We start from the raw sequence: 144179 nt of genomic DNA, 5'->3' as shown, positions 1-144179 counted from the left end.
GATTGAAGATCAAGTGATGCAGTTGTAAAAACACAAGTGCCATTATTATATTTTTTGAAACTGTCACAGGCCGCCACACTTATTGTAGCACCAATGCTGCTCCTTGAATTCTCACAATTAAATCTCCTTTTTCCGCACTTCTTATTCAGTCAGAGTTGCTCTAAAGTATGAACACAGAATATACAGCTTCTTTAGCGAGCCTTGAAAAGACCAGTTTCTGAGCTCACCGAATTTTTTAAAAAGATATTAATGAATCTTGCGTCAGCCACAATGCAGCATAAACATGACCAAAACGAGCCACAGTAAATGTCTGAGTCCAAACGTTGGTTGAATCTTTCCATTTTCTCCAGTTTTCCTTTTGCTGTTTGAGTAAACAGGGCTGTCTGGGCCTCCACCTGTTTCAGGGTGCTTGAGAAATGGACTTTTCCTGAAAAGTCTATGACCTTTGACCCATCCATAGCAGGAAGAGGCTGCCAGCAGGCATATGCCCTCCTGTGTGGCCAACTGCCATTTAACCCCATAATTGTTACAAGGCAGCTCCTGCCTCGTCCAAAACTTGGTTTCCGGAAATCGCTCTTAAACAATCAAATAAATGCACATGCGGGGAATTTGCTGTGCCTAAGGCATTCAAATGGAGCTTGTAAAGCAGTGATTTCAGATTTGCTGGTTGGACTTGACACCTTTGAAAAGACACAAAACACTGATGAAAAATATCTTGGTGTTAATGAGTCAGAAATGTATATTTTAAAAAAGGAGATTTTGAATGTATTATTATTTCAGCCGCAGCAGTCATAATAAACTGAAGAAGAATTTGTTTTCTAAGTAAAAAAACTCGGGATTGTAATTTTATTTATGCAAACTAATACATTAATACAGTTCTTAAAGTGGGGAAATCTTTTCTTTTAGCAGGCAATTCACCAGTTAAGATCATTCCATTTTTGTTTGCTGTTGAATCACACTCAGCCCCAGGCTGTGTTGTAGATACAGTATCCACTTTACCTTTATCATGCAGTGCTCTGGCCCATCAGGCTTCTATGTGGTTGGCTGCACTCGGTTATTTTTTCCATCCCTGCACATTTGCTTTTTGCTCGGCGCTCACCTCCAGACTCGGGCTTAGAGTGTTTCCCCCAGCAGCCTTTCTGATAGCGGTGCGCTCGGTGATTGCTTCCCAGGATCAGAGCGGCATGCAGCACGAGCAGGCGGCTCAGCATACCACACATGCTGCGAGATCAAAGGTCATTCTTGGAAGCCCGGGATTATGGGGGAGGTAAAATCATATTTTTTATCCCATCGTTTTGTTTTTGATCGCTCTATCTGACCCACCTCAACCCGCACTCCCATGTCACCTCTCACCATGGCCCTTGCACTCAGGTGTTAGTTTTCAAGAGGGGCTCCAGGTTGAAGGAGGGCTGAGGTTTGCTAATGTAGAAAACTACAGACAGATTGGATGCAACCTTGAGTAGCGGGTTTGGAAAGGGCTCTAAAGAGACTCCAAGGTCAGTGGATGTGGGAACTGCTGCTAGTCCCCTGGGTCTGATGGAAACAGTGACCAAATCAAAGACGGCTCATGAGTGATCCGTTTACTGAGGTCATATCTATTTATTACAGCAGTGGGAGAGTATCATATGAGCAGCAGGTCTTTAAGGGAAGGACCAGTAATGACACCTGAGGTATGTCATCAGCAGGTGTGAATGACTTGTCATCTTGGAACTTGTTATCCAAGTGACTACAGATTACACAACTGACTTAAGACCCGTATTTACCTGTGTGTGTTTACACAGCACTACCGTCACATTACTTTGAGCGTGTGTGTGTATTTGTAAAGCAGTAGTCGCACTTCTTTTATTTTGGTATCAGCACACAGGACCTCCTCTAACTTTTAACTACAGAGAGCTGCAGCTCATTTGTGCGGTGCAGGGTGTGAAATTAACACAGAAAGCATTCCATTGTATTAATGTCAAATATGTTCAAATTTGTAAACAAATAAAGCAAATACACGGTGCGAGTGTGTCATTGACTCAGTCTAGTAATTTCAAGGCTATTGTAATAAATGTCATGGTGTTTTCCACCATTGTAAGGACACCCAACATCAAACACTTACAAAAAGAAGGTGTCTATTTAATTATTAAATCACAAAAATATTAGCCTATGTGTCACATAATGTCTCTGGGGTGTATTTGTTTTCTAAGTACTTTTTGAAATAATGTGTCTTCTACCCTGCATGCACTCATTCATCTTGCTGAATTAATTGTAATGTTTAGTAAATGCTGGATTTAAATATTTTACATTTGGGAGGTAAGAATTTATTTAAACACATTTATAGAGTATAGAAGAAAGTGAAGAGGAGTGAATATTAAAAAGTATTCTAGTTTACCTGCATCTTAGAATTAGAGTGAATAATCCAAAATACACCTAATGCAAACACAATAAGTGCATTTGAAACATTTAAATAAAAGTTCAAACATGTAAACAGAATTCAATGTTAAAAATAAAAACTTAAATAATGTGTATGAGAAAAATTAGTTAAATTTATTCAGTTAAGGAACTTACATTCAATTGTAAAAGGTTGTTATTTAGGCATAAATACACATATAAAAGGTTTCTGCTTAAGAAAAATTAATTAGAGGTTCAGAATGCCATAAAATGCACATTTGTTGTAGAAAGTAGCATATCTTTGTTTATTGTATATATTGAGGCAGCAGCTTAAGCTTAGTCAACTTTTTTCCTTTTACTTGAGACGTCTGATATTTGAAATTTTAAATACTTTTGCTTGGGAAAATGAGTGGAAGGAAAATTAAAAACAGGTTATAGCTAAAGGCGCTGGAAACACACGCAGTAGAGAGAATGACATTTTGGATTTTGCACTTATGCTACAAATAAGCATATTTCACCACAGTTCCCCTAACAAAATTAACAGACATGTCCTCTTAGCGGATCTTGTAATATTACTGTAAACTCACATAATGGGTGTCATTTTAATCTCTCAGAGCAGTTGTTGTAAAATTCTGTGGATGAAAGAGGCGAGCTGAATGAGTAGTGGATGAAGAGACCCTGTGGAGAGCAAGCCGCTGCCCTCCATGTGATTCAAAATGCTCTGACAGAGTGGGAGAGGACCATTAAGTGGTGTGTTATTTACACATCATAAGCCAGTCTATTATATTGACACCCAGACGACCTAGTCCGCCAGTGTTCTGCGAGCGCCGCAGCCTCGCTCTGTGTTTGCTCTCAACACCAGCATGCTGATGGGGTGATTTTCTGATATGACATTCCAATGCTCTGGACTATGTGCAAGATCTTTTCGTCTGAAATAGTCCGAAAGCATTCATTACCCGCCGAGAAATGAGACAAAAGGTCAAGAAAGCGGTGCGACGGGGTGGAGCCACGTGAAGTGGAGGTGGGGTCTACAATCCAATTGGGGATTAAGTTATCTCTTATATCTCTTACTTACAATAAATCCACACGTCTCCATCAGAAATGTCTTGTTTAAACTGTAGAAGAGCATGAAGCAAATGTTTGACTTTATTTAAAATTCATTGTTCAGTATTACATTGCCGGCTGGGGTGAGTCCTGAGATTGCAGAGGTGAGCAGACGGGCTGCATATTTTTTATTCTGATCCAGGAATTGCAGAATTGCCATCCAGTTGTTGTCCTCCACACCGTTTTGCCATTTACCAATGGCATCAAAATATTTGACATCCTATAATGGGATCACATCCAGAGTAATTCCTGTAACTACTGTTGACATAGGTGCCCCAAGTAAAATAAATCTATTTTGTCCATTGATGTGAATGAACTCTCTGTGAACCATTTAAAGCATTAATGCAGATAAGGGAGAATACGTTCCCTTTAGCTCATTAGAATATGGCTACCACAGAGTTATTATTCTTGTAGGCGCCGCTGTGAGTGTTTTCAGATTTCAGTAACATCTCAATAAAACTGTAGGGACAGTGAAACAATTATCTGCTCAGGAATATATAGTTCAAAGCTTTCCTCGATAGGATATAAAAAGTGATTTAAAGACACTTTTGCAGAATATCAGAGGTATTGCAAGAGTTCTGCAAAGCCCGGTGACTGGCAAGAGAAATTATAGCTTCAATTTGTCTGCAATGATTTACAGAGCTCAAGAAAATAAGATTGCTGTTTATAGTCTTCACCGATCTCTCCCTCTCTGTCACACACACACTAGTCCAATACAGTAGCCTTTAAAAGTCGTCCTCACAGTCACTAGCGAGATGCAATTACGAGAGATTTTTTTTAACCCCCAAAATATTTGTTTAGTCATTTTCAGGACTGCAGGCACAAATTAGTGTACATCAGCACGAAATTCAAGAGAGATGGTGTTTTTAAAAACATGCATGCTTTCAATTTATGATCAGAGTAAGCCAGTCTTTTTCTTCTTCTTTTGAACAAATCATTACTGATTGTTAGCAGCGTGGCGCTGACTGTGTAATAATGCAAAGGAGGGAGAGCCTGTAATAATCAACTGCATTCAACTACATTTATTTATTTTCTTTTACATTTTTTTTTACATTTTTTTGTTCCTTTCTTTCTTCTTTTTTTACAAACTGTAGGTTTGGAGATAATGGAGCAAAAACTCAGGAGTCAATCATGAGTAAAATAATAAGTCCTTGTTGTAGTGGATATCCCTGAGAGCCCAACAGAGTTTATGAGCCCCAGACTGCTGCACTGTAGACCAGAAGTGTGACAAGCATCCCAGTTCAGTCGGTGAACAAATTGCTAACCATAACAGATGAATAGCACTAATTGTTATTGTCATAAACGTCAAAAAAACAGGGTTTAAAATACACACTTTGATCCATTTGATTTAATTTGTTTTCATATGACAGATAGCTGACTTTTTTAAGTTTTAAAAAGTAAATGCAAAGTTGGTTTTTAAGGTTTATTCCCCTGCTATAGATTTCACTGTGCATGAATCAGGTCATGATCCTGGCAAGGTAGAGAGCTGTGGCACGGCAGCCCGTCTGTGTGTTTGTGTGATGTGTATATTAAATAAAAGGTGCACACCGACCAAAACTGAGCACAGGATTCAGCCTAAATTATAGCACATCTAAGTTGTACATTTAAGTAAATGATCACACCTGGTTAGGAAGTTCCTGAATCAAGCTTATTAAGTCATTTTGAGCTGGGTTTCTTTCCTTCATAAATCTACTGAAACATGTAATTTAGTGCCATTTATTGCTTTAGACTGTCTAAAACTTGAAGCTTAAAATATCAGTCATACACACACACACACAAAATAAGCCAAAAACTGGAGCGCTAAATTGCAAAACTATGTAGATAATTCATTATGCCCATTAAAATGCACAGCTACTGGAAACTGAGCTGAACTGAGCAACAGCACCAGCGGATGCTTTTCCAGCTGAACTTTTACTGCTGCTTTCCACGTCTAATATGTACCTAAGCATATGAGAAAAACATTAAATCCTGTTTGAGAATTATGCGGGCTGTAAAGAAACAGTAAAAACTAATGAGAAGTTGATAGGAATCTGTGGTAAACTTGGCAGACAATTTCCTCTCCTCGCCTCTGCCAGGAGTAGCGGCGGCAGCACCCATCAGAGCTGGAGGCATCCCACTGGGAAAGCCTCTCTGTGGTTATCATACCCCATCTAGTGGCTGCAGTGGGTTAAAGGAGAGAGGGGGAGGAGGAGGACAGTGTCAGCAGCATGTTTTAGATCTCAGCTAGCTGCACTCTCCGATAGATAGATGGATGAGTGGATGGACGGAAGATACAAAACAGTTCTGCTTTGATTGGAACTTATCTTTGATGCACTGCGCTGTAAAATTAAAAGAAAACAGGGACATAATTTGATTCGATTTGATTATATGACTGAGTATCTCATTAAGAAGAGCTTCAGTGTGGTCTAACAATATAGTAGTACGGCTCATAACCGTCCCGGGTGCAAATTGAATTTGATTTCGGGAACAAAAACGGCTTATAGAGGTGTTGAGACTGAAGCAGTACATGGTTCGTGTTACAGAGATATGAAACCATAAGAATGTGTGAAAGCAATGCCCTCTAGATCCCCCTCTTTTCACAAGCCTATTATCCAATTGAAAACTGATCTTCAGCGAACTCCCATTGTGTGCCTCTCTCAGAGAATAAATGCACCAAAATTGATCTCAGGTCTCTGAAGTGGGCCCGCGAAGCTGGAGTTTACAGATGGGACCATTTTATTCACTTCTGGTGGCAATTTCCAAACATGCAAAACTGAGAGCTCTCCACCACAACCTGCAAGCCAAATGCAGGAGTTCCACCTGCTTGATAACCTTGTTGGGGCACAATTTTCTCCCATGTGGAAAAAAAAAAAAAGGAGGAAAGAAAGAAAATGTAACAATGAAAACGTCAAACAATGTGTGTTCACAATTCGAGTCAGTGCAGAGGGATCGTCTCGCCGAACAAGCAGCCGGCTCGAGGATCTGCTAATGTATTGTGACTCCTGCTGTCAGCAGTTCAGCTCTACGCTCTCTTCCTGTAATTTTCAGCCATCTCCACTGCACTGATACCATTTCAAGAGCCGTCTCACTATCACTCACAGTGAAGCTGTGGGGGCTGTTAACTGTTTGCTCTGGTTTTGATGTTTTACATTGTATGAAAGCAAAGAGAGATGCTTTTAAAAACACCTGTGTGGCCCAGCTGAATTAAAGATATTCATGTTGAAAGACTGTTTTGTGCTATATTTAATGTCTCCTCCATCCAGGCTCAATAATTAAAGGTACAGCCTGGGAATCCTTAACCCTGTCATGACTTTGTTTTTCAGTTGAAACATTGAGAAAGCTTCTATACATCACAGAAAGACATTTTCTTAAAAAGAAAAGCAATTATGTACTATATGTGCAATCAGAACCTGACTATACAGTATGTTTGTGAAGATGTGACCGTGAGCAATAAAAAGAAAAGGTCAAAACAACACCTTTGAGTAACCCAAAAAAATAGAATAGCATCTTAGGTTTAAAATGAAAACTGAAAAAGTGAGTAAAGCGTAAGAGAAAAGCACATGTGTAATACACGTTACAGCACACAGAAGGTTATTTTAAGCTTTTATTAATATCGTTTTGCATCAGTTTGAACTCTTAGCAGCTTATCTAACAACAGACACTGCAAATATATTAGCCTGCATACAAGTATTCGTTTCCACAAGTATAAGTAAATATCCTGAATATTACAAGACTTTTAAAGTCGATGACACTAGAATAGCATATAATGAATTAGTGACTCCACAAGGATCTATACTGGAACCCTTTATTGATTTATATAGGTCATTATGTTCCTGATTATTTAGTTTAGAAATTATTTTCTGATTATGCCAATAAAATTACCAATGTGAAAATGTGGACTACAGATTAGGTAAGGATGACTTCATCAATTAAAAAGTTGATTGATCTACCAACATCTTTGCTTTTACATGTGTGGATTGTGTTTATAATTTGTTTATAACTAAACTAAACAAAGCATTTGAGTTGTTTTCTTTCTTTTTTTTAACTTATTGTATGAATTATCCTTATCAGATTTTGATCTATAATAATATTGTTTCATACCACATATACTTCTCTAACCTTCATAAAATTCATTTAATACTATATTTAAATAGATTATATAAAAGATTATATAATCATCTTTTGTAATCAAATACTATATAATATAACATAATGCATTGTTTTCTGTCAGGGTCTTATTTCATGCCATGCACTTGTCATGTGTCATGAGACACATGCATGACATCATATGTAGACTTCCCCTACTGTCTGACAAATTCAGAGTACCTTCCTTTTAGCAAAATAAAATTACTTGTTTAAAATGACACTTCTAATTATTCAAGCAAAATGTTATCCTATGTTCCACCTTCTCATGATAGCATTTGAAATAATCATCAGTCTGATTTAATCAGGATTGGGCTGAACAGTTGCTCTGATAGGTGAAAAGCTGTTGCAAGCCCTATTATATTAGCCTGTTTCAACCTATTTCCTGAGCATCCTTTTAATCAGGCCACTGCCTAACCACCATTTCATTTGTTCATCCAGCGGGTGATGCAATCCCTGAAGCCAAAGCTCTCTATTCATTAGATTGTTTTAATGTGCCTGAAAGCAGTTGTGCAAATAAACAATCCGTTACAGTGAAAAGAGAGGAATCCCTGCGTCTGCGCATTAACCCAGGAGGGACTACAATTCCAACTTGTGCCTTTTATCGTATTAATCCCAAGCAACGTCATTTTGCAGGTCCCAGAAAAGGACTTATAAATTGCACCTAATAGGCTTCAAATCAAGCACTAATTAAAACTGCATTAACCTTAATGAATCAGAAAAATTGAGACCCCAATTTATTGGAGTTGTGTTTATACAAGAGCTGGTTTCAATAATACATGACGCAAGCGCCTGTGTGGGATGAGCCTGTCTTCCTAATGCGAACCTCCTGTGAGTGTGTGCCTATGTGCGTGTGCATGCATCAGTGTGGTGGGTTTTGGCCCTCGTCATCATTACAGGCCTCGTTAGAGGTTAACTTTAGCAACATTCGGGCGTCTTTAGCGCCGCGGAAGGAGCCCGAGCCGCATGGTGCCAATCAGCGTCACAGGTGTTCATAATTGTCTGTCTAATTGCTTCATTACTGTTGAGGAGGCCTGAGCCCCGTCTGTGCTTCCATCACATCTGGATTTTGGGAAGCCCTCTCCAGCTCAAATGAGAAGCCTCTCCTGTGTTTTAACATGTATCTGCTTGTTGCTGTGATTTCCCAGGAGCTCGTCATTTATTTGTACGCCGATTCTGACTCAAGCGCCTTTAATGGAAATTCCCTTGGCTGGCGGAGTGGAGTGCTTATGGCAATTTGTTGACAGGGGAAACTCATTTGTTTTGAATGTATGTGAAAAATGTAAAGGAAAAGTAAAGCATGCAAATGATGCCTGTTGTAGTCTTTTGCGCCAGTGAAACACGAGGCGCTTTTTCCGTCCTCTTTGGAGTGTTTTTGTGTGTTATTCCAGTCAACTGTATGCTTAGAAGACCCCTGAGATTTCCCTCAAGAGACCTGCTGTCCTAATGAATCAAGCCTCTCCAACATGGGAAGGACCTGAGGGGGAAATCTGTGACTCTTTATTAGTGAGACTTCTGCAAACCTGCCAAACTCACCAAAGATCCTGCCACACTTGTCTTATGTCAGATTATTGACTAAAATTGAAAAAAACATTGTTTAACCTTTAAATAATCAAAATCACTCCATGTCTTTTTAGTTACTGGCTTTCTAAAGACTACAATCCTTCTCCCCGTAAGGAAACGGGCGATAGATTAGGGTGAGGTCACTGGCGTTAATGAGACATTTAACATGCCATTTGCAGGAAATCTTGCCGCAGATTTCCTCTCTGTCTCGCTCTCAGATAAGCTCTGGGACGCCCATGTGAAACAGTACGAGATGAAACCAAGTGTTGACCTCAAACCTCAAGCCACCTTTGCCCAACGACACAGGCTGTTATGTATCCAGCTCACATCAAGCCCGGGCCTGCACTGGCCAATTAACTTCCAGCCATATGGATTTCAACTGTGGCTTTTGGCAGATGTTTGTCCAACCCATCACTCAATTTGGTTCACGGGGGATTTGCTGTCACCTTTTGGGAATTTCGGAGAATTCTACCAGATTTTGATTATCAGTCTTCATCAGGTGGATTGGTGTTTTCCCAAAGGTGGAATTACGGCCCAGTGTGGCTATTATTTATGCATGAAAGTGAACTCAGTTGCCTGCAGTGCCAGCGATCACTCCTGGGAGTCCTTGCCTATGCTTACCTGTAAAATTTGTGTTCAGATTAGAAGAATATTTGTGAACTGATTGAATTATCTATTCAAATATATAAAGATTATTACCTATAAAGCATTTTAATGCCACAGTCTGTCTGTGACTACTGTCGGATGCATATGGGCATGCCATGACTTGATTTTCCCCGACAACAGTGCTAAAGGCTGCTGCTTCTTCACTCAGGCATGCTGAAGTCCTCAGAGAGCTTGCTGGTTTTTCATGTCACACTAAACACAACAAACCAGCCTTGATTTGTATCATGCTCCACTTCTTGCTGATGTTTTGTGATTACACACCAGAATCCAGCTTTTATGATGTAATTAGATGTGACATAATGGCTAACAATGAACAACTTATGTATACAGTCGTCTATCAGCCTCCTTTGTTGCTTATAATTCTTCAGCAAGACAAAAATATCCGTCAGTTCGCTCTTACAGGCCGTATAGTTTCCACCACCCCCCCAGCTACATCCTAGAGTCAACATTTCCTGCCACCGTCTGCTCCAAATTGACTCCACAGTGAGTATTTCAAGTACAAGTGGTGAAATGTTTCATGTTCTTTGCAGCTTATGTGCAACAGACTTGGCAGCAGCACAATAGCTATGGGAAGTTATTTATTTTCTTAAAGTAATTAAATGCCTACTTGATCATTTTTTCAGAGAAAATGTGAGAATGTGGCAAACAAATTAAAGGAGCACTCCATGACTAAACCTATCCCTAGGATTGGTGGAAACATCACAAGCGAAACAGGAGCCAAACCTTCTTAATCTACGTAGCTACATTTGGGAGTTTCTGAGGAAACAATTCAGAAACATGCATTCTATTTCTGTTTGCACCCGATTATTAATTTCAATTTATGTAACCCCACTTACTCCCACAGTTTAATTAATGATGCTTGTTATCAGCTGTGTTTAAGAGGTAATGGACAATGCTGAATTTTGAGTGTTTACAGCGCTGGAGAAAAAATCCTGCTTTACCCCTTTGTAATGGACTGCCAGCAAACAAGAGATTAACAGTGTTTGTCACTCTTCCTGCAGCTGTGTTATAATGCAAACCTAGGAGGGGGAGCAAGGCATTAAGCACATAACTTTGAAATAGTGACATGAAATACCTACCATGGTCAGAAGAACTGGCATGCCCCTCATTCACCTAATCCATACCATAATTCCTGATCTAATTAGAGGAAGGCTCAGTGCTAGCCCTGCCATAAAAGAACGAAGTACACAGACAGACTGTGTGCCCAGAGAAGGGAAGCCATGAGACATTAGTAAAGTAGAAAGAGAAAGGAGTATGGGTGGCAAAGAGGACAAACAAGCACACGTAGTTAACTGAACAGGTAACTCCAATTTAAAGTGTTGCTAATCTTCTTAAACTTTTACAGTAAAAGCTGTACAGAGATGCAAAACTATGTAAGCCTCTGTAAATTTCATTAATGATGGTAAAGAGCTTTTAGCCATAGAATTGTGCCAATAAGGAAACTGGATGGTAGAGCTAACGTTCTTGAGGTGCTAATGTCTTTATGAGCTAACAAACCTAGAAACAAAAAAAAAAAAAAGAAAAATGAGGGGTTTTTTTGTTTGTTTTTTGTTTTTTTAAACTGTTAATCTACCGAAAAGTTCAACTAAATAAAATCTGGGTTTCTTTTTGTTTGTTTGTTTGTTTTTAGAATTTTCTTTATGACATAAAGAGGAGAAATACTTGTACTCATTTGTGCATTTACTGAGGAATTCCTGACCACTGGTTTTTCTAAAGCTTAATTTAGCTTTTGCATACCTGCGCTGGGCTACCTCAATTTCTCAATAATTTTACTAAAAAAAACACTAATCTCTTTGAGTTGTTATTCTCTCGCAGTCAATTCGAGAAAAATAAAGTTGCCAACCCCCATTCCCCCCCCCCAAAAAAAAAAAACCAAGGAGCTGGAGCTGGATATGAGGAAAAAGCAGAACTGAACAGGTCAGTCAGATAACCCTAACCCTATCCCAGTCACATCTTTGTCAACATAACCCTAACCCCCTATTGCTAGCTGTGTTCACGCAATATGTTGTTGAGTTTCAAGGGAGGTGCATGTTAGATATTGGGTTTGTGGTTATGCAGTACCAACAGCATACATTTGACGCAACACTTCACTGTTAGGAGCTAAGTTAAGTAAGAGTCTCAGCAGGAAACTCAGGGGCTTAAAAATGAAGCCATTGCTGAAATCCCTTGATCGATGGCCACTTGACGCTGGCTCCAAAGGCAAGCCAAGATTCTGATGTTAAAATGCTAAATGTTATAGCAAATACAAACATGCTAATGGTACAAAAATGACTTTGGTAAATATAGATTATTGTTCCCTTTTTGACAACTGTATTGCTGGCATTGATTTTTCAACTCACTCATTTAAGTTATGTTAAGGCCTAAATTCAGCGACAAAGAAGTGTATCCGTAGCCTGTGCAGGTAGCTAGCTATCTGCTAGTGTTACATTATTCACGTCACTGTAAATTAAAGCTCTAAACTATTCTTTTAAAGCATTTTAATGCAATTATCAGGGAAATAATATGGATGCTATGTTTTTAATTAAGCCAACAGTAAGTATGTCCTCAATGAGTAAAATATAGAGCTAATTAGCAATAATCAAAGCCAGTTTGAGTTAGCCATATAGTCAACGGGTGCAGCTTGCTAACCAAGATAAGTAGTGTTAGCTCAAAACTTAGCACGCTCGGTTCAGAATCAAAATTGCATTTTATGTCAAGTTTGCACACAAACAAGGAATCTGTCTCCGTGTAATGGAGCAAAAAACAGAAACAGTGGTACAGAAATAGAATGCAAAATATATCATATTTACAGTATATATAATATATGCATCTCTATAGAAATATTAATATAATATAAAGTTAAAAATAAATACACATTAGAAATTATGGTTTCAAAAAAAAAACAAGATGGTGAGAGCGAAAATACCCAGACTGTTTTTGACAAATCAGCAGGTTATGTTACGATGGCTACATCCACATTAGACCCTGTCAACACGCACAAGAAACTTATGATTACTGATTACTGTCTTGTAACATCAAGGGTCTGTAACCTTTTCTAATTTTTTTTTGCATCAGTCTGTCCACTTTGTTACTTTTGTATGCTTCGAATTGGCCAACATTTTTTTATACACCTAGGGTTATATCACCACCTGTTCCTTTGGCTTGCTCTTGACAGCACCTAGCATTGTTTTTATTTGAGTTTTTTTGTCGTTTTCACGTGTGTAATACACATCAGGTATCAGTATTGTTCATGTCATGCGTGCAAATGAGGAAGTAATAATGTAAACATAAACGTTTGTTTATATACAGGAAAAATTTATAGGGCAACTTAAATAAATAGTAAAATCAAATGAGTACAAAAGTACAACATATAAGAACAATGTTAATTATTCACTATACTAGTATTAGTGAATAATAATAGTAATAATAATAGTGAATAATTAAAAGTTAATGCAAATGTTTCCAATGGTGAAGAAAACTATTAACTATTAAGGATGCAAATTTAAATCGATTCTCTTTAAAGTTGATTAGCTGTCAGTGTGTAGTTTGTACTACACTCTAATAAATGTGTGACTGTAGTTCCACATTAGTATAGGTAAACTGATAAAGGGACAAAGACGTGTATAATGACTGGAGGAACAGCCTAAAAAGTATATTTACTAATTAACCCCATTTTTTCCCTCACATGACTGCAGTAGACAAAGTAATACAGTTCTGTTGTGACTGCTCCAGAAACCATATTTCTCAGTGCAGATTACTAATTAAATGGCGGACATTTCTAATTTGTACTCGTCATCTCACTCCTACTGGGCTCTGCGGACTATTACTCATACAGTAAAAAGTCCAGCTAAAAGTCAAACTGTTGCAAAGAGCATGACAACATAACACACGTGCTCAATCTTTGTTCGTGATGCCGAAACCTAACATTTTCCTTTTCATCTGGACAAGATGAAGTCATTTACACAGCCCGGCCCTGCTTGGCTTCAAAGTGTCTTTTTGAGGTCTCGGGCTGGACACTTGCTGCAGGTGCAGTGTTGGAAACACTGATGCAACACCAGAAATGGTCGACCCTGTTCCATACAGGAGGGGTGATGAGCAGCAAAGGACCAAAGTGAAGTCGCTGCTTCGTGTGTCTACCTGGTCAGACTAAATTCAAATTTCCAACATTTGTAGACCTTTCAAAACCAAACTGCATAAAACCAAGTGGTGAGATAAGATGCCTCCCCTGGGTACACGGGGGAAAGTAATAAAAATCACTCTGCTGGTCTGCCAGATACAGTAGGGCTACAATAAGTTAGCTGGGGATTACGCTGTTAAATAGCCGGAGGCTGTGCGTGTATCATCAGTCTGGATAACTGCACTATTGCATACTACACAATTGTGCATTGCCAGTAATGTAGTCTGTACTCTGAATTACATTCATGGGGATGTCAGTAAACTCCCCTGTGATGTATCTTTGTGTGTTAAGAAATGAAATACACTGATCCAGTAGTAAGATAGATGCGCTTACCAAGGTCAAGGAGGCTCCCCAGCGTAATTACACGACTACCAAACACAAAGGGCATTGTTATTGGACAAGTATAATGCCGCACATTACCAGAGCAACACAGCTGTTTCTATCAGCCAACACTAGCTCGGGAAGACATAGGGCGGGCATCAATTTAGCCTACTTATCTAAAGTCTCTAATTACTTGGTTTATTTGATAAACAGAACAAGGAGAATCCTTAAATGATTCTGCAAGATCCAAAGGGGATTAATTTCTTACTCCTTGAAAAAACAAATCACTGGTAGAATCCCTTATTTCACTCTTTAATCACGCATTAATTAGGAGCAATAGGGCACCAGTTACACTTGGCATTTGGTGAGATTGCAGGGGAAAAAAGAGCCTGCATTAGCCTCTCCAGAGGAGGAGGCAAGCACATCAGGCTAAGACAAAGATGACACAATCAGACAGAACAGCGGGAAGCGTAAGTTGGGAAAATGGGGATCTGAGCTTCTCAAGCCCCATTCCCACACAAACCACCCTTTCCTCAGGCAGAAACACTCACTGTATACTCGTCTGACGGTTAAGATTAAATAATTATGCCACTGTATTGTTTTGATTCAGATTTTTTTCACAATGTTGCTACTAAACATAACTGTTCTGATTGAATATTACCATTCACTGTAAAAGCAAGCATTGTTAAGTGTGAAGAAAACAACGTTGCATATCCCTACTGACCTTTAGTGGTAAGTTCTGTTGTTTTAGGCAAAACACCTTCTGATGTGAAATGGAAAAACACACAAAGGTGGTTCACACGTGAGTTTCAGGAAAGAAAAGCGAGAAATGAAAGATGAGAAACGATTTAGCCAGCTGTGGAATAACTGAAAAATTAACGCTGTTAAATAAGCCATTAAAAGCAATTAGAACATGTGACTAAACATGCAACGCCAAGTCACCGGAATGAGACACAGCAGTGCATGAACTTAACGTAAACGTCTGTAAGGGCATTAAAAATGTCTGGTTCTGAGCGTGTGGAAAGCGGTGAGGGTTAATCACGGGAGGCTTAAACTCTGGGAGGTTTAGCAGCAAAAGAATCGCACTCAAGGAGAAAAGACGGAATGCACTGTATGAAGCAGGGGCTAAACACCTCCGCTATGTTTACACGCATGGATTGACTTAATGAACGTCCAATTAAGGTCTGTTTGAGCTATGTTATTTACAACCAGCTGGCAAAAACAAAGCCACTATGTACCTGTTTAACTGCACTGGTTCCTAAACAGAACAAATCAAGTCTTCTTCTGCAGGTAATGGCAGTAAAAGCATTTATTTTTCTCTATTTTAAATGTAAAACACAGAAACTGATCTAAGTATTAAGTTATCTTTTGGATATGTGCGGCACGTCACAACAGACTTATGCAACAAGCAAGCGAGTATGTCCGTCTTCATGCAGCTCTTTAGTTCTTTAACATTTTGTCATTTTAAAAATTTGTTGGTTGGCAGAATGTTTGTAATGAATTATTTAGACTGAATGAACCAATTGTTGCAGTTTGTAAGGCTTAATATGTTCACACTCTTTTTTGATATAGGACTTCAGATGCTCTTCAGTGTTGGACTTCTTTTGTTGTATCTGTTTTTTTCCCTTTTTTGTATAATTAGAACAGTGTTTCCCAACCACTATGTGCCGCGAGAAATGATCAGGTGTGCCGTGGAAGATTATCTGGTTCCGTCTGATTAGTACTCTAAGTGACCAGCGTGAGAAACGGGCAGAACAATTACATTCTCTTCCACTAGAGGGCAGTGCAACTATCTGCTCTAATTAAATTGGTTGCTAACTGCCAGTAAAACAGAAGAAGACGAAGAAGAAATTACATAATAGTCATGCTGTGAGTGAGACAACACAGTGCTATAAATAGATAAATATTTGAAAAGAAAAAGTAGTCAATCTGACCCAGATGAAGGCCCTAGCATGAGAAGAAAGCAAAAAAGGTATACTGGGAACAAACCGAGCCAATTCCGCTGTACCTGGTCCATGGTGGAAAATTATCAGTATGCTTTTTGTGACATTTTTGTTTGGTGGTGTGCCGTTTGATTTTTCTAAAGTGAAATACATGCTGTGGCTTCAAAAGTTTGGGAACACTGAGCTAGGAAATGTTTCAGAGCCATGTTGTTGCAAAACATGGAGAATGTCGTTTAGCATGGTCTTGCTAAAATAAGCAAGAAAAACTATTTTCTGCATGATACATGTTGTTCCAAAGGCCAAGTTTCCTTTTTGTTTCTTAAATGGGCTCGGGCCCAGAGAAGGTCGTGGCATTTCTGAATATTGTTTGTTTTTGGGTTTTTTTTATTGCACTGTAGACTTTTAACTTTTACGATTTCATAGATGCCGTATAGTCGTGGCCATGATACTAAATATGCAGATGATGACGTCTTTATCAAAATTCTTTTCAGGGTGTACCCAATCATGCTAATGAAATCACACCAGGTATTTTTAAGCCTATTAAAAATACAGACTGTGAAAGTCTATATTACAGTGCTAGAAGCATTAGGTTTGCAAAGTGCAGGTTGGCTTTCTGTTGTTATGCCAAAACAACATACTTTGTTGGTCTAAAACAGCCTATAAAACTACAGTAAGATTAACTAGATTACTGAACATGCCTCCTTAACAGCCGCAAACCTTTACATGTTGGCTTTGCACAACATGCTTATCCAGAAACCAAAGGCTGACAAAAAATTACATTCAAATCCCTGAACTTCTTACGCTGCAGCACCTCAACCAAACTGCTATTAAATGGCAATTATGTCTTCGCTTACATTTTTTTTGACAACTCCTTATCTAAGATGAAAACCGTATCAAACTCAATGAACAAAATGGGGTGTAAAATGCGTTTTGAAACCATTATGCTCTCACCCTGTTTTCGTATTTCGCGAGCTTAAATAAAGAGGTAGCTTCTCAAGCAATCTCGGCCTTGTTTGTTTAACGTAATTACTACTTGTCCTCCCATCCTGCCGGCCCAGATGATGCATGAAAATTACCATTCCCCTACTTCAATCAAAGCAGGAAAAAGAAAAGGGAGAAAGGGGGGAACAGAGGCGAGCAGATGGGAGGGGGAGGCAGTGAGAGAGGAACTCTGTGAGACACACAGAGCTCCCTCCCTGCATGACAAGAAAGGGCACTGTCTCTGATTAATTAGCTGGAGTTGGTAATCAGTTTAATAAGACTGAAGTTGATGGTGAGAGGTCCCCTTTGGCAGAGCCACGCTAAGCTTAGCACTCTGTTCAGGGCCCTCGCTTTCTTCCACCAAGTAAACACGCAATGTCTATTTACATAAACAGTTGTTTCTTTTTTGTGGGGGGCTGTTTTTCCTTCCAAACCGCCTGAAAGCCCAACACCACCGCTTAAGTCATTCACAACAATGGCAGCGGGGATAGCAGACAAATTCATGAATTTTTCACCATATGAGAACTAATTAAATTGAGGCCTTTTTGAAATGAATATAGTGTGAGGTACTCACTAGCCCTACGCACACAAAGAGGCTATAATTCAGTGATTGAATTCTGGCTTGATAGCATTCAGTCTTTTACTATAGTGAGCTATACAGATGGCTGGGGTCCTTTTCATTCTTTTCTTTCTTAATGGCAAATCTCATTATGGCAGTTATCACTGTATGGAGAACAAGACGGGAACGATGGGCCACGAAGCTACACGGTGGAGGAATTTGGTACCTGTCTGCTGTTGAACATGATACTTAACTGTTAGGTCACTTAATGATGAGCATTTCAAATCAGAAATTGAAATTCATTAACAATATATGCAAAATACGTATTGTTAAAGCACATATGAACTGCTGTTAGACTTTTGTCCTTAATCATGTCAATAGGACATAAAAGCTAACACAGGTTATATCTACTGACCCTGAAGCAAAATTCAACATGTGCTTTTGTTTTTAGAGAATGATATTGCTGTCATACTAAATGAAAGCTGGCAGCAGGGCAACATAAATACCACATTAGGCTCCAGGCACACAATCTCAGAGACCAGTTAGTAACCATCTTGCAACCACTTGCTGGCAGTTGCTGTGAAATCGATTTTTAAACACCCAGTCAAACCAGCCCAAAGACCTGTCAAGTGACACCCTGGCATCTGCTGGTTGCTAGGGAAAAGTCACTGATTGTGGGATGTGTCTGCAAACACTTACCACGTGCCAAGTGGTAGTGAAAATGTGACGAGAGCAATACAAACTGTAAACAGATTTGGTTTGCCTTCAAAGTCAAAGTTGCACCTTTTGAACTGTGTTGGTTGCAGCAGTAAAGTACAGCTTTTATTTTGAAGGTGAATGTTCTCTGCTTCTGGTGTGTGTCAAATTTCCAAGTTTCACTACAACATGGAGAATAAACTGCAGAATGTTTGCAGACAAGTCGGCACCTTTCATGCAACTGCAGCAGTCTGTTTTCAACCTAAGCAATCACAAGGAGGTTTTTAGGATGGCACTGTTTTTGCAACTCATCCAGTAACTGTTTACTGTTTGAGTTTGATACACTTTTTCCCCTAGCAACCATGTGTGACTGGGGTCATATACATATACAGAGGCAGTCCTGATGTTTCAGCATTTTCAGTCTTCATGCTAGCTTAAAACAATCTTGGCTTTAGTCTCAGAATGGACAGGCAAAGGAGTATTTTTGAGCTTCTTATCTCACCCTCAGCAAGAAAGTAAATAAGCCAACAATACTTTACATATACTTCTCTATGACTCTCAGATCCAACTGATCTTTCCCCCTCTGAAGATGTAAATCTTTAAAGATGTAATTCAACAATTCAGTTTACTGCAAACGTTACACGAAACGGGGTAAATAGTGAATTTGTTGGGGACTATTTTCAGTGGTGGACTAATCTGGATTTGGTGCTTTAGTGAGTATTTTTCAGCAGCAGGAAGGTGTATGCAGAGTACCCAAAATATACTATAGAGTATGTTTATTGTAATGAAGGAACAGTGTGGCTCACTGATGTATTTTTAATGGAGCACAGTGGAGCTCTGTGGCACAGAGGAATGAAGCCCTCGCTAGCAGCGTTAATTCATTGTTAGCTTTGCTGTTTGTGGGATTTGTTATTAGTGTGCAAATTTCACCTTCAGCAAAGTTTGGGTGAAATTTATGGAGAAAATTAAGAAGATTCCACAACATCTGTTGTGGAACAGTTCAGCGACATAAACTGAACCCCAGATGTAAACACGTTCCTCTATTAGTTCAACACGCGTTATCTTTCCACATTAATGTCAGTTTGAGATTAATAAAATCACTTGATAAAAACACTACTGACTGAGTTCCTCAGTCAGTAGTGTTTTTTTTATCCTCCCCTGCTCTCTGCACCTCATTCCTGCTGTCATGATTAAGACTGTTCTTTTCCCGTCCATTTGAAAATGTTTAAGATAAATTAATCATATGAAGCCTCTCACATGACATAACCTCTTTCAAAGTATAATTTTACTTTCTGAATTGTTCACTCTGTTACACTTAAATCTAATAAGTCATGACTTAGACAAGTCTTGGAATAAAAAACAAGCTGTTGCTGTCATGGCCCAGCAGTTTCTATCTAAAGTAAACTCTGAGGACCGAGCCTGTGATAAGCGAGCACCACATCACCCTGTGGCGTTAATGATCGTCCGCTGTTACAACACAAAGACAGTCAAGTAGCAGATAGAGCACAGAAATAATTTAAGCAGTGCTAAGTGGTCTATTGTCATTCAAATGATAAATTATGCTTGGCAGAGGTTTTAAAGTCACTTTTACAAAGCGTTGCTATTGTTTGTGTCGAGACAAGGTTTTAACGAGTCGGAATAAAGGGAATTACTTGGGAGAGTTTGGAGTTCCTTGGGGTTTGGACGCAAATTGGTTCCCTGCTCATCGGGCCTGCCCGGACTGTTAGACAAGCCTCCAACATGACAACACTGGTGCTCATAAAACACTGCACCGATGAGACAACAGTGCATAAATGAGGATCTGGAGTCAACATGACAGCTCGGGTTAGTCTTAAAGCTAGAGGTGACGAAAAGTTAAGTTGGAATTTGCCATAATGGGGGGGGAAATGATTATTTTCACTAAAATGCACAGTGTACATTTTAGGCTATACTTGCAGTATTTTGTGAGCCATAACTCAGCTGTTATTAGCATCAGTTTTTAGATTACTATAATGGATATCTAATACAAGGAAGTAATTATACCGCTTTTTTTTTAGTTCTACCACCAAACTGCTGTTTTACATGTTTAACAGTAAAGAGCTCTTCTAAAATATGTCACTACTAAACTAATCTATATTATGCTGTTCTGGTTTATTGTTGGCTATGCTAGATTGCTATATGTCATGTTATATGCTATACTATGCGGTAATTTTACTACTGTATATGCTATGCATAAATGCTACCTACTAACGTCATTAGTTACACCATGCTAGTACCATGCTGGACTCCTCACAACTGCCTAATTTCTTTGTGGCATAGATTCAGCTAGGTGCTGGTAACCTAACTTAGAGATTTTGGTCCAAATTGACATGATAGCATCCTGCAGTTGCTGCCAGATGATTTGAACCTCCACCACATCCCAAACATGCTGTGACTGAGTACAGTGACAGTGAGCACAATGAACTCATTGTCATGTTCAAAAAAACCAGATTGAGATCATTTGAGTTTTGTGACATAGCACGTTATTCTGCTGGCATCCATCAGAAGATGGGTACTCTGTGGTCATAAAGGGATGCACATGGTCAGATAGGCTGTGGTGCTTAAGTGATGCTCAGTTGGTACTTAGGGGCCCAAAGTATGCCAAGAAAACATCCCCCACATCACCAGCAGCCTGAACCTTTGATACAAGGAATGATGGATCCACACTTTCATTTTGTTTATGTCGAATTTGAGACTCATCAGATCAGGGAACATTTTTCCAATTTGCTATTGTACAGGATTGATGACCCATCTGAATTGTAGCTTCAGTTTCTTGTTTTTAGCTGACAGGAGTGGCCTTTACTACTGTAGCCTACGAACTGTAGAGAAAAGGAATGGTTATTCAAGTTACTGTTACTTCCTTTCAGCTCAAAACAGTCTGTCCATTGTCCTCTGACACCAACGAGGCATTTCTGTCTAGAGAGCTTCCACTCGCTGGATGTTGTCTCTTTCTCAGGCCATTATCAGTACACCCTAAAGACGGTTCATAGTAGATCAACAGCTTCTGAAATACTAATTTTTAACTCTCATTCTGACGCTCAGTTTGAAAATCAGCAGGCCGTCTTGACCACGTGTACAGGCCTAAATGGATTGAGTTGCTGCACAGTGATTGGCTGATTTCATTAATGGATAGTTTAACAGGTGTACCTAATAAAGTCAGTGAATGTATGCCAGGGGTGTCAAACTCACTGTAATTCATGGGCCACATATATGTAGAATCCAATTCAACCACACATAGGCGGGACCATATATATATATATATATATATATATATATATTTATTTTTAAACAAAAACAAAAAAGCGTTATTTCCATTCTTTTGGTGTAAAACATTCACATGACTTCTGTGTATAAGGGTTAACTCAGTATGAAGGGATTGCTGCTGTCTTGTGTTACTACAGTGTTACCAGTGTTAATTGATCACTAACAAGTTCAGAGTAGTTTAGAGTAGTAGTCCTCTAATCAAGCCTATGTTTGTAATTACCTGCTGTACTGTAGGTGCGTGTTCTTCATATAGGAACTCAGTAATAAATTACCACACAAACTGGAGCTAGTGAGGCCTTTCCTGAGACAAATCAAGGTAACGTTAATTACACCATTAAATTCATTTTCTCAGTGTAAATCCCCTCCGGCTGCTTTAGATCATGCTGTATCCTTTGTTAGGTCAGTGCAAGTTATACATTAAAGGCCAATTTATACACAATGACTGAAGGGGGAGTGTTGAATCACCACATGCTCACTGTTAAAATCAGACTACAATAAAAGCTTTTAACAGGTCAATATATCTGTATATGTTGCATGACATAACCTAACTGGTCAAAAACATAATTTCCTCCCCATTTTTCCAGGTACTTGTTCTGCTTAAGATGTCATTACCTCTGTTGGGACTGTTAAATGGTTCCATAAAGAAAAATGAAATATTCATTAACTTGGTTAATAATTCATTCAGATAAAATGCAATATGTGGTTTGCAGAATGAAGATGAATACGTAATGAGTGCATGCTCAGCATATTTGTGCGTGGGAATGTTTTTATTTCGCGATAGCAAAGGGAGAAAATTAATTGAAAGTTCACTTTCATTCTTTTGTTCTACAAGTCAGGCTAAATGATAAAATAGATGCTTTCGAAGCAGTTTTGAACTAAGAAACAATTAAGAGGGTGTATATGTAACCCACATAATATAGAATAGTTTTTAATTAGTGCAGAGTAAGTGCATTTAAACAGTTTTTATAAATCATAACTGTTAGCCTGACCTAATTCACACACTTTGAGAGAACTGTGCAGAGAACTTTGTTCTTTGCTGCCTGAAAATCGGAACCATAACCTCTGCTTATCATGTGACACGAGCCTGCAGAATGAAACAGCGCATTGATAATTTCATGAAAAGTTTGGTCACAGCTGAAAATTTTCCAGTCGCTACTCCAGATGTCACATCCAGCCTCCTTACTCTCCCGTCCACAAACAGCGGTTAAGTGTGTGCACGCTGCCTCGGTTAACAGGAGAGTGGTGAAGTGTTCCCACACCGCCTCACTGCAGTGTAAACACCGCTCATCCAAACACTGTCAAACTAATTTCCTCACACCACAGAGGTTCATTTTGGCTTTCGGATGAATCAATTCTTCCTCTAATTATCAATTGTGACACCCATAATCACTCTAAGAGTGTAGCGCTGAATAAATGGCATGTCTTTTGTGTTATAATTCTGTGCATCTTGACAAACATGACCCATTAAACAACCCTGTGGCCTTTTTCGAGAGCGACGATTACACTAATTAAAACTGCAAAACATCTGAGAGGGCTGCCGACGTGCCAGAATTAAGCAGGTCATTAAATCAGCCAAGGAATATGTCAACATCCACGCTGTCTGTCACTCCCACTGTGTTACTTTGGGAATAAGGTGTTGGGGAAAGGGGGGGCTTGTGTGCAAGAATACAATCATAACTGACGTGATATCAAATATAAAACCTGACACGTTACAGCTCTTCTGCTTTGGCTCAAGGCACAAAACAAAATAGGACATGAGGCACTAATAAACTAAAAAACAAAACACATCACACTTTGATAATAAAGATGTAAAACTCTTGGTTTGTTTGGTTTTTTTCCTTTTATGAAATGCCAAAGTGGTGTTTTGGCTCTCAGCTCCACTCCGTTTGGAAACTAATGGTTTCCAAATGGAGCTGAACTTTAAAAAAAATAAAAAATGTGTGAAACAAATCCCCCCAAAAACCGCTGCAGCTAAAATTTGATGTGAAAACAATTAACAACACACAAACAAAGCCGCCTTCCTCTGAGCTACACCGCGCTCTAGGTGTGAAGTGTTTTTCAGCGTGGCTAGCCTTTATCAGCAGCATCTCGGAGATCTCTCCTCCGAGTTAATCCTCTTCCAGCCGGCGATAGCAGCAAGCGATAGCGCCAATGTCTTGTTACCAGCAACATATGTTCCCTTTCATACAACAGCAGCTTTCCAACCATTTAATGGGATTGTTGTTGTTGAGGGGTTTTTTTTCTTTTCTTTCAAAGCCGGCTTTACACAACAGTTTTCCTAGAAGTGGTTCGACATGTGCCCAAGGGGCTAAGATTGGCCTCCAGTAAGAGACTACTGAAAACACCTCCTCAACATGATGGGAAAGTGGATTTTCCAGCTTAAAAGCAGACTCATCTCTGCTCAGGGCATTATGCTGCGTTCAAAGAGATTAATAAGTGAGATGCTATTGATACGTCGCTGCGCTGCTCTTGGATCAGCACCGGTCATGTTCACTGACATCAACTAGTTTTAAAATAAGGCTACATGGATACAAGTCCACGTACTGTGATGGTTTTTTGTTCTATAATCCTGTAGCAGCAAAAAAGGAGGCCGGTTTTCTTGGAGCGCTCTTATCTCTGGAAAGTTCTGCAATGTTTGTGAAATACGCAATAATCAGACCTGCATCCAGTAATTCCCTGTAATAAATGTCTCGCGCTTAAGCACTTATCCAAAAACTTTCAAAGGCCATACATTTTTTTTTTCTTCCTTCCTAATTCTGCTGCCGTTAATGAAGCATCTCTGATGTTTCCTCACTCTTCAGTCAAGATATATTTTTCATAGCATTCATCAAAGTGAAGAAATCCCATGTTGTACTTTGATGTGCTTAACACAGTTTTAACTTGTGTCTCATTACAGAGATAATTAATAGTTTAATTAGCACCAATTCCCGCCAACTGACAGCTTCTCTGACACAGTCACGTGACATGAGAGGATACAAAACAGTTGCCTGTTTTTTTAAAGTTCACCAAGTTCTCTCGAGCTCATATTTGGTTTTCTTTAGCTCAGGTGTTTTGCGTCATAATGACCTAAAAACTTTTATTGCTGATGTTTTGTTAAATTTACTCCATACCGATGCAGTGAGCCTATGAGAACGCGCCTCACCAGGGGACAAAGTGCTCAAATATGTGAAATGCAAACAACTTAGGTGGATTAATTTTTAATTCTCATTACCTTGAAGCAAAGCAGTCTTTTTTTTTTCTTTTAAAGTGGTTTGGTTAAAAAAAAAAATAAAAAAAAATCAAGCTTTATGACTAAAAGTAATTATCTTTCTTCAGCTTTTTATTGTGCTTGCTGGTTGCAATTAACACTTCCTGGAATCTGAATGAGCATTTCAGAAGTGTTGAGTAGCTGCGGAGGTAAGCGCTGCAGATCAAAAAAAAAAAAAAAAAGCAGAAGAAGAAAAAAGATCAAAGTAAGAGGGAGAGGAACGGTTTTTAGACGAGTTTACAGATGCTGAAGACAGCTCATCACACAATGAGCAGTGAGTGTATGCTTCGAGAAACAGCGTGCGCCTCTTGTTCAGGCTCCGAAACAATAGCGAGTCTCCCAGCATGGGCGAGGGCCAGCAGCAAAGCCTCTGCTTCGAACTTCCAGTTTACGACTGCTCACAACAGTTTACAGCAGCCAAATTTCATTTTCTACTCCCAAATCCTATCGCACATTATCCTGTACATTGCATTAGAGCTCTAATCTTTCCTTTCTCTTCCTCAGAAGAAGAAAAGAGCGCCTTCATGATTAACCCACTTTACAGCAATAAATAAACGCATCATCCAGTAATGTACACCAGATTTAATTTGAAGGGGGGGGCAGAACGCTCAAATCACTGAAATGTAATGAAAAATAACACAATGCAGACACCAGTGGGTGCCTTAGGAATTAATTTGAATGCTCCATCATTTTTTCCTCCTTTTTACTCTTTGGATTGGGTTTTTTTTTCATCTCAGCCAACTGCTGACTTTTCTCCTCTCCCATGCTGCTGCTGTAAAATCTTCAAAATATACAAAAAATTATAAGAAGAAACATGATTAGTCTGCCACACACACACACACACATATATATATATGTATATATATATACACACACACACACACACACACACACACACACACATAAAGTCTTGTTCTTCTTCCTCCGTGTTTTTCACATGTAGCCCATGTTGCTTTTGGTTTCCCACCGCCTCTTCGCCTCAAAGCTGCAAAACAGAAAAAAAAAACTTTGAAGCTCTTATGAATACATTTTAGCCATCAACTTCAATCACACTAGCTAATTCAGGCTTCGGCAGCTCTATCTTAACTGTACTTGAACCCAGAGTGGTCGCGCATGGCAGAAATGATGGCAAGCATAAACATGAGACCAGAGACAGACGTCATACCCCCAGGCTATTTGCGTCTTCCTTTTCTGCGCTGCCCTCAAAGCTTCCTCTTCCTGTTTGCCTTGCACAAAGTCACGGCAATCAGCAGCTTGAGCGATTTTCACGGCCATCTATTTGGAGGCAGACAGAGGAGAGGCTCATTAGAGAATGAAAATCAGTCTGTGGCAAGAAAAAAGCCCCTTCTGACTGATGTGTGAGGGTGGCTTCTTGTCGAAGTCTCTGCTGCCTGCGATGCCTCCTCCACACCACAGCAAAACTGTCATTAAACCAAACGACACGTGAATGCCGTACAATCCTGCAGTCTAGCAAGTCTGGCGATATGTGACGTCAGGACTGAGTGCAACATATTTGACAGAATGTGACCATGAAAGCCTACATTATATATTTCATTCAGTAGGAATAAATGCTATTTTACATGTATGCAACAATAATTCTGCAGCAAACACCTGCTTATTTCTATGAATGAGATGTACAATATCTTACAAGTCATGAAGCATTTAAAAGAAAAAAAACTAAAAAATGAAGTCAATATGTGAGCAGCTCTTTTTAAAAGGTACATGGCAGATGGGTTGCCCCATCATAATGGAGAAAATCTGCTTCAACGTGTTCTGTTTTTATATATTATCCCAAAGCCTGCGTAGTCAGGTCTGTAGCAGGACTCGATGTTCCTGTTTTTACTGAGGATTTGAACCCTCCTTGATGTATCTGAGCAGCTAAAGCTTCTTACACACTTTCTAAATGGATGCTAAACTTGGAAGTAGGGACAACACCTGCTTAGATTACAAAGAAAAGTGGAAAAAATATCAATATCTGCTTGTTTTCTTTGTATTTTGTCAAAGAGTAGCGAATAAAGTCACTCGGCTCTCTCACATTTTAGATGATAGATTAAATGTGACATTTTTTCTTCGAGGACGGCAAAGAATTTTTAGATGTTGTAGAGAACTAAAAGCTGAATATTATGCACAGGTCTCTACAAATATTAACAAAAAGTGTAGTTTTATTTTTTTGAACATGAGCACTGTTTCAATAAAATTCTCATCACTATATATTTGATGTATTTTAAGAGCTGTGTTTTTCAGCTTAGAGTTTACAGTCTTTCCCCCTCCATCCTCTCAATGCTGTTTCTTTTAGATCCTTTTTTTAATGTGCAAATGAAATACTAAACAAACAATGACAGACAATGTCAGCTGTGCTGCCTCCCCCCCTCCACTTCAAAAATGTTGCAAAGGCGTTTTCCACTCGTCTCCAATTGTAAAAGAGACTTTTTTTTTGGAGCAATGCAGGCAGTCCCTGAAATCAGAAGTGAAGAGAATGACCGTGACTGTAAGAGGCAAACATTCAAATCCCAGGGAAGGCATATGTGTGTATTGTGAAGCAGAATAATCCCAATAACCCCAGTCACACAGAAGCACAGGAAACAAAGGGAAAAATCCTGCCCCCTCTTTCACTCCTGAGATAGGTTTATTATTCAAGCAAAGGCAAACTTTGATAAACAACTTGGAACAATTTCACCAAACCTTTGGGTAATTCTTTGTAATATTCAGAGTACAATCAAGGGGGAAAGAAAGTCTTAAGGTAATGAAGAAATGTGCCACCACTGCGCCACTTGGAGAAAAAAAAGACCTGCTGGAAAAAAATGTTTCAATTATAATTAAGTGGGATAAACTTTATTAGAAAGACTGAAACTAAAATATCTCCTAATGCATGCTGGGATTAAGCAGGTCAGAGCGAGCAGGCAGGAAAAATTAAACTCTAAAGGCTATTTATCACCATATTTCAGGAACCAAGGGTGTAAAATGTTCTAATTTGGGATACATTAAAAGCCATAAAGGTCTTTCAAAAAGATTAATGGTACTTTGCTTGGATTTAAGATAAGAGCTCCGGCTGGCTGCAAGTACTGGGCTCCGGCTGGGCCCTCAAGGCATTCATCTATACAGTCACTGGAAGATTTGTGAGAGCGTCTGCATAACCTGAAGCGTACATACTATGACAGTTCTCCAGTTCTTTGCCATTTTTATAGGTTTTAAATTCCTCAAATCATGTTTTCTCCTCTTTTCTCCTCCCCTCTCCTCTTTAAGAGAGTTATAACAAGGAGGGGGGACGGTTGCTCAAACATTTGCAGTAGATTTGCGAGCAGATAAAACCACTTCAGGGTGTTCCCTGCTTCTTGGCAGAGCAGCGTAGGTGCTAAATGCTTCTGAGTGGCTCTGATGCATGCTGAGATTATAAACCACACATTTATTAAATTGTTGACAAATCTGAGAACAGCTCTTGCTCTCTGTGTTTGTAAAGGAAAAAAAAAGAAAGAAAGCCACACTGGCTCATTCTGGGAGCAAATCAAACGAAACTGCATGATGCTAAATGGTTTAATTTGGAGATTTACTGACAGAGCTTTTTCTTTTTGCCTACACGAGGATTACCCACATTAACCTGCTCTCCTGTGGGGTTGCATTTGAAATGCAAAAGGTCTTGAAAACACGCCTTCCTGAACATTCCAAAAGCAAAATTAAAACCCACTTCCATGGCCCTCATTTCCCCCTCTTTTAAATTCACAACACAGCTTTTACTACATTTAAAGCATTAAAGGTCTTTAATATTTTCCCTGTTTCTTTTTTTATATCTGTTTAGTCTACACTCCCTGATTGTCTTTGCTGGGGCTCAACATTAATGTCAACCAAGTTACCTAGGAGACAGAACAGATCAAAGAGACAAAAAAAAAAACCCTCAAATGTCTGATTAATCAAGCCTGCAAACAGCTTATTTCTTTTAGCCTGCATGCAAGTATGAAAATGAGATTCCGAGAGCAGTACATTGTGCAGATTTGTTCATTCTTATCTGAACAAAGCCAGCGGCAGCTTATTTCATGGATCACTGGCACTGTCAGCGCTGTGGCGCCGAGCAGGTGACGGCTCCTCTTTCTGTGGCGAGAACAAAATTAGCAAAAAGTCGGCACAAATTAGCCTCTCATATTTTCAGTAATATGACATTATTTTTCATTTACTTTTTTGATCCACTTTTCAGGATTTTTTCCTCCCCCCTCCCCTTGCGTGCATCTTAGTGCCAAATCCTTTCACATCACAGGCTGGGGAAAAATAAGAATGGAAGTACAAAGTGGGAATAAAGGCAGGAGACAGGAAAACCTCCTGCATTCTTTGTTTATGTGGCTCCTAAAAGGCAATTCTTCCCACTCCACCACATATTAATGTACAATTAAATGTCCATCACATGCATGTTTCCCGTGCCTCGTTTCTCTCTCCCTCTCTCTCCTGTGTGGCCTGTGTGCAGCCCTGCTAAAAACAAGGTTTATTCAGAGGATTAATTCTCTGACCTTTGGAAGATTTGAAGGCAAAAAATTCAGCCTGCACAATGCTGGCACTGCAGCAGCAGCAGCAGCAGCTTAAGGCCACTAGGAGGGTTAAGTCAATAGTGCCGTTTTCTGTTCATCCATGTTTGGGTCGTCATGGAGATTCAAGCAGAGACCCAAACATGGGGCCTTGATACAAAAAATAAATACGTCAAAATTTGCATTGCGTGTGTGGAAATCACGCACAAAGTTGCTCATAATAACGCTTTCACACTTTGTTTTCATTTGTGTGTCTGTTTTACGCTGCGTCCCTCCTTTTGTAGCACAGGGATCATAAAAACACTGTGGCAATTAACCAGCCAGTGCAAAAAGACAATAGCTGAATGGGAGATGAGAAAAATACGTCTCCATGTGGATAAAGTGTTAAAGCTCCTATTAACAATATGAAATAAATGATGGCTTTAAGGAAGAAATGGCCTTAAATCCATTCATAAATTTCCTATCCAGGAAGCCTCTTCCAATTAAAACGTGTGAGAGGTGGATTAACAAGGGCTATATGGCTTTGCCTCACTAAATCACCTCCCCGAGCTGCTCTGCTGCATTTGACGTGTAAACGATTAATGACCAGCCTAATTCCCTTATCACACTACCTTAATGCCTAAATAATGTGGCCTTAGTCAACTTTGGAAAGCAGGGCTATATAAGAAAGGAATGAATATCAGATTAGGCAGCTTGTGTGTTATTTCAGCATAATTTCTTAGGACTGAGGTGGAAGGGGGAAGAAATACGTGTCTCTGGCTTCTTAGCCTCAGCGTTGCAGCAGGACAGGGAAGGTCAAAAGATCGAGGGGTCAATCAGCACCACCCATATCGTATTCAAAAGAAAAGATTTTACGAGATTTTATTTAGTTAGTCCGTTATTTAAATCTCCAAGGTGAAACAATAGGTTGAGGTAAAATAAAAAATCCGACCCTAGAATCAGAGGTGCTCTCTTGCTGCTGTTTTTATTATCAAGTCGTCTACAGATTATTTACATGATTCACAGTAAGTCTAACTTGTACTAGGCCTTTGGAGGGCCAGGTCAACACCCAATGATAGTCAGTTTATTGTTACAGAACACAAAGGAAAAGATACTGTCATTATTTCTGAAAACGACTCAAAGTGATACAAATGACTTACACAAACTAAGATTTTTTTTTTCCAATATAAGAAATCAAATGTTACATAAGGAAATATAGCTATTTATTATTAAAGATGCATCGAGTCTTTGCTCTACAGCTGCACTTTGTTAAAAAGGATACATTTGTTCATACCTGCTGGTTTGACTCCTGAAACAAATGATTATTTTGTTGATGTAAAAGACTGTTTTGTCCATCACTTGTCTTCAAATTGATTTCGTCCAACATAAAGCCAAAGGGCTGCTAATTGTACATACTGCTGAGCAGTTTAATCTATCAATACATTAGATTTTATAAAAAGAAGTAGTGCAATGTGGAATTAGTTATCACCAATAAAAGATCTTTTGGCCATTTTTTGTTATTTGGGGTTTTCATTTACTTAGTTCAGAAAAACTCTGTGGTGAAGCCAGACTATAAAGTTGAAGGAAATTAAAATAATAGAGTAAAATATCTAATTTTTTTAATGTAAGCAGAATATGTTGTTACTGTTTTCCAATAGCAAACAAAGTAATTATGTAATGGACAAACTGCCATAGCTTTTCTTAGGAGCTTAACAGTGATCGTAGAAAAGGTAAATCACTGATTGTCAATGTCTAATAATGAAGGATAAACAATTACAATGTGTCACTGTTTTCATTATAATACAGTCAGAATATCATAGCACGCACCTTCATGCTGTTATATTCCCACTACAGTGTCAGTTTTCTTTGGGGCAGCCTCATTAGAGCTTTTTGTCATCTTGCCTCCTCTTTGACAAACAGAATTACACGGAAAGCTAAAAACAATGGCACTTCAGGGAAGGCACAGGAGAACAGCAATGTCTCCATTTCCTTTTCTAGTAATCTGATCCTAGATACATACAAGATGTCATCTTTAGGGAATAGACAAAAAAAAAAAATCTCTGAAAGTTCGTCTGCTTTGTGCCATTTCATTATCTCGCCTCCTCTGAGTAGGGTAGGCTTATTAGCAAGCTTTGAACTCACACTTAGAATAATATGCCATCAACAGTTTTATAAGCTAATTAGAAAAAAAACTGTTTAATTAATGAGTGACTGGCAATAAAATGGCAATCATGAAAAAAGAAACCAAGGGTGCTAAGCTTCCACTACCACCAATTAAGGCCTAATTACAAACAAATTATATATGTGTTTTGCTGTGGGCTTTAATTTAAAAAAATGGCTTTAATTAAAAGAGAAAACATGCTAATTAATTAAACAGCACACAAATCTACATTGAAAAGTATGCTTTGTCTATCAAGTAATTAATGAAATACAATAATCCAAATGAGATTCCCAGGCATTTGATAAAAGCTTAGTACCCATTTCAAAATCCATTTCAAAATTAATGGGCGAAAATTTAATGTGAGTCATCCAGAGATACAATAAAAGTTCATTCAGTGATAAATTGCTTATGCTGAAGGAAAAATGAACAAAGAGGAGAGTTTCCCTGAACTCTCTGCGAGGTGGCCTGGGGGGGCTCGCAGGGGAGACGGAGTCAGACTCCTTCTCTGATGTGGGGCGGGGAAAGTCAAAATCTGATAAAGCCTACTTTCCACAAAAGCGCCGCTCATTAATTTTTTGATTACAAACACAGGGCATGGCGGGGGGAAGGTGGCGAGAAGAAAAAAAGGTGTTAAATAACATAAATATCATGAAACACTCTTAGTTCAGCTCTTTGTTTCAACTAAGCCACCATGTCTCCTCTGACAAAATGCCGCGCCACCTTTGTTTCACAGCGTTTAAGCGAGGCTTTCCAAAGGGTAGATTTCAAGGACAGTGGGGCTTTTCCTTTCAGCAGCTGCACTATTGAAATGCAAGCTAGAACATAATGAGGGATGTTATAACCATCCGCATGTTCAAAAGCTACAGAAACTATAAATGGCTCCAGTTAATACATATTCATATGGCTAATTACAATACAATCTATTAGGAGGGATTCATTTTTAAACAGTTTGGATGTAGCACGTTATTATTGCTCAAAGTGGCATAACAAGAAAGCTCCACGACAAAAGGTCAATCCGGACTACATGTAGCAGTTCCGATATCCAATTAAATCACCAAATACCAGTATAGGCCTTAAAAGTTCAATGCCGGTCAGCCTCTGGTCTAAAACATACTGGGCCGTGCATAGTTTGTTGTTGGTGGTGGTTTTTCTGTTGCAGGGCATAGGCTGAAAAGAAAAACTGTCTTTTAAGACACCTTCTTTGTACTTGTGGCCATGTACATGGGGCTGCTTCCATCCTGATGGTGAGGCCAGCAGCAATGCAACATAGTTTTTCATTTTTCATATCCTTAAGCTCCTGCAAGTCATGAAATACACCCGACATCCATGTTTGTGGCAGACTACAGAGAGTTTCTGTTTTGAAATGTTAATGCCACTCTAATAACTGTGATGACAGCCATGGGGCAATAAAAGGCTAACACAACATGATGGTCTTTTGTAAAGAAATATACCCACTTACTGTATATGAAGCAAATGTACGGATACATTCAAAAACAGATCAGCGGCTCTGTTTAATAAAATAGATATTTCATTTTTCCTGTTGATTGAAGTACTACAATGAGAATGTGGATTAGTGCAGCAAAGACAGTAGTTTACATTAGTGTCCGATTTAGAGTACAGTCATTATAGAATAAGTAGTCATTGTTCCGAAAATTGCATGGTTCTAATAACCCTTCAAAGGACTTAGAATAATTTGTAATAGTAAGCTGGCTACATGTCGAGAGGTGTGCCTGTCTCCCAATGAATGACACGCAGCATAGGTTCCAGGCTCCCACCCCTGCGGCCCTGAATTGAATCGTTAACAAGTAGGGTGGATAGAAAAGATGGATGGATATAAAATTTTTGAGTGTCATAACCTGATAGCTTAAATCATATTTATTTAGATATTGAAAGCACCTTATTATGGTGTCCCACAGGGATCAATCGTTGGTCCACTGCTCTTCCTGTTACATGTAAATCACAATCACACAAATTCCAGAAGTAATTTTGAATGTTTTGTGTGACGCTGATGATTTAATGGATGATTTAAGCTTTTGGGGGGTTTTGTCAACAGGTCAGACTCAAATCTGGGCCACTGCAGTCTGACCATGTGAGCTAAAGTGGCACCCAGTCAAAAAGTAGAGTTAGATGTAGAAATTGAGTAGATTTCAGTACCTTATAGTCGTGTGAAAAAGTAAGTATAACACTTTGATTGCTTTGGTTTTACTGCATTTGATCCTGTTTGATACAGTGACTACAGATAAACATAAGATAACATAAGATTTTCTTTACTACTTATCAGTTATAATCTTTTCATACTAGCTCATTTACCAGGAACAGAAAAATCAATCTGCTAAATATGAGCTGCTGGATGCTATCAGGCCTCATGACATGCTTTGAGCCGTTTATAGTGTATGTGTCTGTCACTTCTTGTTATGCTAATTACAGAATTAATTAGCCCGTACGCAGCTTGCTGCAGAGTACAATAATGTGCAGTAATCAAAGGATGGAGACCAAGTCTTAATTGGAGGACTTGCACCTTTTAATCTACTGAACTATTAAGACTACTTTAGAGGCAAGGAGATTTTTACATTGTTTTGTGTCTTCTAAAGCATGTGAAAAGAAATCTAAATGCGCTGAGGAGGATCAACAGGCATCTTTATGAGAAAAGAAACTGTCTGTATAATTTATTAAACTACATTAGGAAGCTTTGGAAATGCACTGTAGACAATAATAAAAATTTCTTTAGAGGGGTAATATGTTTATTTAAAAATCTGAGCATGTCTTCACGAATTAATCTAAAAACAAAGGCTTTCAGCTTTGAAACATATTTAAAAACCGTAATGAGAATAAAAACCCGCAACCTGCAATATCCAAGCCGCGTGTCTTAGAAGTTTGACAGATGAAAGAAAACATATCTCAGAATTTATAAGGAGCCTTCAAAACAGGGTTTTACCAAATTGTTTTAATGTTTAGATTAAAAAAACGTAAGAAAGGAAGTAGAGCAAATGGAAATCATTAATTGACTTGTGGGAGCTCAAAACAGCAGAAACAAACATTTCCGTCTTACAAAAGAGGGGATTCTGACAGCAAGCTCTCTATCTTTCTTCTATTTCCCTTTGCTTTGAGGAGATAAGTGGGAATGCATTAGATTGAGGATGAAAATACTCTGAAACATTGTCATCCAACATGTACCAGCATTTTCTTTACAAAACAATGCCTAGAGGGACAAACAGGCCTCTTCAGTTCTTCACAGCTGTCGGAATGCTTTTGCATTTTTCGCGAAGAAAACCTGTTCCTATTCTTCGAGTGAAAAGCCTGCCACAATCATGTCAGGATGTTATGACCGTAAACAAATTAAACATCTAAGCAATTCCGTGCCAAATGAGCCACTCAATTATAACCTTGAAATTGATTCTGGCCACAGCGGAGATTATTGATCCTCTAAATGTTTGTCACAGTGCTCCCGTCAACGTGAACAGGAAGGCGGTAAACAAACACTCTGGTCCTAAATGCTATCTGAAATACAGGCTGCATTAATATACACTATAATCCTTTATAACTGATTCAGAATCCCTTAAACTTTCTGGCTTTTAGCTTCCATTTCTCTCCCATTTTTTTTTTCTTTTTTAACTATGAGCAGGACTGCTTGTCTTTGTATTCGAAAGAAAACCTGTACAACTTTGCATCAGCTAGCATTTAGGGATTTAAAAATAGTCAAATCTATACTCTCTTGAAATGAAGTTATCACTGCCTAACAATGAATTGCGGCTGCCAAACTGCTGTCAGGTCCCATCACGGCTCTGGCAAGACACAAGGCAGGTGCCAGGGAGGCGAGAACCTCAGCTCAGGCTAAAACCAATCCACCAGCGCTCTAAGAGGCTTTCTGAAAGTACAGCACAGGTGCCACTCACAAGAGCTTTCATTTAACTCCCTCATATTCGATCACTCTGCTCACAGTTAGAATGGAAATATGAAGGGGCTCTAATGCTTGCACACCAATGTCTATTACACAATGGAGATACTAGGTCACAAATGTAATGCTCACACAATTAGCACAGTTGATATTTTCATTTAGAAACCTCCTTATCCATTCAAGAGGTTCTGGTTGCAATTTGTTTTTCGATTACTTGCTTTAAATCGAATCATATCCAGATTTTTTTTAACGAAAGAAATCACATCATTTGCACCTCCTATGTTTCTTCTCCACAGCGAAGCCAGTAATGGCTCTAGCTGCCGTCCACTACGTGAACATGAGAGTAAAAGTTACATTTTTGAACACCACGTTTAAATAACTTTAATTTTTCTGTTGAGCAGCGTTAAATGGACGGCCCCTCCCACCTTATAACTCCAAATTGAAATCCTCAGATGCCAGGAAAACCTGAGCCTGTTCCATCTTTTTGTTGCCACTATTACAAAATGAAAATGCTCATGCGACGCTGTAAGCAAAATGCATTATAAAACAAAGAAGTTTAACTTTGATGCTCCGGCGGAGAAGTAACGCTGCAGCTGTATGTCTTTTTAACCACAATTATGTGTGTGTGGGCTACATTTTATGCTAAATTAGTTTCAAACCACTTGATCCTTGATGCCTGCCAAGGCGGTTAGTTACAAAACTTCAGGCACTGCATTTAGGGACATGTACACTTCAAAGGTATGAAACTCTTACCTGGAGAATGATTTAACAGTTGGCTTGAAAGCAATGTACCCTTCATTAAAAAGCAGAGCCAAAAGTCCTTTAGACACTGCCGCACTTCAAAACTAAGGGGAGGGCTTTCCATTAACTCAATGGAAAAGAGCTGCAGGACTGAATGGTGGATGTCTGCGTGTGTTTTTGTTCCTCTATGTCTTTGCAGCAGAAATGGCCACGGATCCATTAGCCTGATTTGTCACAGCGGGAGCACCCCAAAGATCTCTTATCAGCACAACGTACCTCTCGAGTGGCGAGTCTGTCGCTCATCTCCTCCGCCTTTGCAGTGTCCCCTTCAGCTATGGCCCTCTCTATGCTCTTTTCTAGGCCGGACTGCAGAAGAGGGGAAAAAAAAAATCGTTTTTTTTTTTTTTTTTTTTGAAATAGGGGTAGAGAAAAAAAAAATCAAAGAGTAACTTCAAAAGTCCCCAGGGCCTTATTTTTAATATGATTGCCATTACTACAAATATGTAGATTTCGCTTCACAAATGAAAACCTTTTTGATTGGATATTAGTGGGGAAATCTTAGAAATGCTACAGGAGATTACCAAACATAAATGTGACTCTTTAATTACACATTTCCATTACAGGCCTAAGCAGAGGGGGGTGCCGAGAAGCCCCCGGTCACTGATGGCAAGGCAGTTCTGCTGTGATGAGACTATCTCAGCGAGCCGAGTACCAGATTTCTTCAGCCCCCCCAAATTTCATCATGGTGGAAAAAAAAGATACACTGGAAAGAAACTGCAATTATTAATGTGTCCCCTCTGATGTATTGTTGACTCACTGTAAAAGTACAGTAAAGTAAACATCAAGTTTTAAAACGCAGAATTTTATTAATTTTTTTGACTCCGATTGGTCAGCTCTGATTTAGTGCGCTCATTACAGTTCAATGTCCTGAACGTACCCGATCCGACTCGTGAACTCAGTTATCACCAGCAGTTTCTCACAAGCAGAACTCAAACGGACAGACGGTCATCGTTTATGCTGTGAACTGTGTTTAAGGTTAGGGTTTGGAGAAGCTGCTGCCAGATAAATAATCACATCTGGCAACTGTGATATAGTTTTTCCTCAATTACCTCACTTCAAATTGTTCGAAAGACTTGCCAGACTCGAAATAATATATTAATTACAAGGATCTGCATTTGAGTGATGAAAGAGAACCTCATTATGATAATGTGGCAAGTTCTGTTACATCCAGCTTGGCACCCCATTCAAAATGAGGCTAAATTCACAAAAAAAAAAAAAGAAAAAACCCTCAATCTTATGCTGCTGAGATAAATTAAGCACAAAATACTCCAAAATAATCATTAAAGGGATTTCACATTGAAATTAGAACAGTTCCCATTCATTGGTCAATCGTAATGTTCATCAAGCTTGCAAATATTTTTGCTTCATTAGCAATTTGCAATCATTTTGCATTAAAGGTTTGGTCATCTTTAAGAGCTGAAATGCACTCAAATGGAAGAAAGTTCAGTTTTACATTTTTGTCTTTGTTCCAGCTGCAGTCACAGAGGCTGTAACCATCTCATCTTCTGCCAAGCAACACTTGGATTTTCAGTCTTTTTGCAGGTGAAGAAAAAAATCCTACATCTCACTTGAATCTTAACCACGCTAGAAAGCAGATTCACCCTAATCTTATCACTAAACGTAGCTGAGCATAATCCCCAATGTACTTCTCAATGTCAGGTTGAGTTATTATAAAGGTCCCCCTAATCCACATGTCATATCACGTAAAACAATGAGACGGTACAGTGGCAACGAAACACAAAGGATGTGAAGGTGTTTCTAACAGCTAAGACAGACACAGTATTAAACCTCAGAAGATAAGTTGGAAGGCAGTCTTTGTTACCTTCGGAGGGGGTTTGGAACATGCAGGGGGATGAAATCGATCATTTACACCAAAATACTGCTTAAGCTCATCCCAGTGCTTCTCCCGCTCCTCTTGACGCTCTCTGCTGACAGAGAAAATGTCTGTTAATGCTCATGTAGACCAGCATTGCAATAAGACATATATCGTGTCCATCTTTTTATTAACTTGACTGTATTTCTTTTGTTACCCTTCTAATCAGATCTATGTGTTTTTCATACTTTGTGGCGACAGCATTTTGTAAGGAATTTGCCCGTAAGGATAGTTTGACAAACAGGAAAGGAAACATCCTTCACTTTACCTGACTATTCATAGTCTGTAATGTTGTGTAACAGTACCTTGTTTCTGCAGGTTCCCCACTTTCTGCTCCTGTGAAATTACACGCACAAGACAAACAAGTTAATGATACGTAGGTTTCTTCTGTATGAGTCTGCCTGTCAAGTTCACTTTACATCAATGGCCACGTACAGTCCACTTTGATCTTAAGTGGGCCAAACCAGTGAAATTCCCCTTTATGTAGTAGTTTAACTGCATAAGCAATACCTGAGCTATCTCAATATAAGAAAAAGAAGTGCAATTTCAACATAGTGCAATTACACTGTCGTTTAATTGTTTAACATCATTACATTGGGGGAGTACGAATGATTTCGGGAGAAGTCTTTATCAGTAGACCGAGCTGTCAAAATGTATGACAATATAGTTAAAATGTACATCTTCCTTCAGATTTTCCAAAGACATCCAGTAGGCTGGACTGGAATCTTTGTCTGGCCCCCGGGCCTTATGTTTGGCACCCCTGATATTACTTCAGTTGTTAGCTATACCATGTGTACCAATAAGTTGCTCGACTACCTTTAAGGTAAGTTTCTATCAAATACAAAGGTTTATTTTCTTACAAATTGACCAATATTTTGTCCACTGGAAAAATGTGCAAACAATTAGAGCCTGACTGATGAACTAGTTGGCCAATATTATCAACCAATCTATCACTAGCCTATCACAAATATATCAGTATTATAAATACATTTTGCTATAAAAGGTGCTTATTTTATAAACACTGTCTTCACACAGTATGTCCAGCAGAGCTACTCAAGTTTCACTTCTTCCAAAATGCTCTGCAGTATCTGCAGCACCTGCAGCAGAGCAGAGTAAGGTACTAATATTGGCCAATATATTGATATTGGAACTACTGAATTACAAAAACTCCCCCATCTGTTGGATGTAGAACTACATTACCTTTCTTTCGCTTTCTTCTTTTCCTTTTTCTTCTGTCTTCTGTGACCTTTAATATCCTTATATCATCTTTCTTCCTCCGCAGATCCTGGAATTTCTTAAAGACACATACAAAGTGAATACAGCATCACTGCTCTTGATTCTTTTCTGCTGCAGCTGTACAGATGTGACATACGAAGAGGGCTTCAAAACCCTGCTTTTCTCACTTCAGATGAACCGTTAGCTTAAGTCTGAGCTGGGCTGGGGGTACTGCAGCAATAGTAAATGTAAACTTAGAGATAGTTAGCGTGAAGCTAACTTTCAGAGTTAGCTTCATTTATACAGGCATCACTAAAACCAAAGAGGTTAGCCTGTACCTAGAATGAAAAATAAGATCAATACAACATACTTGCCACATTTCTTGGGATATGCCAGGCATACTGCATGTCGGAGAGTCACTGGCTGCAGTGTGAGTCGATTGTGACTCCTCCAGCGAGCATGTGTTTTTAGCAGAGCCCTTTTCAAATTCCCTCTTCTCGTCTTCTAAATCGCCCGGCTTGTCCTCCTCGTCATCTGAACTGAGGTCGTCTTCGGTTAAACCACTGGGCAGGAGTCCGCTGTACATAACGAATCAGTAGATTATATTCAGCATATACGGGTAATTTATGATTGCACTGTATTTTAAACGGTCCGTAATAGGTAAACTACAGATTTCCACAACAGTTGTTAGGAACGACTGTCATTTCCGGGTAAACACTGCGACGCTGCCTGCTAAATGGCACCGATTGGCTGATCGCAAACAGCGCTGAGCACAACGTCCAATCAGCGTTGTTGCTAAACAGTGGAGCACGAGGACTAAAAGCAACCTCTTATTGGCTGCATTGGTAGGAACTTTTAAGAAGTTCAGGTTTTATTTAACATATTCCTTAATATTTTCCTAGTATTCGGGTAAGGAGGTATTTTAGCTCCGAAGGAGCTCAAGCTTTACAGAAAAGTGAAACAGCTGCTGGACCGTTTCTAATTGAGGTGAGCCGGGCTACTGACAGGTCCGTGAATTACCAGGAATCATTCAAATGTTAACCTATATTTGTGTTATGTTCTCTGTGAGATAAGCTTCATTCTCTGACCAATAGTTCGCAATTTGCTTAAAGTGCTTTGGGCATTACATTATTATTAGAATGATTAGCATGCAAATCTTGTATAGCCCCCGGCACTGGCAGAGGCATCTAGCCTTAAATTGCTCTTTCACACTCATTCTCATTAGACTCTCTTTGGTTGCATCTTATTGCAAGGCCTATAATATACATAAATTACAGTCTGTATTTTCTGTGCTATGCAAGTGTAGCATAATGGGGAAGACCAGTGACACTGATGTGTATGTAAAACGGCCTAAAACCAGTGCTCAGGTAAGCCAGACATTAAAAGGGAAACACACCTTAAGTTTAAACATAAGTATTGCGTGCTGTACTGGAGGAGAGCTACAGGACCTCCGTTTTTCTTTCTTCAGTCAATTACCTCAAACTTCAAATGTTTATAAGCCACACATAAACATTTCCTCAATTAAAATGATGTAGTGTAAAATTATCACTTTTTCAATAATTAACTGCTGAATCTATGGAAATACATTATAGAAAATGTAGTTGAGTAATTGGTGGGGGGGGGGGGGGGGGGGGGGGATTCAATAGAAAATGTCAAGTATTCTCTCGCTCCACTTTCTGAAGTCTGTTGTTTTCTCTTAAACACACATTTCTTGGGTTAGTGAGCCTGTACATGGTTTTATATTCAGGGTTTAGGTATTGAGAGTGTGCATATTTTATGAGCTATAAGCTATGTTTTCAAAAAAATAATTGGTAAGTTGTTCAGTAAGAGTGTTGTGCTATTAATGTAATATGAAAAAAAAAGTAAAAGATGGGGACCTTGCTCTCTCCTTGACCTTCCTGCAGCCTAAGATGAGAGATGTTACTTAGTTTGCTTTTGCTAAATGAAGTGCACATTAAAGCTGACTGATAAGGCTTATACTATATTGAATGTCATGGAAAACGTGAAAAAAATTCTCTATCTCATCCTCGGAAATATGCAACCATTAACTGGCATCGCTCACTCAGCATAATCGCTGCGTTAATTACATGTGTGACAAGCTGATGAGCACATCAGTGTCTGAAGGTAAATGAGAGTCACAAAGTCCTGTTAATACTAAACAAATTTGGCATTGCAGGTCTGAATCATTTCCTTATTGATTACTAGACTTTGTGTTCTATTTCACACTTGAATTAATGTCTCTCAGCTTTCCCACCACCCACCTCTCTCTCTCTCTAGCTGACTCCCTCTCCTTGTTTCCATCTCTCCCTGGCATGTGCTCCAGTTCATTATTTCTGTCATTTCTTGGTAATTTGGAGTTGGCTGTTTAAAACTTAGAGCCTCTTATTAAGTTTTGGCCATGGTGGATAAGAGGCAGGACTGTAAGAGCACAGAGATAAACTAATCATCTTAAAACCCTAATTATTAGTATCTTACTGTGACAGACTGTTTTTGCGAGGCAGCCAAATTGAGCCTCAAATGAGGAAAGGCATATCTGTGGAAGTGGTAATAATTTTAAGTCATCTCGATCTGGCTTGGTGTGGCAGAATTCATTAGTGCAGATTAGCACTGTGTGTACAAAGTAAATGAGATATCTAATAGCAAACGTGGAGGTCTGGGGACTCTTAATTTCCTCCCCAGTATGAGCGATGATGTTAAGAGGTGATTATATATATATTTTAACACTGTGTAGATTTGTCTGCTCCTTAGCCAAGCAGTTACACTAAACAGTGCCACTAAACTGTCGACCTCTCACCTCGCTCTGTACTTCAGCTGCAGAAAGGTGACAAAAATGAACCCCAAATCAGATTACACTGTGTTACTCTGATGCAGAGGCAAGCTGTTTTTTTCTGTGAGGATATGAAGGGAGTTAATTATGTGTGTAAGGAGAAGGTTGGGGAAAAAATAATAAGATTACAAAGAATAATTTGCTGATATAATTACACCAAAATTGGGTACACACAATCGTAAAATACATGTATTGCTTGACCTGGGTTAGCCAGTGAAATAAATCCTCCTTCTATAGCCTTTGTTAATTTGTTTTTATCATCTCCAAGTGGTGTTTGTGCAGGCAGTTCAATTTGCATGTGTAATTCCACTGTGCAAATTGACAACAAGTAGATAATTCGAGGAAATAGGCTGGTTGCAGGCCCCTGCTATCTTCCCATGCCTATTCATTTTGAGGAACCGCTGAGGCATGAAACTCATACATCAACTATTTCCTGACAACGCTTAGGCTTATTGTCCCCTAAAATGTCATTACAGCCATTATTTATGAAGCTAATTCATTTATTAAACCATATTTACTCTGACAGAATTTGTCACATTCTATCCATATCCTGAGCATTGCTTTTGAACATTGTCTCACAATGAGTATGTGCGAACACGTACGGCCTCACAAAGTTTTGTATCAGCCCAATTTGCCTCCATAATAGTTGGACAGGAGTTCTGCGGTTTTTTGACTTTTAAGGGAAACTTTGCTAGAAGCTCGTACCGTGTGTCACAGAAGTCCTCTAAAAAGTACTTTGGTAATAGCTGACATCCCGCTTTGTGTTTTTGTCCTAATAGAGACGAGACTGCATGAACGTAATCAGATGGAATATTTTAGTAGCATTGATAAATCTGCCCTCTGACAGCCCCCTTCTTAAATGAGTATGTATTAGTCACTTTTAATGCATTGCAGTAAGGCTGAAGAGTTCTTACGTCAAGCCTCCTGGCCTGTTGCTGCTGACTTATGGATCTGTCAGTTTAGCGCCGCGTACTTCATGACAGTGTGGATAATTTGCAATTGTGAGCAATGAAGTAACACATAGGGGGGTCATAAATTTTAATGTTACATGTTCTCCCTGGATAATTCCGTCACACCATTCTCTCGTATCTCTTCCTTTGGACTTACCTGTCACCCAAAAGCACTTATCACAGCAGTGGCGATGAGTTGTGTTTGAACTGTTTTACAATATTGATTTGGAGGCATGACATTTTAATTAATACTGGGTGTTAGCTGTCATATAGGCCGCCAGCCTCATTGGTTAGAGTATGAGACAGGCGAGGTAGGGGCAACGGAGATAAGACTAAAGCACTTACAGTGAAAAGGCTGTAAAAAGGGATCAATGTGGAAAGAGAGAGACAGTCATGGGTTGAATTTAAGGTAGAAAAAACAGTAATATCTGCGCTCACTGTATTTCTGTCAAGGTCTATTCTCTCGCCAATAACACAAATCAGTGAGACACAGCGTGCCTTCTGTCTTCCACAGGTTGCAGAGTACATCGTGTTATTGGGGGTCTGTGTTGCCAGCAAACCCAGAGAGAGTCTGCGTGCTGAGAGACGACCAGGGGGAAATTAGGTAACTTTGTAGCACTCCATTGAACAGCAATAAGCTTTTAGGGCTTAGCAAGCATAAACACATTAAACTGATGAGATTCATCAGCACTCTTGTGTCAAATCTATCGTGCCCAAAGGCAGAGCTCAGCAGCAGCAAAGTGCAGAGAAAGAGAAGGGTTGGCGACAAACCAGTGCTGTTTCCTCTGGATGTTTGCTGGTTTATCCAAACAGAGTCAGGTGATCAGCTGGAACCTCAGAGTTTGATAATGATACACAGTGCTACCCCTGGAAGAGCAGAAATGTTTAGCCATTGTAGGGTCAGAACATTGGCTCAAATGATCAAAAGATTTATTTTTTTATGTTAATTCACCAGTTTACTATTTCATCATTAATTAGTCAGTTAATTACAAATGAAATACAGGGATTGGATCAAATATGAAAAAAAAAGTAGTAAAGTGTTTGCAAAAACCACCAGATACCAAAGTAGTTTCTTAAATTTGTTTACTTAAATTTACGATAAACCTTGCTGGTCAGAAATATTTCACACCAAAGAGTGCATACGCCAAATTTACAGCAACAAATACACATACAGGTTGTTATATACCATGCAGATAAGAGCTGAACAAGAAACTACCTATCCATGTTCGTGTTTTTTTTACAGATGTATGATATTGTGAGTTTCCCTACGTACAGTACAAATACTGCATGTAAAATTTTGGTTTTCAGCTTAAAGCTTTGGTAAAAGAACAAAATATTGAGTATAATTAAATCTGTGTATGAACTATGTAATGACTAAAAAAATAATTATTTGCAAAAAAAAATCAAGTTAAATTCATAAAGCTTTACGAAATGACAAAAAAGATACATTTGCAACGTTAAGGTTGTGTTTCTAGCTGAATGAGACTTATCAGTTCACTCATTTCAGGGCAATAGTTGTTATAGATGTGCACCAGATTCAAACCTAGTTGGAACTGAATGCTGAACAGCATAGCGCTAAACATTAGCACATGTTCATTTGCAGCTAGTTCACCATATTTGGTATTTAATTGGTGTAATCTCAGAGCTGCAAAGCTGGAGGACCTTATGCTGATAAAATGATACATTTAAATTGAAATATTTCTTCTCAAAGGTAAGAAGGCCCTTCAACTTTATTTCACCATTTATCTGTTGTCTGTTCTTTTCCAAATCATTATAGCCTCTTGCCTTCTGGATAGTTTCACTGGAGGCAGCCAGATCGGCATGAAATTAGCTCGGTTTGAATCTTTATATGGTCCAATCAGATGAGCTGAGATTTAATCTTTGCTGGCCTGCCCTACCAGAGTCCGACCCCTCAGATGAAATGGACTACATATTCATAGGTTCACTTGCATGGTTGATTATAGCAGCATAAATGGAAGGTACAACCTCTCTTCTGTTTTTCTTTATTCCAATTTTCCTCTGTCTGAGAGTGAAGACTGAATATTAAATGTGCATTCCCCCTCACTGAATATGAGCAAATCACAATTTATGCAAACACACAGTGCACATCTGATCTCATTTTTGAAGTTGTGTCTTTTTTAAATATCCACATTTTAAAATCTACTGTATAATACACATAGAAGTGAGCGTTGTATTTATATCGAAATAGTTAGCATGCTCTCAGAGCTATTTACCCTGACATAAAATAATGTCTTGAAATAATGGGGGAATATTACCTGATGAATTAATTATGATGATAGCATCTAGGGTAGGAGGCTTAAATGCCATCTTAAATTACATGCAAACATTAGAAAACTTTCAACTTGTCTCATTTGCATGAAAGAGGCAAAACTATGCATAAATATAAAGGCTTCCATGGTGAAGGAGACCTATACTCACCAGGATGTAGAAATTAGAAATGACAGACACGATGATAGCATATGTATAAAAGCCTGTATGTATGTTTTTAAGTGTCTCATACATATGCATATATACACATACATATCACAAAGGTTATCGCTTATTATTTTAAAACTAAATTTGTTTTCCTAATGACGCTGTGGCAATTTTCCTATTGCTATGTTTGAATGTCAGAAGTGATTGTTTCCTGCACAGTTCTCAAATTTTAATTGACTTATTGCACAAATGGCAATTTAGAAACAGGAAATTAAAGTGGTTATTTCCCAGATAACAAATGAACTGAATCAAAATACTGATGTAACTCATTGCATTGTTTCGTTATGTGCACTGTGCAACAAAGTCGGATAAAAACATGTAAAAGAGGTTTGGTGGACGAGATCTGATGGGAGGATGTCTACCTAAGAATACACTGGAAATCCAACATATGAAGTGATTTCTAATCATGTTGTTTTCTAAATATGCCCTGCTGGTCTTCTTTTGTCATAATAAAATAAGGGTTTTGTTGGCAATTTTTTGGTCCAAGTCAATCTCTTTTACCTTTAGCTTCTCAAGCAGCTCTTCTACATTTGCTTATTGAAGCCACATGTGCTTCATTGTTAGAATATTTTAGATGCCTTGTATTTGTGTTACAGTAAAGAATGAATTCTTTCTTCTCTTTGTCTCTTTCCTTTTTTCCTCTTTCTTCCTCCCTTCCTTCACAAAAGAGTTCAGTACTAATTACGCTCACACACACCTGCAGTAAGTTCACAGGTAAGCTCTCCATCACGGCATCATGGCAAAAAAAGCCCCCATATTGTGGAAATCTCCTTCTCCTTGGAGAAAGAGAAGAGGAGAGAAAGTGGAAGAAGGAATGCCTTGCCTTCCTCATTACACTGCTGTCATTTACTCTTCATCCCCCGTACTCTTTAGTGGCATTAAGACGGGATGTAAATTTGACAGTTAACGCTGTTAGAAAATGGCTAGTTCAAGAAGGGCAGGAATTAGAGATGGGCATTAGGCGCTGATAAGCTCCTTTCCTCTGCCGCGGCGGCTGCTTAACATTCATGGGAAAGTCATCATCAAACAACGTTATCACAGCTCTGTTGACGGCTGAGGAACATCATCACTATGATAATTTTTTTTATAGCTGTGAGCCAAAAAAGCACTCTTTTATTTCAGCGGTTTGTTAATGAGATAGGAGCTTGTTGGTATGGGCAAATGCAAACTTGCCACTCTCCAGCATTTGTTTGAGTCCCCCCCACCAAACCTCCTCCTCCTCCCATGACTCCTGCTGCACACCCCCACTCCCCCTCCACACTGTTTAATGTTGCAGCGAAGAGGGGGGGGGGGGCATTTTTATGTACTCCTTTCGAAGTGCTCTGTGTACATTGCTGAAGGAGGGCCTTTATGTGTACCTTTGCAGATCAGTCGCTCAAAGAGAGGAAAACACGGTTATATCAACAAACACTCTCTCCTAACAGCCCTGTAGCTGGCACCTGTCACTCACCTGGGATTTAGCCATAGATCTGAATAGAGGGAGAATTTCGATAGTTATTGAAGCTGTGTAAACTCCCAGCAGCAATAACATATGACCAACCCTCCTATTAATGATGAAAAGGCTACTTAAAACTGTTGGATCTTGGGGCCTTTGGTAATTACAACTGTAAATCATTTCCATTGTTTCTTTCTATGTATTTATTGAGCTCCTAACAGTTCAGTTATGAGTAAGCTCAGATGATGATTTTTTTGTTTTGTTTTGGGTTTTTTGTGCTCAGCTACCAGTGGAGCAATGCACATGTGTGCTAGCTGCCAAAGCTAAGCAGCTTTCTTATGGATAGGGATAGAAACTGTGGGCTGTAGATACCAGAATCAGATTTTGGCTTTATCATTGTTTGTGTTTGTGGAGTGGGTTAAGAGAGATTTAATCTTTAGAAATCCTTACTGAGGGAGTTGAAAAATCATCTCTAGTTTGCTCTAATTACTTCTAAAAGTTTTGTTTGCACTGTAGTTAGCATGCAAAGGTGCGGTGATGTATAATGTAGTTGTAAAAGTTTATTAGGAAAGCTCAGATTTCAGAGAATAACTGTGATAAACAACATACAGCTTGGTCTTGGCTTTTGTGAGATGCCAATTTAGGTATTTACTGTGAACGTGACCCAATATTATTCTGAGTGGAGACAAAACAGAAAACGTACATGCATATGTAACACTGGTAGTTGGATATTAAGTATGTCACTACTTTTCAGTGTTTTACCTGATTCAGAAATGTCTGCATGTATGACTGCAAAATTCGCATAGATGACACACTGTCAGTGTGTTTTAGTTCTCTCCAGGTGACGAGAACTTACTTTATGTGGAAAGAGCTGCAGTGCCTATTCAAGAAATGACATATATTCTGGCATCCAGCAGGAACATCTCAAAGCCAGGCAGAAGAAAGCAGTAGCAAACTGCCTGTCTAGGTGACACAGTGGAGCTTCAGGTAATCATTATGGCAGATGTAAAAGTCAACACTTTCTGGCATAGAATTACACTAGACAGAGATTCTTGCATAAAATTTCACCATGCTGACTAAAATTCTTTGCTCTGAGGTGCCGTAGTGTTAAAAATGGCTTCTTTTTTTCCTTTTCTTTTTTTACACCAACTTCGTTATGAGAGTTGCATGGTGCTTCAGCCAATGAGACTTTGGCTAATGATGGGCAGAGTGACACTGTTATTGCATGATTTATATTTGGAAAGCTGTGCAAGAACTCAAAAAAATGTCCTCTCTCAGTATATTACAAATAGTACTGATTTTGGCAGTGTATGTCATATACTTTTAATTGTATAAATAGGTTATGAATAAGTCATGAAGATAGCTTTTTATATTTAGGACAAGTACAAATGACATGAAACCACCAAATAAACCCAAAGTGCAAAACACTAATTAATTGTGCAAATAAACGATCATTACTGCATCATTACTTGCTCACAGATGTTTTGATTCCAGTCTGAAAAGAAAGAAAAAAAACAGCTTAATGTTGGCGTTTGGTGAAATGTTGTTTATTCATTAATGTCTTTGTTTAGAAGGTGAATGAACTGAACTGCATTTTATTCCACTCTAATGAGTTTCATTGAACGATTGGTGTGAGAACTGACAAAGCCGCAGTGTATCTTTGTGTAGGTCAGCTTGTGCAGTTTGGAGCGGTTTTATTTTTCCGTGGAAAAATGAGTACGACGCAAATAAATCACAGATGTTTTGCAGTCTCTGGTGTCTCCGTCTTGAGACAATTGCAAAGCATTACGCGGGCCCTTTGTCAAGTTCATTCAGCAGCCCTGTGTGCTGTAAACCACCATTGCTTTGTGTGTAGCTGTGTTACTTTGTGCCACTTTTCAAATGTGGATAGATCTGTGTTAGCAACCCAGAACCACACAGAAAATAGATTTAATATTATAATCCAATGGGATTTGTTCCTTTGTGCTTTCTAATGTAAAAAATATATATCGCTAGATTAAATGAACCTTACAGTCGTTTCATATACTTAAATGTTTGTCATTGTCAAACCATTCAGAGCGACACACTTGCTGTCGGTGTACCAAAATTTTCACATGAAACCAAGAAAAAAACTCTAAAAGAAACATTTAGAGCTGCGTTGGAGGAGCTGGGGTTGAGTCTTTGGCTCGCTCGCTTGTAAACTCCTCATAACTAAGATACAGTTTGGGTTTCCTTATTTATGATAATGAAATGTAATTCCACCCTTTACTGACATGCAGCGCTCTTATACTCAGTAAATTATTCCCTTTTTACCCTTACCTCCATATTTTGAAGCCATTACTTAATCACATTGTCAAAATCCCCATTCCCTCTCATCAATCCCACACTGAGCTTTATTTGTGATCCTCTCTTTCTTTTGCCCTCACTCATTTTATTCACTCCATTTCTCTCGTTCAGTTTTGCTGCACATTGGTGTTTATTTTTTTCGAGGTTGACTGGATTACCCCTGCCGAAATAGCTGTTACTCAGATTTTAGGTCATCTACAAAATCCATTAGGGGGAAAATAACCCCGTTTTTTTTTTCCTACCATGCATATTGCTCTGCTGTTTCTCATCTTTTGGCTCCAGAGTTTTACAGTGATATAAGTCATCTCCCACAGTTTTGTCACCTTAGAAATTTAAGGTTATTGTGCTATCAAAGACAAATGTTTTTTTAAGAGAACAAGGCTATGTGATATATTAACAGCTCTAGCTCTTGTTCAGTATGGATACTGAAGTGTTTCACATTATTATCAATAACAGAAGCGCTGTATGAGAGCCAGCTGTAGCAGTTCTCATAATTCATAATATATTAATTTATAATTAGCCGGTTTAATGAAAGTGATATCGCAATATTAGTTATTAGGTGTACAGTTTCAACAGAAACAAATCTGCTCATTCAGTACAATAAAAGTGGCCACATGAAAGAAATAAAGTGAAGAAGCAAAGAGTATTGAAGCTAACGAAGTGTATTACACACTTATTAAAGTAATTTTCACTTTGCCTCCCAGACCTGGCCAAAAACACTTTCAAAATCTCATTGTACTCCAAGGTAGGCTATGCAGAGGTTTTTTCCCCCCCTTGTTAACTTTGAAGTAAGCTCAAAAACGTATAGGTAGACAGGGGTGGCATCAAATAATCAGCAACTTCAAAAAGCATGCTGCCACTTAGCACTCCTAAAGCTAATGTCCCCAAGACATTCAGAATGGAAATTATTCAAACTCATTTAGTGGCAGCAAATTGGTCTAAGTTCAATCAGAAAACAGACTGACACTGAACAAGAAGTGCAGCCTAATTATACTTGTTTGTCAAATGAAAATTTCATTTGGGCAGAAATGAAACCTTCGAGCAACTTCTTTTAAGGTGAGCTCCTAGTTGTATTATCAGCTAAATGCAGTAAAATCCATAATCATACGATGATAATGAAAATGGAGCCAATGTTAACATTCAGGCTTCCAATGCCCCGGGCATATGGCGATAAAAATTAAGTACCATAGTCCTCTGCCAGGCACGCTGACACCCGGGCTGGTCTTTAGCCTCTTAGATGCGTTTTTGCATTTTAAAAACTTTATCAAAGCACTGTTGCAATGTGGAAAATGTCAACGTGAAATGCACTGAAGGCAAATTGGAATTTCATTAATAGTAAAATTATTGCTTTTGACTGATGTATTACTATGCTTGTTAAAAGCTAGAGAGTGGAACGCTCGTCTGTCTGGTCGGCAGCCTTGCCTCTTCTTGTCCCGTGCGATTTGCTTAAAGTTAGAGATCTACTTTTCTACTCAAAATGGAAACATGAAGTTGCTAAAGTTGAAGTGAAGAATATCTAGTTGAAGACACCCATTTATGGCGTGATCGCTAAGGCTGCTAACCAGAATACACCAAAGATAGTGAGCTTATTCAAGAGAGAGAAAAGGGGACAAAGTCTTTGTGGTGTTAGATACCTTCGACATTTATATCGAGGTAGTTTCATACTTGCTCTGTCTGTCCCTGCTTAAACATGGAGGTGATGCTAACCTGCCGATTGACCAACACAATGTGGATTTGTGCTGTAGAGCAGTGAGGTGTCTTCTCATTGTTAAGTGTGGTGACATCTAATCTCCACTATAGAGAGGAGGCCCTTGGGATCGCTGTGTGGATTGGAATCACAGGTAAATAGGCCTAACCTGGTGTGAAGGTATCAGTTCACTGAGACTTGTGCTCATTCATGAAGCAGTAGTGTTTATTGATTTACCCTGTAATCCTCTCAGTGTCAATGTCGTCATTGACGGAAGCAAAATGGCGTGCTAGGTGGAGTGCATTTTTTGACAGCCAAACAAGACAACAGATTAGTTGGAACAGAATAGATGTCATTAATGCTTTCCCATGTGACACTTAGTAGACCAGAAATATGTGTTTTAAAAATGGTAAATAACATAATGAGTCAGCTGCTGTGCATCTCTGGTGTAAAAAATGCAGACTATCTATTGCAATACAGCAAAAACACTGAGACAATAAGCTAACTGGCTTCAAAATTAAGTAATTGTAGTTGATGAGTGTTTCTTTACAAGCTTTCTGTTTGCAAATTTGAGTCATGAGTCTTCATTGCGTCTGCTTTGTTTCTCTGTTACTCAGCATCTGTCTCACACACATGACTTTTAGTGTTTTTCTTACACTCGGGAAGAATACATATGAAATGCTATAACAAAATATTAAAATGTTACTAAAGGGATATCATAACCACAACAGTATGAGCCATACTTTTTTTAGTCTGCTGTACAAATATGAAAAACTAAGTGTTTGGTTGTGTTGCATTCACACGTCACCGTATAATGCATTAAAAACAAGCAAGTGCCACAATCCAATATAATAATATTTCTTTTATCAAAATGTGTCAAAAACAATGTTGTCTGTCATAAGCTATGGTTGCCGTTAACTATAAATTCCTGGAAGTCACATCCTCCCGTGGACCCTCTCATGGTGTGGAGGTCACTCTGTTGTTTTTTTGTGCTGGTCACAAATATGTCACGCAGTGTGGACAAGGCATAAAAAGGCTTTGACTATATCAGTTTACAGTGCCGTATATTTTATTTATTTTAAATCTTTGTGTCAGATATTTTAAAAATGGCATGCTATTACTAGTGGCAATCAAAGCGCGGTATATTATAACTACTATTTTGAATCAGTCTGATAATTGTGTAATATACCAGTGCAGCACACGGTAAAGCATGTCGCGTTCCCTTTCTTCGATAACATCTACTTTTCACCATCGCATACCGGTTACACTGCTACCTGGTACAGTGTGCAGCTTTTGGTAATTTCAAATAATTCCAATCTGTAAAATGTTGTCACTCTTTTCATCTAGTCTAATGACAGTATTAATTGGATTTGTAATGATGTTTTAGACAAACCTATTTCACCAGACATCTTTCAGGCAATGGCCTTCGTGATAACGATGAATAGTACATGTCTGGCATACAGTAGCCGTGGAGCCCGCACTGAGGCATTTCATAGTATTTGTAGTGGAACTCTGACCTCTTGTGCTTTATTGTGGAAGTGCAGACTCTTTGTGCTATTCTCACACTGCTGGTAATAACAGACTCTGTCATGCAATATCTTTGTAAGTAGGAACTTATATTTAAGAAATTAAATCTTCTTAGAGGCCCCTTTCACAGCTCCTCTATATGTAGCACTTTAGGGACCCCTCAGGTGACATCCAGAAAACTACCATAATAGTCCCAGGCACAGGTTTGGTGATATTTTGAAAGGTCCTAAGAAATGATCCACAAGGATCCATTTATAGGCTGTTCACACTGGAACTGTGAAGGAACCTTTATAAGTTTCTGAAAGGGTACTTGAGAGTGCTGCTTAACCCAGGCTACTGTACCAGCTGTAACTGAACAAATTTGCAGTCAATGTCATCATCAAATCTGTATTTAAGTAACATTTTCCTGCTGCCTTATGGTCCTACTTTTTTCCACTATTTTGTTCATGACCTTTGCTGTCTAACATCCCCAGCAGCCACCCTCCAGTGCACACAGTTAAAGCAAAATGCCATTAAATATTCCTAATATCCCTTAATCCTTCAACAGTACGGCTCTAACTCTTGTCATATGCAACGAAACAGTGTAACTTTTTTCTAAGCCCTGCCTCTCAGTGTTATACGTGGTCAGTAGCAAAACAATGGGAGTCAATGATAGTCTCTCAGAGGCCATAGATAACATTTGGACACAGATCAGTTTGATGCACTTAAAAATCCACCAATTTACACATGGAGCATGTCACACAACAAAAGGTCTAACATTTTAAACAGAAGGAATTGTGTCAAAAAATAAGACTGAAGTAATACATCAGGTTGTTGCTTTGAACAAAAAGGAGCAAAGTAGACTGTTAGCTGACCCGGTCATCTGTTGATTGCAAGCAATTCAAGAAATGAGTTTAATGGAGGTTTCATGATCAACATGAGGTAATGTGGAAAATGATGTGGAAACATTTGTTACAGCTGGTAGTTTGAATCACATAGACATCGGCAACAGAGTTATTTCTTACTATAAAACAGTCACATTAAACTCTTTTTGATTATTTTATCACCACAAAATTAATTAAAATATTATTTATTAAATATCTGAAATATGAAGAAAATTCATTTTACCAGTAAAAGCAAGTATAATGTCATCCAGTGACATTTTTATATCAATTTCAACTTTAAACTTCTGGCATAAAATTAACTGTAATGTACGCTTTATTAACTTTGTTTAACCCGTGATAGATTCTTCTTTGAGTTGCCTTTAAAGAAGCTTTAATAATATCAACACAACAAACCAGTTACATTCTCCAAATTCTTCTCTTATCTTTTGTCTCTTTGCAATTTGAAACCCTTTCTGTAAAAGTGTTGCTCTCTAAAGGCACTCACCGAATTATAAAAGTTCATCTAGAGTATCTCTGCTAGAATATTTCCTTCCTTTGAACCGTCACTGTACAGATATTGAGAAACGTGCTTAAAAAATGTGGGTTTTTATGTTTTCGTGCTGAGTTCTTGTTTCTTGACCAACTGAGTTCATGTTCATCTTTATTCCTTTGCTGTCACCCGAGATCTATAAATTTCAAGCTTTAAAGTTGCTATAAGAAAAGTAAAGACATTCATGGACTCCTGCATAACGCGTTTGCCATTTTTGATTCATCTTACGAATCCATCTTTGTCAGCCCGATGAATCCTAATGAAGCACAAATCTGTCACATTTACTCCACAATGAGGGCAGCTGGCAAACTTTCTCAGGAAAATGAAACTATTATCTTCAACTACACACGCACAGGGCTCAATATAAATAAATAAAGTCACACTTATCTAGTGGCCAGCGTGATTACTGTAGCCAGCGCTGACATCCAAATTGACTGTCTTATCACGTTGAAGTGATTTCAGCTGAGTACAGACTGTAGATGAAAGCAAAATGATCTTTTAAATACTAGTTAAAGATGGCCGCTCGATAAGTTGTTCCACAACAGTTTTGATCAATGAAGCATGCATTCAATATATTGCCTATTTAGATATGTGAGATAAACTTAACTGGTCTTGTAAATGGTTCACAAATTGTGTTTCCTTCAGCACGAGGTAATGACTTCAAGGCCTCGTTGAATTCTTAATTTTAGGACATATTGTAATTGCTTCGGGAGAATTATGGCAAGTTTAAAAGATGTGTTTTGAACATATATATCTTGCAGTATTTTTTCAAATTAAAACTACATATATTCATATTATTATTTGAATATTATGATATTTAAAATATATACAATTATTCCATGTAAAGTGTCTATTAAATTACAAACACAAATGTTGACTGCTGGTCAAATAATTGAAAATGGACCTTTAGGTAATATTTCAGAAGAAAGCTTTGACTACTTCATGTTTTAAAGCCTATGAATTGAATTTGTTGTGCTCTCCAACGACAAAGCCTGTCAGGTTGGAGCTCCGGCTGTGGAAAATGTCAAAGCTATTTTCCTCTTTACTAGTCAATGCAATGCTTGTTTAATAGTAATTGGAATCTTATCCCGCTGTTTGCTCATCATTTCCAGCGCCTAGTTATTCCACACCTAAACTCCATTTAAGTTTTTAATAACATTTTAGAATAGTTCCCATTCAGGTAAACAGAATCTGATTACCTTGATGGATTGAAAATGTATGTCTGACGGTAGTTTATTTGATTTATTTATTCAGGGGACCTCAAATGGAGGGGACTTTAACCGAGGCAAACAAACGGTTTCCCATACCTCTCCCAAGAACACTGAAGTTTACAGAAACCTTTATTTTCTCAGCCTGCTCGCTTCTCTTTTCAGCTGTGGAAAGCGAAAGGAAATAATGTTAGCTAGATCTGATGTGTTTATTTGAGACTTTTTTATTTTTTTGTTAGCATATTATTGTAGCTGCATAAACTAAAGAGGTAAGTCATTCCAGACAAAGTCTCCACAATCCACCTGTTAAAGACACAAAAAAATGCTAAAAACTGAATACGTGTGCGCACCGTGCCAGAAGCCAATAAGCAAGACTCTAAAACTATTCTGTGATAGTTTTGGATTTCTCTCCCTCCATAAGCCTCTCATTGTGTTAGAGGACCTGCTTTGTACAAGTGCCTGCCAGCTGCTTACCAAATGAGGTTATAGTGTTTCCCTATCAACTGTAAATTTCAATAATTTGTTGGAGGGGCCTCTCACTGTCAGTTTTTATCATATTATCAATGACGACTCAATTTTCCTCTGCCACTCCATCTCAAGCACTGACCCCTGGCCCTATTACAGTCCTGTAATGAAGTGCAATGGAGTGGTAATTGGTCCACATTATACCAGATCAGGTAACATTAGACTTATTTTCTTATCACAATGAGCCCTGCTGGTGACTCTGAATGAGAAACCAAACACAGTTTCTTTCTTATGCAGGCTATCATCCAAATAACTTTTCAGCTAGAGACCCTTTCCCCATTTCAGTTTTCCATTTCAAGATTGCGCTCCCTGTCCTCAGACTGCGCTTTGTTTTCCCGCTTCCTCTATTTTAAAAGTCTCCCAAACAGCGTCTGAGGCAGTGCAGATATGAGGTAGAGCTTTCCCGAGATGGGGAAGTACAGTAAACGAGACGGTAACATGACCGTTATGTCTGCAATATTAGATGTACAGTGGTCTGCCTCCCCCTCACTCACTCCCCTCTGCTTCAGCATCCTATCTTGGAGTTCTTAGTGCTCTCTAACTCTGGTTCTGACTTTTTTAATGTTGTTTTATACATCTTTATGAACACTGAAAATTCAGTGTTCGAACTTTAAAAGTGTGCTGCCATTAATATTAAGTCTACGTTTCATCATTCATTAAAAAACAGCATATTGGAAATGCTAACTTTCCACCCAGGAGACAGATTATATAGATTTCACTGAAATCAGATGCAATTTGATATCAGTTTTCTTTTACCTATTGCAATAATTCATATTCCAAAAGTCTTTTAATTGATTAATGCATAAAATTAATTTAACTAAGAAGAAATTAATATGTTGTGTTTTCCTGTTAATGGTCAAGCACCCTGTTATTGTTAATCTATTGTAGACAGGAGTCAGACACACTGAAAAATTCACTGTTAGCTTGGTCAGTATTAAGCTGGTCTGACTTACTCAGTGCCAGTGCAGCAGAGTATCACTCAGCTGTTGGTCCACGTCTGAACTTTTGTGCTACGAGAGGCAGGTCTGTGCTGTGGCTGACGCACTCTCTGTAGCAGGGTTGCTCTTTGCGCTGAAAACACACACAGGACTAAAAAGACAGGATATTGGATAACAAGGTTAAAACATAAGAGCAAAAATATTCTCTTATTAAACTCAGGCTGCAGGGATTTGATTTGAGCCACCTAATAGATAGTGGTTTCAAGGGAGCCCAAACAAAAGGTAACGGGCCGGTCATGCTTATGGTAGCTAATGGCAGATTTAAAAGAAATTAGGGGACTCTTTTTCTACAGGAAATTGAACTTAAATACGGGTCATGGATCACCCTGCTCTTCACCGGCAGCTTCAGAAGTCAGAAAGTGAACTTTTGCTGTGGCCATTATAAGGTCTGCATCGCAGGAAGAGGCTAGAGCTGAAATAAACCTGACCGTATTGTTGGAGAATAGCAGTGTGAATTGATTTTGTCAATGAAATAATGTCTAGACAGGTGAAGACACTCTTGCTGACTGATTCTGTAATTACAATTAAAGCAACAACTCAGTGTGACCTATTTGTATGTGGGTTGGCCACCCTAGAGCCTGAACCTCAGCAATATTAAAGCAATGTGGAGTCATATGGACTTTAAATCTTGTTAGTGTTGTACACACTCTTGTTTCTGCCTTCTACACTGAATTACTGTTTCTGTTTGCACATTTCAGTAAATACCTGAAAACCTGAAGTGTACCCTGCGACACTTTTAAGCATGCATGAAAGACGTTTTACAGGAAAAAAGAAAAAAAACTTCTATACATATCACCTGCATAATCTGTTGAGTCTCTTTTTGTTTGTGTAATTAAATAATTTTAATCTTATTTTTTATAGGTCAGTGAATTCAGATTGCTGATACTGAATCATTTTTATCTCCACATTGGCAGTTCAAGGCCAGGTGCAGTTATTTTCATATCTATAAAATGTGGTGCATTACAAACAGTGAATATTTAGTCTGCAGCTGACCCCAGTCTATCTTAATAATAGTTTTTAAATCTTATGTACATGTTTGTATAATGTGCCTCACATTTATTTATTTATGAAAATATACATAATTTCACATTTTTATTTTGGATTCACTGTCAAACTTTTTTTTCAAATTGATCCACCAATGGTCTTATGACTGCAAATATCCCTGCCAAATAAGAAGCATATAGCAAATAAACATTATTGTTAAAGGCTCATACAGCTATTTATTTTATATTTTTGATTGTCTGTATATGGAAACTATCTCTATGACTTATGCCAAACTCACCACAGTCTTTTTAACCAAGTACATATCCATGCCTATAGGCAAAATGATAGGTGGACAACAATCTAATGTTAAGTTAGTGTCTTCTGCCCTCTAGTGGTTGTGTCAGTGTGGTGCCATGTGTTGCAAATAGTTGACATTTACGAGGGAACTGAAACTTCAAATACTGAGTAACAGTTACACCAAACATGTGATTCATTATGATCAGTGACTGATTCACGTTTGTCATGTGCTTTCTGTTTTACTTAAGAAATATTTAGCATGTGGCTGTATGAGGATGTACCCTGTGTGTGTCAGCATTTGAGCGCACAAGTAATTTTGTAAGGCTGAATTGTGTTAGAACTTCACATTCATCCTTCACATGTCTGTGTAATGACGCCAGCAATGAAAGCTTTCAGTTTTGCACTTTCAGTGTTGCTTTAAGGTGTCACAGCATCACAGAACAACACATTTTTAAGGTGTGCATCACTTTTTGCAGAAGTTGTCACTTTAGTCTTATGCATGTTAAAGTTAACTGCAACACAGAAACGATGTGTTTACAGTAGTAAGTCTTACTAGTAAGTAAGTTTTATTGGCCACAAATGTATAGCTACTCTTTTGAGGTAAGCATGTTCATTTATAAGAATTGTAATTTTACACAATCACTCTGACCTTAAAACTCTCTAGATAGACAGCACCTTGGTAAGGAAGTGAAAAAACAGAAGAAGGATGTGGCTCATAACAGGTGAATTGATGTTTTCCTGTGTGTGTGTGTGTGTTTGTGTGCGTGTGCGTTTGTGTGCGTGGGTGTACAGTCTTCACGAAAACCAAGAACAAAGGCGAATCTAAAGCGTCGCCTACATAAAAGACATCAAGTGGTTTTGTGTCGTTTCTGCACGTCGCAAAATTCAACACATCAAATTCTTAGCTAAGCCCTCGTTATCTTCATTTGTGTTTCATCTATAGAATATTTTGCTGTTTACAACATACAGATATACACAAAGCAGCCAAAAACAAATGTAACTGCCGACATGTTGCACATTCTGTCATGACAGTGGTGCGTTTCTCACTTCTTCAACTGTTTCAGGAAGTAGGGCAGAGTCACCAAAATCAGGAAACTAAGTGTTGCTATTAATACTGCTGAGCAACGAGCTGTAGCTGGTGAAAGCTAATGTAGTCTCAGCTGATGAGAAGAGAAGCATCAGTAAACTTCATCGAATTGAAGAGAAACATTTGGGCAAATGATGATCCTTTTGAGGTGATTTATTTATTTGATTTGAGGCTTCAAGACCATGGGAGAACCCATCTCAAGCACTGAATCAGGTAATACGACCCGTCGTGTGTACCTTTTTTTTCACCAGCTAGTTAGTGCTACAGTTTACAAGATGTACTGAAACCTTCATTATTAACACATAGTTTACTCTTTTGCATTGTTTGACTTTGAAATGATGTGTTCATTTAAATTGAGTTTCATTTACCAGAAAATTCAAGGCAAACTGTTTTCTCCGCTTTAAAAAGAGGAAGCAAGCATCTTAGGCATCCTGTATGGTTGATTTGAATTAATGTAGTATTTCCAACACATGTAAAGTTAAATCATTCATGTTATCGGTCCTTTAATAAAACGATGTAAGGGCTCACTGCCCTGTCGTTAGTGAGCTGCTCCGATGAAGCGAATGCTTGTGTGGGTGCTCTTTCCTAGGTAGCGTGTACAGAGGTGAGCTTGACCTGATTAAACACTGTAATGAGTCAAACAAAATTACTCTGACCAGTGTTGACACAGCGCAATGTTTGCACAACGTCTTGTTGGCTCTGCAGTGAAATATCAAACAGATCAGACATTCATTCCCCAGCCACAGTCACCTTGACATTCCACAGCCGGACAGCTGGTACGTTGTGGAGCATTTCCACGGCAATCACAATCTGCTGCAACAAGGAACTCAGCACATAATATTGCTAGTGTCATGTCATTAGTGTATTTTGAGCAGAACGTTGATTCACTGTGTGCAGTCAGGCTGGGTCAGCAGGTTTTATGCTTTGGATACCTGCTTTGGAGAGTGTTTGCATACATCTCTTGAGCGTACAATCACACTGTAATGCGTTGTGTTTTTCAGCACATCCTGAATCCTTCTCAAGATATGAGCTGTTAATTCTGCACACCACTGAGGCACAGGAATGGGCGTCATATTTGCACCAGATTTTGAAAAGTTCTCGCAAATTCCACAAAAGATCAATTTTGCTATATGCAATCAGCACAGCCGATGAGCTCCACGGATATAATTTTGAATATTTCCAAAGCTGCAAGAGCATCGTGCTGCTCCTCACAGGGGTTTTCCTTGACATCCTCTGTGACCACGAACTACAGGAGGCACTTCAGAGAATTCTCTATCCTCCTCACCGAGTGGTGGCCTTTTTATGTGGTGTGTCTGAGGACGAACTATTGACAAAGATTTTCCAAGACTGGCCAAGCTGGAGGAAGCTCTACGCAGAGGATGAGCCTGGTGTTTATGTTTCTACCATTTTGGAAGCATTAGCCAACAGTATGTAAAATGTTCTCTTTTGTACAGTGTTTTCGATGCCCAGGAAGCAAACATAATTAATTCAGTTTTTACTGCACCCACAAAGAATAGGATATTAAATAAAATAACAATTGTCAATTATCTTAAAGCTGGAACATAAAACAGAAACTCTCAGTGAGAAAGTTGGATGTGCTGTAGTGAAACTTTCTGAATAACTAAAAGAAGGCGATTTCATCTAGACAGATGTTAAAATTGTGCAATTTGTAGAAATTTAAAGGGAAAATAAAGATGTTTGTAATACATTCGATTTCTTTTTAATTTAAAGGCAGAAAAGTGGAGCTTGAACGTGAGAGTGAAGTTCCTGTAGCCCTAGACGATGTGTACGTCTTACCAGTTTTAGATGAAAATCCTAGCACTGATGAAACAGAGGATGTGGTGACAAAAGAGTATGAAGAAAATGTCCCGAAGGATGAAGAGCCTGCGAACGCAGTAATATCAGCAAGTCAGGAAATAACTTCACCCACGCACATCACCTGTCTCACTGTGCAACCAAACAGAGTTCTGTGCGGGGTAAGTAATTGCACAAGAGCTGCATCAAATGTAATGTTTGTTTGGTTCATTGAAATAAATCCAGTTTTCTGTATTACATTGTATGACAGGTACACAGAGAAACATTTACACTGATCTTCTAGTGTTTAGCGGAGCTAAAGGAAGTTCTTGATATCAGTAAAATGTCACCAACACGCCAATTTTATTCCAGTTTTCCATTTTTCTTTTAGAAACAGGAGACACTTTTTATCATTTTCAAAAAGAAAATAGATGATCAGTCGGATCCAGAGGTGGAGTTTTCATCTGAAAATGTACCTGCAAAAAGGGTGCCAGGCACCGTGGAGAATGAATACACCATAAGTGTTACTGCACCTGGCAAGTATCTGTAGGAAGTCACAGGACTTTTATGTTGAAAGCTTTAATCTGAAATCACCGTAATTGTTAATTTGCTCTTTATTTTCATTTAGATATGCATGCTGGAATTGTGTCCCTCACTATGTACACTGGCCAGTCGTCTGTCAGCCTGACTCCTGTTACGTATTACACCAGCATGGGTGAAGTCAGTCGGTATCTTGAAAATGCTACAGATCCTGTTAACTTCATCAGCCAGGTGAGACATTATTTAGCGCTTTAAATAGCATCGTTGTGCTAGATTAATGTTGTAAAAGCTTGTGTAAGCTTTATTTATTTATTTTGAACATCCAGGCATTCAACATAACAGCCAATGCAACAGAATCACTGGACAGCATGTTGTCCGACTCTTTAAAATCCAAGATCCCTTCAACTGGTCTTCAGCTGTTTGGAATCAGACAGATTGAGGAAGACAATATGTCAGCATGTAAGTTTAACACATGATTTTATTGGTGTTGGGCGAGTCAGCTAAAAAAATTTGTAGAAGACTTCCTGTTATCGCACATACATTATATGGTGAAAAGTTCTGGGCCACCTACATGTTACACTTACAGGAGGTGCTCAGTCATGGAAACCCACCCATAAAGCTCCTGGCGCAGTTTGTGGCCAGATGTTAATGCCAGTGGAGGCTTGGAACTTACCGCTACTCACCGCTGCTTTAGATAGCTACAAACGCTGGTGACTTATAAATACACTGTAGGCCTTAGCTCTCAGCCACCCTGCTCTACATCTTTACGTGGTCCACCACTTTGAGGCGAATTTGCTGTGGTTCCCAAATACTTCCACTTTGCAATAACACCATTAACAGTTCTCATTTAAATTCAAAGATTATGATAAAAAGCAGAAAGTGTGAGCAGCTGATATATAACTGGTTCTATCTGTTTGCCTTTTTGTGGGCTTCAGATCAGCGGAATGAGGAGCTTCCTACTTTACTCCACTTTGCAGCCAAGTATGGCCTGAAGAAGCTGACCACCGTTCTGCTTCAGTGTCCTGGAGCTTTGCAGGCTTACAGTGTGATGAACAAGAATGGAGACTACCCAAACACGCTTGCAGAGAAGAGTGGTTTTAATGATCTCAGGCAGTTCATGGATGAATTTGTTGTAAGTCCACAGAGAAAATCTTTTCAATTCTTTGCATTTTCACGAATTGTACTTAGCGTCTGGTTGTCTTTTGCATTTAAACAAATCCAGGAGACTGCAGACTTGCTCAAGTCTCACTTTGAGGACACTATCAACACAGACGAGAGTGCAGAGGTATATGAGTTGATGTCCACTAATTCTCAAGATATCATGATGAAATACTCGGGTTGCTCAGAGGATATATATGAGTCGATGCTGGGGATCAACCCTGAATGTGCAGAGGATTTTTGTAAGTATCGCATTATTTTATTTATTGTTCCAACAATAATTCATACAGCAAAACTGGGAGCAGCAGATGATGATGGTGCTGTATTGTTTCTTTCTGGTGGGGGTTTCAAGATGAGGTGATGACTGCAGTAGATGAGAACCCTGAGGAAGCTATGCTTCGGAAGTTCTTTCAAGGTATACATTTGAAGTTTTAAATAATTTCCTTAAATAATATTGCATCCTATATGGCATTGAGTGCTTCATGTGGTTACACTCTTACCTTTAGCAAAACCAAATGCCACTGAAGTCAAGAAGGACAATGAACCTCTTCAAAGTGAGGAAGAGGAAAAAGTTGATCATAATAGCTTAGATGAAATTGAGGAAGAGGAAGACCCATACAACCTCTGTCCAGAGGATATCTACGATACTGTGGATGCAAATAGTACTTACAACCCAGTAGTCCTGAACCGTCCACCAGCCCCTATCCCCAGGCCTGAGCTTAACACTGAGCTTGAAAAGTCTACGACGTACATTTCTAGAGGTATGGTGCAGTCTGATTTTTATTTATTACGTTATATTTTTTTTATATCACAAATGTGTCAAAAATATGTAACTTTTATTTTTTTGATAGTATTTTCAGATAAAGGTACATCTGAGAATAAAGCAAAGGACATGGGATATCATGCAGGTAAATCCCAATAAAAATAATTTTCTTTTCATTTAATCATTATAGTCTGTTATGCTTCTGTTTTCTCTTTTTTTCACTTATATAAAGCTAGTTTAGAACTGGTCATGGTTTCATTTGGTAAACCGCTTTTGAAAAAGTGCCTTTATTTTATTTGCATCTTGATTACTTATCATCAGTCTTGTACAGTGCTGTAGCATGTTTCTGTGAGGCACAGGGCTTTTAATACTACCACATTGGTCAAAACCAGTAACCTTTGTAGTTGACTCAGTGGTTACAGCTAACTGCGTTGGGGGAATTTTTGGTGTCAGAGTGGGTAGGTGACTGAGAACAAATGTTCATGTGATCTTCTGACATTAATAGGCCCTTTTCACAGCAGACACTTAAATGTGATACGGGAAGAGCAAAAATGTACGTGGCCCGTACGGCAGAAGCGTTCTTGTTTTTCGCTCCTCATTTGAATATTTAACTTTAAATGGTAAAAATGAAAGTGAAGTTGAAACCTTGAGCAAACCCCAGCTGACAGGAAGTAAGGTGCAGCCTGGACTAGTTACCAGTTCATTGCACATTTACAGCCAGCTTAGAGTTGCCTATTTACATAACATGCGTGTATCTGGTAGCCCCCAGAGGCTCTGGGCGCTCATACAGACACAGGAAGAACATGTAACGTCTGAATCCTGAACTTTCTTGCAGTGAGGCAACAGTCCACTACTGTCACTGACATGTCAATTACATCCTCTGGTATTATCGTCTTGTATTATTATACTGCATTACGATTGGTTAGCTGTGTGCACTGATTATGGGTCTGATTTTAAACTGGTTTGCTCATCATAAATAAAAATACAGTACTGTTATTGAACTATTGTCATCAACACATAACAAGAGGTCTTATTTTTGTTTTTGTGATTTTTTAGTTTTTAGGATTTAGTAGTTGTTTATATTTACATCAGAAATGTAAAGACATTTAAAATTTAAAATAATAAAAAATATTAGTGCGCTTGCTCTCGCACCCATATTACCATTATACATCAAACTATTGTAAGACTTTCATGAAACTAATACAATATTTTATGTTCCAAAGGTTTTTGCTTATAAATTAATAATAGAATAAATTATACACTATTTTCCTCCCATTCAGCTCGGCCTGTAGTGGAAGCCCCCACGCCTGCATATGATCCTTACGCTGGGATGAAGACCCCTGGGCAGAGGCAGCTCATATCTCTGCAAGAGAGGGTAAAAGTAGGAGAAATTACTGTGGACGAAGCAGTCCAAGAGTTTAAGGCTTGGCAGGTTGATCATGAGCGGAGGGCAAACTCCATACGCTATCAGCAGGTAGATCTAATGTTCAAACTTTGTGGTTTTCTAAGAAGTTGATTGTTGGTTAAGCAATAAAAGTAATGCCTGTGTTTCCTTTTTCTTACTTGAGAAAAATCTGGAGACATTACGAAACAGCATCACCAGACGCCATAAAGAGAGAGAGAAGACAGGAAAGGAACTTGGTAAAATTATTTATGTTCTCATTTGGAATCAGATCAGGTTCACGCAGATTTATCACATTGTATACCTTCCACTGTTTATACGCTGATACTGTTAGGATTCATTGGTGACAAACACATATTGAAAAATAACATGCCATTGCTGTCAAAAACGCTTATCTTTTTAATCTGGTCTTTTCCCGTAGAGTATGAGATAAGTGCACCCCTTCAGAGAAACTCATTCTGGGGCACTGGTGTCACATTAGAGTGTGCTGTGTATGAGTCGACACCCAGAGCGACGGCTCAGCCTCCTCCTGTGGCTCAGGTTATCCAGAGAGGCAGCTGGAAGACAGGTAGCACATCCAGCACATCGAGTGAGTCCAAATGCTTATCTTTACTTTCTGCTTTTATCAAGTACTAAACAAAAAGACTTAAAGCTTTCAGTCTTTCTTTGTGTGGCTTTCTTTGCAACTCCATTAGAGTACAGATTGGGAGAAATGTAAATTATACACATATGTAAGTCACTGAAAAAGTGATGTGCTTGTAGTCTGACTTCCTGCCTCCACTTTTGAGTTGGAGAGAGAGGTACGTTTGAGCGCCAGATCTGATCATTCTGTCTTTTCTATGCGTCAATTTTAGCTGTGGTTCAAGGAAAAAGTGCTGGATGGGATCATTAGAATATTCACATGGATGGTACGAGGCAGTGTTACTAATAAACCCGCGTTTAATTAGAGCTTGGACAGAGCAGACCTTGCTGAAAAATTATTTATGTCAAAACAGAAATTCAACACATCAGTCACAGTTTTTCAAAGAAAAGAAAGGGTGCCGTGTTTGCTCTGTGGGTAAGCAGGCAACCACTTGCTGCACAGCAAGAGAGCCGCGGCGCAGGTTTGAGTCCGACCCGTGGCCCTGCTGTGTGTTTTCTCCTGTTGCGGGCAAATAAATGCAAAATTTATTTTAGTCTCACATTTTTTTTAAATCTTAATTGAGATCTCATTTTAAAAGTTTTCAATAAAAAAGCAAGAAATAAAGTAGTCAGATTATAGCTTGAAATATTAGGTTAATTGTAATAAACAGACTTTTTCTGTATGATAAAGTTACATGACTCTAGTGATTTTGTTACTGCTTAATGTTACTTAATGTTCTCGAATGTCAGTGTATGTATTTTATTTTACTTTGTTATTATTATTTCCCATCTTTGTAGTTTTGTTATACATAAAGGATGAGACGTTTTGTGAAACTTTATTTGTGTTTTTACACGTCGCACCAGCAGTTATAATTCAGTCATAATGTTTTACGAAGAAAACCATTTTTTAGTTTGTTTAATTAGCCCACAAATGCAAAAGTATTTTAAGGTTTAAATTAATGTTTAATTTTGCTGTAGTAGATGTTTTATTCTTCTGTTGTTTTTTTTTTAAAAAAAGCAAACATTTGCACATAAATTTCAAAAGGGGCAAGCAGTTTCCTTTCAAAAACACTGATAACATTAACGGATTTAAAGAATGGCTTGCTATACTGCTTCATGATTACTTTAAGTCTGTAATGGTGGTATGCATATGAGCTGCGTCTCTGTCTTGCTCTGATTGTTCATACACCTTCTTGCAGACATCTTGTATAATAGTGTCAAGGCCTAAAACATATTTTACCCACATTTAGCGAAGTGGTCTTACAACATAATTCACCACAAGCACTAACCTCAGAGATACTCGGAATCACGTGTTTTATTTTTGCTGTGCTTCTTCTTGTCATCAGGCACCGAAAGCAACAGACTCAGCACGCACAGCACCTTTAGCTACAGCAGCGGTACAGAACCTGACGAGGTGAGCTTGATTTAACAATAGGTACAAGTGCATCTTCAAGGCACGTGGAAACTGAAGGGTTCACACAGAAATGCATTTGCATGAGTTATAGCTAGCTGTTTCTTCCTTCTTACTCTTTATAACCCAAATTAAAACTTCCCTTTCTCTTATGATGCTGCATGTGTCTGATGTCTATACAACATGACTGCATGCGCAGTAGAGAGGTAGAAAAAAAGAGGTAGAAAGTCTAGTGTTTAGTTTTGTTTTATTTTGCTCTCTTACTTCAGCTTTTCATTTCCTAAAATACCTTCCAGACAATATTTAAATGTAAGTTCTGTAAATGTGTGTTCTTTACTGAAGCAGATTCTATATCATTTTCATTAGCGTTTACTGTCTGTCATAATGATTGAAGAAAAAGTACAGAGCTGAAGGAGATTTGGGGCACGGGCAGACAAAGAATCTCTTAGATTTTGGTGCAAATTCTGTCCTTCTTTTAATTGCAAGATGGGTAAGATGAGTATTCCCTGTCTGTTGTTAAAAGACTCAAACTGCACGACCCATCGTGGAAGCTTGACTGACACTGCTTAATGACTTCCTCAGGGTGTAATTAAAACAATGATCTTTTATTCTCCAGACCAACAAAACAACAACTGTCATCTTTGTGTGTTTAGCTGAAAATTTGGGAGTTCTTGACAGTTTCAGTAGATGAATTGCTTAAACCAATAACTGTGACAATGTTAGCTTTTTCATTAACTGACTCAGCTGTTAAACTAAAGCTTTAGGCTGTTTTATTTTGAAGTATTTCAAGTGTGGCCACATATATATGTCATTGTATTTTTAAAGGACTCAATAGAAAGTTTCCCTCCTCCACCACGACCGCCACGGCCAGGCAGTGCTGCACCTTCCATTCCTCCACCCAGGATTCCTCCACGGAACCCAGAAAGGTCAGTCTAGAGAACAGCGATTCAGATTACTGAAGTGAAAGCAGAACCATGCAGTACTGAGCACTATGCGACATCAGGTATAGGAAAAAACAACGCAAAGTAGCAAATACACTGTACAGTTATGTGACGGTGCCTAGCAGCAATCATAACTGTGTTAGAATATGACAGAAAGACTGGGAGCACGTAAAAAAAAATCTATAAGCAGCACTGAGTGAAACAGAAAAATGTAAAAGAGGAAATGTTCACCCACCACTAATTCGCAGCTGTGCGTTTCAGAGGAAGCCAGAGCGAGAAAGTGATCAAGATACTGATGCTTATACTCTGTAAACACACAAATAACTTCCACACACATAGGTGAGACCACTTATAGTGAGACCACTTAAAAATGAAAAAGATGAAAGTGACTGAAGTGGGTAGCAAGAGCTGCCGTAAATTCCTGAGAACCTGTGAAACGCTGCAGATCCTTTTTACTGATAAATGCCCTTCTGTCTCTTATCTCTTTCAAAAAAAAAATCTGGGTGGCAGTACAATGTATTTCTAAAATCTGATAAACAATCAGCTTCTTTAGCTTTCTGACATGATGTCAGAAATATTATATTATACTTTAAATATCTGCATAATACTTCTCATTCATACAGTAATTGTGTGTGATGAGTTTTAATTACTATTAGTGGGTAAATACAACATTTGTGTGCTGTTAAAAAAAAGACTCAAGAGTTAGCAAAATTGCTTTAAGTACACAGAATTTTAAGTAATTTGACATCCACAGACTGACATTAAATTATTCAGTTTTTAAAGAATAAATAACAGAAATGAACAAACACCTACACCAAGTATGTATGAGCTGCTACATAGAGTATACTAAATTCTTCATGCGTGGGTTCAATTTGTTCTCATTGCATGGTACTGTGATCTTATCTAGAGTTTTTCTTAGCATCTGTGTGTCTGAAGGTTAAAAGATCAAAAAGATATTTGTCTTGGGAACATGTAAATGAGAAGTTACAGTATGAAGGGTGATGGAGTGCAAAGCGTTTGAATATAAACAACCAAATGAACTTAGTAAATTGATACAAACGTGCAACAGCTTAACTTAAAGAATTGTTGATTTCATTAAAAATATTAATAATTCAGTTTATTATTCCACCTACATAACTAAATAAGATGATGACTAAATTCAGTAATGATAGAAAAAAATAACATGCTTTGACATTAACTAACTTTGCATAAGAGCTGTGACCACTATCAGAGAGTTCATGTACTGTAGTTCCTAAAACATGCAGTTTGTTAAAGTATTGAAATCTATTTTAAACCAGTGAATGAGTGATTCTTGTACAGTTCATATTTCCTGAATGTAGGGTGTCAGATAAGTAAATGATACAGAACTGTGTCTGAAATGTTATCTTTGCATCTTCTTTTCAAGTTTTGTTTTTTTCTCACGCATAATTATAAGAAATTAAACGTCACAGTTTACACACCCTTTGCTGTATACCGTCTCTACTGTTACAGTGCAAATAACCTTCCTATACAGTAACAGTGTGTTTCCTGCAGGGTGACAGAGATGGTCCATGAGCGTTACATATCCTGCCCGACACGAATACTTCCTCAAAGACCTTCTTACAGGCCAACTGACTCAGCACCTCCTGTACCTCGCAGACATCGATGAGAGCCGCACATCTTCAATTTTACTGAATTTGATCTGTCAAGTTGTAAGTTATTTATTGTGTAAGAGAGATAGAGAAGGTAACATGTAGCTGTAAACAACCATCAGGTTTAGCAAGATGAACTCATGCAGAGTAATGGTTATATATTATTTAATTTTTTTTCTTTCTCATGTATGAGTCCACAGAACCAAAACATCCATTTCTCATGACTGTGCCTGTGATCCATGTGTGATATGTTTCCGCTGTATTTGCTATGGTATGTCTTTACTGTAAAAAATATTGTAAAAGTAAGTTTGTAGTTGTAAATAAATGTGAGATTTTCAAAGAATATAATTGCAATAAATATTAAGTGTCCTAATGAAAATCATAATAGTAGTATTAATAGTAGGCGTATTAATTTCTTTTTGTTATGGGTTTAAATTTTGATATATTAGAATAGCAAACATTTGTTTTTCTTGATATTCTAATTATAATATTTCAGTGTGTTCAATCTCCTGTTGTGTAATTTAACTGAAAAGTGACATTAATGCTGCTCCGTTTACCAGATAAATATGTGATATTTTTGCCTGTGCTAATTATGAGTTTTGTGGTATTCTACTTACTTTACCTGAATTCCTGTTACCCACCAACAGCTTAGTGACTTACAGTTTAGCTGTGATGTTTGTACAGTATCATTCTTAAACTGAGTCATGAATGGAGTGGGGAAAGACAGTTTTGTTGTCTAACAGACCTTATGTAATTTTTTAAACATGACAAAATGGTGATTAAAAAAATACATGTTTTAGCTGGGTAAGTACAACGCAGCCGCTGTTCATTTATTAAGCTGTGATATACCATTTGATCACTGGATGGTGCTTCACATCTTCTGTTACCCTCTAAAGGTATACTTCAGCTTATATTTACATATTTTTTATGTATGTAAAAACCTTTTACTTGATATTATCAAATGAGTCAAATTAACATAGTGTTATGAATATAAATGAACCCTAAAATAGATCCTTTTAAATGCTTTGAGGAGAGAAAGGTACAAAGTGCGATGGAGTGTAGACAGCTGGGACTTCTGGCCGAAACTTTCAAAGTAAAATCTTTACTGTTGTAAAAACGTCAAATACAGTACTCTACAAAAGTATTAAGCCACCCCTACAGCAACTGGCTGCCCTATTATTATGCTGAGCTTACAACTGTTTAACTTATTCCATAATAAACTGTATTTGTAGCAGGTGGATAACAGTAGTGAATATTAATATTATTCTACTATTAACAGCATAGTTATTTGGTGAATTTTTTTTTTTGATTGATGATGATTGATAGTTACATAGTACTATGCAAAAGTCTTGAGAACATCCCTTATTTTCTAATATTTTGCTAGAAAAATGGGAATTAAAAGTCTTTAAAGTCATTTATTGAGGCATACACATTTAGACAATTCTAATTAGTTTCAAAGTTAATATTCAATATGACAATGTTTATTCTTCAATGCTGCTGGAAATCCCTTATACGAGCTTTCTAGTCATAGTCTTCAGGAATAGTTCAAAGCTCTCCTTTGGATGTTGTCTCTTTTGTTCTTTTCTCAGACTAAATGATCCCACACTGCTTCTGTAATGTTGTGCTCCGGGCTCTGTCGAGGCCAATCCATCAATCCATAAAGGAATTAAATAGAAAGGTGGATAAATAGCTCTATCCAGATGCTTAATATTTCCCAGCTATCTACCAGCGCAACAGACTTACAAAGTCAGCAGTTGAACTTTTTTCTTCCCCCTTTATGTTTGAAGCGACTAGCTTCAGGCTTTTATTGTGAAAGGAGAGGTCTTCGCGCTCGGTGGGCGAGCAGTGCGCCGGTGTTGACGCAGTTGAAACCGGTGAGTGTGAAGCGCTGACAGGACGCTGGTGGAGAGCAGCTGTCGCAAAGAGCTCAGTGAAGTGTGTCTGTCTGCATCAGCGAGCACAACGCTGGATTACCATCACAGAGAGGTGAGCGTACCTGCTCGTTACAGCTGCACTTCTCTGAAGCCCTTCTTTAAGATTTTCTCTTAAAAGAAAGGTTCTTATTATCAGGGCATGAACAGTTTATTTTTATTTCCCACTGGCTCTGTTAACAGCTGACTTGAGAGTTGTTAAGGTGTGATGCAAAGCCAGTACTGCATAATGTATTTCATATTAATTACAGAGTCTGCTACGTGAGTTTATCAATGGTTAGCAAATATGAATGCTTCTGTGAGTCAGTCGGTTTTGATTTTGCATCTCAGCAGATGGGGGCATTGGCTGTGGGACAGTTGCTGCAGTAAAGGCAGATCCATACAGTGGGAATGGGTGCCGCACTCTGTAGCTGAATGCGAGAAGAAAAAACCTAAATCCTTAATCTGAAAATTAAAGGATTGCTGTCTGTATAACACTGCTGAATAACATTTGTGTATCTATTTATTTATTTTAAGACAAATCCGATCCCGCGCGTTGGTTTCTTTAAGTTGGACGGCGGCGGTTGTCAATGTGAGTCATAGGGGGCAGACTTCAGGCTACTCTACATGCATACAGTAGGGCTGTGACAGCAAGACCATCCACTTAATGGAATGCATATTATGCGGCATGGAGATGTTGGGAGCTGTTCACTGTACAGTGTGATCAAACTAAACTGTCACCTCTGTCATCTTTGTTTTGGAGATATTCTTGATAGGAGATTGATTTTCCACTCCTTATTCCAGGGACATCTTTGTGAGCATGACTAACTTAGCACCTGTGTTATGTAACTGCACAATATTAAAAGTGTGGATGTTCTTTGTGTTGACACAAGGACCTGAATGTTGGGCTATATGTCAAACAGGTCTGTCTGAAGACTCACGCTGAACAGCATGTGATATGAACAACTGCTTGGCGGCACAACTGTGGCCACACACAGACTCACAGACTGTAACAAACACCTCCGTCTTGCCCACATCTTAACTGGGATTTTCTCTTAGTCCCACTAAACATGCCACTGGGAAGGATTGTATGAAGGCAAAACTGACATTGGTCACTATGGTTGTAATTTTTTATAATATGCATTTTTCATTGTTGCTGTTATGGAATTCTAAGGAATTACAGAGGCATCTTTGCGTGATGTCTACCTGGAAAACAATCCTGCCGTTTCCTATTTTAACTGAAGATCTAAGATTGGAGCTTTTTATAATACATAAGACGCCTACTTGTGAAACTCTACAGATCCCCCGCCTCAGTCTTCATTCACATTTTTACCCCCGAGTAACATGAGTCTAAACAGGCGTGATAAAATATTAACCCTTGCACAAATAATTCATCAAACCGCTCCAAGGACAGGGGGAAAGTATTCAGACGGATTTTACTCCAAACCACCTGTTTCAGTGTTTTGCTGTGTAGCTGCCACGCTCTGGAAATAACCCAGTCACTTGTGTTCGTCTTATCATGTGGACTTGTTGGACGTGGTTAATGGAGATATTCAGTTATCTAAGCGTTGTTTACATAGAAAGATCAGGAAATCCATTAGCTTCCCACATGTCCTTACTACAAGTACAACAAAGACTTCTGGTTTACCAGATGTCAGTAGAGGACCTGTGGCTGTTTACACAGGGATTTTGATAGGTGTGTACATATAACACATCAGTCACATGTTTGGTAGCAGCTCACCCAGGAGCCATTTACTTAGGAAGGGAGCAGACGTACCCTTATGACATTTTGCAGGTTCTGTTGTGCATTTAAAGCAAGGTGAAAGTGATCTATGTGAAGGAAAATGTTTGTTATGTTCTGAAAGATTGAACACATGACGGTATTGACTTTTTCTTCAACAGTAAATTTGGATGATTTGCAAAGGAATGCTTTCCCTCCTCGATTTAAAACATATATATGTATATATATGTATAGATACAGTGATTCATCAGGTGTTTTAGTGTATCTAAACAGGAGGATAGAGTGCACAGTTCAAATAATATTCAAACAGAGTGTAAAGTTTGCAACCTGCATTAATTTTAGCTGCAACGTGTATGCTTGAATTTTTCCATTTGCAGAATAGCATCCACCACCGAGGTACACATCGTGTTTCTGTATCCAAAAAAGCCGATACAGAACTGATTGATCTGCACAACAAACAGCTGCCTGATCTGTGCAACTTCTCGAGCGCGGGGCTCTTTGTTTACCATGAACCCAGCGCGGTTGTTAATATTTTATGACGAGTCACGTTACACAGTTCCCCTAGATTTGAGAGGAGCGATCCTCGGAAACATGAATCTCAAAACTGAATTTTAAAGATTTGCCAAAGCCAGCTGGCCTGGGGAGTATCATAGTCTTGTTTTTCCATGATGATCTCCATGTGGTTTGGAAATCAGACAGACAACTAGTCACAATATGTTTTGTTTTTTCATTCAAGTCCAATTACCCCTTTGGTCATGCAGTCTCCTCAGAATTTATTTGCATTGCCAAAGTGTGGATAATTTAGCTTTTGCTGTTGTTTACATAGGTGGATACTGTCGCTGTGTTGTAGGCCTACTGTACCCACCTGTTCAGAGTGATATATGTAGTTATATATGTACTACTATTTTTACTGGATATTGGAAGAATAATGAAATGATAGTATTTCCTTGTTGAGACATACTTTTTTAGGATCACTTGTTTTAATTAGCTGCGGTTTATGTACACCAGCTGTGTGGTGACGCTGGATATTTGCATGACTTGAACAGAAAGCTTTGTAGTGGCAGCATTTGTAGAGAACAGCCTTCGCTTTACTGGGAATAATGGATGGCTTTGGATCAGGCCGGATGTTTCAGCCAGACACCAGGTTTCTGTTTTCACTCCTTGTTAATGTTACAACAGGTTGCTTGGCAACCCCCACCCCCCACCACCGAACCCCCTGTCTGCTTTCACCGTCTCCTGCCATTGGATGAAGTGGATGGGGAAATGAAGTGTTATGCGTTGGCTTTTCAAGGTCGGTGGCGCACAGAACCCCCGCCCTGATCACGGATGCACGTAAACAAAACCGTGAAAAGATCATTTATGCTTTGGTGATAGATTTAAGCAGCGCCCGCCTCCACTGCCGTCACAAGCACCACACGTCCCACACCAACCCCCAACCCACCCATGTCAGCGCTGATGGAAAACACCAGCATCGCAGCATTTGCTGGCAGATAGTTTAATGAGAATCAGCTGACGTCTTGACTAAAAATCTCACCGACCAATCCAGAATTCTCAAGTGACACTTGTACGCCACAGCTTTCTCAATCGCTCACTGCAACATGTAACAAAGAGTAAGGACCATCTAATATTTTGCCACCACCTGTGAAGCGGGGCTGTTACAGACAGTGCTGCCTGCCTCTGTTTGTTTCTGGGTGTGACGGGGACGAGTCAGGCTGCACCGGCATTCCTGAAATAGATGGATGATGGGGACCAGTTGGAGTCCTGCTGCACGCTCATTTCACACGAGGATGCCTTCATAGCACTTAAAATTGCTGGATTATCGCATCGCTGTTTATATTCACGTTTAGCCGCCATATCCTATGACTCAATTATCAAGTAGTGCTGTCACATAGGCGCTCGGAGAGTTATATTAGGGAACACGCTCAGAGCTTCCAGTCCCTGTCAGAGTCCAAACATTCAGCGGAGATGAGGAAACACTTTGAGCGCACTCCGTGACAATGATTTGAATTGTCAGCGCCGCTCACCTAATGTGCAAGTACCTCCCATTATCTAAGCCGGGAGGAATCTGTTGTGCACAGCTGTGCTCATTATGGAGTTATGAGATTAAATAAACGCCATGTCTTATTCATACTACCAAATTACATACCTCTCTACTGTCTTATGGACTTTATTTTTTTCCAATTATGTCACTCTGTTTTCATCTGAAACTTTTTAAACTAAACTCAGCTCCTTTAAAAGTAAACTATCTGAAAGTCCCTTAAGGAGACACCGCAAAGCTAGTTGGATATTCAGTGTTTATCCTCTCTGTGAGGCCTGTGAGCCAAGCTCTCTCACTCTTGGAGTCAAGCCTGGAGCCCTTGCTGTGAAGATGTATCACCCTGGGTAAATTGTCAGCTCCCTGACATTCTTATTACGCTGGCTCTAAAAGCCTAGCAGGCATGTTAGAAGGAGCCTGGCTCTCTAACACAGTGTCTGTAACAGGCGGTTTGGTCCATGCAGCCAACTGCAGTCCTCCCCAGGACCTCGGCACGTACCAGCCAAGTGTTTCCTGTCCCGGGGATCTGGCCATGGTCACTTCCAGTAACTGTCTGGGCTTCTCGGGGATGCGTTGGCAGGTCGCTAGCCTCTCTGAGCGATGGGGAACACATCATACAATGACAAGTGTCATGAGTGGGTTTGTTTTCCCTCCAAAAAGGACCTTTTTATCTACAGGTGAAGAATTATCCTCAAAATAAGCCCTCAAATATGATAGTGATACTGCAGGATCGCTTTAAACTCTTCTTCAAAGAATTCAAAGGCATAGAAGCTGTCTTCATACAACCCCAGCTTAAGCTCCTTCCATTATCAACACAAATGTGTAATCCTGTTCTCAGGACTGTAATGAGGGTAGTGTGTAAGTTACATACATTTCCTTTTATGCTGCAGTTGTTTGAAATGAACTTCAAATAGCTTTGGTTGAGGAATGTGTAGAATCCAAGGCTGGTGTCCAGTGTGGAAGCTGTTTATGGAAGAGAGTGGGGAGGGTAGAAGGGTAGGTGGGGGGTCTCTTCTCAATTAGGAGGATAAGCTGCTGCTCCGGAGCAGCCATTTCGAGCCATGTTTGGAGCTGTTTGGTGGGATCTGCACACAGCACTGGATAGCTTCTCCCCTCTCTGCCATTTGTTGACAAAGCAGAAGTCAAACTGCGTTACATAACAGCTCTTTCTCTCCGTCTATAGTACAGCTGAGCGTGTGAAGAGAGCTCTTTTGTGTTGACATGGCTCACTTTTAAGGCAGCCTCTGACTGTTTCACAGAGACCCCTACCCCCCATGGAGGGAATGCATTACAGTTCAACTTTGTATCACCCTGCTTTGTTTAGATTTGAAAATGGACAGACAGGAAATTTAGATAATCCATAAGATCATACAGATGGAGTAATCTGTGGTGCCTGTAAAAATGCTCCAAGAGCTTAAATATTGAAGTCATAAATCGATTCAGGGAAAAATCTATTTACATAAGAGCATGTAGGGTTTTACACTAAGGTTAGAAGTGATAAGTTAGTCATTTTGGTTAGTAAACTCCATTCACAAACAAGTGATTGATGCACAGAGTTTTAAAATAATGCCAAATAATAATCTAATAAAATAGAAATAACAAAAAAACAGTGAGCTTGACGCACAGTTTTGTCAGACAACTTCAATAAAAATTTTCCAAAAGGAAAGTGCCAAAACTACAAGCAAAGCTCGAGGTCCAGTTTAAGATAAGGCTCAGACGAAGAAAATCTGTACAAGACATTGTGTAATTACACAGGGGATAAAGAATAACAAATTACAGTATGTGTCTATATGAAAACTATCCATCCATGCATCCATTTTCCAGTTTATTGAGCCAGGGTCACAATGTGACTGGAGCCTGTGGTATCCAGCATTAGGTGAGAGCCAGGGTACCAACGGACAGGTCGACGGCCATTCACAGGGTTAACGCAGAGAGACAGAAAACCATTCATGCTCACGTTTAGAATGACGTGCTTGTCTTTGGACTGGAAAACCTGTACAGGCACAGAACATCCAAACAGAAGGACAATAATGTTAAAAATTAGGTGCTTTGTTGTGTTTTGTTTATTACACTTTAGGGAGCAAACCTATTCAAGGATGAGAATAAAACAAGAGAGGCTTTCAGGCTGGTTTGTAAAGTAAATACAACTGCTAACATCTTTAAAACCCACCACATCTTTAAACACCCCACCTCCCACTCCGTGTAAATATCGGAAATGTTTCTCAAGCAAGTGAAGAATTGCATGGATATTGCAAAATTTCCTTAAAAAATTTCTAGTATGTATCGAAAAAATCCTGGACGGACGGACGGATGGATGGAACAACCAGGACATAAAGAACAGGGTCTATGACTTATTTATACAGATAAATTCGCGGGCTCTTTTCTGTATTGAGCTTGTAAAATCATCAGGGGAAAAAGGGTTGTCAAAGATTATATAAGTTGTTGAAATTTCTCTTCCTAACACGGCGATGTTCCATGAGAAAAAAAATGTAAATATTTGTTGGTACCATTATATAACTGAAGGAAGTTCTCCCTGATCCAGGGAGGCAAAACTTTAAACAATAAAATCAGATGTCCTGTGGACACAAAGAGCCACCCGCATCATTTAGGAGGACGAAGAGTGGTTCAATCTTGACTGTTTTGTGAAAGATTGTAGCTAAACTCCTTGGTAACTTTTTTTTTTCAGTACCTCAGTGTCAAACGCCTTTGCCAGATACCCTTTTCCCTGTTTTTATTGATATTAATACAGTAAACAATGTAGTTTTCCATCATAGAGTAAGATAAATTTCATGTTTAAGAAGCTAGATTAATGCTGGGGAAGAAAGCTTTCCATCAATCTTAAAATTATTCAAGATTGTGGGGAAGATAAGATTCAGGATTTCAGAAAGTACTCAACGTGAAAACAGAGAAAGTTGCCATATTTTTTCTGTTTTATATGTAAAACTTTTAAATGAATCAGCAACAAGTGTTTGAATACTGCCCTCGCGCCGGGAGGGAGCCTTTCTTTTGAATCAGGGATTCTGGGAACCCATCAGCTACTGTGCTGGCTAAGCTTCTGGGTGCAATGGGCCTTGATGATGGGGGCTTTCAGTGTAGCCAGCCAGTGGGCTTAGAGTTCCATTTCTGCCTGCCAGCAACTGTTTACGAATGCAGGTAAATTAAAAAGAAAAAAGCCAATAGAATCCTCGTCACACGATGGCCCGCTCAGACGTGAGTTGTGAATAGCGCTGGGACTGCAGGCAGATTCCGGGAAACCTGAAAGCATCTGTGGCATTGAAGACCTTATGGGTGGCTGAATCATCCAGTAGCAAATTGCAGCTATCATCTTTGGTCTGCCTCTCTGTCTCTCATCTGCTGTCCTGCGTGAGCATTTTAAGAGGCAGGAGGATTTCCACAGTTGTTGAGTGGGTGCAACATTCCCAGGTGGCATGTGGTGACAGGTGCATCTGAACACGCCTGTTGTCGCAAGCAAACAGACCCCCCCTGCATAGCGAAAGGTCAAGGTCAACCCTGGGACTGTTCCGCCCACATGAGACCCTCAAAGCTCGGCCGTGCGGCTCACGGGGCTTCAGAGGATCCTGATGTACGTCGTGGAATAAGGGCTGTTTGTACACATCATCAGGAAGGTAATGTATCTCTCTCTCCAGACATGCAGTGACGCCTTGGGGTGGTCGTTGGCTTTTATGAGTTGTTTGTTTTGGCAGTGTTGGTCACACCAGGGAGCTTTCGTTCAGTAGGAGGTTTATGTATCTGTGTGTGAGAGAGAGCGTTGTGTTGTAATGGAACTGAGAGATGCATATTGGATGGATCATCTGGGCTTTGCTGCTTTTAGATAATGGCAGAGGTCAGAGCTGAGAGGGTGTTTCACTGACTGTGATGTGAATATAATGACACCTACCCTGTTAATTGTTAAACTGTGAATTTGAATTTAACTCTTTTTTTGGTAAATGTTATAAGACTTAGTTTCTACATGTCAGACTTGTTTTGTTTTGGGGGGGTTTCTGAGAAATCAGCACAAATAACACTTAATAGCACATCCGCTAGCTTTAAAAACAGGAAAGTCAGGCTGTCTTTGGAACCTTTGAGCCACTAACTCAAGGCCCACTAACTGGTCTGCTGAACTTTGAACAAATTCAGCAAATAGTGACTTAACTTCATATCCACTAAGCCAAATAGACTCATAACAGGACCCGAGTGCACAGGAGCTTCCTGGATTATAAGGAATGACAGTGAATTTAGATAATGTTTTAATCAGATGGCTGATGTAGCGTCTACTTATTTTTCTGTTTGCCTTGGCCCGGCCCGTGCTGTCCTAGCAATGCTCTGCCCTTTTTTTTACAGTCTGGATGAATGGTGCTCTCTGCCCTGCTGTGCTCAGAAGCACCTCTTCCTAAAAAGGCCAGGGATGATCTCTGCTCTGTGTGTTTATACAGCAAACTAAACGCTGTCAGCTGTCATACTCGCTCTATCTGTTATATGCCAGAATTTCAAACACACTCAAAATGCTCTTTCTACTGTAAATTTCTCCATCTCGGGGTTCATGTGAGGATACAGCGGAAGCAGAACTGAGATCAGAGTAAGCACTCCTCAAAGGAATGCCTGTTAATGGTTTTGGAAATGAGATCATGGATGCTTTGCCTCTCCGGGATGCAGGGGGTCAAGAAGCAAGCTGATTTTATTAAAGAGGAACGGGAAATAAACACACGGTTTCTGATGCTCAGGGACGGCTCGGCTCCAATACTGGAAAACGTTTAAAAAGGTTTTTTGCTTTGTGTCTCCTTGGGACTTGTTTGGAATTGCTCCCATTTTCCCTCATCCATTTTAGGCCTATTTGTGGAGGCTTCCAGCTGGAACATCAGCCTGTTCTGCAGGTTGGCTTATTTACCGCCATGTGTAAACAGAGAGCACACAGTGTCCCACGCAAACTCAGAAGAAAAGGAACAACTTTAAAAGCAGCTTAAAATTTTCATTGCAGAGTAAATTCTAGACGGCTTTTGCTGCTCTGGCTTTTGCTCACTGTTTTCCTCTTAGTTTACAAATGAAAATGAAAAGAAAACACTCTTTGTGTCTGTTTGTGTATATGAACAAGTAACTGTTTGAGTGTCTTGGTGAGTGTGTTTGCAGTCTTAATCAGTCTTTTTCTTGGCATTTGAAATGGGGATGTCTCCTAAATCAGCCATGCTGCCTGAGCACAACGGCCAGATGAGCAGTAGGAAGTTTCACAGATACTTTTATGGTGGCCGTGCTCTGACTTCTGCATGCGCCACTGCTGGAGCTTAGAGCAATACGGGTTACTTTTCTCCTGTCTTGTTGTCATTAAAGGGAAGCACATGTGCAATTTTTGAATTTATATCAAAGTGAAAAGTACTGAAAGCACTGAATTTGATTCTCAATAATCTTATCTTAATTATCTTTGCTGAGTCACAGTAGAATTGTACAGCAAGAATGCATTGAACAGATCTTTGTGGCATCTGATCCATGCTACCGATGTTTCACTGCAACTTTTAGTATCTGTAACATAAGTTGTAATGTCTCTCTGGATGGAAAAAAATCATTATATGTTATATAGACTGTGCTGTATTATGTTCTAAGCAAACAATGGCTTGAGTTTGAAAGTTTTTCTGAATTAAACAACACTTTGAATTACTAATATAACTTAATGTGAAAGAGCCTTCAGATGATTTAAACAGATAAAGTTCGCTGCCTTCCTGTGTTGTATCTCATTTCAGTGTGTAACCCAACCACAGAGGCACAACCACAGTTTCAATAGCTGTATGTGGTTCCTCATTAAAGCTGTCTTTGCAGTGCCTTCACTATTAATGCCAGTGCTAAAGCAAATCTTACCCGTAAAAGACATTTTCTGTGTATGTTATATTCCTTCAGTGCATACAGTCATCCATTCTAACAAGCAGAGACCTGGCCCGGTTATCAAATCCATGCTCCTCAGTCCATCTGATGTGAAGTTTATTGAGAATGATGCAGATGTTTCCACTGCTGCGGTGCTACATTTGTCAGACTAAGTCATGAACATTGGAGGGAAGCACAGGTGACTGTAGATTAAAATGAACACGAGTGGATTTCTTTATAGGTGCCCATAGATCCAAACCCTTTCATCTCTTTCTGCTAGGACCTGAAATGAATTGAAAATTTTGTTTTGTGCCTCCAACAAAAAGTTATTTAGTTGTTGTTCATAAAAAATTTTTCTGAATTCTGTCTGGATCTTTGTGTAGCTGCAGGTTAATAGTTAATAATACATCATAGGAATCTATCTTGGGGAATCCTCCTATTTAATAGTCTTCCATGTGTTTACTTTCCAGGGCTCTCCAGCAGAGGGCGGCGTAAGACCAAGCGCAACTCCCAGTAAGTCAGCTCTCAGTCTAAGCCTATCAAATAGTTAATTTAACCTCATCTCCTCTGTACCACAATGATGTGAATTCATCACTTGCATGGCATTAAATCGATCACGAGCACCCTTGTTAAATCAGACAGTGAATTGCTTTAATGAACAGCTGATAGATAACTGCTGGATAATTGCTTCAAATCTTAAAAGTGGGATGTTTTGCCTTAAATTTTTTTCATAATCACACACAAAAAAACTCTTTTTGTTCCTTCCTGTGTGTTTGTTGTGTTAAAGTCCCTTCAGGTCCTCGAACAGTCTGTGCTGTCAGGATTACACCTGTGAAAAGCATGAAAGGCTCTCCTGACCTGATTCCCACCCCAGGTGATGCATCCATGTGGCTCATCAATGTTTCAGCTACTACAGTTGTGGAAACCTCATACTCACACAGAAGACATAGAATGTGGTCTTCAAAGTCACTTGTTGAGAATTGGGTGTTAATTTAACGAGGGAATAAAGAAATTCTGCATAGAGCAAGCTTCAGGCGCTCTACTTTCACCTCTGGCGGGGTGCTCATGGTAATTAGTTTTACAGGACAGCAGGATATTAATTTGATGGCCTGGTTTTGATGTAACAGTTCTATTTTGGCGATTTGGAGCATGAAGTAGCAGTAAGTTGGATTCTCAGCAGCAAGACGTTCCTTAACAACCACCAAAACAAATAAATAAATAGCAGCTAAAGTGAGATTTTGAATGTTTTCAGATTTGGACCCGAGCAGAGTTTGCAAAGGGAAAGGCGTGGTGACCCTAAGGGCCACTCTCGTCCACATCGATGATGAGGACTGCATCAGCGATGAGCCAAACGTCATCTCAACACCAAGTAAGTCAGGACAGCTGCCACAGTTGTTTCGTAACAGCTCTCCACATGATGAAGAGAATATTAAGAGGTTAGCAAGAATAACATGGCCACGTGTGTGTGGTGGTGGGGGACCAGGAGCACATCCGTGTAAAATGTGGACAGAGGATGTCAGTTTGGCCGTAATTTAACGGGCGTTTCGTCATGTTTGTCAGCATTTCAAGTGTTTTTGCAGGATTATATAACTACTCACGTTTTAAAGTGTATGCTCAGCTGGGCATGCTCAGAGCCGTGATGAAGGGCGATTGCTCATATTTTCATACAAGTGTCAAAGAGGTCTTTTGTTGTGGCCTGCCCACGCTGCACTTTGGAGCAGGCAGCCTTAACTGTGGGCTCGTTTGTTGTGCAGAGCGGAATGGAACCGGTCTGGAGGCTAGCCAAGGCTTTTGGGGAGATGCTTTAATTGTTGTAGAGTCTGAATATAAAGGCCAGTGGAACAAATGGCCTTAACAGCTAACTGAATAGGCACTTTGTTCTTGTGACAAAGTTCAGAGATTGTGGGAGAATCCTTCTTCTTTTTTTTCTGGGGATATTAACAGCCCCATGCATGAAAACCACTAAGGAAAGCATTCACACCCTGCAGAATGAAATGGAGATTTATTTTATCTGCAATTATCTGTTATGATTTGCTGTCATAAGCTCGGTCAGAGAATTTACTTTTTAGCATCGTCCCCAGTGTTTTTGTTCTTGCCGCGCTGGCTGCCAAACTAAGAGAGTTTTGGACCCTTTTTAGGTGGCTGGACAAGCCAGATTAATGGAGACAGCTCTAAAGCAGGACTGGCTGAGGGTGGCAGCAATGACACAGCCGATTTACCTCCTGTAAACAACACTCTGTGCCAGGTACGTTTACTTCCACCCCATTTAACACACGATCTTGGTTTGATTTTATGAGCACTGATTGATCTTGTTATTTTAGGGTGCTGGTTAGATGTCTTTTTTTTCTTCTTGTTTTTATTACAGGACAGTTTTTCTTTCTCTTGACTTGTAAACTTGTATCTTCTGTCACTTTCAGAACAATTCATCTGAGAGCATAAAAGAAAATCAAGCTCCGTTCTCCACTGACATTCAGAACTCGGTGACATCGACTCCCAGCTCTGTTTATCCCTGCACCAGCATAGTTAACCCCACCATAGTCCTGCTACAACACAACAGAGGTGAGCACACCTGTCTGTAGGTTGGGGGCGACAGATATTAAGAAGCTTAAAATTGCTTGTGTGCCCTTTTAGGGAAGCTTGGTGGTATTAAGTCATATATATGTCACTCAGACCCACTGAATGTTGCACTGGAGCACCGGCAAAACACACATGCAGAGGGACCAGCTGCCAAAACACAGAATATCCTCAGCTTACAGTTCAGGCACTGGTTGTGTTGCTTTTCTGCTTATCACTCCGCTACATCTTTACTTAGCGAGTAGATGTTTTCTGCTGTGTCAGTGTTCAAAGTCTCACATGGAACATTTAACGGTGTTGTTGTCTCTGTCCGCGTTACATGTATAACAACTGCTTTCACACATCACTGCTGAGTCACGTTTTACTTGCCATGTCTCTGTCCGTGTTTGTTTCACAACAGAACAGCAAAAGCAGCTTTCTCATTCTGAAGGTACGCACTGAGGTCTTGTTGATGTCTACAACATATAACACTTTTTTTTTTCATTCGTTCGACTGCTCGCAGAAGTGCTGCTTTTATTAAAGCGCAACACCTTTTTCATTTCTCGACTGAACCATCTGTGTGCTCACCACCCCCCTTTTCCCGGTTTCATGACTAACTTGTTTGTTAGTTTGATACAAGCGTCATGAAGTAATAAGTCAAGATACTGGCGCCAACATGTTACCATTTTTGGGAACGCAGTACGATGCTCAGGTTATACAGAACACATTTCATTTCCTTTTTGTTTGATGCTGTTTTTCTTTTGTGTTGCTTCTTATCAAACCTGGGATTTTAATCTTAGACTTTATTGTTCCCGTCACCAGTGGGTTACATGGAAAAATTACTGATTAGCATGAACTTGAGTTTTGTAGGCCGGCTTCTGTTCTTTCATTTATTTACTTGACATTGGACAGACCTTATCCTTATCATTTAAATCCAAGTGTGTGTGACTGAGCCTGTCGTACCACTGAGAAGTCATGTAGAAAACAAAGACAATATACTTTCTGATATTTGTCATGTATTTTATGTAAAAGGGGCATGAAAGGCAGTATACCCAAAATGCATTGTGTAGCTTACTAGGATGAGCTGGTGACCCATATTCCAAAGACATTTTTCATCTGGATTGCTGGAAATACACTGGTGGCACTATTATTAAGAGTCTCCCTGTTAAGTTAAAAGTTGAGTTTATTAGCAGTAGAAAACACACGTAGCCAGCTCAGTAAACTGAGCTACAGGCTTACTCTGCTTGGTAGAGCGGTATTAATATCTGAATCACTTCACTGAGTGAAGTATCCCAGTAAGTAATGGTGGTTTCCCAGCATAAACAATAAATGGGTGGTGGAAGTAACTTAAGTAAATAATGTACTGCATCTGAAATGTTCTGAAAAGTTATTTCTTGCACAAATTTTATATAATCTCTCTTCATGCTTCTTGGTTGCTTGTGCTGCCATATCACTGGAAATGTGTTGTGAGCTTAGCTTTCTTTTAGCTTATTTTTCTTGTGCTTCACAGACCCAACCCCAGAAAGGGACAAAAGCCCCGAATCCAGAAGTGAAACTGTCAGTCCAGTCCCTGAAATGGACGGGAAGAGGCAGCGGCTATCACTGCACTCCCCTGTGCTGAGTCCTCTCAACAAGCCCATTGTGCCTGTACGGGTGAGCGATTAAACCAGCTGTCGAATGAAGACTAATCGACTCTCTGTAAATGTTTATTAATGGGTGCTTTGTTTAGATAACACATGAGTGATTAATACTACAGTAAAAGAGGTATTTACACAAAAAGCATGACCACATGTCATGTTTTTGATGTGATTATTATTTTTATTTTTATTAATCGTTGTAATAAATATAATATATAGTCCTCTAATCACACTCATAGCAGGTGTGTGTTACTAATAGCACTCTCACATTTAGGTGTCAGCTTCACAATAGCACTGCATCAGAATTAACGTTAAATGAGATGCTGTCATTCTCATTTGTTGCACTTTATTAAATGAAACAAAATGCTCTGAGAAACTCAGACAGGGGAACGTCTTCCTGCTCGAAAAGGATGCAGATGATGCTCTTCTGAAATTCTCATTGACTGGTTGTGAATTAATTGTTCCCACACTGTAATTTCAGAACACTGAAAAGTCCAAAGACTGGTATAAGACAATGTTCAAACAGATTCACAAAATACCTGGTAAGTCGTTTCTTTTTTTCTACTCTGTGTTGTTTCTCTGTTTGATCAGTTTTGCCTGGTCTGTTTCTGTCCCTGTGTGTCTTTATATATGTGTCTCTGTGTTATGTCATGCTGTCCTCTGTCTCTCCATCATTGTGCATAGAGCCTATTGAGGAAAACCCTTACCGTCCCACCTACATATTCCCTGAGAGCTATGAGATTCAGGTGAAATCGAAAGGTATCTGATGGCAGTAACTCCACTCTCGTTGGCTTTACTAATCTGCAGCCATCTTGGACCCTCTTAAATACTTCAGCTGTGTTTAATCTTTGCGCTAGTACCTACTCGCCTCGAAACGACCGAGCTCGAAGATGCAGAAAGGCTTTAATGTAATCTTTTCTGACATGTGTTTCTTAACAGTAATCTTTAAATACACCGCAAGGTTCGTGCAGAACTCCTGATCACAGAACGAATCTGTTTGCATCTAATACTGTGCAAAAGTCTGGTGCCACCCCTTGTTTCGTGGAAGTGTAGAATATATAAGGAAAAAATAGAGTTTGTACAGTTCTAACAAACTTGAAAGTCACTATTTGGTTTGACCACCTTTATTTTTCAACACAGCCTGAACTCTTTTTGCGAAGTTTTCTAGTAATTTCTGTAAGTACTCTTTAATAATAGTTCTCCGGGCTTCTTGAAGCTCAGTCACAGCTCTTCTTTGGATTCTGGCTGCCTTTTGTTCTGTTCTCAGTCAAGATGATCCCACATGGATTCAGTAATGTTGAGGTCCAGGCATTGGGGAGGCCAATCCACGATTGAATGTGTTCCTGATTGTGTGTTTTTTTCTGCCCAGGTGTGCTTTTACTGCATTGGCAGTGTGTTTGTGATCACTGTCATGCTGAAAAACAAAGCTGTTGCCAATCAGATGCATTCTAGATGTTATTGCATTGTAAAAGGAGCTTGCAAAGAAAAGTGTCTGGTCTTCTTTAAGTTGCTTGAAGACGTTTCACCTCTCATCCGAGAAGCTTTTTCAGTTCTAAGGTCAAATGGCAGAACATTGGTATCCTCAAAAGAGCGTCCTTTATCCTTAAGATGCAGATGGACTGCTGAGTCTTGGCCTGTGGAGGTGGCTCTTCGAAGCCAATGTTCACATTTTGGACAGAGAGGACAGATGGTTTGAAAGAGGAGTGAAAGAAGCCATCTATGTCCACTGTGAGCGACCATCTTTGAACAGAGGCGGGGGTTTACGACACCAACTGTCTGCCATCTATAATCCAGTTTTGAGATCCCTCTCCAGACGACTTAACGCCCACTCACATCCTGGGCCATCTGACCTCAGGAAATCGCATGATAAGGTGGGGCCAGGTTTCACAATGAGCTCCCCTGAAACCCTGGCTGATTGGGACCCACACCCAGTTTCACACCTTGGCTCAGGTGATTAGAGGATCATCAGGGGGTCCTTTTGTCCCTCTGTGGGGGGAAACTCCCACTGGGTTTAAATCTGGGACTCTCCGCCATTTGACCTTAAAACTGAAGAAGCTTCTCGGATGGGAGGTGAAACATCTTCAAGCAACTTAAAGAAGTCCAGACGCTTTTCTTTGCAAGCTCCTTTGACTACGATGACCTGGATGACTGAGAACCTTCACAGACATATTGCATTGTAAACCAAAATCTGATGATGCTTTTCTGTGTATATAATTTCATCGATTTTCATCTTCAGTATCCCAACTGAAATGCAACACCAAACCATGACAGAGCCTCCGTTATGTTTTACAGATGTCTGTAAAGACTCACTGTTGTCCCTCTCTCCTGACCTCTCCTGTACATACTAATGAACCACGAATTTCACATTTGTATTCATTACTCTGTAAGACCTGTAGCCACTGATTTCCAGTCCAGGTTTTGTGTAATTTGACATATCTTATCCTTTTCTTCCTTAAGAATGGCTTCTTGATACTCGCTCTTCCACAAAGACCATTTCTGATGAGGCTTCAATGAAAGGTAGATGGATCAAGTTAAGGGCCGGATGCACCTCTTAGGTCCTGTGTCAGATCTTTGCTGGATTTTTTCCAATTTCTTAAGTACATGACTTTCAGATGCTGTTCGTTTGCTGTATGTAGCTTTTTGGGCTTTTTTTTTTTCTTTTGTCCTCAATTTTTCCAATTTCCTCACATTTTTTTAAGGACATGCTGCAATGCCGAGACACGCTGCTGGTAACAAAGTGACTAAAAATGCAGTTTAAAAATTGATTCTTTGCTGAGTCGTTTGTCATTTGTAAAAACAACACAGGTTCAGCCCTTGTTAGGCGCCTGGTGCTTAAATGATTCATAGGTTAGTGTGGCTTAAAAAAACATTTCTCTGAAAATGGTCAGGTACAAGAACTTGTCATGGTCCTGGGCCATGTTGGCCCAGTATTCTTAGTTTTTATGTGTTTTTGTATTTTGTTCCCTATTTAAGATAAGATAAGATAGAACTTTATTAATCCCTCGGGTGGGTTCCTCTGGGAAATTCGATTTCCAAAAAAAGCACAGCAACGACCGAAGTTACAGTTACAGAATTGTTATATATATATATATATATATATATATATATATATATATATATACACACACACACACACACACACACACACACACACACACACACACACATATATAAATACAGAAACAAATATAAATAAAATATACAAAGGGGATAAATAGAATAAATAGGAATAAAAAAATAAAAATACAAGTGAATTGCACATTTCAAGTATTGAGTCTATTGCACTGTTGACTATTTACAAAAAGTATTGCACAAGGTATTGTACAGTGAGGTGAAGAGGCACTACATTTATGCCTTGGTTCCTAGGTTATTTAGTTAAGATGTTCCTTATTTGGTTACCTCCTGTGTGCCCCTGTGTATCTGTGAGCCCTCGTCTCTCCTTGTGTTTTATTCCATGTTTTCCCCAGCCTGTTATGTCTGTGTTCTCCCCGTGCTCTCTCTCCTCCTGTCTGAACCTCTGTGTACTTCCTGTTTTACTTTGACAGTCTCTCGTCAGTATGCGTCATGTTGTGTTCGCTCCTGCCCTGTCTCGTTATGATTATCTGTGTCAGCTGTGTTCCCCGTGTGCTCCCACTTCCCTCGTTAACCCTCTGTGTATTTATGTGCATGTCTCCATCAGGTCAGTGTCGTGTCGTCAATGTCTTCTCCCCGAACCTGTGTGTTTTTCTGTGTTCCCACGGTCTTCTGTTAGTATTCCCAGTTTAGTGTGAAACCTGCAATAAAGCAGTGATTTTGAGTTCAGTTCCTGCCTCTGTGAGTTTTGCGTTTGGGTCCTCATCTGCCTCCACACAGCCGGTTCATGACAGAACTGGACTGAAGTGAAAAAGAATACACGGAGAACTATTCCTCAAAGCTACTTAAAGAACAATATGAAGAAATGAGGGGTGGCACAACACTTTTGGACAATACTGTATGCTGTGGCATAACACAGTAGGAAAACGACAGGTGTAAATAACAAAATTATATAATGAGTGATACTTTTTATGCATAATTATCAAAAAATCCTACTTCAGGAGTGAAATAAAAAAACCTAAATTCTGAGTTTTATTACAATTATTGAAACAATCATTGATTAAAGAAAAGGTTATCTCATCTACTGAAGTGTTATGATCATCCCCTGAATAATATACTATTTCCAGTTGATGCATGGATGATGCACGACGCCTTCAAGTGTATTTTTCCTTTTATATCAGAAAAATTTAATAATATTGTCATGTTCTTTTTTTTCTGTTAACCATCTATTACTACAAATTTCAGGCTGTAATCTTTTTTTTTTAAATTTTGTAGATGCTTATTCTGACTTTTCTGCAATAAGGCATCTTTTGCATTATTTCCACCACTAGGTGCTGCTGTAGTCCTACATTAAGGTTTTTAGTCTGCTACCCAGAGTTGAATCTATGCAAGATCTCATAATAATACTCTACTAACCAGTGTTTAGGTTGAAGCACTAGATGGTTAAGGTAGAGTCTGGCTCATAGTTTTGGTTTTGGATTTGCACATCTAGCCACCACAGCAAGGTTTTAGGTCAAATGAAAGGAGATGCTCAGTGATCAACGTAGATGTGTAGCTGTGACTCTTACCAGAGCTCTCTGACTGTGACAGTTCTGGCTCTGTGGCTCTACAGTGCATTACTCAGTCAGACCCTCAGTGCTCATCGATGCTTGGATCCCCTTTTAGCTCAGTAATGCTTCCCTTGAAGTGCTTTGATTTGACACTCTTTGCCTGTGTTTGGTCTAATGGAAGGTGTGAGGCAAGGGAAAAAGCAGGAAAAGAGTGTCTTCAGTGTCTTCTGAATTATTTAATACTGTGCTATATTCATTGCTTTTTAAGTAAGAAAGACAGCAAGAGATAAAATTAATAATAAATCACTTTTTATTGCTGTACTTTCCTCTTTCAGATGATGGTCCTACCCCCTTTGGTTACTTGGAAGATGGTGAGTCTGGGATAAGTAGCTGTAGGAGTTCAACCAAAATAATGTTCTAAATTTGGAGGCACTATTTACACAGTGCAAGTATTGAGGTATTTATGTTCCTATTTCCAGTGAGAGCAGTCCCACGCTCAAAAAGTGAGAATGAGGTTGATTCAAGAGGCTGCTCGATGCCAGTGCCAATGCGGTCGTCTTCCCTCAAACCCTCTGCCAAAAGGTCAGCATCTTCCATCTGCCCCAGTCCAAAGAGAAGATGTTTGCTTTGATACTTAACACACAGCACAGTTCTGTTTGTGTTTGTTAGAAGAAGAAGCTGTTCACAGTTCGGAATACTTCAAATACTGAAATACTGCCTGTGTTTACCTACAGAGTTAGTAAGTGTAGATAAGCAGGGCTTACTGTAGTGGAGCAAAAAAATCTATTTATTCCCTGACTTTGAAAATCTAAGCATGCTTTGTTCCCATTGGCTTCCACCACTGTGTCCTCTAGTTTTTTGCTTGAAGTATGATTAGTGTCAACCTTCCACACCGCATGTCAGCACAGACAAAGGCCTGCCTCTGCACTCAGAGACGTGAGTGATGGAGTGATGAAGGCAGACAGGTGATAGAGGATAAAGTGTTGCCCACAAAAGCTGCAGATGACATGTTGAGGACTGACCTTCCTTGTTCCTTGGTGTTTGTGGATGAAGCCCTGCGCTCCTAAACGCGTCGTTATCAGTGCTGCTGAAACGTCCCGCGTTGTTCTTGATGCTCATCAAAGAGGGCATGCTTTTTGTTTGCCCTATTTTTTTTTCTGTTTTTCTGAATAGTCATTTTATACTTGACTGTCTGTTAAGAAATTCTCCCAGGAAATGCTGCGCTCTGTTTTTTGTTACCAGGTCCAATCTAGTTTATCTAATCAAATTACTCATTTGGCTCAACTGTGAATTGAATTTTCTGTCCTATCATCATTAGACGCAGAGGAGGAGGACAGGGAGGCAGGCATAATGAGGGCGGACGTCATATATGAATCGTAAAAAAAAAAGATATCTTAGCCTGTGCTGGTTGCTATGGAGACTACTTGATAAGGATTGGCTGTCTTCGATCTCACACCCCACCCTTCCCCAATTCACGCCTCTCTTCACAGGAATGAGTGGGAGCCCCCAGATAAAAAGGTAGACACCAGGAAGTACCGCGCCGAGCCCAAGAGCATCTTTGAGTACGAGCCGGGGAAATCATCGGTGCTGAAACTGGAGAGAACGGTATGCTAGCCTCCTGCCTGTTTCTCCCCCGCCCTCTCTCTTTCCCTTCCTCTCTCTGCCTTTGTGTTTTCATGTCGTGTGAGCTATTCCACACTCCACCCATCATGCGACCCCCGCACCCCCACCACCTCCACTGTGTCTAAGCTCCTGAGTGGCAGCTTCACTAACGGCTCGGCAGGCGACGTATGTGTAGCCACTACATTCCTTAAGGGTGTCCTGTTGCGGTGACAGACGATCCTGTTTGGAAGCAAGCGGAGTAGTATCACTTACAAGGATAGCCATTGTCTTCCTGTGTTCAGTTTAAGGTTATTGGGCTGAATCGGCTCGTGAGAGCATCCCGAGAGTCCCTGCACAGACACTAAACATTGATCCTGTGTGTTTACTAGAGAGGAAATGCAATGCTCTCTGTCTTATGTTCATTTCTCACCTGGACACTTTGTGATGAGGAAATGATGCAGCATTACTCAGTGTCCTTGAGAGTTATCTTTTGTGTCTCATAAGATTCAGGTGGCTGTTTTTATATTTCCCTCTTACATAATATTGAGGACATGGGAATATTCGGTATTGTAATGAAGTACTTAGTTGGTTATGTAATTGCTGTCTGAAGCCCATTTACATCAAACTAGTAGATGTTTTTAGGCAAGATCTAGCCTGATTCTCCTAATGAATGCAGTGCCAACCAGTGCATTCATTAGGAGTGTGCTCCAATTCATCCCGGGACAGGGGTAAAATAATGAGCTCTGTTGTTTTTAATTACAAGCTCAAATTGTTATAATAGAAGAATGCGCTTGTTAATGGAGGTGGTCATTTTCCTTTCAGTCCATTCATGTTACACAAAGTTGTGTTGTTCTCCATATATGACTACATTTCTGCGGATCAAGAATGAGTATGCATGTATTGTTGGACATTATGTATCTGCTTGTTAATTAGATTAGAATAAAATTGATATGTAGTTCTTATTAAATAACAGCTTTGTGCCGGTAAAAGGCTTAAAGGACAGTTTTATATCCATTTGTATTTTATAGATAGTGTGTTATCTTTGGTCGCTGAAAGTGTTTTTCCTTTCTCCCTTCTAAAGTAGTAGACCCTGTGCACGAGAAAATGCTAACTTCCTGGTTTGAGACCGGATGTGGGGTTGTACATTTCTGGTAGCTTTACTTTGCGGTCAATCGCTACTGCGAAGATATACTCCACAATCATGTCCAAAACTCGAAAACGGAAAGATCGCGTTGAGTTACAAAGAGCAGAAGGTGGGAACACTCACCACTGTTGTGTCATAAAAAATCTAATGATCAACTTTGACGTTTAAAGAGTTTAGATCGATCAGTTGTTTACATCACTCAACACAAGCAGAACTGCATTACAAAATCAGAAGACACATCGTCCACATTCAGAAGCACATCTCTGTATAGTGACTGGTCTTATGATTTAAACAGGAAAATGTTCAGCATTCAAACTACAGGTGAAGAATAGTCAAACCAGATGTTTCCCCCGTTATGTCGATATCAGCTAGTCAAGTACACACCTACACAGCATGTCAACAAACCGTGAAAAAAAGCCACACAAAAAATGAATGATTGCTGGTAAGGGTTTCTATACATTAGTATTTACGAAGGGTATGTTGTGACTTACCTTAAAAATTACAGTGGTCTCTCGCTATAACGCGGTTCACCTTTCACCTCGCTGTTTTGCTGATTTTTAGTGCAAGTTTGCATGCTTTTGTTTTTTTTACGTCACATTGTGTCCTGCGTCCTGATCGCTGCAGACGAACTCCTCCGTGACGTCTCTCCTGTACAGTACAGAATCGCTGCATCGATCGCTAGCAGTGTGACTCCGAAGTGCAGTACTGTATGTCAACGATGTCGACGAAACGTTTTGCACCGTCAAAAAATAAAATTGGCTACTTGATTTCACCTATCGCTGGTTATTTTTAGAACATAACACCCGTGATAAACGAGGGACCGCTGTTTACAGATACTGAGAAATATAAAATTTGAATCCCTTTTCTCTTTTGCTCTGAGGCGTGGGGGAAAAAACATCGACAAGTCGATGAACATCATTTACAGATATATTGGGTAAATGCCCAAGACATCTATAGAAATGTAAATCGCCGCTTGATTCATTCATTTGCTAAACTTGTTTTGAACCATAAACAAGGCACGAATAGGACACCGGAAACAAAGCTCCCCACAGGAGTTTCCACACCGGAAGTAGCGTATGCTAAGTGCACATAGTCTATTGTATTTGAAAAGATGCAAAGTTGCATTTAGACATTCAGCAGAGGCTAACAATATGCTTCAGTGGTTAAATAAATGAGTAAATAACACTCAGAGTTAAAGTCATTTTCCTGTAAAATATCCTCTTTGTATTTCTCAGTGTTTTCTCTCTAAACTGGACCATAGCTTTACAGTGCAGACAGGGAAAACATCGCTGCTTGTAGTTGTACATACAGTTTGTGTATGTGAGTATTGTATTGTTGAAGGCATAATTTGACATTTTGGGCAACCTGTTGAATTGTTTTTTGCCAAGCCTTTAAATGACAAGATGTATACCACTCCATTTGTCAAAATATCTAGCTAAAGCTAGCAGGTTAGCATAGCACAAAGGATGAAAATGAGAGAAACAGCAGCCCTGCTAACACTTATGAAACGAAATAACTTGTTACACTTGTGTTCACTGAATTTAAAGTGTCAGAAATGACTTCTTTACTTTTTAAACAGCAGTTTCCTGGGGTCTCTTACTGTCTGTTTCCCGCCTTTGTGCTAAGCTAAGTGACCTGTCTGCTAGCTATTGCTTTATAACAATCTTCTCATTTTCTGCTTACCAAGAAAGTAAATTAGTAGCCTTCTAAGATCTTTCCTGAACTATTCAAATATCAACTTCAAAACAATACAAATCATATCTTTAATTTATTTGAGAGCACCTACAGCGTTGCTTGAAAATTGTCCTGTTGGTTAGAAACTGGCTCAGTCAAGTCAATGTTATGGGCTCATTTCCTCGGTGTGTATATTCTGTGCTGTCTGAACTGTCTTCTCTTTGTCTTTCTCCTCCTCTTGTTACCATGCCCCTAGACTCAGGATGTAAGTCCAGAAGATGTAGATTTAGAGAATGAGCCTTGGTATAAATTCTTTTCAGAGATGGAGTTTGACAAAGCGGTAAGTGACTGCTGTCTTCAGACTTGACAGCATGTTGTATTATATTTCTATTGCATGTGATAACATCCATGTTCAAATATTGTCTAAACAAACTGTATGTCTGTAAGGACTACGTCAGTTTCTCATCCCTCTTTTATTTTTTTCCCTGATCGTCCTATATTAAAACAGTTATATGGTAATGTGTGAGAGGACTTTTTCTTTCCTCTTATACTAAAATTACTGTCATGTGTCACATCAATGTGGATTAATAATACCGATGACTGATAAGCTTTAGTCCGTCTCTGTTCACTCCTCTTAGCTTTTTATATTCGCTTTTAAATTTCTAAAAATAATCAACATGTATAATTACCAATCAGGATCAAACTTTCCAAAGGACTTTATATAGCTACTGTCATCCTTTATTATCATATCATACACAGGACTTTTTCCTCAGGTGCATCTAAAATAGAAACAATCTATTTTTGTTCCTCTTTTAACAAAAAACGAGCATTTCAGTTTTTATTTGCACCTGTGAGGCAGAGTGAGCATATTCTATTCAGACAGCAGAAAACAGTGGCCTTTATCCATGTGCAATTTCGATTAATAGTGTTTAAAAGTTCTGATTATTGATTGGGATCTTTTGATGTTTTGTGGAAGCACCCTGTTCTTCAATGTCTTAATCTCAGAACCCAAGAGAAATCCTTTGATGTGCATCCTGCCAACTAGCATACATGTCATAAGCCAGAGGCCTGGACTGGCTGATTCAGACAGAAGTCACTCTTCACTTGGAGAGGCTGCAGTCCAAACGAGCATCAGGTTCCAAGATAATCCCAGCCACTTCAGATAATAATTGCTGTTTGTCTGCTATCTTTACCAAAGGCGTGCAGGCAGTGATGAAGCAGTATACAGTGTCATGACAAATCCATGCCTCGGGCATTAGTTGGCACCAGACAAGTGTAGCGCTGGCTTCACACAAACAGATGTTGATTCTCCTCGCTCTCTGTCAGTCAGAGACACACCCTGGATCATATGAGGTGGCACCACTGGCTACGGCATGAGATCATGTCCTAGCATCAGCCAGACGTAGAGGCAGGCTCTCCTGTTCCGGGTTTGTGTATATGTGGAGGAGGTTTAGCGGTGGAGGCGGCCGTCTCTATCTCATGGCAGCCTGGATGTTTGCCAGATGAGCTCGGCTTGATGACTGGCTCCTGTTTAATGTCAAAGTCACTTCTAAAGCTGCACCTGGTATGCACAGCATTTGACCTTAAAGGGCCAGCCAGACACACTGGCTCATTGGAGTTTGATTGACATATCAGCAGTCACTTGGTATTACTGGATTAGAGATATGGAAGGAAGTCTCTAAAAATCTCAATTGTCTTCAGTTAGTTCTCTCTCTTTTTACTACTCCTAGAGTGCTGACAAGAAGAACCTCTAAGAAGAACTTTTAAGTCATTTTATATTATTAGGAAAAATGTTCCTAAATATAATAAAAGGTTTTTGATTCCTTGGTTTAAAACAAGGAATGGCCCTGCGACAGACTGGCGACCTGTCCAGGGTGTACCCTGCCTCTCGCCCTATGACAGCTGGGATAGGCTCCAGCGCCCCCCGCGACCCTGAAAAGGATAAGCGGAAGCGAATGGATGGATGGATGGATGGATGGATGGATGGATGGATGGTTTAAAACAATTTGAAGTCCCTTTTTATACAACAAGGCTTTGTGTAAATTCTACTTTCAAATCGTTACTTGTCCACTAGTGGCCACTTCTAGTCACTAAGTAAGAGTGACCTGTGTATGATTGCAGTGATGGCCCTCTTGATTAATAGTCACAAATTCAAGGTTCAACAAGAGCCGGAAAATGCATCCAGTGGCAGTCGTGGTCAAGCACTGGCTCATCGATACACATGTCTTGCGGGAACTGGAATTCCACACGTATCTCTGGTCAGGAAGAGCATTTTGGCCCCCTGTAACTGACATGGTGACTCCATCTGTCGAGCATATGCTGGCGTGAGGGCTGCTGCCACACTGTCTCAGCGCCGAGTTACATAGAGCCTCCCCCTATCACCTGACATATTCTAAAGGAGGCAACTCCGTAAGCCAGCCAGCTCATTGTGCTTTCATATTTAACCTATGTTATACACTTAACCTTTACCTTTAAGCATTTAGAGGAGGAGAGAAGAGGGGCGTGGAGGGCTATAACAGGCCATTCACAATGGGGAAGCTGTTTGTTTTCATGAGAGCATATCAACAGAAAACAAGGGGCTGGAAAGAATGGGATTCGTGTTACCATGACCCACTCACGATCGCTATTTTGAAAATGAACGCTGCCTACAGGAGTCTGAGCTCTGAGTAAACGGGGACACCTGTTAGGAAACATACACATGAAATTCTGCAGAAATACTGTCATTGGTGTTCCACTGACTCACAGAGGCTTATATCCATGTCCATATAGAGCATTGGACCCTTGTCACAACATGTAGTTTCATCCTTTATGCATGTCTCTTCCTGTCAAACAATCTTCTTTTTTCCACGTTTATTTTACAAGCTGGATAAAAGCATTAGTCAGCTGTCACAAAATAATTGATGTTAAGTGATTTCAGTGTCGGATTAGTTTGAAAATGACCAGTTTCCACCTTTTATATAAAGAAAAGTTTACATAAACTGACACTAATCAGGCATCTTGTAAATAACCAGATTAAGATTCCATTCATTTACTCCAGATAAGCCCCGTGCTTGTTTCCTGTTTACTTTCCACTGATGCTGTGTGTGTGCGTGTGTGTGTAAGCCCAATTACCCTGGGGTGTCAGAGGACACCATCTTCTTCCTATCAGATACAAGGGGGGGATACAAGATGTGGTGGAGCAAGGAAGAGCCACTGATAATTCAGTGACACTTGTGTGTTCCCCAAGTCTACATGGAACATTTAGCTTTATAAATAGATCAGACTATAGACCTGCCAGCCCGATATGCCGTTCTTATAAAGACAGGCACTTATTCTGAAAGGTTATTAATGATCCTTCTGCCCTGGCAACTAAGTGTAAAGGCATGTTGTGGCAAATGAGCTGTTCAGAATGTTCCTTGTCTGGTCGTTGGTGTGGGAAGCGGACGCTAGGTCGTGCCACGGGGAAGTGGATGTGGCATTAACAGCAAGGCCGGGCTGGCTGGGGTAGGGATTGTGCAATCGTATTTGCAAACAACACTTGTGCTCTTATTCATAGTGCCCGTGTCACGTCTGTTATTTTTGCCTGCTGTGACGTCCGAAAAGAGGAAAGCAACAGAAACAGTGTGCTAAAATTAGTCTGCTGTAAACTATTCAAAATGTTGGTGCAACCATGCTGCATGAATGATCCCCCCCCAATACACCCACACCCATATGTTTTGGACATAACAGCAGCTACTAAAAACAGCTACTCTTACATTTATTTAAACATTTCACTCGCTTTGTGCTTCACGTGGTGTTTCTTTTGTTTTTGCTCTCTGTCTTTATAACATAATTACCTGTTTCTTTTATAATATGTTGTTTCAGTGCTTTTTTTTTTCTTTGACAAGTGTGTGAGCTTGAATATTGAGCGTGTATATATGTGTGTGTGTGTGTGTGTGTGTGTGCGTAATTTGGCCTTCTTGCACCACCAGCTGGTTAATTGTCCCTCGGTCTGGTCCAGTGATAATGAGAGCGACCCAATATCAGACAAAAGAGATGGCTTCACCGGGAGACAGCAGTTCATTGGCTGAGCCTGTGACAGCCCCCTCCACGCATGGGCGCCCCCTGACCGATGCACGCCCACCCACCGCCCCCCTCCCTTCCACTCTCTTTACTGCCGCTTGTTTCTCCAACTTGCATGCAGGCCAAAACACACGCTTGCTCCTCCATGCCAAGCCAGACCAGAGAAGCTCTGAAACCCGGGTGCTCGAGACAGAAACGGCAGAGCAGCGAGTGAACGACAGAGAGGAGGAGAAGAGAGAATCTGGCCACAGCTAATGCTGCTGCCTCTATTCTAGCTGGAGGAGACCTTCCTGTGGATCTATCAATGACTTCTTTGTTTGGTTTGTTGCAGAGTGCCCCCTCTTTCAGCCCCTTGGAAACAGCCTCCGACCTGCAGCAGTAGTAAGTCGATGCCTCTCCTCCTTATTTTAATGTTTGTGCGTCCTCCTTCCAGTGTGTAGATTATTATTTAAGTCATCTTATGGGTATAAATATCAATGAGAGATTTCTCCACCCTGGTGAGGTCGCCCGCCTACAACCGGGAGACTCCTGCTTCCTGAGGAGATCCTGTTAATAAGGCAAAAAGCCACCAGAACAGTGTGTCCTCTGTCCGTATTTCTTTTTTACGGGGGTGGTGGTTGTGGTGTCGAGACATGGCTGCTATGTGGGGATTTATTTAAAGACAGCAACCTGGATGTCACTGGGATAGAGGGAACTTGCCCAGCTGCTGCATAACTCAGAAAACCGTTATGTCCCTTCCAATGTGTGCACAGAACTAGGATGAGCAACTGGATTATGAGAGTTGACGTTAGCTCACATTAGGACAAAGCTTTTGATCATTTTAATTTTGTCTGGTGATACTGGCATGCTGTCTTTTCTGTTTGTGTAATAAAATGTTAGGAATTTAAGTATGAGTAATAGTCACTGTCATGCGCTTACAGTCCAGAAGTTTCCATCTGCTACAATCATTATGTCATCATGGCCAAGCATTTGCAAAAGACATTCGTACCCCGGCTTTTTAATCCACTGATTTGCTGTTAATTTGAAAGGAAGAAGTGGTTGATGAAAGCCGAGTGGAATTTCACTCACCCAAAGGTTTTCAAGGGAAACCTCAGCTCATAAACTGACTTCCTTCAAAGGCACATATGTTTATGGCAGTCCTCTTTTTTTTTTTTTTTTTTTTTTTTTTTGACTCTGTCTGAAGTTGAAGACTTTTCAAGAGCTGTGTGTTGCCCAAATAGCATCATTAGGCTCACGCTAAGCAAATTTGTGTATGTTTTGAGGCAGCACAGCACATGGGAGTGCGTCTTATTCTCTCAGAAATAGATTCATTAAAACTGATCTAATGAACGTACAAAAGAGAAATTTGTCATGATGGAGCAGTACGTACACAGTGACTTGCATTTCATGGAAATCCTCATCATTCCAGATAAATGTGTTACTGTTTTTAACCTGCAGGAAGTGTTGCTGCTTTTAAAGCGTCACAGTGGTGTCTGATTTTCCTTGAACCTTCCCTGGAGATTCTTCTTCTTCTAAATCTGGCATGGCTCCTGTACTGTACATTTCCTGGAGACCGTTTATGTGAATTCTTGCAAGTAAAGTAGAGCCAACGTGATTTTAATGGCTCTGTATAGCCAGCAGCGCACTTTTTTTTTTTTTTCTCTGACAGCTATGAAAGAGCTTCTTGTTGAGGTATTCGCAAGTATGTAAAACTTTGGCTTGGCAGCACTGCAGATGTTAAACACTATGGTTTGAATGGGTTTTTATATTACCAAGATGTTATTGGCGACTACGTCTCTTTAAACGGGAGGATTGTTTGTACAGAGAGAGAAGCAACATGAGTAACACATGACAGCATGGGAAAGAGAGTTAACCTGAGAGTCTTACAGGTGCATGGCAGGGGCTGATGTACCATGTGGGAATGTTCGGAGAATATTTATAGAAATCTCTGCTGCTGGCCTCTCTAGAATGCCAAGATATCTGTTGTAGCCAGTGTCTTCTCTCAACATCAGCCTCCAAATTCAGCCTTTCTCTCTCCCTCTCTCGTTTAGCTTTTTTCTGTTTCTGGTTATTTCGTCTCCCACAAGTCTGCAAAGACAGGAATTACCTCAAGATATGCTAAATAAGAACCATATGGCAGCCCATTACCCAATTTGTGTGCCTTTGGCTATCATAAAAACATTCAACAACAGCTCTTGCTGAACGAAATTGACTGTGTTTAATTAGCTGTCTGCGTTCCTGTGATTTGCTGTCTAGCTCCTCAAGCAAGTCTGGACACAGCGAGGTGGAGAAGGACAGAGGATCATCTACTGATGAGCCTGTGGCTCCAGAATGTGACCGTCATGTTTACAAGAGTGTCCTAGAGGGCGGCGATATTCCCTTGCAAGGTCTACGGGCTCTAAACAAGCGCCCCGGCAGCTCCTCCTCCTCTAAAGGTAGGATAGCAGCTACTTCACATATGTGGCCAGTAAAAAAAGCAGGTGTGTGTATGTTTATGTATGTGGACATGGTAGACAGTTCAGCCGGCCTTTAAAGGCTTCTCCTGCCGAGACAGAACCAATCAGTTAGAGGCGGTGATGCTGGACCATTCAAATCATCAGACAGGGATACATCTGTTTCTGTTTACTTTTATGTCGGAATTCACACATTTTCCTTTGCTCCCAGACCACACAGCATTGGCCAATCACCTCACAGCATTCATTTCCCCCAGAAGCTTTTAATGCCATGGATGTTTTCATCAAGCGTGTACTGTATCTGCTTTGGAAAACTCACGGAGGGAGTGAGGTTGTCTTGTTAAGTCGATGGAAGCTAACCTTGGGGCTCCCCCACCCACCCACCCTTGCTCCAGTTGTGAGCTGCCAGTCGCTAGGCAGGCTTAGGGCAAGACTCCAGAGCGTTCCAGCGCCAGGGAGCTAAGGGCCAGTGAGGGGATGGACGAGGAGATACGCGTGAGATAAAACGAGCTCTGCTCTTCACAACCCAGCCAGACAGGGTTGAGATAAACAGAAAGGACACAGAGGGTGGGCGGGCATGAGGAAGTCAGCTGTCAGTGTGGGGTCAGAGGCTGGAATGCCTGCGCACATGGCTAGAGAGAGAAACACTCAGGTGGAGAGAAGAAGAGATGTAAGAAAAAGAGTGTAAGAGGCAGTTTGACCCAGTACATGTCAGTACATTACATTAGGGATATAAGCAGATTATAAACTGCCCACCAATACTTAAAGTTTGGTGTATTTTCCATAAAATATGACTGTTACAGGAATCTTATAAAAGAAGAGCCATTTACATCTGCTGTTCTGGACCAATTTGTGTTGACTTTTAACCATTTGAACTGTGGTAAATAAATTTGGCTCTCCAGTCAACTGACTACCACACTCCTGTTTCACCCTCCCGCCTGAGGCGCCACCTTGATCATTAGAGTCTCTTTCTATTTAAGACACAGAAGGTAGAGTGTAGACAAGCCCGAAGACATAACCAAGTGCAAGGAACACTTCATCATCATGTGTTTCTGCCTTGCGCTCTTAAAATAAAATTTAAAAAATATCTTTGTGTTTCAAAGAACAGAGCCTCCTTCTGGGCTTTTTTTTGTGGGCTGAATGGTAACTCTTTACTTGCCATATGACTTGGATAGTATATCAAGTTAACTTCCTCAGTGCGTGTGTTTTTCCTGGCAGATACGAACACGACAGATTGGTCACTCATGCTACAGAAGTGGCTCGCAGCATGCGAAAGCGTTGTGTCATTTCCCAGTGCCATCTGTAGTGCTGTCACAAGCTTAGTATAGCCAGGAACTGACATGAGTATTTCTCATAGGTTTTCATTTTTCACTGTGCAGGTCGACTCAGAATAGTTTTGGGGGGGTTTTTTGTTTTTTTTGTTTGGGGGGGGTTGCAGCCGTGTAGGAGGAGCGGTGTATTAGCACTGGTGCCAGCAGCCATTTATCACTGTAGACGTCTGTGTAATTGCTAAAAGGAGAGGAGATTTGTGTAGGAGGATAACGCAATGGAGGATAATTTTACTGCTTACTGGAATACAAATAGATAACAGAAAGGTTTTGCATTCTTCTTTGTTTGTTTTTAAAATGTCAGTTACTGTAGTCCCTGTTTAGTGAGTCCTTTATAACCTCCGACATCACATAACATTTCACGTTATATTACCCTTTTGATACTTCCTGTTTCACTCATTATGTTGCTGTTCGCAGTGATACTGATAAACGGGGAATCTGCTAGTTCTATCTTTGTAAAACTTTATCCCCTGCTGCAGCACCATGTTTTTTAGCTTTTAGCTTTTTAACAGTCATATATTACTTGATGCACAGTGCATCAAGTCTGATTCCTCTTCTCATCAACTTCTGATGGAACTTGGTCTTTATTTTAGAACTGTGCCTGACTGTTTTAGTGTGTATGTGTGTAAACCTGTGACCATTGTAATCTAATATGTTGTTTATTCTGTTGTCCTGCATGCTTGCCAGTGGATTATAAAGGTGGGAATGGCTATATAATTTCACCCTGCTCCTCTGTAAATAGTCGATCGAGTCTTGCCAGTAATGCAATAGGTAACCAATGTAAGAGTAAGAAGCCTCTATCTGCTGCCAAAGCCTGCATACCCCAAATCCTGCCCTCTAAGTTTAAGCCCAAACTGCTGCCACCCTGTGGCAACAGTAAGGACAGCAGGACTAAAGATGCCAGGCACCCGAAGGCCCACAGCTGTGAGGATATCTACACGGGGCAATGTGACACAGACTGTGCTGAAGCGGAGGCCCAACATTCAGATTCTAGGTCCAGCTGTGGGAGTGAGTGTGGCGATGGTCTCAGAAATGTTTCCCCTGCAATTAGGAGAAGCGCATCAGATTTTTCCAGCCTGTACAGGACCATGCATCACATCCAGCGGCCCAGCTCGACCGGCTGCAGCCCACACGGCAGTGTCCGTAGCCTGACCTCGCTTTTTGAAAAACCAAAGGACAACGGGGATGAGAGGTCAGAGGCAGATGATGGGGGTAGCATTCCACGGGATACTGTATCCTCACGGGTCAACGAGTTTGAAATGATTATCCAGCGCTCCACCTCGGCTCCCAGCCGCTCCTCCTCCTTGCCCATCCTGCACTCCAGCCACAGCCACAGCCCCAGCCACAGCCCTGCCCACCTCTACATGGCCTCTGCAGTGTCAGCAGAGTCCCTTTTAGTGGCCAACAACACGCAGGCTGATGTCTGCAACCTGGACGAGCAGGAGGCCAAGAGCTCTGGGGAGGAGGACATGTCACCAGAAAGTGTGATGGTGGAGGAGGCTGCTTCGTCCACTGAGGACAGACATGACAGCAGAACTGAATCCCCCTGTAACACAGAAGCAGAAGTTGAACAAATCCTGAGAGAAATTTCCCCAGAACTAAATCACCAAAACATCAGTGAATCAAAGAGCCCCTCAGTGATGCTTACAGCATCTCCTCCGCAACACAGCCATCTCCACCACCACCACCACCACCACCTCCTGCACCACTTGAACAATCAACTCCTCCTCAAACCCAGCAAATGCAAAGGCTCTTGCCCAGCTTCCTACACCCGCTTTACCACTATCCTCAGGCATGAGAGGCAGCAGGCCACGAACCAGCAGGAGAAGCAGCCACCCACAGAGAAGAAGACCACACTACCTGGAAACCTCTTCCTCATGGGCCCCGCTCCCTTCAGGTTACGGAAGAACCCACAGTCCCATCAGACTCGGAGGATGTTGTTAGCCACCAGGGTGCCAGCGGGCACCCAGAGGCCTATCAGTCTCTCGCCTGAGCTCAGACCTTCCATCCCTCAGCGTCTGTCCTCCCTGGAGGTTCTGGAGAGGCTGAGTAACGGAGAGGAAAACAACACTGGCTACCTGAGTAACGGGCAGGGCTTGGACGCCAACGGGAACCTACTGCAGCCGCTGGCAGCTCACCGCAGAGGTGGCTATCTCCATCCCTTCACCACTTGTCACCCTCCCTCCCTGTGTGGTCTTTCATTTATCTTGACTCTATCTTCACCTTGTGTCCCTTTTCTCCACAAAGCAATGCCACCACCTTCCATCTCCAGTCTGTGTGGTGTGTTTACAAAGTGACAGGGAACTCTCCATTTCATTATGAGTGTGCTGTTCGGTGCCCTTCCATTTCACTGTCAATGAGTATGGTCCCACAAATGCATCAAAACACTTCAGTGACTGTAGGGGAGGTTCAGGAAGCTTTTGGTAACGTATATAATCCCTGGACATCAGATTTGAGTTGTTTGCATGCTGCGTAAGTCTGCATAGGCATTACATCGAAAACAAGCAGTATTTTATTATATTATGCGATGTAATGTTAAACTTTGAATGCATTACCTTGCATTGAAATGCCCATCCTATGTAAAAGCGACATTTCTAGGAATTGACTCTGATATTTAGGCATTTAACAGAGCAAAGGCTTTCTCAAACTGATGTCTTATTGTGTCCATTTTTGTACCCTCTCTGCTTTTTGGGACTGTCCACATCTACCATGTTTCATTCCTTAGCCTGTCAGGATGTTTCCTGCTTTAACTTATCTCATATAACAGATGCTACTCTGAGCATCTGATAGAAAGCCTGAAGCATTAACAGCTGTTTCTTGTGGCCCTCACTCGGACACAAAATGAAACATCTATGGTGGTACGGCGGTGTTAGCAATACTGAAAGGATTCTTTAGTAAAATAGTGGATGCTGGTTGGTCGATCAACATCAGTAAAGTCATGATGTCACATTTATTTATTTTGACCATGACACAGTAGGTTACATTGTTTCTTTCCTGCATTTCTTTTTTTCTTTGTCATGAACACACATTGGGTCATTCTGTGTTCATTCCTACGTGCATGCAGGATTTTTCTTTTTTTAACGTGCGTGTGCTGTTTGTTTTAGTGGTGCAAAAATAAAAGATGTTTATTTAAATCATGCATGGTTATATTTTTTGTATTGTCTTGAGATTTTTTTTCACTTAAATTGAGAGTTTTCTGCAATACCATCTTCTTTTGTTTGAAAGCTGGCCTTGAGGTGGTCAGTGAGAACGCTTCACGGGATAATCGCCTCACGGTTTCTGTTTCAGACTCCTCCCCAGCTCACGGAGAAAGCCAGGATGAAGTTTTGAGGAGGCGTCATGGGGACAAAGAGGTGAATTTTCTTCAACTTTAATCCAGACTTTCATAACTGATGCCTCTCAGTGCAAAATTCATGAATTAACCCTCTGAACACAAATACTTTGATAAAGATTATTGTGAAACATGAGTGTTATGCCTAACAAAGGATCTGTGAATAAAAGAGTAGAGACCCATATCTGGAATGTGCAAACAGTTCAGTCTGGTTTCCTGGCAGAAAATCTTGGAGGAGCAGCGGCGGCTGAAGCGGGAACAGGAAGAGGCTGACACAGCATCGAGGCGACACACGAGCATTGTCCCCACACACCACCAGTTCATCACCAACGAGCGCTTTGGAGACCTGCTTAACATCACAGATAACACAGAGAAAAGGAAATCGGGCATAGAGGTACAATGCACGGCAGTGTCTTATCCTTGTGTAAGCAGGAAGAAAGACGGCAGATGCTTTGTCACTTTGTGAGTCAGGCTGTGGGGGGAGGTCTCTGCAGGCACAGATGGCTTTTCCACTCCTGGTCAAAAATTCATGATAGAAGGCAACATTTGACCTGTTTATCACTGGAATATTTCCCATATACATTTTGATTCAAGTTGCAGAGTGGACTCTGTTTACCAGCTATACGTCCAGAGTGGCAGGGCATGCATGCTGTTTCGCACATTACACACAATAGCTTCTAACTGAGCATGCCCCCGAGGTCAAGTCATCCTTTCAGTCGCAAACATATCATTCTTCCCATTGCTAGAATATTTATGTTCAGAGAGGCCAGTGCAGATTTACAGCTAACAACAAATTCCAGGAAAAGCTTTTCTTAGCACACATAAATGCCAAAGCCCAGAGAGCGTAGTAGCCAAAAAGAACAAAGATGGAGGCATTTAAGGTATTTAGCCTTCAGGGAAACTTTCACTCACTCAGTGCGATTCAGAGAATAACACTGGTGTAGCTGCTGCCAAATAGTAACAGTCACAGACGTTTATTTTTGTTTTTATATATCTACACAGAAAACGCCCGCCATGGCTCGCTTTGACTTCAGAGCAGAAACTCTAAAGTAAGTGGAAATTATGAGAATTTATATGTATATATTTTTTATAGAAAATACCATAAATGCATTGAAGCTCAAAGCAGCAGCAAGGATAACACCACCAATGAGTTAAATATTTGCCTAGTGGACCTTAATTAAGTAATTTTAAGTAATATTTTTAAGTAATATTAAGTAATTTTTTCAACTTTTAATAAAGTAGTGCCAAAAAAATGTAACAATCACAGAAAACTACCATTTGACCGTGAAGTGATGCTGTATATTCCACCCATGTGATCCTCAAAGCGTCTCAATCTTGTTACACTATGAGAGGTTAATCTCTAAATGTGTGTTGGTTTTGTATTTTCAGGGAGCTGCCATTTCAGAAGGGAGACATTGTGTACATCATTCGACAAGTTGATCAGAACTGGTATGAAGGTGAACATCATGGAAGAGTTGGTATTTTCCCTCGAAGCTATGTTGAGGTATATTGCCTGTTAATGTGTGTTATTTGTGACTCATAGTTCATATCTTTTTTAAAGCATTTCAGAATCGATTCTTTTCACAATTTATGCCCTATTTTATATTCTTGGTTGGTCACATTTGGGTGTTTTGTCTGCTTGCACAGCTCCTCCCCCCCACAGAGAAAGCACAGCCAAAGAAAAGTGCCCCAGTGCAGGTGCTGGAATATGGAGAAGCTGTCGCCCGCTTTAACTTCACTGGGGACACAGTTGTGGAAATGTCCTTCAGAAAGGTGTGACTTAATAAGAGTTATTATAAACTATTAACTAGCGGGTTTTTATTCCCTTTCTCTTTTAATCCAAACAAGGATTTTTTAAAACCCTGATTAGTGGATCTGCCTGTGTGTGTTCAGGGAGAGAGGATTACACTGATTCGCAGAGTTGACGAGAACTGGTATGAGGGCAAAATTTCAGGCACCAATCGTCAAGGCATTTTCCCCGTCACCTATGTAGAAGTTCACAAACGACCACGGGTCAAAAACGGGGTGGAGTACCCGGATCCACCTGTCAGCCATTCACCTCAGCGCAGCACCAATGCTTCACCACAGGTAGGGACTCAAACACACTGATCACTGAGCAATTTCTCTTACCACCACCTCTGTGTGCTTTTAATATCCAAAAATGATTTTCCTTCTACACACACCTCGACGCCCACCTTTTAATTTGTGTTGTGTAGAGATTTTGTCTTTCATTTGCTTTTTCTTTCTCTTACCCCTCTTCCTCTCTCTGTCTCCATCATGCCCTAAAAAGCTGTACCGTAATCGTCTGACCACCTCCCCTCTGCCTCTCCCTCGCTCCCCCCGCCGCTCTGTGTCCCCTGAGGTCCATGCTGTCTCCTCTGAGTGGATCTCCCTGACTGTGGGAGGTGGGAGTCCCCCTGCGGCTCCCACTCCTCCGCTGCCACCACTGCCCACTGTGTCATACCGTTGGGGCGAATACCTGCCCCCACCTTTCTCTGCCAGCCCCGTGCCTCCCATCACTGGCAGCCCATACTGCGTCTCCCCCATGGCCTCCCCATCCGCCTCCCCTCTACCCCCGCCTTACCCACCCAGACCCAACTCGACCACCCCCTCCCTCACATTTACCCCGCCTCAAGGGGAGGACTTCCTGCTCTCTCCTTCCTCCCCACATGTGTCACGTAGTGTGAGCCCCAGCAGTGGGCCGGTGCTGGAGTGCTGGCTGAGGGGGGAGAAGGAATTGACAGAGGGGGAAGGCGCAGAGGGGGACAGGGGCCGCGCAGGCCCGGGCAGCAGGCGAAATAGCCCTGCAGAGGTATCTTCTGCATGGTGTGTGGTGTTGCATCTGAAGTTCACTCTGGAACACAGGCTTATGCCACAGTTTGAGACATTAAAGTAGATTTTCTTGAGTACTGACGCAGACATTTTTGTGGAGAACTAACTGGTAGATCTGACCTGAAGGTGATTTTAGCCAATAGCTGGTTTCAGTTTTAAAGACAGTAACTGAACTGGTCACTTTGCTTACATATGCAAGTCTGCATGGTGTTGTGTGTGAGCCACTAATATGCAAATGGTTTACTGTGTTTGAGTGCTTATGTATTAAGTCTTAGATTTCCTAGCTGCAGAGAGCTGTAAGACAAGTGTGTTTGCATTTCCAGGGTTGATCTGCAATAATAATAAGTTCTGATTTTTATACTGTAAATTTCAGCGTACAGATGCATGTTGTTGTTCCGTGCACAAGCTTGACAAGTTAGATGCTTCTGTTGGTTGGACGTTTTTTTGTTTGGACAGTGACAAGCTGCCGTGAAGCTGAAATATCCACCTGCAGGAAACTTGACTCACGCTGGAGTTTGATCATATTCGCAGCACGTTGATATGCAGTGCAAGGCTTTCATTTTGAATTCCTTTTTTTGTGTTACAGTTTGTAAAAAATGAGGCCGACCATCATGGACGAAGCACCAGAAGCCCTGTGATGCTGTTTGATATCCAAGATAACAACAATGTTAACTCGTTTGCGGTAAGGTGATAGAAAGTGTTCCTGAACCTCTGTTAAAGGTTTACAAAGAGCATGTGTAGTTTGCTACCTGACTTCATCTTGTGCCATCCTAAACATACCACCTTAACAGATCCATTTGACTCACAGCACCTTGAACTCCCATACATATTAGACGTATGATATAACAGAAGTTCAACTTACTCTCCTGCTGAAGTTATAGTTAAATATCAATCATTTTGCAGCTGACGAAGCCGCTATAGCTAGCTTAGCATAAATACCAAAAAAATGGGGAAATGAAATGTATCCAGAGCTGATAAAATTCTCCACCAGCATCTCTAAAGCACAGTTATTGTTCTAATATGTAGTCTTTATGTCAAAATTTAAAATGCAGCATGGCCGATCAAAACACAGATGAGTTTTTTTTTTAAGAAAATTATGTGAAGCTACTCTTAAATTACTGTTTGGCTTTATCATTAAGTATAAGCCTGAGCCTTTAAGTTGTCAAGCTAAGCTAACAGGCTACTGACTTGAGCTGTATATTGAATGTACATCAGTCTGCTCACAGAGCTTTTAGCAGCAAAGAGGTTATTTTGTTCCTTCAAGCTGAATCTGTCAGCCCACCTTTAATACTGCGTGCACTTACTGCCTTATATCCTGTACAACTGAACTAATATTTCATGTTTCCTGTCTACATGCTTCTACTGGTGACCTTCCATTTCATGCCTCTTCTCCCGGGTTGGGCCAACACCCCCTCTACCTTTTCTCCTGGCTTTTAACGGATCACATCCTTTTCTGTCTTGCTACTCACCGGACCTACCTTCCTGTCTTGCACTTTACCTCCCCTTCTCTAACTCTTCACCTCCCCTCCTCACCTTCACCTCGGCCTCCTCCGGGACTCTCGGTGGGCCGGGTCTCTCTCTCTTTTCTGACGACTTCACCTACTACTACTACTACTAGGAGGCAGTGTGTAATGAGATCTTGAATATAGCTGAGACCTCGGTGAGGTACTGCAGCACCCTGTCCCACCACCATAATGACTCTCTTCATAGACTGCACCCCCACCCCAGTAAACAATCTCTCATCATTTCCCAGCAACCCCAGTCACACAGCAGCAGCCCGGAGCCGAACCGTCTGAACTGTGGAATGTGAGTAAGATCTGTTTCACGTTTCAGACTCTTATTAATATTCTAGGTAAAGACAGACCTTTGCTGATTTCACACTTTGTGTCTTCCCTGCTTCATGCCGCTCCAGATTTCAGGCTTTGTACAGCTACGTGCCGCAAAACGACGACGAGCTGGAGCTGCAGGAGGGAGATCTCGTCAGCGTCATGGAGAAGTGCGATGACGGCTGGTTCGTTGGTATGTGTCACAGGCCTAGATTCCTCAGAGATGCGGTCACACTCGGTGTGTCACATTAATCTATATAGGGTTTCTGCAAAATGCCAAAAAAGGACTGCACGCGTGCAATGTGCAGGCTCAGGGTTCTTTCAGCGTGTCATCTCCTTCATATATAGAGTTTCTAAAGAATGACAGCAGAGGATTGAGTGCAGTGTGCATGCTCAGGTCCTGTACAGAATTTTAAATAAAGCTCAAAGGGGTTATTTTGGTACTAACACTGAGGTCATGTAAGCATTAGAAAGAATCTGATCAATGTTCATCTTTCTTTTCCTCCACAGGTACATCAAAGCGGACAAAACAGTTTGGGACTTTCCCGGGGAATTACGTGAAGGAGGTGAAACTGTAAAGCTATCTAATCTGGCTGTAACACACGGTTGCCTGTCAAGCTTGGGAAGTCATAACTACCGCGCATGGCTGTTGGTTAGAATAGTCATTTAGCCGGGCGAATATTTTTATCTGGGAAAGTGATCAGATCGGCTCCAGGTATGTCAAACTGCACGAGGCGAAGACGGGGACAGCTCACTGCCCAAACACCTCCATCACATTTTACGCACGTCTCCACAGAAGTCATCGGTCTCCATACGTGGAATTTCTCTGTGAAAGCCTCCTGCAAATTAGCTTTTCGACGTACACGTAATAGCTTTTATTGTGTGTGTGTAATTTTACAGTATGCAAGAGTTTGCGTAGCACCTCAGTCTAGAGGCAGGCAGCAGAGCAGTGTATGGATAAAAGGAGTGGATCTTATTACCTGAACTGAACCTGGGGAGGCGTCAGAATGTGTTTTGATCTTTCAGGGCCAGAGGTGTTTAACACCGCTGGCAAAGTATGATGTAAATCAGGTATCGTGAATGAAATTGATTCGATTTAGCTACTTAAAGAAAACCTGTAATATGATCAGATCACTCTATGACCCTGTTAACCAGACAGTTCCCTTAAAAAAACAGCTTAAAGTCAGTGCCCTTGGTACTCTAAATACTTAAAGCCTTATGTAAAATGACCCTTTTTAAAATATTAAACTATTTTCCTCCACATTTTCTGAATCATCAGAAAAGTCAGTATTTGCCTCACAGCATTCACAACTCATTGTAGCCCAAGTGTGTTACATTGAATACAGTATTGTCTTCATTCTCTATCCAAAGGTTGCTACAGAGAAGTTATTAACAGCCGTGTGCATGAGTAGAAACTCTAAAATGTTGATGTGTGCTGCTGGCTTCTCTTTTTCTCAGTTTCCACTGCAAACACATATTACAGGACACGCAGATTTTATTGCATGTGTCATAAAAGTGAAACAAAAACTGTGTATATGCACATCCTATATTTTGTATATTTTAAAACTGTGTTTGCTGATTATTGATGCCTTTAAGGTAGCCGATGGTAGACGCCTAGCTTCAGAGCAACCACAGGACAGGCGTGGTAGCACTTAACTTCCTGTTTGGTCATTTAGGAAGATCGCTCCTAACAGTGTAATAGCACTGATGACCTAAAACTCTTTCAAGTTTTAAGTCAAAGCCAACAAGGTGTCTTAGTAAATAATCAGTGATTTTTTTTAGAGCGTATTGAGATTTTAACTGTGCCCTTACTGACATGATTGTATATGTAAATGCGTACAGAGAACTGTATACGTACGGCTGCACATTTTCATTCATAATGACTACAGTTGAAAGGTCAGCATTAATACAGCATGCACTATAAGATCATTGAGAGACTGACAAATCACACTGGAGCATGAAACACTATCAGCCAGCCAACACCCTAATAATTGCACTTTTAACTTAAAGAAAACAGAAGTAATGACGCGGTGAACGCCGCTTTTTTGAGCCTTTAATGGCCGATAGCCGATGGAAGATTGCTTTGATCTCCGCTACCAAAGCATCAGAGCCGTCTTCCTGCAAATACGGAGCGCCCACATCTCCAGCGCCATCAGATCCGGTAACGTGTCAGAATAGATCCTACACACACAAACACACGAGCGCCCTCACATCATCAGTGTCTGCGCCGTGCAGAGCTTTCGGGTAGTGTGTCCAAAAAAACCCTTAGTGCTTGTTATGACCTGCTCGGAGCAGCAGACGGGGGTAGTTCGTTGCGCAATTGCTAAAGAAGTATTTTTATCTAATCGTACTTTATGTTGGGAAGATTGATGGTAGTGAGCAGTGGAACTCAGAGAAGCGCTGTCATCACCTTCTTATCCAAAAACTCAAATTAAAGGGCCTACAGTGTAGCTGTTTATGAACACACAAAATCTGAAAGATAAGCTGAAGTATAGAAACATAAGACAGATAAGACTTATTAGATCTAGAAGCGTATGTCGACAGTGTCTTTGTTTTTTGCACCATGATGTGTTAGCTACAGTTGTGCATGTGGCCACCACGTAGGTCATATCTGAACTTTATTAATTGATGAAGTACATTCATTTAAGCCAGGTCAGTACAATCAGTGTTTCCTGTGAGATTGGGTTTTTCTTCCTGTGCAGATCACAACCGCTACTTTGCCAACATCAGCAAAGAATGTTTTCCCAGCGAGATATCACACGGAATATATTACACTGCAGTGTGGGTTTGCCTTTTTATCACACTGTTTTTAATGTCCAGGCATTTCATTTTATCACAAAAGCGTGTTTTGTTTTTTATTTTACCTCCGCCTCTGTAACTCCAGCTCTTCATGAAAGTGTTGATTAGTCGGGAGTCTGCTGAGCTGTCGCCTTTCGAAATGAATCCTGTTGCGACGTAGAGAGGTTTGCTCCTTCTCAGACACACTGCACGATGGGCAAATAATCACTCGTTTAGTGACAAAACAATTGGCAATAGATTGTTTCTGTGATTTTTGTCCGTAAAACGTCACGGGATGTATGAATGTATGAATATATGAATGTGTTGCAGGCAGTGTAAACATGTAAAAAAACAAAAAAACGTGTGAAACGTTATTGAACAGTTCGGCAAATGAAGGATTGTAAATATGTAAAATAAAAAATAGACTGCGAGCAATAGGAGCGTCAGATTGAACTCTCTGTCACTTGCAGTGGTTTATTTTGCCTGAAGGATTTTTTTGTTTTGTTTTATTGGCAAAGCACAGAGTGGAGCGTTACTGAGCACAGAAAGATTAAACATTACGCTGCCATTTGTGAGGATCATGTTGCCTTATGTTTGAAAAATTGTGCCTCATTTTCTTTTTTTTTCAGTATCACTGAAATGTATCCATGACGTATTTTGTGTAACCCTGATTTTCCCCGTTTGTTCGAGTCTCTGTGACGGGAGAACATTTACTAAGAACTTGTCTGTTACTGTACAAGAACCTAAAAGTGTGACATAACGCTTCGACATGATTAACACTCATGAAAAACGGACGCACAGCCTGCAACAGGTTTGGTTTGTTTGCTTCAATTTGCAGTGCTGTTACATTGACAATATTAAAATAAAGATACTATACACTGCTGTGTTCGGTATTATGCAATATTTAATAAACCATTTAAACCATTGCATGTGTTGCCAGTTTTGTTTTTTGACAAAAATCTGAGGGGAAAAGTCCGTTTTTAGCATTGGCCAACTTGTTCCGGCTGTGTGAGCATGTGAGTTTTCATCCTGGCTCATTAGAAAGAGTGTTGGTTTAGAAAATGTAATAGACGAAAACCTGCAAAGACGAACAATGAATTCAGCACTGTATATTCAAGTGTTTAAAGTAAATTACTAACAGTATTTTAAGCACTTAAGTTGCCAAGTTAAATTGTTTTTCTGGACACAGGATCACCGGGGTCCTAAATATAGCACCAGCCACTTCACTGGGTACACCTCTTTGTCTAGTTAAAATAACTCTCTGATCAGCTGATCTCAAAAGCAGTTCAGTACATTTCGGGAAGGGGGCGTGCCAACTTGCTGAAGTTCAAACCAAGCATGAAAATGAGGAAGAAAGGTGATTTAATGACTGTGAATGTAGCATGGTCATGCCAGTCAGGCTCGTCTGAGTATTTCAGAAACTGCTGATCAGCTGGGATTTTCCAGCACAGCCATCTCTGGGTTTGCAGAGAATGATCTGAAAAAGGGAAAATCTCTGATTCAAATAATACTTTGTTACAACCAAAGGATGCAGAAGAGCATCTCTGAATGCACATATCAAACCTTGAAGCAGATGTGCTACAGCAGCGGAAGACCCCACTACTGACAGTTAAAAACAGGAAACTGAAAAACTACAGTGTACATCTTCTGATGGTTCTTTCCAGCAAGATATGCCCTGGTGTCCTAAAGCTTAAATCATTTCAAACTGGTTTCTTGAACATGTCAGTGAGTTCAATCTAATAGAGCACCTTGGGAATGTAGTGGAACGGGAGATTTGCATGATGTAAAGTGTGTGATGTTATCATGTGAGCGTGGACCAGAATCTGAAGAATGCTTCCAGCACCTTGTTGAATCTGTGCCAGATGAAGGCCAACCCAGTATCAGCAAGGTGTAACTAATGAAGTGGGTGTGGGGGTTATGTTTGGTTTGTTTGTTTGTTTTGAAAAAGCAGATCTTCAAACTTTGCCTACAAGACGGGTTCGAAGGGGAGCTGTTCACCTCTGGACTGTTGAACGTCAGCTGTGTTATCTGATGATCATTTCTGATGTAGTGCAGTGTTGTGGCTGCACTCAGGAAAGTGGGTGAATGCTGTTGGGTGAAATGAAGCAATAAATGTCCGACTCCTGTAATCACAGTGAACAAATGCTGAAAGCCGCTCAGAGTCCTGCTGACAGAACAGCCAGACGCACTTGATCCATATCCACTTGAACTGATAACAGCGTCACTTTAAAACAGGCTCACAGACTTTTTGGCATACCTAACATTACAAAGCAAAACCCACAAGAAAGGACGTGTTTCATTCAGTTTGGCCGCCTTGCCCCCCCCCCCCTTTATTTTTTTCCTCCACTTTCAGCAGAGGCCCTCTGGCAGGAATTCAGTTTTTGGGAGCGGCACATTCCACATCCTGGGATTTAGCTCTACCATAAATGGTAAGTTTGCACATAACACGGTGACGCAAGGGCAGGCCGACGTCTCTAAAACGAACTGAAGCTCTTGTGAGAGGTCCAAAACAGGAAGAGGTACCACTCTGCTCTGCTTTCAGAGAAACGTCCTTTCATTAAAAATAATGTGGTCATCGCAAAGTTGCACTTTTTTGTTGTTTAATATCAGTTTAATAATAATGAAAAATTAAATTAAAAGCAAAGAATGTTTAATTTCTTTTTTGGCCAAACTTCACAGTGTATGATGCAAAATCTTTGATATTATTTTGTGTTTTAATACTTGCCATCAATTGTGGTTCTCTTATTTGTACATCCAGGCATCAGTACCAAGAATCAGTAGTAAATTGTCACCTTAGGTGTTGTAGCTGACCAAATGCAATGATAATACTTTACAGTACTGTATTATCAACCTTCGCTGAATGGGAGGATCGGCAGTGTCCTGCAATTTCATATGATGTTATTCTGAATTACTTTGTGCATCTTCTCGGTAACACAGGAACTACAGCACTTCTGAGTTGTATCAGTATCTTCACAGTGTTACGCAATCATTCACCACGAGGATGAAAATTAAATGGTGTTTTTTTTAAAGTGAGCAATCAGGCCGATCAGTTCGTCAAGCCGCAGAGCATGAGTTGGCAAAGTGCTTCACATCTTCCTCATTATTCTGAGGAAACACTACAAGTTCCTCCAAAAAAGGTCTCAGTTATGTTCAACAACACAAAGTTCCTGCCTGAACACCTTTAGCTTCCAGCTTCTAGGTTAACGCAGCAGAATTTCATGGACACAGTGAGGCTGTGGCCTTCCAGTGGTTAAACTGCTTTGGTGTGCACAAAAGCACAGCTGTCATCATACAATGTAATGCTTTTCTAGCATTGCTGACCACTCAAAGTGTTTTAGACTTTGATTTGTTTTATTCCACACACTGTAAACACCTTATCGAGCCCTCACCAATAGCCCGGTTAGAATCATCAGTTAACATGCATGTCTTTGGACAGGGGAGGAAGCAAGAGCACCAGAGAAATTAAACGAAAGGCCCTAAAAGGCCAGCTGAATTTAAAGGAGTTCCTGGAGATCAAGCAATCTCCGTTGGAAAGAAGCTGCTGTCCGTGGGGTCTCTTCAGAAGTAATCGTTCTGATGTGATGATAACAAACGGGTCACCATAGCCACTGCAGTGGAACTGCTTAATATAAAAATTAATTTCTTCTCCTTACTGCTAGTAAAGGAAGATTAGACCACTGTGATTTAAGTTAGTGTTTTCTTTCAATAAGGAAATTGTATGGTACTGATATTTAGAGATGTGATTTATTCATGAACTGTATTTGGATAGTCATCAATTAACATTTTCCGCTGGGATAGACTCCCGATTTGGATGAGCCGAAGATTATGGGTGGATGTATGTGCCGATAAAGAACAATAAATAAAAAAAACAGAGAGATTAATCACATTTATTTATGTACATCAACAACAAAAAATGTAATTCAAGGCACAACGAGCATTAAAAAATGCAAGTTATAGGATAAAGATCTTTGAAGTATTCACCCGTCTGCCTACACATGCATATGAATTTGAGTGGCAACCCACTCTTAATTCATAGGGTTTAAATATGATGTCAGCCCACCCTTCACATTATAATAGCTTCAGCTCTTCTGGGAAGTCTTTCCTCAAGTTTTACACGTTTATGGGAATTTCTGACCATCATTCCAGATGCACATTTGTGAATTCAGACACTAGCGTTAAACGAAAAGGCCACAGTCTCTGCTCAAATTCATCCCAAAGGTGGTTTTTTTTGGATTGAGGTCAGGACTCTGTGCAGGCAAATTACACTATGCACAGTGCAGTCAGACAAATACCGTTCTCCTGGAAACTGCCATACCCAGACTTGTCCATTGGATTGCCAGATGGAGAAGTGTGATTTGTCACTCCAGAAAACATGTTTCCACTGGTCAGTGAAGGCGTGCTTTACAACCACCGCATCCAACTCTTTGCATTGCACTTGGTGGATGTACCTGCTCGGCTATGGAAACCCATTTCTGGTGAACTTGGCCCATTTGTCAACCAATCAGCATTTGACTGAAGAGCAGCATCATCCATGACAAGCAATGTGTAGTTGGGATATTACAGGGGAACGTGTTTACACTGGCACGTTTGCCCCTCTGTAGACTCTATATGCTTCATTTACGTTACCACGGTTGTGTCCATACACATCTGCCTGGCCTGTTCAGTACCGTCCTTTCCTCTTCCTCTGTAGCATTGGAAGGATGCAGTCACTGAATTGGGACCAAGCTATAGCATGCTTCAGTGCTTCACATTGGCACTCTTAAAAAAATAAACAAACTCCAACACAAGTAAAAATTCCAAAAGGGCTAAGCTGTGCAGACATCCACGTGCCTGCTTGTTTTTGCGACCACGTGGACTTGTCTGCAGAGACTTCAAAGAAAGGTAACAGGATTTACTAGTCTGCAGGAGGTGTTTCCAGCTGCCCGTGTCTCAGTATAATCAAGGCTTAAAGTGACAAGATAAAAACATAATTAACAAGAATTAATAACAACTACAGATGTAATCAAATTAGTGACTTCTTATAGTATTTTTTTCTTCTAAATGTTTTCTTTGCCATCATTTTTCTTCTGCATTTATGAAGAATTGACCCTTCTAATCCTCATCCTCTGCTTGTGTTTTGGATCCATCATGCTCGACAAATGTGGGCGCTATAAGTGTGCAGGGTGTGCTTCAGAGTGACTCAAGCAAAGTGTTGAAGCCCAGTCAGGATGTGATTCATCCATCACATATGGTGGTTCACCTTCAAGCAGACATGCTGACTTTAGCAGTCCTTACAGAAACACATCCAAAACGAAACAACTTACTCCCAGTCCAGCGCAAATTCAGTCTTCACATGCTTCTTTTAACCTTAGCAGCAATACTAAAGACACCCTTGCACATTCAACACCAGACCAGTACCAGGAAAAGTTTGATTTTAATAATCACAACAATGTAAAGTGACTTGGTTGAGCTTTAACTGCTCCAGGCAGAATTACAGGCTCAAACATGCATTCTCTTTATCACACCAGCATTACTAATGCGGCCATTAGCAGTGCAAAGATTGTGAATCCTGAAATCACTTACACGTCATGCTCAAGTCTAACCATGTCTGTGTAGATTCTCAGTCATCCAGGTCATGTTGGTCTTGAGAGCTTGTCTTTTTTTAAGTTTTTGAAGACGTTTCGGCCCTCATACAAGACATTTCTTCTGTTCTAAAAACAAAAGGTGGAGTTTCCCAAGCATTTAACCCATAAAGGCAGCGTCCTCTTTGGAGGTGGTCCTGAAGGACCCATATTGATCGTGTGAGTTGTGTGGAGAAAGGCGTGGGTCATTGCCATCACTGGGGGTTGAAACCAGGTTTACCTTGAAAATATTATGTTAATCTTAAACGACTTCATGGTTAAATAAAATAAAGATTAAACAAACAAATAAATAAGGGTGAAACAACTGTGAGAGCTTGCCCCACCCTATCGAGGTCACCTAGGGCAAGGTGTGAGTTGAAGCCCTGGGAAGGGACCCTGATAACTAGTGTCATAAGCCACACAACAGTATTTTCATTGCTTCAGATTTTCTTAATAAGATAAACACGTGACGAAGAAAATGATGGCCACTACTCAGTCGCTGTGTCCAAGGGGCTTACTCACCCAGTATGGTGGCTTAATCCCACAATTCTGCACGTCAGTGGCGTGTGCGCGAGTGATCCATCTTCTTCGTACACGATCTTCGGTCTCACTTATCAGGGAGGAAACTTCAAAATCTATTCGTCCAACTGTAATCCGAGGGTCCTCCCCCTCCACTAATGCGGTGGAGTTGCAGTCAGCCTCAAACTTTTGACCATTGATTACTCCACGTCATATTGCAGTAGGAAGTGAAGCAGAGGTCTGAGGCAGCTCCTTTACTACCGTCGGCTCTGTTTCAAAACTTTCACACCATGCCTCTCCGTGTGGCTTTGCCGGGTCCCGGCCCCTGGGGGTTCAGGCTGGTTGGAGGAAAGGACTTCGAGCAGCCACTGGCTATTTCCCGGGTAAGTTCGTTTTACTGTTAGTTTCTCCCCCGCATTTCAGTGTAACCGCACCTGGACTCTCACCTCTCATTGTTTCCCCGCGACTTTACTGAAGGCTGGTTGACGATTAACGGTTAGCTTGTGTTAACCGGAGGGCTAACGAACGGCTAAACTAGCGTTAGCTTTCTCAGTTTATTGTAATTAAAAGTTAAGTTAGCGGCAATTTTTGCTAGTGCTACCTCAAGGAGCAAACGCGGTGGTCCGTGGACCCCACTTAATATTTAAAAACATACATTTTTATGTAAGGTAAAATATATTTTTGGTGAATTTCTGATGAATTGTGATTTTTATGTATCTTTTTCAGTCTTTAACTGAGAGTTAAAGCTACTTTAAAACAGTAGTTTTATAATAGCCGAACCAGAAATGCACTAATCCCAAACAATGGTTTTCATATTTGGTCTCTTACAGAATTTACTTAAGATTTAAAGCGTGATTTTTAAAAGTTTCAACTCCATGCTTTGACATCACTGAGTGACCATGGACCCATCGGAGCCTCTTTGTCATGCGCTGACAGCTGACACACCTCACTGGTGTTCATTAGCGCTAAGATTTTATTAAGCTTCATACAGGGTGCTGCTCTGGTGGCAGTAATGAACCGGATTATAGCTAGCAAAGCACTCCTCTGAGCCTACACTGCATTTTTCCCCTCTTGTGAAGGTTATTACTGTGGTCAGGCCACCCCACCCATGGAAAAGTGATTAGGAATTCCTGGTCCCTCTCCCTGCTTTAGGCCTTTATCTCAGATAGAGAATCTGGGCTCCAGGAAGCTTTTATCCTGACTCTGCAAGTGCCTTCGCTTCTGTTTACTGTTAACAAAGACAGCTGCTTAAAGGTTCTTGAAGGTCAGGTTTAAAACAATGGCATTCTCCTCTTTTGACTTGGAAGCCTTTAGGCTGTAATTAGAAGGTGCGTTTTCCATATATTTGTAATTATGGTGCACAAGTGGCTTCTAATTTTATCATTTCTATGTCCTGTGTTGTAGGTCAACCCCGGGAGTAAAGCAGCCCAAGCAAATCTATGCATCGGGGATATAATTCTTTCCATCGATGGAGAACCAACAGAGAACATGACTCACTTGGAGGCGCAGAACAAGATAAAGGGCTGCATAGAGGAAATGGTGCTCTCCATAGACAGGTAAGCTGTGTCTAAATGTGCCATTCTCATCTGCATAGCCATAGGCTCAGAGAAAAAGAGTGAGTAATGTGAGACGGCTCAGCTGCAATCCAGGTGTTCAGCGAGTGACATCATGTTTATTCAGTGATTTTTAAACAGCAGTTCTGTTTGTTTTACTGGTTTTTACCATGTTGCAATCCCGCATCGCTCTGTTGTGTCGTCTTGTAAATTACTCATGACTGATGACTTTTGAGGAGTCGTATCAAAAGGGCTTTGAAAGACGGTTGGAACCACATATGTTTGCTCCCATTAAGTGATGTCATATTGAATGCATGAAAGGACGGGCTTAACTGCAAGATAAACAAGAACATGAGCATGCCTGCAAGGGCTCTGTTGCATTCAAAGACACAGCCCTAATATTGCGTTCACGTGCTGATACACAGGAACACGCGGGCGATCCTGGCATTTTATGTTACTGAATCCTCAGATCATCTTTCAAGCCTTGTTTTGCCTTCCTGTCTTCCTCAGGTCAGAAACAAAACTGTGGTCGCCGCTGTCATCTGAAGAGGGGAAGACGCATCCCTACAAGATGAATCTTGCGTCAGAACCACGGGTGTGTGTCAGCATCAAAGCTGTATGAACTTTAACAAAGTGACTCCTCCAGCTTTGTCATTTAGAGTGAAATCGAGTAGCCGTTCAGTTTCTGGAAGCCAGAGTGCTGCCCTCCCCATGCCTGCAAAGGCTTGGGGATTTTTTTTATTTTTTTTTTTTATTTATATCCTACTACTGTTCATGATGAAGTCATTGTTTACTTACCAACAGGAGGTTTCCTAGGAGACAGTAGTTTATCAGCCAAGCCCTGACGCAAGCCTCAGTTCCTGCCCGCTGAGTGGAAAGTTGAGGCCAAAGTATGAATTCATGTAGGAAACGGTGTCTCAGGCCCTGTGTGTGTGTGTGTGTGTTTCACAAGTCACAAAACTAGAGTTTTGTTTTTTTTGTTTCTCCCACACACATATTAACACATATTTCAAGCACTTCTCTAGAATCTGTTGCTTCACTCTTTTGTTTTATGTAAGTATTGTCAGCTCCTTTGCGCAAGTCATCTTGCTCGCAGAGACTCGGGGAGATTTTGCACTTTTAGAAGCTTGAAGCATGAGCTATATTTGGAGGCATTTCCGTGTTCCCACTGTAAAGCATGAGCTAGATTTGGTGGTATTTGTATGCCCACTGTGATGGCATGCCAGTGTCATGACGCATCTGTCGTTAAAGTTAGCCACGTAGGTATAATTAAGGCAGAGTCCACAGTCATTATCCTGCTAAATTATGTGTGACTTTGTATCAGACTGGAAGCTGCTTTAAAAAGACAGAACCGCTCAAAGTTTCCAAGTCTGTTTTCAAGAAAAATGTTATTGAAAGTGAAGCTTAAAACACAATAGGCCAGTCACTTTCAAACCTTAAGTAATATTTCTAACCCACTTAGCAAACACTGCATGTTTGTACATGCGCAATTAAGAAAATAAAACTTTTATAGCTCATCAGGTGTGCACTGAGAGTATTGCTTGTTTCAATTACGCTTGGATTTCATAAATATTGCACTCTCCTAACTTTTGCAGCTTGGTTTTTGCAGGAGGTGAAACACATAGGCTCGACCCACAACAGGAGCGCCCTGCCTTTCACTGGTTTCGGCTCCAAAGTGGTGACTAACCAGTACAATAATCCATCTGGGCTGTACTCTTCAGAGAATATCAAGGACTTCAACTCAGCTGTGGATGAAGTCAAGACCATTACTACGGCTAATGACCCCCCCAACAAGTAAGATGGGCTTAAGTGATGGCAATCAATCAGTATTGAAAATGTGAGGATGAGTGAGTTTAGCTGGGCTCTGCTTGGGTCACAGAGTAAATAATCGTTGTGGGCAGTAGACTCAGTAAATTGTGGCTCAAATTCAGAATGTTTCCATTTAATTGAAAAATGAATTTGTATGCATCTTCCTTTTTGATTTGCTTGGTTGTTTGGATACTCTGTGAAAGACTTTTATAGATCATTCTGCAAGCTTAGCTTTTCATTAAGTTGTTTTCCAAATACTCATTTTGAATTGGGGAAACTGGAACTGCGTTTGTTTTAGAGGATTACTTCAATACTGACATACACAAAACCTCTTAAACACTCTGTGATTTATTTGAATCCTTTCTGGAGGAGAAGTACATGTGCACACTGTTTGGCTCTAACTGCTAACTGCAAGATTTACAGTAGCGGGCCAGCTCCCGAAAGGCTGCTGTGCTTCAACAAATCATTAAAGTGTGAATATTGCTTCCAAGCAGATGGAGCCAGTATTTACTAATCCAGTGACTTAAGAAAATGATGTCACTTAAGTCTATGTTTAAAACAAGTAAAACACAAGAGAAGGTTCATTCATTGGCGTTTTTTTTTTTTCGTGCTGAATCAGCACTGATCTCCTGGGCTTTTACTGCCAGTCTGATTATGTATCAAAATGCTGTTGCTGAATATGATTTTTTTTTTTTCCTTGCTGAAACGTGCCCAATTTCTTTCTAGTGCTCCATCAGAGCCATCAGGTAAGCGACCGCCCATAGTCGCAGATTCCGAAGTCTACAAGATGCTGCAGGAGAATCAGGAGTCTGACGAGCCTCCTCGACAGTCTGCTTCATTCAAGGTGCTTCAGGAGATTCTTGAGACAGGTACTGATACCATGCTTTTTCCATATACTTTAAGGGGCAATGTAGGATTTTTATATTGTATTTTTAAACAATTTTAGCTTTTTGGTAGACTGTTGTCTTTTAGTTCCAATCAAGATTTTCAGTCTATTCTTGGTGTTTGTAGGCGACTCGGATAAACCATCAGGCTTCAGGAGTGTGAAAGCGCCCACAACAAAGGTTGGAGCATCAGTGGGGAACACAGAGAAGTTACCCATGTGTGACAAATGTGGATCTGGGATTGTGTAAGTATTTTATGGTCAAGCTTGAACTCTGTAGGCCTCTAGATTGTGTTCATCTGAATCTAGCAGCACTTGGGAGAAATACTGTCTCCACCTTGTGGGCAAATGAAGTAACAACAACACACTTGTTTCCTAATTCCTGCTGCTGGAAGATATTTTAATTTTGCTTTTTATATTTTTAGAAAAGTCCATAAATGTTTTATTTTCCTTTCTTTAAGAGTATCCTTGAAAATCCTTACTTCATACAGATGTTTAGCACACTGTCCACACTGTCCCATCAGAAGATCTAAGTTTAGAAACTTCTACTTAAATCTGCCATGCCGAGGGTTTAGTATGGGGTTTACCAGGAACGGGTCTGCCCACGGGTTCACCAATGCTGGCTTATAATATGTGTCTTTTTTAGCAATAGATTAATTGCTTTTGTTTCTTACCATTATTTTCAACGTGGTTGTGGATGTTAAAGCCAGATTATAAAATCCTAGTGTACAGAATACGACACCGAATCTTTTCTCCCACAGGGTCATTTCAGTCCTTTCCTTTTTGAGATACTGTACGAGAGTATCACTTCATTTTCTGACATTTTCATGTCTGTGCTGTTTTGGGAAGTGGGAACATGGAACGTGCCTGTAATGGCAAGCAAAACATTATAAATCAGGCCTAATTTCTGACTCAGACGTTTCCTGATGTTCATCTTTCTCCAAAACACCTTTGAGATCTAAAAGTAAATGTGTGTTTAGGTTTTCTAACTTGATCAGCTTAGATCAGAAAATGCTCTTTCCTATAGACAGCGACCCTCACTGCCATTCTCACTTATTTTTGTTTTTATTTACACTTCAGAGGGATGGTTGTGAAGCTGAGGGACAAGTTCCGTCATCCCGAGTGCTACACCTGCACAGACTGCAACGTCAACCTAAAACAGAAGGGACATTTCTTTGTGGAGAACCAGATTTACTGTGAGACGCACGCCCGCGAGCGAGTGACTCCACCCGAGGGCTACGACGTGGTTACGGTCTTTCCCAAGTAGTTCCCTTCACTGAGCTCGGCCTCGGACTGCACGCCACCATAGGACACCAAGACATAAACCGAGACTTACAATATTTAGCTAATGCTACTCGTAAGACTATGAACTGGTCTCCTTTCACACTATACTTCAGTACTGTCACTGGTAGGCAGGACAGTAAGGAACTACGTGTTTGAAAATGTTGATTTGCACAAAAACTTTGGCCTATAAGAAAAACCAGTGAATACTGTAAGATGGCATTTCTTTTTTTTCGTATCATTTAAAATAATTTGAATGACAGCCACTATGTTTTGATACTGTTTGTACATTTCAGCGTCTTTTGAATCATGGAAGCAAAAGAAAGCCAGAATATTCCCATCCCTGTTAAAGGAAAAACATGTTTTCTACAGTTTTTATTGAATAAATAAACATTGTTTTATACAGCAAAATACATTTGAATATAATTGCCGAATAAATATTTTTTAGCTTGAACAAATTCTCTCATGTCGTCCTGGTTTATTAACTGTCCCTTGTGCTCTTTTTCTTTACTTTTAGTGACACTGATTGTAGGGTTGCAAATATTAGGGGTGCCACATGATCATTAAATTGCTTTCAAACACAAAGAATGATTTGAATGACAGTTGTGGCTTCAGAAAGTCTTTTTTTTCCCCCCTTTTTAAAAAAAAAAAAAAAAGAAAAGCAAAACAAACTTTAATTGCTTTTTAAGAATAAACACTGAACATGGGTAACTAATGTCTTTGGACCTGGTCTTAAGCGTAACCTCGCTAAAGCGGATGGGGAACTGCTGCTTGCACCCAAATGTCTTTATGTGAGATGGAGCGGTATAGAGAGTCAAAAGTGCCACATACTCGTCAGGTCATTGTCAGCACACAGGGACTTGAAACAAAAGGTAACGGGGATGGCGCTGGATTCTTCTCCTGGGAAGATTCTGCAGCTCATCTCATTAACAGCGGTGAGAGAGCTTCTGTGGCTAAAGTCAGCATTGGTCCCATAACCACATTCTGAAGGTGATGCTGAGTCCCATTCGGCAGATAAAACGCTTGCCGGGCTGCTCAGATCTGATGCCAGATAGTCCTGAGTGTGTGCGTGCTGGTCTGCCATCCGGAGAGTCTCGGTCAGAGCCCAGATGTAGTTGCGGGCAAATCGCAGAGTCTCGATCTTTGTTAGTTTCGCGTCTTCTGGCAAAGCCGGCAGGATGCTCCTCAGCGCGTCCAGGGCGGAGTTCAGATTATGCATGCGGTGGCGCTCTCTATCGTTCGCCTTCATCCTTCGCCTGCCCCGCTGCCCGGACTGCTCACATCTGTGTTTGGGGTTTTTCACTGAGGACACGTCTCGGGTAACAGTCGCTGGTTTTCGCGGGAGCTGTCCTCGTGAGTCTCCTGAAGTGTCACCGGCTTCGTTCACTCGGTTGCGCAGTGTTGGAGAAAACCCGCGCAGGGCGTCGGGGACGCAGATTACTTTAGGATACATCCTGTGGCGACGAAGAAGATGAAAATAATCAAAAGTGATGCCAATGAGACAGCTTGGCTATAAAGAGAAAAAGAAACTCCAAATGATGCCCTGAGATGTGCCACAAACCCTGGAAATCACGTTTCCCATTTTTTCTACGAGACTGAAACGTGTATCTACACCCCGAGTTCGTTAAATGTTTTAACTGATTAAAAATAACAACGCAACTGCACCAGTAACTAGAAATGAAATATCTGAAAAACATTAAAGGACATATTTTAAAAATAAATAAACTTCTGAGTGTAGTCGCACTTACGTTTGCAGGCCTGCTCCTGACAGGCGAAGCTGGGATAAAGACGTAGTCCGCTCTTGTAGCTGGAGGCAGCAGACAGTGTATATGTGCAGGTGACAGTGAGGGATGGATGCGCATCTCTTGTCACTTTATATGGCCTTTATCTTATCTGTTTTTTGCACCGTGGACGCCTGAATCAACAGCGCTCGTCGAGTGGCCAATCAGCTTCCAGGCAGCGAGTCCTTCACCCTCTCCCTCATCCTTCAGTGTGCTTGCATTTCTTTGTGTATTCATTGTAATAGTTAATTAAATACATGTGGATGGCAAAGTGCCACGGATGTATGTCAGGCTAATAATACTCCTATTTTATGGACTAGGGTCATGTTTTTTTTCTTGGAGAAGGTAAACATTACGAGCCGATTTCCATAAGTTTGTCTGGGGGCAACAAACATGCAGCGTTCAGGATTGTGGTGGTCCTAAACGACCACTCTGGGAATCTTAATATATCTGTTTATTGCTTGTATTTATCATTATGCCAGCTATTCACTAATTTCCCTGTTTTGCTGGTCAAATGCTGGAGGTCCTGGTAGGAAAAGAAAACCAAAACATTTTGTGAGCTTTGCTTTGACCTCGGTTTAGTGAGGTCATGCGCTTGTTTCTGTCTAGTGAGATGCTGGTCTAGCAAAAAAAAAAAAAAGCTTGACACGAGACACAATATGGATCTTGTATATATGATGTGATACTCGATTACAGATTACCTTTAATTCCCATTAAAGCTTTCAAGGCTAGCTGTCTTCATCTTTATTGTTATAGTAAATCATAATGTGTTTATGAAAAGACTTTCGCAATGGTTGAAAAGTAAGCAACGTTTAGTTTTATGCGCAAAAGGTGGAACCGTATTCAATATTTGTATTGTGTTTAATTAAATATCACTGTACACAAAGTTTTATTTTGGAAATATTATCCGATCTCTATCCATAAGAGGTACTTGTAATGCCACATTTTACGCACTCAAAACATCGGCACATGCCCTGCAGAGCACATTATTGCCAGACTGGCTTCTAAAATCAGCTCCATGTGCACCAGAGTACGCTAAAAACCGAGATGAAGAAGAAAATGCAAAAGTTCTCTGCAGTTATTATTTTAATATTGTTTATTGTTAAAGATTGAGAGACTCTTTGCGATTCTGCGCACATCACACTACCTGGTAAGGCGGACGTTAAAAGAACTTTAAGCTCCTACAAGTTGGTCCTTACTTATTGCTTCGATGAGTCTTTTTTAAAGATTATTTTACCTCTTTGTTAGCTCAGAAAACCTTACCTATATTAAACAAGTGTTGTTTTTAAATGGCATATATTTGGATAAACATTTGCTTCTTGCGTTAGAGCGCAAAGCTCCGGTATTTGGATAAGACAATTACGCATGGAGCAAACTAAAAAAGGAGAGGTGGGAAGGTGAAATCCGCTGTGTAAATCGATGATACAAAGGGTCTTTTTGTGTTTCGCAACAATAAAAGCTCGTTTTCTTCTATAATGTGAGCCTGTGTCTGTGCGCTATGACATCTCCAAAAACTTGTCCAAGATCGCCACAATTCAGTGACGCGTTGCTATTTTCTAATAAAACTTTATTTTAACACATTAAAGATTAGAAAAAAGAGTCAACAGTGTGCAGATACGTTCTAGCCTGGGTAAGGGAGGAAAGGGAAGCGTGGCGGGGCTCAAGCATGATTTACAATTGCCAACAAAGGATCACAAAAAGCTCTCCTTAACTTTCTGTCTAAATATGTGTTTTGGGAACAATCTGATAACCATATGCTTTCAATAAACTGGACAAATATACTAGGGCGATAGGAGATGGTGCCTTGCTGTTATAAAAGGCCCGAAAAGTCTAAAGTAAACTGAATATTACCACTTTACAAATATTCATTGATGCCAAATCCATATTAGGATATCGTGGACAGGTGTGGGTTGAAGTTGTCAGTCTCTCTCCTTGATTTTTTATCAGTGTGCTGTAGTGTCCTGCTTGTTATGCAAAGTATAGGCAAACATAAGCGGCCAGTTGCTGTGGTAATGGTAGATATCGGAGCAGACTTGGTACGAAAAGTGATTTAACAATATTTAACAATAAACTAAGCAAGCTACCGAGCAGGTGATACCTGCCTGATGCTCCTGATTAATACTTCCTCTGCTACTTCACTTTACAGTCTCCTTTGCTTATTTATTAAACGAAATCTATTTATTATTATTTTAGCAAACAGAGGTACCAGGTGGGGCTTTATTTTCGTCTTCGGCTTTTTGTCTGAAGGACGTTTTGAGGGGGACAATCAAAGTCCAACAACTCGCTGACCAGATTGTTGTCATCCCAAACTAGCAGCGAAGCCATTCAATGTGCCCCCCTCCTCTTGTTCTTTCTAGCAAAGAGCTGCCGGGAGAGAAAAAAAGGAAAAGGAAACTTCTTCAAGAAAGGAAAAACATCTTAAAAACATTTAATTGCAACCCGGATGCCATATGTACACCTCTTGTGAGACCCCTCAACAATATGACTGCCTTTTAGAAAGTATGGAGTGCGCCTTTGGAGACGTGTGCGCTTTTGGAGAAGTGCGCGCGTCGTGACCAGCATGACCCCGAACACACTTTACACAAGAAGTAATTCACTTTTAATGTGCTTTGGAGTTTCCTTTCACAGGCAAGGCATTGTACCTCTCACCCCAGCTTTTGAAGACAGTGTACACCAATTATAGCGGAATAGGTGTCCTTTGGAGACAGTTTGTCTTTTTGTAAAGATTGGAGATTTTAAACACAAATAGGACGGTGGCTGCAAGTCGCCCCCTTTCACCCTCTAAACTACTACATAATGTTTTTTTCTTTGTTTCTGATAGCTTATTTGCGAAACCTCGTGTTCATTAGCGGCTCTTTGTAGATAAAAAAGAGCAAATGTTGAATTTTCAGCGAAGGGATGGTAGCTTCAAGGGACATGTGACATTAAGGTTTTAATCAGTTATAAATGTTTGATTTAGACAGTAAAGATAACCTATTTATAAAAAGTTATTTCTGTTGGCGTTTTTAATTTATGAAGACTATTTTAGTCTTCTACAGAACACGTAAAGAAATATGGTGGATTTGCGCTTACCTGTCTGTCTGCTGGCAGGAACGTACCTGAATAAATCAAAAATATGATTTTATTTGCAGCGTTGTATATTAAGTAAGACAATAAAGAAATTATTTAATAAACTTGTAATTCAACAAACATATGTACTAATCGCCCAATTTCGTTCGCAACTCTAGTGAATCACAATGAACAGTTAACAAAAAAAGAAAGAAAAAAAAGTCAGTTCAGCTGAGTTGTTTGATGAAAGTACACAATCTAAAGGGTGAAAGCTTCCATATCAAAATCCCAAACAATTGTAATTAGCCTAAAAGCACAATTCTGGAGAAGTTTTCAAACCTGTCATATTTCAGGTTTAATTTGGGTTATTCGTATACATCATAGTATATATGATATATACACATAGTAAGATGCATGTAAAAATTGACCCTGGCCAAGACTTTGTTCATAACAAGTGCCTATATTCAATTTTGAACAATAGATCTATTTAGAATATAAAAATTCCCATCGAACAGCAATAAATATATAATTGTTCCTTAATGAGTGTTTCAGAAAGCAGGGGGAATCTATTTTACTGGTATTACAGCACTCATTTTTAGAGGAAAAACATCTATTACCAGTAATATCATATCTTCTTTTACTTAAGAAATGAAAAAAGAACAGTCATAATAACTCAAATATGTTTTATTGAAAGTGAAAATGGCGAAAACATCATTCTGGAACAATTGGGAATTATCATATAAACATTTATAACCATTACATCCATTAAACACTCTGCTCAGTTCTGTATCATTAAAAAAATATCATCACTATCGTCTATAATGATTAATATAAACATTTTTTTAATAGTGTAACACTTAGAACACAAAACATAAAAGTTTCAGGTTTACCTCAGAACAGCCTCATTGCACAAGATTTGATAACACCTGTACCACAGGCTAAAATTTTAAAATGTTTGAATTTTGTATCTTTTGGGTCACTTTAGGGGAAAAAATAAATACATTTCAGGCTAAAAGAATTATATTTAGGATGTTTTTACTGGTTTTATATGACAAACAGATGAAGAGCTCAACTCTAAATGTGATAAAAGTGACGCACAGACTATCCAGGGCAATTTAACTACATGGACTTCAGTTACCACTACAACAACAAAAGAGCAAAACACATAATGTGTCTGGGTTATTGTGTTGGTTTAGCCTTATTCCACAAGTCAACCTAGTTTAATAACTTTTTATTCATGTTCTTTTAAGACGATCAATTTAATTTTATCAATAAAACGGCAGCTGTACAACTACTTTTTTAATTGTCTCCAAAAGAAGATATCCCACTCAAAAATAGTGTATTTAGATGTGCAGTTACAGTACCCGGCAGCTCTGCGGCGCTGTTTTCCCTTCTAGACAGAATTTCGTCTTGTTACACAAAATGCTAAATGAGGCGTTCACTGATGTTAAAATATGTATACTTTAAGTAGAATAAAAGTAAACGATTATGATCCAGTTGTAAACAAGAACGTGTCTATCAAGGAATGAGAGCCATTATCTGTCTTTATAATTATCTGAGAATCAGAGAATGTGACCCTTAGTAATATATGTTTTTAGATACCTTTTTTTTAGGTTGCCAAAAAATTGATTGTTCTCCGCTGAACAAAGCTGAAATGCCGAAATGATCTGAGCAATGCACAGTCATACATCTGAATAAATGTGGATAAATTAAGATTTATTACGAAAAGGTACTTTGTTGTCTGCTTGTCAAACATTTCTGGGGTAAAGGTCACTGACTCGAGGCGTAAATATTTCAATAAATACGATGGTTTCCATGGCATTACTGGACTCACATGACGGCAAATTGTCTTTTACGTGGCGTCTCTGAACGCAGCATTTCACATCCAGTTGTGGGTGTGAAAACGTGCGACGTTCCTGCGACTCGGAGAGAAGATCTACAAAGCACGCGGTGCCTGGTAGATTGGTAGATTTCACAGCGGCACAGCATCATCAGATCTACACATGCGCAGACCGCGTGCAGTTATACGCGAGTGTATTTGTGACTTCCTCAATCAGGGTTAGCTTGCTGCTGTGTTTGGTAGTAGCATGTAGATGAGAGCAGAGGACTCATAGCAAAGGCTGCTGGAGGTGACTTCCCCGAGAAGCAGGCTAAATAAAGGGAACTTTCGGTGACAGTTTGCCTCGAGAACATGGACTACTGGGTAGGTGTCTCTGTACTTTCTCTCCGTCTCACGTTACAGGCAGTGTAGCAGACGGGACAATGACAGTGCGGCTTCAGGACGCCCGAAGAAGCAGACTTGTTTATCAGTACTGAAGTGAGCTAATGGCCCGAGTTGTTTTCCTGTGAGGGATGCTCCGAGTCCACAAACACTGGCAGGCACTCTTGTTATGAGAGCTTCGTGTTACAGACATATGGTTGTTTTTCAGGAAACATTTAATCTTCATCGATACTTTTTGGCCCTGTTATAAAAAGATGGTATACAAGATGTAACTACAGGTTCATGGTGCACTTTTATTGGTTTAAAGTCTAATAAAATAAGATCCTTCCTCTTTGTGTGCGTGTTTTGCGGCTCATTCACTATTGTTTATTGTGGCTGCCTCTGTCTAAAAGTAGAAATCCTGTTCAACATAAACCTGCAGGAAGTTTAAACAAAGCACTACTCTTAGTAGTCCCACGGGAGAGTTGTTTAAGGTTGTGCAAGCAGTGCTTTTTTTTTCTTTCTTTCTAATTGAAGTAATCAGAGGCAGACAAAAGACATGGCAGCTGGTCTGAAACAGATCTGCTGTCCGGGCAGAAATCACTCTGAGCTCCTTCAGGTCATCACAGGAGAGAGAAGAATTATCTCAAGGGGGGGAAAAAAACTAAACAAAAAACATACTTTTGATGTTGACCTAAATATCGTTTGATACTGTGGCAATCTGGAGGCTTTGTAAAGGTTTAAATAAAAAATTTCCAGACGCCACATCTGTAATTATTCTCCCCCCTCAGTGATCTCCTCATCTCTCTGAGCTTTGGTGATGTTTTAGCAAGCTGACTGTTTTTTCCTTCATGTATCCAGGAGCAACCACCTCACGCCCAGTATATTTCCACGAGAACATGACCTCCCATTTGAAACAACAAAAGGTCTCATTAGAAGAATAGTTAAATGTTGTATAGGGTGGGTTTGAGCAAAAGAATGGGTGTCCACTGTTCAACAAGGAGTAGCACGAAACTAGTACAAGAGGCTTTGTGTGAACCTGGTGTAGGTTTTCCTGAGGGGAAGCTGTGTGTGTGGGATCTGAGGCTGAAGTAGAGTCAAAAAAGGGAGTGATCTAATCTTTATTTATTTATTCATGTATTTATTTATTTGTTTAGTTGACAGATGTGTGACAGCAATCAAATGTGGGCGGTGTGCTAAATTACATGCCTGTCATGACTCAAGTCAAGCTTCCCATTCAACATATGTTAGTTGCTTATTTTCTGTTGCTTCAGTCAGCTCTTTGCAGCTGATCTTGCTAAACCTGTATGAGAACAGGCTGTCCAAAACAGGCAGGTATGGCAGCTGCTGTCTGGTCAGGGGGTAGGACTCCCATGGCTCACTAACAACCCTTTACCTAGGATTTAATGGGGGGGCAACATCTTAGGTTGTTCTTTCACACAGTAAACGGCCTTTCCGTCGCACTAAGAGGACTCGCCTCATTGTGTTATTTTTGCTGTGGCAGAACAGATTGTGATTAGTTAAGATACTGCTGTTGAACCTTAAGCTTTCTTATTGCAGCTGAGGTGGCAAGTCCTCACGATCAAACTGCCTGCTGTTATGTTGTAAAAAGACTTTGTGAGGGAGATAATGCAAAGACAAATTTGCTGCGCTTATGCAATCCCATTGACGGGCACTTCACTGTGATTAAGGCTCACTTAGATCTCCTCGGGCTAAATCATTACATGCGCATTTGAACTGACAGGAAAGTATTCACCTGTGATCGTGCTTTGAAAGAGACGTAAATTATACCTCGTCGTAAATTTGTAGCTCAGTCTTTCCCGTCTCGTCTAATCCTGACTGATTACCTTAATGGGCTCGATGTGTTATGTGACTAGTGGGAGGAGTCTGCTTGTAGATCTACAGTTCGCTGAACGTGTTCTCTCACTTTCACCTGGTGTACCGAGTGTTGGCTGTCTCTTCACCTGACAGTCAGGAAAAGTGCCGAGTGCGTTTAAAGTGTGTGGGGGTGGGATCTGTAGGTCTGGCAATGTCTTCAAAAGTAAGTACTCGCACTTGAAAGATTAGTTACTTTCCCTTAAAGTAATTGGATGTGTTGTCAGTCACTGTCTTTGATGGTTTATGGCCTGACCTGCAGTGTTTTACTGGATGCCTGTACATCTGCTCCTATTGCACAGTCACAAGTCATGTGTCTTGTTTAAAAAAAAAAAAAATTCAGATTAAGTGAGATGAAATTTAACTGTTACCTCATTTTGCAGGAAAGCAGTCATTATGCTGTCAAACAGTGACTAACTTTCTCAATACATGGCACTCAGTGGTAGCTTCCCCATATCACCATAGTCGTGTAAGAGATCTGTATCACAGGAAACATGAGTGCTGTTGACTGAATAGTTTGAGCCTTCTGTAAATCCAGATTGTTGTTAGAGAAAAGCTGATGGTTGCTCTGCACTTCTCTTGTAATGCATATTGTGTGTCTCTATGTCCAGAGTGCCTTGGAGGTGTATAAGGAGATGGTGCTGCTGTATTTGGAGGAGGGCCGGCAGCAGGTGAACTCGCGCTGTGCCCATCTGGAGCCGTGGCAGATCATCGGAGTGACAGTGATCACCACAGTGGGAGCACTATGGGTCAAAGGCTTCCTCTTCCAGCAAGAAAGTAATCTTTCACACAATAAGAATGGGTCCAAAGTAGGCCTGCTAGAGTCTTTGAGACTTGAGATAACGCATGTAATCAGCTAACCATCTGCTAATGTAGTGCACACTATCTGGAATTGCGGCACAACCGAGCAAAGCCATCATTTGTCTCGACTTTCTAGATCTTCCAATGAATCGGTGCTTAAATTCCTCAGCGAGTAGGTCAGAGCCAGCCATCTGTAGCTCTCTGAGAGGGAAAGGTCAGAGTGTGGCTTCTTGGTAAAAATCTAGCTCTTTAGTGTGTTTGCGAGCAGAGTGAAAGGGGCTCGTGACTACGCCTTCCCTTAACGTATGATTATGGGTCACAGTCAGCTGCTTAATATTTGTGGATGCATGCATGCTAACATTTCACCACAGCTGCTGCCTTGTGTTTTCTGGTTAATAGGTCTGACATCACGAATCAAGAAGCAGTGCTTTAGACTCATCAGAAAAATACCCTTCATTGGCGGGGCAGTAAGTATCAGTGGTAAATCTCTTCCCTTTTTTATTTTCCCCCCTTCTGGTGTGTGCTGACGAGTGTCTGGGGTTATTATGAGTCATTCTTGGATGACTGCATATCAAAGTCATGGAGGGGGATGGGTGGGAATGACAGACCTTTGGCACGATTAAGATGATGCTCTGGTGATAACATGTGGTTACTTCTGTTCAGTCAGCAATACTGTTACTTCTCCTATATCCATTTTAGGTTATGGGTTACGTTACTCTACTGCTGTTTGTGCCTGTAAAGTAACTCTGTCCTCTCTTTGTATCAGATCCAGAGCCAGCTGAACAAGGCTTTGGATGACATGTCTGCTAGTCTATTTACCCTCAAGGAGGGGATGAGCTACACCACAGAGCTTCCCTCCAAAGGTCTCTCTCAGGCCAAAGTAATGGAGAAAATCAAGGAGTACGACACCCTGAGTAAGTCCTCATTCAGCCCTGAGATTCCTGCTTCTTTATCAGTATTTCTAATCTTCATTGCTGATAAGAAAACTTGTCTACTTATCTTTCAAAAGGATAATATCTTTGAGAAAGCCAGTGGTTTCTCAAGACTCAATCTTTTGTTGCAGATGAGGTGAAGTGGGATAAGGGATTGGTTTCTGGGGCAGTGTACTGGGGTGATGAGTCACTGACCAACCTCCTAGTGAAGGTATGCATCTCTGTATACATTTGCAGATTTTGGCATTCCAAGCATTAATGGCCAGGGTCAAGCTTGAATACATTTTGGAGTTTTTACAGTAACAAAGTAATTTTTTTGATTTCATTTCCTGGTCGGTCCTTTCGATGACATTGGTTTCACCCTGGTTTGAGGTTTGCAGTTTATGCAACACTTTACTACTTTTGTCATTCATTTGTTTGTTTGTTTGGGGTTATTTTTAGGTATATGGGGATTTTGCATGGAGCAATCCACTCCACCCAGACATTTTTCCTGGCGTACGGAAGATGGAAGCAGAGGTTGTCAGAATGGCTTGCACACTCTTCCATGGTGGGCCTAACTCCTGTGGCACAGTAAGTCACCATACAGTAGACACTTGCAAGAAAAGGATTTTCTTTATCGGCAGGATTTCCGTCACAGTTATACAATAATAATAATAGACAGGGACAATTTAAAACCCACTTCTAGTCTAGTCTCCTTAATAGAAATACAAAGAAATAAAATTGCAGTTTGTGTTGTAACTCAAAGTCATGAAAAGTTATAATGAGACTTTGCTGAATATCTGACCACTTTTATGATCAGTGAAGAAATTCTGGTGATCCCAAAGATTTCTTTTTTGCAACTCTGTTATCAGACCGATGCACAAACCTTTATCCCTACATTTAGAAAAGGTGGACTGAATTTGTCTTATCCTTGCCGCTCCTTTGTGCAGGTCACTTCAGGAGGAACCGAGAGCATACTGATGGCCTGCAAAGCATACAGAGACATCGCACACGAGCGAGGCGTCAAACACCCTGAAATGTAAGCCGAGCTTTACAGGACACAGGGTCCGTGTCAAGGCTTGTTCCTGCCAGAGAAAGTCATGAAATCATTTTCGTGTCCTGCTTTTGTTTCCGCAGCCTTGCACCTGTGAGCGTCCACGCAGCTTTTGACAAAGCGGCACATTATTTTGGGATGAAGCTGGTTCACATTCCTCTCGACAAGAAAACTATGAAAGTGGATGTGAAGGTGAGCGAGAACACGCGTAGACAGCATGTGCTGACTTCTGTTTCCAGGCATTATTTATTCCAGTGTTGTTTGTTCTCTTTCAAGGCCATGAGGAGAGCCATCAGCAAGAACACAGCCATGCTTGTCTGCTCAGCTCCCCAGTTTCCTCATGGAATCATAGATCCCATTGAGGAAGTAGCCAAGGTTAGAAGTGCACCATTTTTTTTTTTATATGTACTGTTGACAAAAACTGGGAAGTCAAATCCCTCACACTTTCTCTCGATGTGTTGCAGCTGGCTGTACGCTACAACATCCCGATGCATGTGGATGCCTGTCTGGGTGGTTTTCTTATTGTGTTCATGGCCAAGGCTGGTTACCCACTCGCCCCATTTGACTTCAGGGTAAAAGGTGTTACCAGCATCTCTGCAGACACACACAAGGTAAGGAGTGGCTGAACAGCCTTCAGATCAAATCTTTCTAGAACAATATACATGTGTGTGTATATTAGAGATGGACCGATCCGATATTACGTATCGGTATCGGTCCGATACTGACCTAAATTACTGGATCGGATATCGGAGAAAAATAAAAAATGTAATCCGATCCATTAAATATCACGAAAGCACCTCACAAAACTTGCAACACGCCGTAACTCACCTCAGAACGTTAGCACGTCGGAGCAGTATGCATCACGTGATAGAGCGGCTGTGGCATGCGGGACCTGTCGGTGGTCTGGATAGCATGTGGAGCTTCGCTAGCAACCTGGCATTTCATCTCCGACAAAGTTATCCCCGAGAGAAGTAAAGCAAGTGTGTAAGTCCATCTCTGAATGTTTGTAAAGCATTCCTGCGTTAAGCTTACCAAACGATATATGGAGTGACTGCCTCTCCTGCTGCTACTTCAATCATGAAACTGCTTAACGATCAGCTGATCGGCTTTTCTGTCGCGAGTCCGTGTCTCTAGTTTGCTTTTGGCCCACTTTGCACCAGAAAGAGGAAACCAGCGGCTGAACAACAGCAGCACGTTTAAGCTTGATCAGCTGTTGTTAGAATGTATTTAATATTACTTTCTACACCAGGATCTTTTTCTACAGCTGACGCTGGTAACTGTGCAGGGGCGGATCTAGCAAAGTTTAGCCAGGGGGGCCGATAGGGCATTAACAGGGAAAAGGGGGCACAAAGACATACTTTTCTTTCTTATTCTCATTTAAAATGTCTAGCTTTTAATAAATAATTATCTGACACCCAAAGTTTTAATTTGATGTAAAATGAATAGAAGTCAATTACTGTATATAGTAACTATTAAGTCTAATATATATACCCTAGTAAGCTATAGTACTTTTTCCTTTGGGAAGGTACCATCTGTGCAGTCTGCAATTTTGTTGAAGAAAGATGTTGAATCTATTTAATATTTCTTGAAAAATAATTGATTTCTGTGTATTTTTTTTCACACTGCATCAAATTAAGGTTGATTACGTCGATTAAGCATCATGAGGTGGAGCATGAGGGGTGGTTCCCTATTTTTTATTTATTTATTTTTGTTGTTGCTGGGAGTTGGAACCCTATTAGTTAGGTTGCTTAATATTTATGCTAAGTACTCTTTAAAATACCAGAATAGGGAGGATGGTGTAGGTTTAAGTTTATTAGATTGATCAGTATTGCTGAACTATGAAATATATTTTTTTTGCATACAGGTATAACAGAATAGCTTTAGTGTAGTTGTTGTTTTAAACTTGAGTATGAACTTATACAAAATGCAGCAAGATATTTTAAAAAAACAGTTTTGTTGATTAAAAAACATTATATCGGATTCATATCGGTATCGGCAGATATCCAAATTTATGATATCGGTATCGGACATAAAAAAGTGGTATCATGCCATCTCTAGTGTATATATACATACCACACATAGATTGTTCTATGTGTGGTATGTACAGGGATATGCTTGTTTTAATTCTGCACCTTGTGTGCATGTGTTACGTTTCTCTCCAGTATGGCTACGCCCCCAAAGGTTCCTCAGTGATCCTCTACAGCGATAAAAAGTACCGTCAGTACCAATACTTTGTAGCTGCTGACTGGCAAGGGGGGATCTATGCCTCACCCTCTATAGCGGGCTCCAGGCCAGGAGGAATCATCGCCGCCTGCTGGGCGACCATGATGTATATGGGAGAGAACGGCTACGTAGACGCCACCAAGAAGATCGTCAGCACAGCTCACAAGATCAAAACAGAGTAAGACACAGACTTGTTACACTGAACATAATAAATTACAGAGTCTGTAATTTATTATCTTCTTTAAAATTCTTCTGTCTTCTTCTCTGTTTGTCAGAATCCGCAAGATTAAAGGGGTGTTTGTGTTTGGGGATCCGGAGGTGTCGGTGGTGGCCATCGGCTCGGATGATTTTGATATTTTCCGTCTGTCTAACGCACTGACGTCAAAGGGCTGGAATCTGAACACATTGCAGTACCCGTCCAGGTAGATGTAAAACAAACGATAACGTCTCAGTAAATGTGATGGCATGATAAATATTTACACCTCACAATCGTTGCTTTCACAGCATCCACATTTGCTGCACAGTTTTGCACACTCAGCCAGGGGTCGCTGATCACTTTATTCGTGATGTCAAAGAGCAGGTCGCCATCATCATGAAGAACCCCAAAGAGAAAACTACAGGAATGGTGAGTTTGGTTTACTTATCTACATAGTCATCATTAACATGTGGGTTTTTTAAGAAGTTTAAATAACACAAAGACACCAATCTTTCTTTATCATTACATCACAGTTTTGCTTTGATGATCCATGACAGGATGTTGTAATCCTATTGTAATGACAGGGTCACAGTCTGAGCCTACTGCATATAGATAAATTCATACCTTATTCAGCTACTTCACCTGACTTTGGACTGTAGGAGGAAACCAAGGGAGATTACATATTACTGTAGATCCAAACTATACCTTTATCATTCAAATCAAGCTGACTTCACCTTTGTAGTGCTCGCTAGTGTAGCCACTGGAGAGGAATCATGCTGAGTGCTGTGTATTTAGCTTTCTTTTCGGTTTAACATTCTGTGGGTATTTTGGGAAGGGAAGTGGCATTTTGCATTGTTGCTGTATAAAACCTTCGATTTGAGTCGACACAAGCAGCTATTTTGTGTGCCAGCTTTTAAACTCCACCCACGTGGGACAAGCAGCACTGTGCCCGACAGGTTTGTCAGCAGCGTAGTTAACACTGAGAACAGATCTTGCTGCAGATTAAGGTGAATTCCATATAACTAGAAGTTAGTTTCTCAAGTTTCATTTGTTCTTCAGTCAGTTCACTCATCACATTGGAGAGGTACAAGAGGTTATATGAATCCAAATGCAACAAAAGCAAACAAAAACAGTAACATCTGTGCTGCCATTTAACTGGAATTTTTTTACTAATGCAGCTGCCTTCTGCGTCTGAAAGTATATAGCTAAGAGAAAACCTGTTTTAGGAGACGGATGATGTGTCTGGATGTTTGTAAGCTCACTTATGTTCCTGCTCTTGCAGGGAGCGATCTACGGCATGGCCCAGGCCATCCCAGATAGATCCCTGGTCACGGAGATCTCCCGAGGTTTCTTGGACTGTCTCTACAGCACTGAGGTGACCAAGTCAAACATCAGCCACATGAATGGCAACGGCAAAGCCCACTGAAAAGGGATTGGTCCCTCCTGGCCCGACAACACTGCATGCAGGGAAACTCTCTCGCCTCCTCCCAGAGCTCTGATTTTTAAATCGTTCAACGGTTGCCTTATCTTGCATACCTGCACCATATATATATATATATATATATATATATATATATATATATATATAAAAACAAACATCTGCAGCAATCTTTGAAGCACAAGCCATTGTCATTCTAATCAGCCTAGAGGGAAATTCCTTGTAACACTGCGCCTAAATGGTACAGAGAAGACATGACTGGGTCCAAACGAGTTTTAACCTCTGATTTGATTTTAAATTATGTAGAGGAAATGTGTTTGTTTTTTCTGTTTTACATTTCATTTCGATTTTAGCTTTCATTTAATACACGTCTGTCATGATATCTACTGATTGCATAGTAAAACCTTTCAGTTTTTTTAAAATACCAGAACATTTCAATGCCGTCACCGCTTCACTTCACTGTCCACGACGACTTTGCAAAAACAAACTACTCGAAAGCTCAAAATGTGCTAGAATCGCTGTGCTGCCTGTAGCTTATAAACTGATGCACTGCTCTGAACTGGCTGTACATGCCTGTGTATTATCATCAAAAGGGTGGTTTAATGTAAAAGCATTGCAATGCCCTAAAAACTACATATCAGGTTAATATGTACATCACTTGAAACCAGAATTTATCTGCAAGCCTGAACATGTATGTCCTTGTTTTGTTAGCACTCATTTACCTTCATTTGTGGTTCATCTACTGTGGTTGGTATCATAGACGGTGGGAATGGGAGTTTTTAATGTTATTAATATCCACTAAAACTCTTAATTTTAATAAGAGAGAATAGGGGCATTAATATTTTGAAAGAGGCTAGTGATATCCAAAGCTCTCCAGCTACTTATCAGTTACTTGGATAATCAAGTAGCAGAAACTCAATTATTCCTCTGTATTCTGCAAAGTCACCTGTGTGTCACCTCGTTGTAATAATTTGTGTCCTAATTCAATCTACCTCAGTTTCCACTAAATGCAAACGTCATTATTTCATCCAGTGAAACCCATTCAAACTGGGCGTCAGTTTTCCATTTCTCACATAACAAAAGCGTTACAGCATTTGGGGCATTTGACCGACTGCACTAAAGTGTTCGTAAATACACTGAAAGGGAACATCTCCGCTGTGACCGATCCACAGATGGAGATTCTTTAAACTTGGGAGAAATCAGCTGTTTGCCCTGACTGACTGTGGACATGATGTATTCTAGTAAATATCTACTCAGCAGGATATGTTACTCACAGATTGATAACTTAACAATGCATACTGTAACACCAAAAGGACCTTGCTCTCTGTTTCTCACGAGCTTTCATCTAACGTTGCTGAAAATTCCTTGAATTTAGTTCCATGTTTGTGCAATATGTAACTTCTCCTTGATGAAGTGTAACAAATGGGAATGCTCTACATGTTTAGCAGAAACATTGTAGTGAATGACAACTTATCAGCCTTGATTAGTAAATTTTAAGCATTTGTGTGACCGCTCCTTTTTGCTTCATTTGACTCTTTTTGTCAACGTTTGTGTTTCAACTGTTTTTATTTACTGGGAGCTTTTTGAAGAGATTTGGCATGAATGTAATTAGTCTCACACGTGCAAGAATTTCCCATCTTGTAGCCAGTGCCTGGTTTAAAGACTGATTAAACAATCCAGCTAACAGTAAAAGTTCATACCATCGTGTGTCCATGCTTTCATCCTGAAATACTGTTGTCAGTAATAAGGTGCGGAAAGCCATGCTGATACAAAAAATTAAAAAGGACTAATCCTATTGCATTGAAGAAATACTACAAACTGATGATTGAATGTTCAAGAACTCTACGTAAGTTGTTTTAGGCAGTAGCTGGCACAGATAACCCTGTAACAGATTCTCTGAAGGTCTGCACAGTAAATCTTCACTGGCAGTGACATTATGTAGCAATGATGTGTTTGACCTTGTGCTGACATTGCAGCCTTTCCAACAACGGGGATTGGGCTTAGCTGACTGTAGCAGATGGCTCTACAGTGATGTTTTCAATAAAACGGATTCAAATCATTTCTTAGTCGTCTTTTTAAGTTACAACAGGAAACAGTGTGACGGGGGGAAAATCATTTTAATGACAAAGTTGAAAAACACTTAGTACACAACACACATGTTGGGACCAGAGGTGTGGTGCTATGTGATGAACTACCAGAGAGCACCGACCACACGCATTTCCACGTTAAGCGGAGCATGTAAACATAGTGGCAGTTTACATACTTATTCATTTGTCACTGATCACGCGATCAAATGTTAGATTGCCTTTATGTACAAATCTTAAAGTCGTCTGTGCACAGTTTCAACTTAGGTTCCCTCCTGCTCTCTCTGTTCCTCGCTTTTTTCCTTGCAGAATAAGTGAATTTGTAACCGGTTAAAACTGATGGGAGGTGTGTGATCTTGTTGAGACAGCTGTTCAAGAGAGGCAGGTGGTGCGTTTCCTCCAGAGAAGTAAAAACCTGAGATGTGTGTGTAACAGCTGGATTTCTGGACACTAGATGAGGCCCAGATATGAAGATTGTGCGGCCTGGTCGTCAACCCAGTTCCGACATAGACCGCCCACAATAAAAGGCCAAAGGGAAACCTGTGCAATATTCATGCTGTCTAATCAGCACCTTGACATGCCACACCTGTGGGCAGGGATGGATAATCTCGGCAAAGGAGAAGTGCTCACTAACACAGATTTAAACAGATTTGTGAACAATATTTGATAGTTATGGGTCCTTTGTGTGAGTAAAAAATGTTTCAGATCTTTGAGTTCAGCTCATGAAAAATGGGAGCAAAAGTGTTGCGTTTATATTTTTGTTCATTATAGGTACAAAATAACCGGCTAAGAATTGCTAGATAATATTAATAATCCAGGTTCGGCTAGGGAGGTGTTTTTCTTTCTTTTTTCCAGGAAAGTAGCAGATGCAAACGAGCTGAGACGTGGACGGAGTGGAGGAGAAGATCCACAGGGGGAAATGGCAGGACCGCCGCGTCACTATCCAGAAGATAGTCATACTAATACTTGTTTTTGTTGTGGTATAAAACTGTTTTGGCTGCTAAGAGGGGCATCCTTTTTGTGAAGCAGACCGCTGGTTCACATCCAGGTGTGCTAGATAGTAGACTTCCAGATGTGTAGAGAAGCACATACCCCCATCACCGTCAACGGCACTGCTGTTGACGGTGACAGATTGATCTTCTGTAGAAAGTATGGTGAATGGACTGCTGAGGACTGGGGCAAAGTCATATTCTCCAATGAAGCCTCTTTCCGATTGTTTGGGGCATCTGAAAAAAGGCTTGTCCGGAGAAGAAAAGGTGAGCGCTACCATCAGTCCTGTGTCATGCCAACAGCATCCTGAGACCTTTCATGTGTGGGGTTGCTTCTCATCCAAGGGAGTGGGCTCACTCACAATTTTGCCCAAAAACACAGCCATGAATAAAGAATGGTACCAAAACACCCTCCAACAGCAACTTTTTCCAACAATCCAACAACAGTTTGGTGAAGAACAATGCATTTTCCAGCATGATGGAGCACCGTGCCATAAGGCAAAAGTGATAACTAAGTGGCTCGGGGAACAAAACGTTGAAATTTTGGGTCCATGGCCTGGAAACTCCCCAGATCTTGATCCCATTGAGAACTTGTTCAAGAGGCGGGTGAACAAACAAAAACTCACTAATTCTGACAAACTCCAAGAAGTGATTATGACAGAATCGGTTGCTATCAGTCAGGATTTGGCCCAGAAGTTGATTGAGAGCATGCCCAGTCGAATTGCAGAGGTCCTGAAAAAGAAGGGCCAACACTGCAAATACTGACTCTTTGCATAAATGTCATGTAATTATCGATAAACGCCTTTGAAACGTATGAAATGCTTGTAATTATATTTCAGTACATCACAGAAACGACTGAGACAAAGATCTAAAAGCAGTTTAGCAGCAAACTTTGTGAAAACTAATATTTGTGTCATTCTCAAAACTTTTGGCCATGACTGTACAAGAAGCGTTGTCAGAGGAAAGCAGGGAGGATCAATCACTCCTGTCACCCCAGTCACACACTGTTCAAACTACTTCCGTCAGGCAGGAGGTACTGCAGTATCCGGTCCCGAACCAGCAGACTAAAGGACAGCTTCTTCCATCAGGCCATCGGACTGCTGAACAGTGACACTTCATAGACGCCTCGCTCTCAC

The 144179-nt window shown here is 40.2% G+C and overlaps 5 protein-coding genes across 20 annotated transcripts; 4 read left to right on the top strand and 1 right to left on the bottom strand.

Moving 5' to 3' along the window:
- Positions 1 to 25575: 25575 nt before the first annotated feature.
- On the bottom strand, positions 25576 to 40169 carry fam204a (family with sequence similarity 204 member A). 4 transcript variants are annotated; one of them, XM_076891897.1, is made up of 8 exons: positions 39816 to 40169; positions 39431 to 39524; positions 38536 to 38566; positions 38180 to 38285; positions 36574 to 36663; positions 26179 to 26288; positions 25915 to 25998; positions 25576 to 25858 (listed from the first exon to the last, which is right to left on the bottom strand). In XM_076891897.1, the coding sequence occupies exons 1-7, from the start codon at positions 40029 to 40031 to the stop codon at positions 25947 to 25949; spliced, it is 699 nt and encodes a 232-aa protein (XP_076748012.1). In that variant the 5' UTR covers positions 40032 to 40169; the 3' UTR covers positions 25576 to 25858; positions 25915 to 25946. The 4 variants fall into 4 exon arrangements, with proteins under 4 accessions (XP_076748012.1, XP_024660467.2, XP_014265493.2 ...); XM_024804699.2 differs by having other exon boundaries at positions 25576 to 25794; positions 25916 to 25998; XM_014410007.3 differs by having other exon boundaries at positions 25576 to 25998.
- A 19050-nt stretch (positions 40170 to 59219) lies between these two features.
- On the top strand, positions 59220 to 70279 carry pik3ap1 (phosphoinositide-3-kinase adaptor protein 1). The gene is made up of 17 exons (XM_004559615.4): positions 59220 to 59417; positions 60206 to 60631; positions 60936 to 61180; positions 61390 to 61534; positions 61627 to 61769; positions 61865 to 61997; positions 62474 to 62670; positions 62761 to 62938; positions 63049 to 63111; positions 63203 to 63457; positions 63548 to 63604; positions 64740 to 64933; positions 65028 to 65100; positions 65283 to 65450; positions 66829 to 66896; positions 67719 to 67819; positions 69368 to 70279. The coding sequence occupies exons 1-17, from the start codon at positions 59387 to 59389 to the stop codon at positions 69480 to 69482; spliced, it is 2592 nt and encodes an 863-aa protein (XP_004559672.3). The 5' UTR covers positions 59220 to 59386; the 3' UTR covers positions 69483 to 70279.
- Positions 70280 to 71332: 1053 nt separating this feature from the next.
- On the top strand, positions 71333 to 113724 carry sorbs1 (sorbin and SH3 domain containing 1). Of its 12 annotated transcripts, none has more exons than XM_076891893.1 (28): positions 71333 to 71451; positions 81469 to 81511; positions 81786 to 81872; positions 82251 to 82367; positions 83137 to 83243; positions 83416 to 83557; positions 85062 to 85204; positions 85670 to 85730; positions 85873 to 85947; positions 87646 to 87705; positions 90146 to 90181; positions 90290 to 90392; positions 91301 to 91415; positions 94487 to 94570; positions 98603 to 98652; positions 100507 to 100685; positions 102719 to 104176; positions 105320 to 105384; positions 105586 to 105756; positions 106365 to 106411; positions 106752 to 106866; positions 107010 to 107135; positions 107256 to 107450; positions 107653 to 108174; positions 108781 to 108876; positions 109948 to 110000; positions 110107 to 110213; positions 110531 to 113724. In XM_076891893.1, exons 3-28 carry the CDS (start codon positions 81839 to 81841, stop codon positions 110596 to 110598), a joined length of 4329 nt encoding a protein of 1442 aa, XP_076748008.1. In that variant the 5' UTR covers positions 71333 to 71451; positions 81469 to 81511; positions 81786 to 81838; the 3' UTR covers positions 110599 to 113724. The 12 variants fall into 12 exon arrangements, with proteins under 12 accessions (XP_076748008.1, XP_076748007.1, XP_076748010.1 ...); XM_076891892.1 differs by lacking the exon at positions 71333 to 71451 and adding an exon at positions 78577 to 78777; XM_076891888.1 differs by lacking the exon at positions 71333 to 71451 and adding an exon at positions 78846 to 78995 and having other exon boundaries at positions 85062 to 85198.
- A 5342-nt stretch (positions 113725 to 119066) lies between these two features.
- Positions 119067 to 124901, top strand: pdlim1 (PDZ and LIM domain 1 (elfin)). The gene is made up of 7 exons (XM_004559623.5): positions 119067 to 119300; positions 120322 to 120473; positions 120981 to 121065; positions 122080 to 122264; positions 123006 to 123148; positions 123291 to 123408; positions 124243 to 124901. The coding sequence occupies exons 1-7, from the start codon at positions 119208 to 119210 to the stop codon at positions 124427 to 124429; spliced, it is 963 nt and encodes a 320-aa protein (XP_004559680.3). The 5' UTR covers positions 119067 to 119207; the 3' UTR covers positions 124430 to 124901.
- A 6340-nt stretch (positions 124902 to 131241) lies between these two features.
- Positions 131242 to 142029, top strand: sgpl1 (sphingosine-1-phosphate lyase 1). 2 transcript variants are annotated; one of them, XM_004559624.5, is made up of 14 exons: positions 131242 to 131475; positions 133959 to 134124; positions 134548 to 134615; positions 134915 to 135062; positions 135212 to 135291; positions 135522 to 135650; positions 136010 to 136098; positions 136197 to 136305; positions 136390 to 136488; positions 136578 to 136724; positions 138276 to 138514; positions 138612 to 138758; positions 138841 to 138961; positions 139815 to 142029. In XM_004559624.5, the coding sequence occupies exons 1-14, from the start codon at positions 131464 to 131466 to the stop codon at positions 139956 to 139958; spliced, it is 1698 nt and encodes a 565-aa protein (XP_004559681.1). In that variant the 5' UTR covers positions 131242 to 131463; the 3' UTR covers positions 139959 to 142029. The 2 variants fall into 2 exon arrangements, with proteins under 2 accessions (XP_004559681.1, XP_004559682.1); XM_004559625.5 differs by lacking the exon at positions 131242 to 131475 and adding an exon at positions 132916 to 133513.
- Positions 142030 to 144179: the final 2150 nt, after the last annotated feature.

Source organism: Maylandia zebra, linkage group LG13 (genome assembly GCF_041146795.1).
Source record: "Maylandia zebra isolate NMK-2024a linkage group LG13, Mzebra_GT3a, whole genome shotgun sequence".
Lineage (NCBI taxonomy): Eukaryota > Metazoa > Chordata > Actinopteri > Cichliformes > Cichlidae > Maylandia > Maylandia zebra.
This window is presented reverse-complemented; position numbering and strand designations above follow the sequence as displayed.

What these genes read in the sequence shown, in the direction of transcription:
- pik3ap1 (XM_004559615.4), top strand. Translation starts at nt 59,387, where the DNA reads ATGGGAGAACCCATCTCAAGCACTGAATCAG. An exon ending in GCTTCGGAAGTTCTTTCAAG is followed by an intron (nt 63,112 to 63,202) that starts GTATACATTTGA and finishes TCTTACCTTTAG; the next exon opens with CAAAACCAAATGCCACTGAA. An exon ending in GCGGTACAGAACCTGACGAG is followed by an intron (nt 66,897 to 67,718) that starts GTGAGCTTGATT and finishes GTATTTTTAAAG; the next exon opens with GACTCAATAGAAAGTTTCCC.
- fam204a (XM_014410007.3), bottom strand. Translation starts at nt 40,031, where the DNA reads ATGTACAGCGGACTCCTGCCCAGTGGTTTAACCGAAGACGACCTCAGT. An exon ending in ACAGACTCGCCACTCGAGAG is followed by an intron (nt 26,289 to 36,573) that starts GTACGTTGTGCT and finishes GCCTCCAAATAG; the next exon opens with ATGGCCGTGAAAATCGCTCA. An exon ending in AAGACGCAAATAGCCTGGGG is followed by an intron (nt 25,999 to 26,178) that starts GTATGACGTCTG and finishes TCTGTTTTGCAG; the next exon opens with CTTTGAGGCGAAGAGGCGGT.
- pdlim1 (XM_004559623.5), top strand. Translation starts at nt 119,208, where the DNA reads ATGCCTCTCCGTGTGGCTTTGCCGGGTCCCGGCCCCTGGGGGTTCAGG. An exon ending in AGCCACTGGCTATTTCCCGG is followed by an intron (nt 119,301 to 120,321) that starts GTAAGTTCGTTT and finishes CCTGTGTTGTAG; the next exon opens with GTCAACCCCGGGAGTAAAGC. An exon ending in GCTAATGACCCCCCCAACAA is followed by an intron (nt 122,265 to 123,005) that starts GTAAGATGGGCT and finishes ATTTCTTTCTAG; the next exon opens with TGCTCCATCAGAGCCATCAG.
- sorbs1 (XM_076891887.1), top strand. An exon ending in GCTGGCAGCTCACCGCAGAG is followed by an intron (nt 104,177 to 105,319) that starts GTGGCTATCTCC and finishes TTTCTGTTTCAG; the next exon opens with ACTCCTCCCCAGCTCACGGA. An exon ending in AAAGGAAATCGGGCATAGAG is followed by an intron (nt 105,757 to 106,364) that starts GTACAATGCACG and finishes ATATCTACACAG; the next exon opens with AAAACGCCCGCCATGGCTCG.
- sgpl1 (XM_004559624.5), top strand. An exon ending in TCTCTGCAGACACACACAAG is followed by an intron (nt 136,725 to 138,275) that starts GTAAGGAGTGGC and finishes GTTTCTCTCCAG; the next exon opens with TATGGCTACGCCCCCAAAGG. An exon ending in ACATTGCAGTACCCGTCCAG is followed by an intron (nt 138,759 to 138,840) that starts GTAGATGTAAAA and finishes TTGCTTTCACAG; the next exon opens with CATCCACATTTGCTGCACAG.